Raw genomic sequence first — 137,786 nt, forward strand, 5'->3', positions numbered from 1 at the left:
TTACGCCCTGCTCAGTCCTGTTGAAGTCCAGGGCAGTGCCGTGCACCCGACTCAGCACGAGTTTTCTTTTCCCCGAATGGCCCGTTTCTTGCCTGCTGTGGGGAGGAGAACCAGCCTCGCTGAAAGAATAAAATCCTTCCAAACAGGATTTTAAATATTTCAGATAAATCGTACTAATGGTAAACCTAGCTATTCACTGCCGGCACTTCATACGTGGGATTTGACTTTTTATTATGTTGACTGCTCCGTGGATGCTGTTGACAGTCCTCCTTCAGCCTCTCCATTTCCCCCCGTTGTCCCCAGGAGCCTTTCTGCGAGCGCTTGCGATGCAGCGTTGCCGGGACGCTCGGCGTTATCACACGCTGCTGCGTTTCTTGCCCTGCGGCTGGAGGTCTCTCCCCGTACATTCAGGCAGGGCGGCCGAGGAGGGTGTTCGCCTGCGGGGCCTGGGGCGGGCGAGGAGGTGGGAGCAGGCGAGGACAGGTCTGGGCGGGCTGCACCAGCTCCTCGGGCGTGGGAACCCGCTCTTCCTCTGACCTGTCCTAGCTGAAGGGGAGAAACTAGATTGTTTATCTGGGATATTGCAGAAGGTGCTTGGTTTTCTTGCTCTGCAGCTCTCTCTTCTGGCTCCTGGGGTCCCGGGCAGCGCGGGCGAGCAGCCGGCGCGGTGCCGTTCTCCGTGCGCCCGCGTGCTCCTCCACGGCTCTGCTTGCACCCGGCAGAGCTGCGCTCGGGGTGTTTGTGCAGGCCCTCAGTCCCTGACGTTCGCAGCCAGAGCAGATCGTGCTGGGTGCGGATGTTTCTGGCCTGCGTTTGAAGGCAGTTCTGCTGTGCAAACAGAGTGGGATTCAAAGCGAGGGGAGAAGGCAAGGAGCTGCACCAGGGTCTTGCTAAAGAAAGAGAAGCAACGATATAACTGGTCTTGGAAAAAATACTTTGGAGAAACTTATTTTGGCATTTCACCTCCAGCCTGTCGGGGACCTGTCAGCAGCTGACAAGGAGCAAATGAAATGGGCAGACGTTTTCAGCCGTTCCCTGCGGGAGCCAGGGCTCGTTCGTCCTCCGTCACTCAGCTCCGCCAGCCTTAATAGGAGGTGCAAAGCATGAACACTCACCTGCTCCCTTTCGCTGCTGACTGCTGCGGTGGGAAGTCTAGGAGAGCACCCAGCCAGCAATTAAGTCATCAACAGCCTTTCTGTTTTGCGGCTTTGCTGCTTAGAGGTTGCCGTGAGCAGCGCGTGCTCCTTGCGCTGGCACGGCCCGGGAGAGGCGAGCGCGGAGCTCGCGCCAGCGGCTTTCCCCGTCCTTCGGCTCGGCACCGGCACGGTGCTCGCGGGTTCCCCGGGGGCTTGGGGTACCGCAGCTCCAGAGGTCTGCGGGGACGTGTCCCGGCCCTCTGCGCGGGAAGCGCATCCCCGCTCTCGCCTGCATCGTCCCACCCCCGCTGCACGGCTCAGCCGGGAGCCCCCGTTCGCGGGCAGGGCCCCGCGTGCCGGGCGAGACCCCGCGCTCCCGGCTCCGGCCCTCTGCGCGCTGCCAGCGGCTCCCGCGGGAGCAGGGTTGCTTCCCTGATTGCTAATTTAGATTTTCCTGCCATCCCACACAGTGGAATCAGGGGAAATAAAATTACAGACTTATTCACTCTTTTTGTACAACTGATGTGCTGATTACCTGTCAGTCAAGGAATTGCATTAACATCTGACAGTGTGTGCATAACAATTACCCCCATCAAATTAAGGAAACCTTTCACACTCGGAGACAGAGAGAGGGAGGAAATTCAATCAGCATAATTAGTTCAATCAGAAAAGAGCTTCTTTTCATCAAGAAGGGGAAAAAATGCACAGCAAAAGCAGGGCGGGAAACAGGTATATCTGAGGGCCGAAGGGCTGGCTCGCGCAGAGAGGCTGCTGGCCCTGCACGGCCAATGGCTTGCTTTCTGGAATCAGCCAGCCTCTGCGTTTCCTCCCCTCTCCGGGATTTTCTCTTCTAACCGCTGAAAACTTCTCGTTTCTGGGAGCCCCTTTGCGGGCTCAGCGGCTCCGGTCTTGTGTCAGCTCCGGTCTTGCATGGCCCCGGGAGGCCCCAGCCGGTCGTGGAGGCCCAGGGGCTCTTGCTGGAGGTCCTTTTGCCTCTGAGTGCAGGGGGATTATTAATGCTAATTAATAACAAGAGTGAGGAAGAAAAGCCCTATTTGCCATAATGCGAATGAAGACGGGCTGGTGCCGCTCTTGGTGAAGAGCTTTGCTCAGCGTCGTGCAGGAGGCCGGGAAAACCCGGTGCCTGTCCTCCAGTGCTCACCAGCAACGGGAAGAAAGAGAGACAAAGCGGGAAAGGGAGAGCAGCGGAGAGGGAAGAGAGGCAGCAGCCAAAGCCCACGCTCGCGCCTGCTCTCGGAGAGCAGCTAGGCAGTGCGGAGTCGGGTTATTTTTCTTTTCACAAAATATGGGCTGTAAATGAATACCTAAGTAAATAAAACAGCCCTTTCTGAGCAGTCCTCCTGCCATCTGCTCGCGGTAGCAGCTGGCATCCGCCGGCGCGGCCGCATCCCCCTTCCTTCGGGAGGATCCCGCGCCGTGGGCCGGGCTCGGCTCCGCTCCGCGCCTGGGCAGCTCCGGAACGGCTCCGAGCTGAGCTTGTCCTTTAACAGCTGATATCCCGGGTCGTTTCACCTTCCCCGGGTCAGGCCCCGGTACGGCGCCTCTCAGCTCCGGGGCTGGAATACGGCACGGAGGAGCGTGGCGAGAAACGGGAAACAAACTGCGGACAGCTGTCGAGCAGGACAATAAGTGCATGGAGGGCGAGGGCGAGGTGATGGAGCAGGGGAGCGCTGGGCTGGGGCACCGCGGGGCTGCGGGCGACGGAGCAGGCGAGGACGCGGCGGCTTCCCCGTGAGCGAGCGGCAGCGGCCCTGCCCCAGCGGCTGCTCCCGGCGGGGCAGAGACAAAACGCTTTGTAAATACCCCGGAGCGGAGTTTCTTTATTTACTCAAAAAAGTAAAGATCAAAACTTTTTTTTTTCATCATTAGCACGTTTTAAAATAGCTTCTAATGAGTGAGTCAGAGAGGAGATGCCAGGGGAGGGAGCGAGTGTGTTGTTCAGTACATGAAAGGCTGAAAAATCTCTTTGTCTGACGCACAAATTAAAGCACAAAGATTAAAGATTGCTACGGCCGCAGACGTCGGCGGAGCGGGGCGGGATGCTCTCGCTGGCTCCCTCTGCGCCTGGACCCGCGACGCTTTTGCTCTTCCAGCAGCGTGAGGAGCCTGCAAGCTCCAGAGCTGCGTTGCAGCCGTTTGCAGGGGGTTTCGGCAGGGCACCGCGCGGGCCCAGCACCCGGGCCGGGGAGGCTGGACCGGCCCCTGCGCCCCGCCCACGTCCTCGCCCGCAGCCGCGTTTTGCCGGCGGGAGGGACCCTGCACCGCGCACCTCCTCGCAGCGTGCACGTCCTCGCCCGCAGCCGCGTTTCGCTGGCGGGAGGGACCCTGCCACCGAGCAGCCCGTCCCGCCCCATCACGAGCGGAGAGGACACGTGCAATGGTAAATGGAATAAGCCAATTTCAGAGAAAGCATCCCTTTTAAGGGAGAAAACCGCTGGCATGGCGGGTTCAGCCTGCAGAGCTCAGGGGAGACCTCTCCTGCACCACCCGCGGGAGACACGAGCGGGACGGGCAGCTGGCGGGCAGGCGCCGGCACCGGGGCATCGCCGGCACGGCCGGGGCATCACCAGGCACCGGGGCATCGCCAGCACGGCCGGGGCATCGCCAGCACGGCAGGGACATCACCAGGCACCGGGGCATCGCCGGCACGGCCGGGGCATCACCAGGCACCGGGGCATCGCCAGCACGGCCAGGACATCGCCGGCATGGCAGGGACATCACCAGGCACCGGGGCATCGCCGGCACGGCCGGGGCATCACCAGGCACAGGGCATCGCCAGCACGGCCGGGGCATCGCCGGCACGGCAGGGACATCGCCGAGCATCGCTGGCATGGCCTGCCTTGCCGCGCACGCCAGCCTTGCTTTAGAAACAAAACATTTTTTCTAGGAAATGCTTCTTTAAAATGAGCTCTAACGCTGATATTTGAAAGAGCGTTGCTTTTTAAAGGGATCTTTAGGCAAAATCAGGCTTTAGCTGTGATTCATTCCCACTTGACAATCAAGCAGACACACATATTCACATATATCTATGCATATATATATATATATATATATGCACACACACATATCAGTTCAAAATTGGAAAGCAATCAATTCTGAGATTTTTTTTAATGCTGCATTGCACAAGTTTGATAGCTGGGTTGGTTAATTGCAGCTCTAATAACACCCTTCGTCAAAGACTCGCGGGCAAAAATAAAAAGAGCTTAAAAAAATTAAAATGGCAACAAATACAAGCTCCCGCTGTACATTTCCTAACATTTTAAAAAAACAGCTTCTACTCTAATAAACAGCAAATTAGCTGAAATTGAGATGAGCCATATTTTTCCCAACTCTATTCCCTATTTTATTATAATATTTTAAAAAACTCAACACTTTTTCCATCATTAAAATGGTTATCCATCCAGGTTATCCTGCCGCGGTCGGGGCGGAGAAGGGGCGCCGGCGGGGAAGCCCTGGCGCAGCGGTGATGGTCCAGCGGGGATGCCCGGGGACCACACCGGAGCACGCAGGGGAAACCTGTCGGGACATAGGTAATTCAATTAGAAATTAATTGGCCTCCATCAGAGCCCTAGCAATCTAACAGATTTGCCGCTGATAAAATTAAAATTAGAAACTGAATTGATTAGCCAGTGCCAGCGAAGGCACCAAAATGTCAAAGACACCAGCTGCACATTTGCATTCGGCACTTAACAAAGTTCTTACCCGAAGAGAGCGAGAGATGTTTGACATTTCCATGAGTTCTGCAATTCTAATGCATCTTTTATTGAAATTAATTAAAAAATGAAAAGGAGTAATGAAGTGAGGCGCGAGGGGCGGGAGCGCGGCTGTTGCAGCGCGGCGCGGTGCCTCCTCCGTGCCGAGCCGGGCGCAGCGAGGAGCCCTGCACCGCTGCTCCGCCGCGTTTGGGAGGTCTGCCCGCCCGCTGCGCCTGTGCTGTCCCGTTGCACGAGCAGAAGTTGGAAACCCGAGGTGAAAATCGTGGAATGACGTTGCCTGACCTTGCCGTGCCGGAGGCCGAGCGCGCGACCGGGGGAGCGGCTCCTCCTGGCCGATGCGCTGCGGGTCTCCGGGTCCCCTGCAAGGAGGAAGGTTGGGCTTTGGGGCACCGAGCAGGAAAAGAATTGCGTTATCCATCACTGAATCCAGACGGCATCGAAGGAAGGAAATGGGAAGAGTGAAGCTTAATCATCATTTCCTTCCTGCGCGTTTGCTTTCCTCGCGCGGGAAGATAGCAGGAAGCACAGGCATTTTCTGTCCCTGTGAAATCCGGCGCTCTCCTTGGGGCCAGGGAGCTTGCAGACGATTCTTTGTGCCGTACCGAGGTGGGGACAGGCTCCGGGTGCAGGCGCGTGCGGGCGTCCCCGGTCCAGCGCGGCTGGAGCGCGCGTGCTGGCGGCGCGGCGCAGGCTCTGCCGCGTGTGCTCTGCGCACGGCGGTGCGGCGGTGCACGACTTGTACGGGCGTTTGTGCAGCTCGTGCAGACAAGAAGCAGGACAGCCCCTGTCCCGTGTTTTAAACAGGCACCGTGGATAAATCACTCGATTTCCAGGGTCACCTTCAGTGGCTCGGCATGGGTCGCATTTCTGCTTACCGTGTTGAAGAAAAAGAGCACTTGTGGACTGTAAACCTTGGGTGAAGTTTTAATTGGGAACAGCTTATTTTGAAGCATTTTCTTCTGTAATTTGTTTTACCTTGGGGACTTATTACTGTGGGCAGATCGTATCAGGTTTATGCAAAGGTTTCTGCCATAGCCTGTTGGGATATTTTAATTTCAGCTCCACAATGAGATGTTCAGAAATAGTGTGAATAAATAACTGTAAAGATTCCACACAGAGCAATGGGAAGTTACCAAAATATTTACCAGAGGGAGCCAAATTAGGCCGATGAATAAAGGACAAGGCTTCTGCGGGTGGGTGCGGGACCGCGGTGCCCTGGCGGGTGCAGGACCAGGGCGCTGCTCCGGGCCCTTCCGTCTGTCCAGCCTGGGCCCGACCCCTTCGAAATGCACTGCGGTAAAACAGCAAAGCCGCAGACTGCGGTGGAAGCTACTGGCAAGCAAAGAATATCAAAAAGAAGAGCGCTGCGCCTGCTTTTTCATTAGCCGAGTACACGCAAGAAGAGAGAGAAACAACCTGCCTCTCTCGGGAAAGCGCGTCGTCCAAAGCAGGGACTGGGGGGAGGCTCGTTTCTCCCCTTTCCCTCTCAAGCTTTTTGAAATCGCTGGTTGGTTGCGGTTTTGCTTCATGTCTGTCCCTACAGGCTAAAATTATAAATAGTCAGATGAAAAGCTTGGTTCTCTGGGAATGAAGGTGAAGGAGAGCCTATAAATGTTGCAGCCTGTGTCTGAAAATACGAAGGACAACTTAAAATTCCCTTTAAAAAAAATCCCCTCCTACTTTATAAATATTAATTGCAAGTATGTGGCAACAAGAGAGCCGAGGCGCCGCTGGCTCTTATCAATCGTTGTTTGACTAATACTAGCGACAGTTTAAACACGACGTTATTATTTGATATGATGCTAAATTAGAAGGTTCGCACTTCCTATTAAAGATCGGCTTATTGAGGGTAGGGGAGATGTGATTTTGCAGGTCAGAACATTATTCACAACAGATCTGCTGATTAAATTATACACTGTCACTCAGCTCGTTTAAAATTTGGTCTCGGCGACGCACCTCTGTTTGCCCAGAGCCGCGAGCGGAGAGGGAGCTGGGGGGGCGACGGGAGCCCTCGTGCCGCCGCGCTGAGCCGGAGCCGTTCGGGAGCTGGGTTTCCTTGAAGTGTTGAAGCTAGCCATGGAAAAGGTGACAGAATGGCACAGCACGGCACGGCACGGCATGGCACGGCCTCCCCCAGCCCGGCAGCAGCAGAACCCCCAAAACCGGGCTGCATTTACGGAGGTGTCGATGGCAATTCGCAGAGGACAAACGCGCGGCGCCCCGGGAGCAGGAGCCGGGGGAAGAGCAACCTTCCTTAAAGCCCAGAAATCAATAGTCGTTTTTACGATCCAGGCAGAGCTGGATTTCATCCTACACTACATTAATTGGATATCACTTTTACACGGTTGTATTACATGCTTTGGGAAATATGAGGCATTATTTCTTTTTAATGCTAATAAGTAAATCAGCTGCTGCTTGCAAGGCTTGTTGAGATGACATGTGAATTGACGTGTTCCTGCGGGATTGCATAAACCGTCTCTAAGGACGGTGCTTGCAGCGTGTGCCCGGGGAGTAACCGGAGTCGTGCCGGTCGCTGGTGGGGCTGTAACCGCCGAGGAGCAGACCGGCCTCGGAGCAGGTGCTCAGTAACCCCGTGGCCAGGGAAGGGGACCGGGGTGCTGGGGACGCGGCGCAGCTCCGTCGGGGAGGGCCGGCTCCGGGCTCCCGCCGAGGATGGGCCCATTGCCCGGGGTGTATCCGGAAGCACCGGGAGACCCACGGCTTCTCCTGCGATAGCCAGAGTCTGTCTCACCTGGAGACCCACGCGCCAAAGGGTTTTGTCTTCTCGCATCCACCCGGCAGCTGGGAGTCCAGATGAGAACGACCCCGCGCTTGAGGTCCCTGCTGCCACGTTTCTGAGATTACCGACCCTCACCATACCTAGAAAATAGCCATTATCAGCAGCTACTTTTATTGCCATGGAAACAGAAAGCTAACACGGAAGAGTCCAGGCACATCTATCCTCCGGAGGAGGAAGGCATGTGTTATGTATGTGGGATGCGTATGCATGAGGCTGCAGCGATCGCTGCTGGCGCTGGGCGAAGCTGCCGGAGACCGGGAGGTCGAGGGATTCCCGTACGCATGGGTACGTGTAGGTGAATACGCATACACAAACACTTATGGAAACCTCAGGAAAAAACTGAGTTTTCTATAAAAGCTCCAGAACTACCTATTTTGGACCAAAAACTGAATTCCATTTTCCAGACGCATAGGTGGTATAGGGCTGAATTATTCAAAAAACAGAACAGAAAAGGCAGCACAACACAAAGAAAAACCGGACTCTCCAAACCCAAAGAAAGGGACGTTTTTAGCTGAACTCAGGAGGACCTGGGAAGATCCGTGGCTCCAGTCCCACCCGAGCAGAGTCCGGCTTTGGACGGAGGAGGACGCGTGCCACCCGCGTGAGCAGAGCGCAGCGTCACTCCCCGCGGGGCAGTCGCCTTCCGACGGGGCAGGGGCGGCTCGGAGCGAGGAGCAGAGACGCCTGCCCAGCTTTGGGAGCAGCGGGGCTAGCGATGGGCCGGGGCAGAGGGAGGCCCGGGGAAGGCGGCTCGGCGTCGGAGCAGCACCGAGGAGCGCGGCAGGCAGCGCGGCGGGGGGCAGCTCTGCAGCTGCAGCAAAGACCAGCAACTGGCACTTGAATATCAACCGTGACTCATTTTCTTGGGCATGTTCCCTATAAATCTTGCACTCTGACTAATGCTTTTATTCCAGCCAGTTGTTCCTTCTTGCTCGACATTAAATCTTCATCTCATCAGCACTTGACTGAATTTGTAGAAACAAAATAGAAGAGGGGAACTCGGGCATGAATTAGCAGTTCAAGATCAGAATACAGTTCATATAAATCCCTGATCTGCCCATCCATCAAAATGCAATAATGCAAAAATATCAACATGACCTGTCGCTTGCTGGCTGTCCCCGCGCTCCGTCCTGACGGCCTTCCGAGGGGCCGGCTTCCACCGGCCCAGCCCGAGGAAATGAAGGACAAAGAAAATGATATTTCCATTCTGGCACTAGAGGTTGGGATTTGGGGAATTAAATTGTGTCAGCTGCACTCTCCTTTTCTTTTTTCTTTTTTTTTCCTTTTTTCCGAGACAGCACAAGTGAATTTATGGCCACGGCCATGAGCGAGCGATTGCGTCCCGGCGGATGCTGGGCGAGACGGGGCGCGCGGCGGATGCCATCGTCCCGCGGGCGGGCGGCGGCCGCTCTCGCTTTGGGCGCAGAGACGGGCGGATCGGTGACTCTGAGCTGGGGCGATGCAGGCGGCTCGGCCCTGCCCTGCCCTGCTCTCCCGTCCCTAAACAAGGCTGCAAAAACAGCGGGGTCCCGACCCGTCTTTAATCGGTCCCGTGGAGTTTAATGCAAAACCCAGGACACTCCCCCAGGCGCCGCGGCGTCCCGCCCCCGGCCCGGCTGCAGCGGGGCGGGCGCCTCTCCGGGCTGGGGCCTTTGCCGGGCCGGTGCCCCCCGCCCGCCCCCGCTTCCCCGTCAGTGCAGCAGCGCTCCGATTTACACTGCCTATGGCTTCAACCAATATTTGCATCCGATCTAAAAAAATAAAAGTGCAGCCAGGCGTAGGCTCGCGTTAATACATTGCAGCGGCCCCAGCCTTACTACACCTATTAGCCTTTCGCAGTGTTGAAATAGAAGCCATAAATAACGACGCAGCTTTAAAAAGTAAGCAATAAAGCAGAAGTAAAGTGATATGCTGGTGATTGATTTGTACCCCTCAGAATTTGCAAGATTTTATAGTGCAGAATTATTTCCACGCAGTTTGAAGCACACTGGTAATGTTAAGTATTACATAGCTGAGAAATCATCGCGGGCGCTCATTACTTGTGTATGAGGTGCTTTATATGTGCGTTCGTGTCTGCAAATACTTTAACAATTCAAATCGAGGCAATTACTTTGTTACTGGCAAGGTGCACTTAACCCCGGGTCTCTCTGCTGGTCTTGGCGGTTCCTGCTAACGTTCGCGTGCCGGCGGCGTTGGAAGGCCGGCGCGGCGGGGCTGAGGTCGGGCGCTCCGGGGCTGGCTGCGGCAAGCGTTGGAGTGGTGCGTCCATGCGTCCATGAATCCATGCATCCATGTGTCCGTGCATCCATGCATCCATGCGTCCGTGCATCCATGCCTCTGTGTGTCCGTGCGACTGTGCATCCATGCATCCATGCATCTGTGTGTCCATGCATCCATGCATCCGTGTGTCCATGCATCCGTGTGTCCGTGCGTGCCATCCCCACCGCCCGGCTGGGGCTGCACAGGGCTGTGGATATGGCGCAACCCTGCTCTTCGCTTCAGCGGCAAAACAGGGAAATAATTGGAAAATAACTTAGGGTTAATGTGAAATGAAAGCCTCCAGCGTCCCTTCCGCTTAAGAGTTCTTTTCTTTAGTTAGCATGGGAAGTAAACTCTCCAGCCCTTTCATTTCCAAGTGAAAAATTTGCAATGCTCCCTTTTGAAAGTGTTGTTACCTTTAGCATTTTAAACAAAATTGTATCCCTTTTTTTCCTCTCTGAAACTATTTTCTAAATTCAGCACAACATAATGATTAATCTCAGTCAAAACTGAAGCTGCGTTTTTCTTGAGAACTTTATTCATCAGATAAATATCACTCAGCTCTGACCAGGCTCTTAGCTGTTGTACTGCTGCTGGGAAAAATCCTGTTACTGCGGCAAAAAGGAAGCCAGTCCCCCCGTGTCCTGCCACAGGGGCAGTGCCTGTTTCTGAAGTCCGTTTATTGAATTAACACAGTGACAGGTCAATCACAAGAGCTTCGCAGGATTTATGGTGCACAGATACACACCTTGTATTTCAGGCCTGTTACCTTCTGAAAACAAACTCGCCGTGTCAGAAAGGTGGCTCTTTGGTCCAAAGCTGTTGGAACACGTCCAATGTCATCAAAGGAGGAAGACCGTATCATCAAAATAACGGGAGATAAAGGAACATTGCGGTGCTCTGAGCAGCAGTGGGACGGGGTCCGTCTGCTGCGCTTGCCCTCCCCGGAGGGTCGCTGCCGACCTGCCCTGTCTAATTAGGTAAAAGGCTGTTGGAGGAGATTGTGACATTTAGGCTCCGCTTCATGAAAAGAGCTCTCACATCAGCATTTTCAGGTTTTGAACAAAACCCCTCAAACTTCTGAAAATGAAAGCAAAGTGTAGATCTGACTGACGTGCAGAGGCACCGAAGACTCGCCGCTCCTGACGGGAGCCGTGCGGAGCTGCTGCTGGTATTTCCAAAATAATTTGTTAGCCTCAGAAGATGGGAGCCGTGAACAGCGATCAGGTTAAAGGTGGAAAAAACATGTCCATATATCCAAAGATACTGCCTATTGTGGTGGCTGCATTGTAGAGCCACCCCGTCTTACACGTGCCCTTTTCCTCCCCCCAGAAAGCAGGACGAGGAGCTGGAGGGGAAGCCAGGCTCTCCTGAGATGATCAGGCTAAATCGTCCCCTGTGCTGCCTGTTGAGACGGAGTAAATTATGCCGATGAGGTGAAGTTAAGGCAAGGAGATTTGAAATGTAGTTAAAGCAACAAATCCCCTATAGGGTGCTAAAACCACGTCGGAATAATGTTTTATTCCTGAGCACTTTCCAGCTGCATACGTCGCTGGATGGAGGAGACGGAGTTGCCGCCTCCCGAACGGGACATCGGGGAGGAGAGTCGTCGTTCCTGCTGTACTTACTGACAAGCGCATTTATCTGCGGCTGCGGGAAATGGAGAAAACGCCTCCTCGCTCATTCTTTTGTTGCCACATCAGCCAACAATTGCAGACAGTGCTGAGAGCAGGGGCTTGGCGGCCCCCCCAGCTTTGCCCCCCAGCACCGTGCTCCCCGGCTCCCAGCGCGCCCCGGGACGGCCGCGGTCGGGGGTTCCCGCGTGCCCGTCGCACGTCTGGCGACGCGGCCTCTGCCCGGCTTCGCGGCTGGCCCCAGCGCCTGGTGCCCGGAGGCAGGAGGGCTCGGAGGGGACGGGAGGTCCGGGACAGCAGGAGCTGCTGCTCCGCAAAGGCTCGGAGCAGGGAGCTGTGTCCTCCCGCAGAGCACCCTTCAGATCCCTCCTTTTTGCAGAAGAAAAAGGTAATGAAATTTTAATCAGGACTCCCACGCAGCGTGCCGGCTGTGAAGACGGGCCTCGATGCGCTGCTCTGCCTCCACCTTCATCCTCTTCTCATCTCGTGCACCACCGTCTGCCGGAGCCTCTCCCGGTCTCGCTTTCCCTAGGATTTCAAGACGCCCAATTTACTCTCCTTTGAAGCAAGAGACCTGCTCAATCTCTAATTTATATTTTTTAATCAGGGCACCAAAGTGAGAGGGAGCCCAAGGGAAACATGTCCCTTTTTAAAACAAAGTTATTGCTTTAATAAACATGGGCAGAAGACAGTAATGGACTAGGGAGCTTCCCCTGGTTAAATATTTAGTAATCAAGGCCTGCTCTTAATGAAACTGAAGACTAGTCCTGTGGAACAGAAACGTGTTTCCTGGCAGAGCGGTAATGACTGGTGATGCGAACGGGGAACGCGAACGGCGCAGCGAAGTCCCGCTGCGGCGGGAGGTGTCGTCTCGCTCGCAGACGCTGTTTGGGCTCCTGGCCCAGATATCGCGACGCTGCCGTCGAGAACCTGGTACGGGCAGGAAGGTGGTTTTCCTGCGGAAACCCAGGCCCTGCCCCTGGCTGGCTGTGATCGCGGTGGTTGATCTGCAGAGGTGGCACAGCGCTGAGCTGGTCAGAGCGCTTTGTCGTCATTAACTAATTAATAAGCTGTTATGCAAAGCGGGACTGCGAGTTCCTAATTAAGGCAGGAGCTGCAAGCGGACGTGCAGCACCGCTGGGCTGCCGTGCATCGGCGCGCGTCCCTCCCGCGGCGGCGGTGCCCGCGGCTCTGCAGGCCCCTTCACCCCGGCGCGTTGGTGAATCCTCGCAGGGCCCCGATGCCGAGCCCCCTCGTGCCACCGCTCGCCCGGCGCGTCCGAGACGCGCGGAAGCAGGGCTTGGGCAGGGGACAGCGACGCTCCCCGCCCGCGCCCCTGCGGGAGCTTGGTGGCCTGGAGCTGCGCCTTCGCGGGGCTCCCGCACCGTCTCCAGGTCGCTGCTGGTGCTGAGCGGAGTCCCAAGCGCTCGGGCGGGCAGGACCCGCTGCGGCCGGCCCTGGTGAGCCGGGCACCGTCTGCAGAAAAGGACGGGACACTCGCATGGCCAAAGGCTGCCGGGGTCGTATGTCACACGTGCTAAGCACTCGGTTTGGAGCAAGGACTGATAAAGAAGGCCCTGCAGTTCCTACAGCTGGAGTCTCGTGAAAGAAAACGTTTGACGAAGCCAGGCTATATTTTTTAATAACGATGTGAAGTTCTTGAAAGTGTTTGGTTAATCCTGTTCTATTCACTGTGATTTAATTTGAAAATAACTTTAAAGCACCATTTATTCAGTGTTTTCCTTTAGTTCTTAGCTGGAACGAGGTCTCTCCATGGCGGCAGTCGTTATTTTGGAGCGACGTGGCAGCGCGCTGAAAGACCCCAGACAGGTATCGGAGCAAAACGCCCCGGCTCTCTCCTGCTGCACCGGCCCGGCTTCTCCTGCCGGAATCGCTTTTCTCAGCAGCCTTTTCCACGGTGCAGCAGCTGAGCGGGACGCTGGAGACCCGGCATCCCTCACTCCGCCGCACTTTCCGCGAGGGCTCTTGGCTCCCGGGGAGGGACAGGGACGTGCCGGCAGCTCCGCGCGGCACCGTCTGCCGCAGCCCCGGCTCTGGGCCGGCGGTGCCGATTCGCTGCGGTGGGAAGCAGATGACTGGATGTGATCCAGCCGGGCCTGGAGACGGGCAGACTCTCGGCAAGGACTTTAATTGCTGCCATTTGCCTTTCTGCCGTGATTTATTGCTCCCTGTCTTTCCCCGGTTGGAGCAGGCAGCGGGGCTTTGAGAAGGGGCTTGCAGGGGAGGCTCAGGATAACCTTGGGGGATTTTGGCATTGCATTTTTATTTTCCCTTCTGTTTTTATTGGAAGAATTTCCAGAGTAAAATGTAAAACATGCTGGGAAGCCATTCATAGCTTGATTTTCCTGAATGATGTACCTTAGCGAGAAACAATAGCCACTTGCAAATGCAAATGCAAAATGCAGCAGTTTCCATTATGGATTTGAGGCTAGGTGCACTCAGATCTGGATTTCTGGGGCGTAGACGTGAATTGCAGCGTATTCACCGCAGCTTTCCTGCCCCTCGCTGCCCTTCTTTGTCTCCTGGACGTGCACAGACGTGTTCTGGAGATCCCCACCGTCACTTCTTGATTTTTAATTGTGGTGCAATTCATTTCCAGACCATGCAAACCTGCTTTTTGCGTTCTGGCCACCCAGCGCAAGTTCTCCACCTCCCTCTGAAGCGTTTGCGTCCCAGGAGCCCTGGCGGGACGCGGGATCGAAGCCGCTTGTGCGTGACGTGGAAACCCTCCGGGCCAGGGCGCAAAGGGGCGTCGGGGGCTCCCCAGCCTGCGCCTTCGGGGCCGAATACGAATGAAGCAGCAGGGCAAAGCCCTCCGAGGGCTGTGCTCGATCGGCCCTGCCGCCGGCGACCCGTGGGGCTGCGGGGCCCCGAGCGGAGCCCGGCTCTGTGCCGCGGCGGCTCCCAGCAGCATCCAGCTCCTCCGCGGTGCCTTTCCGAGCGAGCGCCTCGAGGCCGAGGTGAGGGGCTTGGTGCACTCTCAGCTTTTACTGCTGACTCCCGAGTACGTCTGCGTCCTGCCTAACTTTGATCTCGGTAATGGCTCCGCACTCTCGTTAAAAGTCATTTCGCGCTGAGCCTTTCACGGCTCCCTGTCATCTTGTTTGTCCTGCCGCGCGCTTTGAAGCGCCGGGGCCCTGGGTGCTGCGCGGTGCCGTTGGGTGCAGAACGGACCCCGCGGCCGTTCGGCGTTCCCGGTTTGTAAAAGCACCGCCGCAGAGCTGTGGTGAGCCTGTCCCGGGACACGGGGGTCCTGAGCCCCGCGAGAGACACGGGGACGAGCCCAGAGCGGGGACCCCGCGGGGACGGGAGCGGGCGCGAACGGGAGCCCGGGCGGGACGGCCAGCGTGCACGGTCCGATCCGCCTTTGCGCTGCAGGGCGATACGGACTCAGCTGCAAGGGCAAATAGCCAGCAAGGGACCTCGGCTCAGCAGCCCAGACAGCGTGCAGAGTCCGCTGCTGGCACTGCTGCTCTTCGTGTTTTTGCCCCAGCCTCGTCAGTGGTTGAGCTGCCTGTAAGAATAATTAGCGGGTGGGTGCCAAGCGGCAGCACGCACCGCTGGCGGGAGGGCGGGAGGGTGCCGGCTGGAGCGCGTGCCGCACGCACGGCTTGTGGTGCAGCAGGGAAGCGTATCCCCGCTCGCCGCTACGGCGATGCACACGGCCGCGGTTGACGGCGGAGGCGTGTGACCCCCTGCCCTGCGCAGGGCTGCTGCCACCACTGCGACGGCTGCATTTGCGAGGGGGGCGGCAGGTCCCGGGGCCCCGGCGCGTCCCCCGGGGCAGCTCCGCCGGGCACCGCGCAGCCCTCGGCCGCGGCGTCGTGAACCTCCCCCGGTACGTGGTGCTTGCTGCTCCCGTGTTCTGCTTTTACGCCTTTGCGCAATGTATTTATTAGTCCTGCTTTAAGCAGTTTAATGAATCCAGGCCTTTGGGGAGAATTAACAGTGTATTAACACTGCATCTGAAAAATTAAAGGAATAGTCGAGCAAATTTCTTTTTATTGACTTTCAGTGAGCCATTTAATCCAAACATCTCGTTAACTGCAGTATAACTGTACTATATAATGGGTTTTGCAATAAGAACAATTAGCTTTGCAATTAGTGTAAGAGTGAGTGCTCTGCAACAGCCTGCAGTTGGCAATGGGCCTGTTAAAAATGTGTCCTGTAGAGCAAAAATAATCGCATTTCAGAGGGGTGGATTGAAACCGTTTGACTTTAAGCACCAATAACATTTCTCCTATTGATCCCGTGTCCCGGATGATCTAGGGGTGGGGAGGGAAGGTTGGCTTTCCAAGGCGAACTTATTTCTCCTCTGTCATGGGCACGGCGTCGATCCGCAATGCAACATGCGGCAATCCCTGATTCGTGCGGCAAAAATACATTAATTCTTCTATAATTAAGAAGCCTAGCTATATAAATTAAAAATGTCAGCATTAGTTGATTTTTTTCCTTGCATAATTTAGGTGAATGCTTTAGAGCTAGTGGATAAAAATGCTGGAGTATTTCTTTCACTCGGCTCTCCCGAATGCTTCAGCTCTCGCGGTCTCTAAACAGCTGGTGGCCAGAAGCAGGTTGCAGGTCTGACAGTCCGCGTAGACCTTGCTGCTGCTGGAATTTTCTGCTGCGGAAGTCGGAGCATCCCTGTGCCCCCCCGGAGCCCGCCGCTTCGCCACCGTTCGCCTGGGACTGTGCCGAAGCCCGCGATGAAATTACGATCCATCACCCGTTTAACGATCACCTGCCTCCGTGCGCGGAGTCTGCTGCTTAGAAAACTGAAGACAACAAGGTTTGACATCTCAGGCTATTGAATAAATAATAACCCTCAAAAATGTCAGCGTTTAGGTTTTATTTAAATCTCCTGGCCAACAACACTAACTTAAACTTTACGATGCGCTATTACAGCCTCTCGGTGCATCCTGCCTGCCAGACAATATGTTCCGCGAAAACTGATGTAATCTGCTTGTTATCTACAGCACTGCCTCGTGCTGGGTCTGTATTGATTTTCTGCACAATCACAGTAAAAAGTCCTTTTTTTCCCCTCTTGTATCCTTTTATGATTCTGGAGGATTTGTTTCCGTTCATCTGTCATTTTTCACCCACTCATATCTCAGTTATTTTATAATGTTAAAAAAAAAAAAAGCTATCGATGGGCTCAAGGACATTGCCAAGCCCGAGGACTGTGGAGACCGCGGCAGCCGCCGGCCGCACGGCGCAGGTCACTGCCGCACTCGCGGAGCGCAGGAGTCAAAGCTGCAGAAACTCGGCTCGAACCCCCGGGAGCCGCCGGGGCCCTTTGCAGCCGGGGGACACGGCGACGAAAGCCCCAGCATTTCCCCAGTTTCCAACAACTGCAGCAAGCAACATTTCTGAACCGTTTATTCAAATTATTATCCAAATCAAGAAATTCCTACAGGTTCATCGAAAAGCACTTTTTTCCCTTTGCCGGCCTCCGGGACCCCCGCGTGTTCGTTATTCCCTCCTCGGATCCCTCCCTGGAGCTTCACATTTCCTAACACAGCAGCATGAATATTTTTTCATTTAAGAAGCCTCCCTGTGCCTTGGTGTGATTTAGATGCTTGGAAATGTCACTTGCCATATGTTGCTGTTATTATTATTATAAACCGCGTTCGTATAAAGAGCATTTCTCCCAGCTCTGTCGAGCCAGACCTTTGCGCTTCCCCGAGCGTCAGAAGAGCCCTTCACTCAAATCCCGCTCGCGATCCCAGCCCTGCCCGGCCAAGCACGTGCTTGGTTTTGAGCACCTGGGTGAGTCTCACTTGAAATGCGCTCAGGGACTTAGCAAGGGCCGCCGATGCGTGCCCAGCAGCACCCGCGGCATCGCGGTGCCGGTGACGCCGCTCTCCCCGGCAGCAGCGCGGCGCTGGAGACGTCGATGTCCGTTTAAGGCCTCCTTGCGCTTTGGCAAATCCCTTCGCTTCCCATGTCTCTCCTTCTTGCTGATAGGTGCTGTCAAAGAGAATTCAATCTCCATCACCCAGGAAGAGTCCTTTTTGCTGAGCTGTAATTTATCTATAGATCCAATTTACTGTTTTCCCTGCGTTTGTCCCAGGCGTGGGCTGACGGGAACCCGGCAATGCGGCAGCTCCGGAGAGGCAGGCTGGACCCGGCCGGCCTCTGGGTCCTTTTTTCCACTTCTGCCAACCAGAAACTTTGGAAAGATCAGAGTAAAGTAGATGAAATTACTGTCTGCTTTTGCAAAGGAACCTGATGCGCAATGCCAGGTCCCAAAACGAGGATGTTTCTTCTGCTTTTCCCCCTCAACTTTGCTTCTGCTCTCTCTTAAATACGGTGAGGTTACAGAGGGGAGGAATCGTTTTGCATTTCCGAGAGCCATGCAATAATCAGGCTGTGTTTCCCTTCATCAGTGCTAATCACAAGAGCAAGCTCTCACCGAGGATTAGTTTGCACCAAACCTTTCATAAATCGCTGAAGCCACAAATGAGAGATCTCAGAACTGGAGATTATGAGTTGAAGTTCAATTCATTACCTCAAATTAGCATCAAACGCACAGGCTTGTAAGCAGCGCTCCCTTACAAAACTCCCACGACCCGAGCAGTTAGTTGTTCAAACCTGAGTGGCTCATGTTGTATGAGAAGAGTTGGAGAAGAGCAAAGCTAAAGAGCAGTTAATATTGGATCACGTTCAACATAGTTTCTTCTCTGCTGCTAGAATGTATCGTGCAGGCAAAAGAGGAGATTTTAGCATTGATTTATCCCTTCCGGAAAGGTGTTTTGCTCTGGAGGTCCATGTAAAGTGACCTCAACAGCTACTGCATGGGACTCGGGTGCAAAGCGTGCCCTGTGCAAGCGTGTCGCCTGTGCACACCCGGACACGGTGCCCGGCTGCAAGAGGCGGCGGGCCAGCGCCGGGACGGTGCCGCGAGGCATTGCCTGTGCTGCAGAGTGCATTGCCTGCAACCGCAAAGTGCATTGCCTGCAACCGCGAAGTGCATTGCCTGCGCTGCAGAGTGCATTGCCTGCGCTGCAGAGTGCATTGCCTGCAACCGCAAAGTGCATTGCCTGCAACCGCAAAGTGCATTGCCTGCGCTGCAGAGTGCATTACCTACACTTAGGCACAAACCCTTCCCGGTCTATTCTTTGAACTGCTTGAATCGCCAGGAGATCACCTACCGTGAAGCACCCGGAGATGCCATCAGCACCACCTCGGGGAAGGCAGCTCTGGAAGTGCCGTGCGTCGTGAGCCGGGTGATGAGGGAGGAGAATCCGGCTCTCGAGGCTTCGCTGGTACGCGTTGTTATCTCCCTGCCCGGGCGCAGGAAAGCAGTGGGCAGGTCCTGGGCAGTGTTGCTGTTATTTGATCCTATCAAGAGGAAAAGTCCGTCGCAGCCTTGAAACATTGGTGGGACGAGCTGCGACAGGGATGGGGGCTCCGGCTCCCCTGCTCCTGGGGGAAGAAGTATGGATAAATTATTATGACTCCAGGAACAGTGGAAACTTCGGAAATAATTTCTGAAACTGATGACTGTGAAGTTTCAGTTACATCCCTGAAGGGCGCTGGAGCGGACCAGGCGGGCAGGGAGCACCGAGCGGAGCCCGCGTTTCGCGCGGGGGGGCTGCGAGGGGAGCGCGTGGCCCGTCCTCCCCGCCGGCAGACCGGCACGCGTCCCCGCAGCCGCCGCACAGTGACAGCCGGTTAATTGTGCCATTTAATTGGATAACGAATATTCATATTTCAGCAACGACTCCGCTGCTCCTTCTGCGTTTGGCTGCTCGTGCTCTGGTGACGCAGCCCTTCCCCGTTCGCGCTCCTAATGAACAGCCACTTAGAATTTTAAAAAGTGGAGGATATCTTTCTGAGTTAATTACCTTGAAATTAGCTTAATCACAGCTCATTTAAACTTATCTAAACAACAGCGTGAGGAACTCTAGGAAAACTTGGTTTCAGCCCGACTCTGCTTTCCCTGCCCGCGCGCGCCTGGGGCAAGCGGGGATGCTCAGCACCTCTCTGTGCTGGCAAGGCCTCGGCAGCCGCCCGCCGGCCTGGCTCCGGTCCGTGGAGGTCGCCGGCACGGCTCGGCCGCGCCAGGCCCGCGGCTCGCGGTCGTCCCGCCTGTGCTGCGGTCTCCCGTCAGCAGCGGGGCTGCAGCTCCGGTGCCGGCGCGGCGCTGGGGCATGGCGAGGGCTGTGCAAAGCCGCAGACGTAACGCCTGGGCTTGGCTGTGCGGCGGTGACTTGCCTTGGTGCAAGGAGGGTTTGTGTGCGGGGATGCTTGAGCGTTTCGACAACAAGCAGAACGGCTCCTTCGGGACCACACAGATCTTCCGTCACTAGGTCAGTGCCAGCTCGGGAGCAAGGAGGCAGCGATCACGGCTCTCCGTCGAGGTGAGACAGCTTTTGCCGCCGTCCTTTAACAAGCATCTTCGGGTGTGCAGCGGGGGAAGGTGGTTCTTGACATTTTAATAAGAACATCATACTCCTATTACTAATATGACTAATTATCTCTTCTAGAGAGAAAAGTGAAGTTGGCTTCCCTGTATTTGAAGTACGAACTGGGGCTTATGCATAAGGACGCTTCAAGGATGCCTCCCCGCCTGAGCCCAGGGAGGCCCCGACGGTGCATAGCGAACACCTTGCTGCCTGCGAGCTGCTGCGAGCGTACGCCGGCCACAATTAGGTTTCATCTCAGCTTTCTTGCTTCAGTCCTCAAGTCCTCGCAGCTCCTCCTGTGAGATATCTCAATCCTCCTCACCGGCTCCACGCAACCCGCAAATATGAGAAGCATGTTACTCCTTTCTGTGTCGGATTGCTTTGGATATTAATTGCATGTGACCCGTTGACTTCAGCTCAAGCAGAACCCGCCCTGCAGTTGGTTTACTGAAATGCTCCGTCTCTTGCAGTAGCTGTCAGGAATAATGAATTAACCCTGAATTTGATCCTGAACGGAGAAACTTAATACTGGAACAAGTTTATTATTTCATGCGCTTTGCAGAGTTCCTGAACCTCATGTTAAGAGCTAATCAATCGAACGTCTGGGTCTCCTGGAGGCTGAAGCAGGATCATGCAGTATTTACACCAATGTTTTGAGATGAAAGACAGCAGTGGGGCTTGGGAAGAAAGCTGCGCGCAGAGGGATAAAATGAAGCGAAGGGAAGCCAGAACTCGGAGTCCTGCCCTGCCCAGCCCAGCGAAGCCTGCTTAGGAGATGGTGCAACGATGCACGCTGAGCGCAGCGGCTGATGAGGCGGTGTCCCTGCTGCGGGTACGGGGACAGGGATGGGCTCTGGCCCCGCTCAGCAGTGCCCAGCGTGACATGAAATGGGTCGTTGCCAGAGCCCCCGTTCTGCTCCCCACGCCGGGGGGGGAAGAGGGGGCTGTGCCGAGGTAGAGCGGCAGCCCACGGCCGTGGATGCAATTAGGAGCAATTTCCTTTTGTTTGCTATCAAAAGAGCACAAGGGAGGGAGCATGATTTTCTCTCTTCAAAGGGAATGGGTAACAGCGCCAGCTGAATAACACAGTTTCTGTTTCCATGTCTGTTCAGTGCTGGCAGCCGCATTGCTAGGTGACTTCTCTCACGTACAACCAGGCAAATGTCACCACCCAGGAGGACCGGGTAGTGCAGCCCTCTCTGAGGAGGGAGAGAAGCACATGTTGTTTGAATGTGAAATTTATTGTTTTATAAGGAAAATTGTGGCAGGTTCTGACACCGCTTTTGCAGAGCACCGTGGGCTCGTGAGGTCTGCGCATCTCCGGGCAGCTTTTCTGCCTTTTGCACGAGTTCAGGACTGTCTGCCCGGGGCCAGGCAAGCTCGGCCACCCGCACCAGGGCCAGGAAAGCGCAGGCGGGGTGCGGGAAGGGACCGCCGGATCCCGTGATCCGCTGGCCCAGCATGGAGAGCGGTGCACGAGACAGGAGCTCACTCACTCCCGTGCTCCCTGCCCTCCCAAACCTGCCGCGCACCTCTCATTTCTAATACGCTCTGGGCTTCGAGTTTGAAGTGGAAGGAAGAGCCTTTACCAGCAGATTGTAGCTCGCAGGGCAGGTCTCCTGGCGAAGTCCCCGTGTGAGCAGCCGGCGGGGCTGCGCGGTGGCGGGAGACGCCGCGAGAGCCCCTGCGCCGTGGCAGTGCCAGCCCGGCCGCCAGCGCAGGCACGGGAAGAACGGAAAGGTGAGAGCAGAAACCCTCGGAGAGCTCATTAGCGGGCAGCATCCTGCAGCTGACGCCTTCTGGTTGTCGAGCCCAGGTCTGCTCAAGCATTCAGCCGAGAGCATAAAGAAATATGTATCATGAGCACAAAGCAGGCGCGCGCGGTGGACGGGCTGGGCCAGGGAGATGCAATTACCGCTGACAAGAGCGGGCTGCGTTGTAGTTTTTACCGGAGTTATGCTGAGCCGCGTGTCGGCAGCCGCCTCCTCGGTGCAGAGATGGAAAACTACCTGTCGGGAGCCCCTGCGTTAGTGAGAGCGAGGGGAGGTTGGGCATCTTTGGTCCTTGCGCCATGAAGGCTTTTCCTCCCTCCCTTCTCCTCCCCTTCTGGAGGACACCAAAGGAGAGCAGAAAGTTGGCAATTAGCCTTGGAGCGTGGCTCACACGGGCCCAAACACACATGGATGATTTGTGTTCACTGGGTCAGAAAAGAGCTTTCCCAGCCCCTCGCTCCCTCTCCTGCATGGTGTGACAACACGCGCTGGGCGCGCAGCGGGAATGTGGGACCAAGCCCTGGTGGCACCGACGGGCCCTGCCGTGGCGGAGTCCCAGCTCTGGCGAGGTCCCGCGGCCGCGGCACACGGCTCCCGCGTGGCAGGGCCTGCGAGGGGCTCCGGCCCCGGGGCGAAGGCAGCTGGGCCCACGCTTCCCTTGTACCGTGCCCACGTGTAGCTGGCGAGATCGGAGGTGGGCTCCAGGAGGCACGAATTTACAGCCTGTTACGCGGGGCTACGGCACGCGCTGCCGCAGAGTGACAGGCGACTGAACAAGGTAGCTATCTAATTGCAGGTTTGCTATGTGAACAAATTATTTCCACCATGCCGGCACTTAACAGAAGCAGCTCCCTTCAGGGACACTCTTATTTCCCATATCATGAAAAATTTAAGTACTATTTAGGGCCTATTTTACCACTATTATGTTTGTGCAACTCTCATTAGCGATAGTAGGAAGTCTTGTGTTGCACTTAGAGTGGAAGTGACCCCTATGTTTTAAAATCAGATACAATATAGAAATATTCCAGGGCTCCTCCAGAAGAGAAATAAACACAACTCTAACCACTGCAATGAGATACCCAGTCCCTCCGGCTTAGTCATTTAGTCTGCAGTTAGCAACAAGGTGAATATTTAATTCCAGACTGATTTTTTTTCAGTCCTGCTGCTCTTTATTTGTGTGTGTGCTTCTTTTCTAATAACAATGCAAGCCATATGGTGCCTCCAGCACCGGGACTGCAGCCATGGGGGTAACAGATGCAAAATGGCCCAAGACAATAGATTGAGAAGTTTGTCTTCCCAGTTTTGAGGAGTTAAGAAAGCTACCAAACACAACAACATGAAATATTCAGCAAATTAAAACATGCCTGGAGTACATAAAGGCCAGTCCTTCAGGAAACGATTTCTTCTGGGTACCCTTTCTAGGACACTCGGAAGGCACAGCTCCAGAAAGCGGAGGCTGCTGCGCTTGCAGGATGCTGAACAACAGCAACTGCCATCTGCTTCCCCAGGTATTTCAGGGATGGGCCCAAAAACGTCTGTCCGAGATGGGGCAGACAAGGCCTGGCCTAGCGAGTGGGACCAGAGGGCACCCTGAGGTCCTTCCCAGTTACGAAATTCCCTTTCTCTTGCACTTTCCTCCCCAGAAGCTGGCCTTGCTTGCTGACACCGGGCCGGGCTCTGCAGAGTCACGCGTCATCCAGGCAGGCAAGCCCTATTTTCCAAGGACTTCCCGACCCACTGGCTCAAAACAATAGCAGCAAAATGAAAAGAGGCCGTTGGAGCAACCCACCCCTCTAGCTCCTGCAAAGGGCAGAGTTGGTAGCAAACAAGTCAGAGCGGTACCAGCCCCTTCCACACTCGGCGCAGCCCGCACGGGAGCTCGGCTCCGTCCCCTGCGCTCGCGGAGCGCCTGCTCCCTGCCCGTGCCGGCCTGGCCCCGCCGAAGGGGTGGAGGGCGCTTGGGATGCAGAAGGGGTGGAGGGAGCTTGGGATGCAGAGGGGGTGGAGGGAGCTTGGGATGCAGAGGGGGTGGAGGGAGCTTGGGATGCAGAGGGGGTGGAGGGAGCTTGGGATGCAGAGGGGGTGGAGGGAGCTTGGGATGCAGAGGGGGTGGAGGGAGCTTGGGATGCCGAGGCGGAGGCGCTCGCCAGGCCTGCAAATCTGGGGATGCTTTTAGAGGACATTCTGCTTGGGTTCATTGCTTCCACTGCGCTGCCTGGTTTGTGCAAAGCTAATACTGCTCATCAGAGAAGACTTTAAAACGTGACTTATAAATGATGCCAGAGTTCCACAAATGTCACTTCCATCAAACTGCTATTAGTTTATTGATTTGTATTAAATAAGCAGATAAATACTTAATCTGAACAGCAACAGCACTCTCATCATAAAGGGAATTAGTGTTTAAAGTGTGTCTGGCTCATTAGCCGACTTACTGCACTTTGTCACCATTTCCAGGACTCTGAGCCAAACCTTTTAATTATACACATTCTCAGTAAAACTAATCAGTCAAGCTCCCTCAGACTAAATAACTGGGCAGATTTGCAGTGGAATTGCAGCCCACTTCTCCCGTCTCTGCTTGAAAAAGTGCATTTTAGTGGCTTTGGCGTCTCCAAACGTACAGAGCTGGATCGCAGCAGGAGGCAGCAAGTGGGAGTCGGTGGAAAGACGTGTAAGGACACAGATGATAGAGGTCAGGGCGAGGGATAACTGACTTGTGGCCAAGGGCCAACCCCCTCCCTCCCACCGCTCCCTCTGAAAAGCAGGATCTCGCTGTTCAGCCCCTTCCAACGGGCCTGGAAATTCAGCGAGGAAAATTCTCCTGAAAAGCTAATTTCCCTGAAAGGTGTCATCTAGCTATCAGCATGTTGCTGCCTTCAAATGTAGAGGAAACTCCTTCTCCCAGAAAAGTTTATAAGGTGAAGTGATAAATTGCAGTAACTGGCTGAGAAATACAGCCACCACCTCCAGGCAACTGGTGAACAGCCGATGAACCCAGCGAATTCATCACTCAGTTGTCAAAGGACAGCGAGCAGCAGAGGTTGGCTGCCGGTCGCATGATTTATTTCACCGTTTCTCGGCGAGGTGTGTGCCTAGTCAGCGCTTCTGCTCCAGCCCTCTCCCGCGATGCCCAGGGCTCTCAGCTCGCTCCCCACGGAGCCGCAACTCTCTGCTTGTGAAGATGAAAATAAAGATACTGTTCTGCTTAAAAATATTTTCCGCTCGCTTAGCACTCGGCAAGGAAGAATGTCGGTGCTTCTCCTGCTCCTGCCTGGCTCCGTGGCTGCAGCGCTTCCCGGACACGGAGCTTACGGCTGGGAAGGCCGGTTCGCCGGGAGCCTTGGCGCTGCGGACGTCCCGCCTGCGGGCTCGCAAACAGCAGACCGCCCTCCTGGGAGCCGTCACCGGCCCCGCGGGAAGGGAAGGGCTTCGCCCTCGTGGAAGGTTAATAAGAAAGGGCTAAAGCATCACCCCGGGGCCCGGCTCCCCCCGGGGAGGGCTGGGGAGGCCGGGCTGCAGCCTCCCCCCAGCTCAGCCCGCAGCAGAGCCCTGGCGGGTCCTGGCCCATCCTTTGGACCGATGGGTCTGGCGGGGGAGATCCCCGGTGTCCCCGGAGCCAGAAGAGGCTGCGAGTCAGGCAGTGCACGGCGCAGACGGGGCTTTATCCAGCGGCTGTGCCTCGAGAGTCACACGGTGACGGCTGGCCACCTTCGGTGGCTTTCTCCGGCTCTGCTGACGTGTGCGCTGTCACCCGGCAGCTGCCGCAGGGCTGGTGGCTTTTGACCCTTCCCAACCCGCACGCCAGCGCAAACAATCGCGGCTGATTGCCATTCATGCCCGAAACGGCGAAGCAGCGATTACTCCTGATAGCGACAAAATGAGATCAGTCTCGCCTTCCTCTCCTCGCAGGTGCCGGCTCGTTTTCCCGGTGGGGTCTCCGCCGCGGGCACGCCGATGCTCCCTTTGCGCCGGCCCACGCGGCTGCCGGCCCGGAGCCCTCTGTCCTTTGCTTTTCTTCCCTTCCTCTTCCTGCAGCAAGGCAGCAAAGCTCCTCGTCACCCGCTGCGGACACGGACCCGAGAAATCTTGGGTGCAGGTGACCCGCGTGGCCTGTGCCCCCCCCGGCACCCTGAAAAGTTCCTGGTCCTGCAGCAGTACAGCCAGCTCATATTCAGCCAAAAATTGTCAGCTTCTATATAAATAAATTTATTTAAAAAAAACCCTAAGGCCAAGGCACATATTCTTCCAACATTTTTCCTTAAAGAGATAAAAATCTGTTTTCCAGTGTTTTTCAAACACTGTGAAATTCAAATCAATAACTCGAAAATGAAATTGCCTGCAAACTGATTACACAGGGAAATTAACCCGGCCGGACTCTTTCCGCTGGAGGTGGACTCGGGGCGCCTCGTCGCGTGCCCTGTAAATCCTGCTCCAGCAGTTCGCTGTACCCAAGTGTGAAATGCCGGTGCAGTGAACGGCTGGGCAGCTGGCCTTTTTGCCTCTTTTGTTTTTCTGCTTCTCCCCTCCAAAGGCCCCTAGATGGACTCATGGCCTCCGACGGGGCCTTCCGATCCCGCTGCCGAGCCCTTCCCGCTGTCGCCAGGCTCTGCCGGGTGGCTGGGATGAAGCTTGGGGCTGGCAGAGGGGCCGCAGTAAGGAGGCAGGAGGGTTGTAAGTAGATTAGAAAGGTAATTAAAACTTTGGCAGCTTTTTTATTGCAGGTGGGAATTAATATTGATCATGCTGTCTGTGTGCTGTTCTCATGTGACAGGAATTGCTTTGGAAAAGCAACTGAATGGAACATTACAAACAATCCATTCTCGTCACCCCCTTCACATCCCGTCTGCCTTCCCGGGGCGCCGCATCTCCTTCGTCATCTATTGCCAAGCAAGCGGTGTGGCTGCGGTTAGGAGGACAAGCGCCGGAGCTGGGCACCGAGGGGTGAGCAAGACGAATGGGCGGGCGTGTTAATCCACACCTTGCCTTCGTGTCCCGCCGCACGGGGACGGGAAGAGCCTGGGCTGATTTACTTTAGATCCGAGCTGAGAGTAAATTGGAAGACATGAATCACCCTGACGCGGACGCTGCTGAGATAGATTACCTGGTTTGGCGGCTTGCGCCTCGCTTTCCCTAGGCTTGCCTTCTTGCCTCCTTTCAGGGAAAAGTCTCATTTCCAAGACGTATGAGGCTTGTGGCTCCGTGGCCTGGGCTCCGGCACGGCGCAGCTTTGCCGGCTCCCCGGCGAGGCTCCCGGCGAGAGGCCGGCTGTGGGCTGCCTGCTGCCCCCAAACCCCGCGCTCTGGCCCGCCTGGCCAGGCTCCCTCCTTCCCTCCGGCACGGTCAGACTGACCATAAATACGCTGGGGCCGAAACAGGGATCTGTCAGCTCTGTTTGGTCCCACAGAGAGCGGGTGCAAAGCTCTCTGACCTCTGCGCGCCCAGGCTGCTGCCGTATGTGCCGGTTCACCGAGCGGCTCTTCAGCGCGTCCCTTGCAGGAGCTCGTCCCCCTCAGTCTGCCTCTTCTGCCGAGGGGCAGAGCTCTGAGTCGCTGCGAGCAGGGACCACGGTGCTGCCGGGGGCCGCACTGCTGGCGAGCCTTGCCGAAAACTGACCCGTCTCCACTACTGGACGCTCTATGGAAACTGGGGCTGGAAGCGCAGTAGATAATGCTCCGTGTTCGATTAGCCTGGAATGGCGACTCTTCCCCGCTGTGGTCTCCGCTGCTCTGGCAGCGGGAGGGACGCCTGAGATAAATGCATGACTTGTGCAGTTGTACGATGCAGCAAAGCAGCAGTCACAGCCTCTGCTCCAGCCCAGCAAGGCTAAATTGCTGGTTAAACCTCTCCATAAACACCCGGTGTTTATCCGGCCCTGCAGTTCCAGCAGAGCAGGAGTTTTACCGAGGACATAGAGAAGACGGTGCGGGAGCCTGCAGTGCTCTCTTCTAAGGGCCCGCAGTGCGTGGGAGCCTTTTAAGGGAGCAGTGAGACAACAGGGTGACTCTCTTCCCACCTTAAGGAATACAGCGCTTCACCCTGCAAATTATGTGCAAAACAGGCAAATAAGCTCCATCCCTATTTTACAGTGATTGCAGCAATCAGAGGCCAGCTCTGACTTGCTCCCGGGCTCTAGAAATCTTGAACTCCGCAGGCACAGCCCCCAGGCTGATAACATGAGTGATTTGGCTTAATTCCACATCTTGCTCCCGTTGTGGGTGGGTGAGGGGGGTCCCCACGGTGGCAGTAATGGCACGGCTAATCACGGCCGCGCCGGCACTGCTGGTGGGCGATGCGCGGGGAGGCCGGCAGCGTCGCTTCTGCGCGGCCCTGCTCTTGCTCTCCACCTTCGTCTCCGCTTTGTCTCCGGGTTAACATCCACTGACGCTGATTTTGCAGATTTGTTCGGATTTGGGGGTTTTTTAGAGGTGGCGGATTCCTGAGAGCAGCCTTGCTTCCCCTCCTCCGCTGCCTCTTTCTCCTGCTCCCTTTGAACCCATCATTCCTCTTGCAGAGTCCCGTTGTTTCATTTTGCTGAGCGCTGAGTCTCAACCTCCTGTTAATTGGCTTTGCCCATCTTTGCGCATTCCGTTAAATGAGAAAATGCCACACATAAAATTTTAATTTTGAAAGCCGCCTTGTTTGTTTTATATTGAAATTACCCATGCCGCTCCAGCCTGCAGAAACAGACGCTTTCTCATTTCATTAAAAACTCTTTGTGATGATAAAAAGCAGCAGAAATGAGATAAAAAGTGGTGTTTCCGTAAAGGCACATGAAAGCGAGCGAGATAAATCCCCCGTATTGTAGGGGATCAAATCCGCCGCCGGGCTGCGGAGCGGCGATACCGGCGGGAGGCTGGGCTGGGGCCGGCAGTGCTGCGGCGGCGGCAGCTCCGCTCGCGGGGCAGCGTGGCCTTTCCGCCCGGCCGGGGAGCCGCCGCTGCCGCTGGGGCAACCGAGGAGGCCGCGTCTCCAGCCGTGCCTCCGCCGTGCTGCCCCTCTCCCAGCGAGCAGCAGCGCCCAACGTCCTCAGCGCAGAGGGGATCCTGGCTCCGGAGCGCAGGCTTGGCGGTGAGGGTCCCTAGGCAGAACGAGGCGCGTCCGGCACTGGGGTTTCTTCACTTATCTGTTGTTTTTTGAGTGCTCCCATGTTTGTTCTGCCAAGCAAACCTGGACATCAGTGCCAATGAAGAACAAACTTCCAGCTTCGCGACTGATTGCTTCACTTCTTTTTTTTCCCCCCATACCTGAACATCAAAGTGTTCTTCTTGATTTTCAATATTCTTTAGCAGCTGCTGAATTGCCATTCAGCTTTACTGAAGTTTTCCACCCACAGCCATTTTAAAGGTCATTTAATTATTATTACAAAGGATTACAGAAAGATTGAGAATTGTCTAAATGCCTTAAGCTGCAACAGGTTATTAGCACAGGTTTTTTTTTTTTAAAGTCATGTTAAATGGATTAATATTTGCAGCTTTGCACTAAGCATAGTTCGGAAGGGTCTTCGCATCAGGCTCTGTCATCCCATCGATAAAGTTTCGTGGTAGCCTGGGCCTCGTCTGCAGCAGTGATGCTCAGCGCGATGGTCCAGCATTGCAGACCAGCCACCGCTGTCTGACGGCAGGGAGGGATGTTGCTTGCTAAACACAGCTGGATTCAAAGCTATATAAGGGAATTCCGCGGGGGATTTCAGATCCCATTTCACTGCCTAGGCCATGAACCCAACCTGGGAAGCAGTTCAGCCCCACCTGGACTGCCGGCAGTAACAAGACCCTAGATGGGTCGGTTCAGTCAATCCTCTGGTCAGTCTTACTGCCTCAGGCAGTAAAAGATCACAGCAGATGCTGCTGGCAAAAGTAAGAGGTCTTTTATTTTTCTTGAAAACATAGTTTTGTCAATAAAAGAGCTAGGAATGTACGAAGGGAATTTTCCACAAAATGCAGGAAAAGATCAACAAACGGACAAACTTTTAACCGCTAGCTGCTGAGGGGGGCAGAAGAAAGAAGGGGTGGAAAAAACACGAGTGGAGTTCAACACATAAATATAAAGCGTCGGAAGACCAGGAACGTCTCCTGCAGCGCGGGAGAGCGGTGATGTGGGCTGCGAGGGGCGGAGGATGCACGCTGCGCCTGCTGAGCCGGGTCGGCCGACGAGCGGGCACCAGCCTTCGGGCACTGCGGACGCTTCTAGGACAGGGATCCCGGGCCACGTCTCTCGTGGACGCGCGGTTTCCGTGGGCTCGCCTGGCCTCTGACGCGCAGGGCTGCGGGACTCGTCCGCCAACAGCATGCGCCCAGGACCGACGCCGAAGCCGGGGCGAGCCCTGAGACGCTGCGCTGACCCTTAGAAAAGGGGAGCTCACCCCCCGGGCCTGCGACAGGGTAGCTCAGGGGGCTTAACTCTCCCGGAGGAGCACGGGAGGGTCCCCAGGAGAGGACGGCCACGCCGGAGCCGGGGCTGCCGCGCGCGAGGGGACCGGTCCGTGGAGCAGCAGAGACACCCAGCGCCTGCCGAGGGCCATGGCCGCCCCCGGGCCCGCCGGCCCCGACGCCTGTCCCCCGCCACCGGCCGGATCGCGACCGACCCCGCGTTACCGGGGGCACCTGGCTGGGGGCACTCGAGGCCGTCTCTGCCGTGGGGCGTTTGCGGGTGGAGTGCCGGCGTACGTTGCCCAGGAGCCACATCCGTCCGGGGTGGCCGGAAAATAAAAGCCGGCCTTGCCGCAGAAGTGGCGGTACCATGCGGAGGTCCTAAAGGAAGACACATGGGTTTTGTTATGACAGGGGCTGGGGCATGACCAGGAGATGCTGTCATTAGGAGGTCAGCAGTTCAGGAAAGGGCAGTGGATGTGTGTGTGTTTGGGCTCCATCATCCAAATTACGTCATTTTCCATCATAAGGAATGAGTCACTGCTTTGTCGAAACTTGAGGAAATTTGGCTTGGATTGCAACACCTGATTCAGTCCTCTAGGTGGGAGGCTGTGAGCACAAATCCGGTTACTGGAGCCCTGTAACTCCTCAAGGAGCCCCGCTGAAACCCTGCCAGAGCAGGGCTGCTTTCCCCGCAGGCTCTGCCCGCTCCGCAGGCTGGGGCGACCTGCAGGGGCAGAGCTTTGCAGAGATTTTCTCTTTGAAAACCTCCTTCTGTTCCTGCACCCTCTGTGCCTGCTCGTACTTTGCACTGAAATACTGTTCCTCAGAGTGCATCAGTAGCTGCCTGCTTCTCTGAAGTGCTGCCGTAGCTCTGCAGGGCTTCTGCAGGAAGAGCTGCCCTCGGCTCCAGGTGGATTTTGGGTGTGCGTAGCCCCGAGTGCGCGATGGCAGCAACGGCCACAGACGGAGCCTGCGAGTGAGGCACAATGCCTGCTGAGGTATTTGGCTAAGGAAGCTGGAGTCTTACCCAAGCAAAGAGTCAGGATAGAGCATTGGGTTAATACTGTTAATATTTCTTACTTTTGCAGCATCTCTCTCTCCACGCATTAGAACTGAACTGCTGCATGCACAGGTTTTCCCTTCAACAGCACATTAACGTGCAGAGTCACTGCTAACACAAACCTTACTGCAAACTAAAAGCTACTCTTCTGTTTTCGTGAAAACACATTGTCTGCTAAAATGCAGTCATCTCTGGTAGATAAAAGAGGCAAACTTTTCCCCTTCCCAGAAATGCTGTGCTTAGCTCAGGAAGAAGGAGGAGAAGAACGTTCTGCTCCGTGAAATCTGCAAACAGTCAGGAGAGCAAACAGGCACGTGGATTTATCTTTTATTCTAAGCAATCAAAAGTTGTTGGTATTTACTGAACACAGAATTCAAGAGTATAAGTCAAAGGGAGCACTTCCATTTCTGCACATCATATTTGGACAGAAAACCCCAGAAATGCAACATGCATTTATCAGCATGGCTGGAAGATGGCCTTAACTGAGCATTAGCCTATCAATAATCTACTCTCTATATCGGATCAGTCTTTTCATCCCAAATTCTCATTCCACAAAGCTATGAACAATCAGAAAGTTTGGACTAAGTTGTAAAACTTTGTTCAATCCTCTAGGTGGAAGGTCGAGCAAACAAATCAAGTTATTAGAAAACTGGTAACTTATCCCAAAGAGCAAAACTAAAAATGCAACCATTTCTTTCGCATCTGTACTTGGTGTCAGATGTGAATCAGAGTCCTGTGGCTTGGGAGGACGTAGGTGGTTTGCACTGAAATAGTCTGACAAACAGACCTCAGATCCCGCATTCTGTTCCCGCGTTATTGTGCCTCTTGAGTCTTCTACTCTGCAAGCTGTTTTGTAACAAACGCATCACTTCTGCGCACTGTTGTGTAAAAGTGGAAAGACTGGCTGGGGCCTGGCTGTGCTCTCCCACTGCTGTGCACCAGCTGCACTAAGCAGACCAGAACCGGTGCTGGACAGAGCAGGACGTGGAGGCGGCCAAAGCAGCCGCCCGCAGCATCCTGGAATGAGGGAGGCTCCGGTGCCCCGGGCGCTGCCGCAGCGTGACAGTCCCCAGGAGCGACGAGCAGGCAGGGCCTGAGCAGCCAGCGTGCGAGGCTGCTCCGGCTCGGCACTCCTTGCACTGGGGAAATCCCCAGCCAAAGGTAGCGAAAGCAGAGTCTTGCCCCACGGAGACAGACTGTTCTGAAACAAGCCTAAGTGGAGGGAGAGGCCAGCCTTGTTTGCACTTCTGCATTGCAGGCATTACACAATTGCTGAGAGGTGTGTGAAACACAGCCTTCGCGCTGATCCCAGACAGCTCAGTCCTCATCCTCACTGCTGGCCATCTGCCAGAAGCTGGAAATGAGCATTGCCACAAACACGTAGGCCAATTAACACCTTCTCTGCTTTTAGGTAGGAAACCGCCTCTGGGACCCTGCTGCCGGCTCCACCGGCTGCCACGCTGACACAGACTGAGTCATATCAGATAGGCGAACCGCATGGCTCTGGCTGCCACTGACATCATGGGACTCGCAGAGGGGAGAGCGGTGCCGGCTGTCTGTCTTTCTGCCCCTGGTGACACACGTCCGTCTCGCGGGAGGGCTCTGGGGTAGCCACCTCTGTCTGCATCGCGCAGGCAGGCACCAGCGCAGCCCGGGAGGCAGATCCAGCCCCGGCTCTGGGGAAGGCTGCTCACCCTCTGCTCCTTTGGGGAAGGCTGCTCACCCTCCGCTCCTTGCCGGCGGAAGGAGGAAAGGAGTTTCCCCATCAGCGCTAGGCAAGGGGCACTCAGCTCAGTGCCCGGCAGGGCAGGGGACCTTCCCTGCAGCCTTAACAGAAGAGTTAGATCCAGGGGGAAGTCAGGTGAGACGCAGTCTCTGTCCAGGAGGTTTCGTGATGACTGTGTGTGGTGCAAGAGATCCTAAAGCTTCTGTTGAAGAATTAACCCATTTGGGCTCTTAGATTTCAGCAGGCCTCGTAAAGGGAGGACCGGTGATTTCCTTCGCTTACCTTCTGCGCGCGCAGAGCAGATACTCCAGCCTGGGCATACATGGAAGTTATTCCCAGACGGGCAGCCACTCTTCCCTGTAATATTCTCGCTGCATTGCGATACCCACCAGCATGCGAAGCGGTTCGGGACTGACCCGTCCGAGGCAGCTGGCACGCACTGGGTGCTTGCAGACGCCGGATTTCGGCGGGTCCGGGCTTGGCTCCCAAGACTGCCCCTTTCCCAACTCTCTGCGCGCTCCAGGCGCTGGGAGCTGCTAGGTGAGAGCACGTCTCCGTGACTCATGGAGATGTTCCTGCTCTCGGTGCTGGAAATGTAACGAGAAACCACAGAGCAGACAACACAGGGATGTGCGTCCAATTGCTCAGGAAGTGTGTGACACTTCTGTTTTTTGCTACATGTTTCCAGCCATCCCAGAGACATGCCTGCGGATGACTAACAGCTATGAGCCACAACACTCCCCCGTCTCAGATCCTCTCCGCGAAGCCACGGTTGCTGACCCGGCGCGCTCCAACCCACGCGCGCAGCTGGAGCCCCATGCCGCAACCCACCCGTGAGCCGGGAGCCTTGTGACAGACCTGCTGACACCGGGCTGCAAGCGGCACCCGGGCTCGTCCTCGGGAGCTGCGGGGATCTTGCACTGGGGGCCACGACGGCTCCGTGGCCTCCCTGCAACGTCCGGGACACGGAGCAGAGCAAGCGCTTCTCCCCTCTCCCGGCGGCAGCAAGGGGCATCTCGAGCCACGTCTTCTGCAGGCTCCGTGGCTGCGACGCCAGCGACGCGGCTTCGCTGTCTCCCCTCTGCGTGCCCGAGAGCTTACGCACTGTTGAGCTCTGCGTCTCGGCCTCTGGCTAGATTCACTCTGTAGGATCCTCTGCCGTCTTTCAGACGAGGCCTCTCTGAGAGCAGACGCAGGAGAACTCCCCGCTCCGCTCGGTTATCTCGGGCATGCTGTGCTTTCAATTCCGGAGAATACAAAATGTCCACCTCCCAGATGGATGCGACTCCTCAGGAGGTATTTACTCAGCAATAGGCATAAATCCTCAGCTCTTCACATTGCTCTGGATGGGATAAAATACTCTGTGACTGTCTATTGAAACATCCCATGTTAATACCATGAAATGTTTATTCAACTCAGTTATATTATTCTTTCAGTTTTGAAGCAGTAAAAGCTCCTGGGCACCTCGGAGTACAGCAAATCCATAGCTACAGATGTACTAAACAAAACTCGGGCTGAGCAGACAGAGGGATGTTTCTAGAGAGGGGGACAGCTGAACTTTCCCGCAGAGGGGCTACCTGAGATGCAAAAGCTCCAGGTACTGCTGTTAGACACATTGGCTGGGGCAAGTTGATCGTAGTACGGTGGAATCATCCAGATCATCAGTCTCTAGCTTGCCCTGGGCAGGGGCAGTGGAGCAACCCTCCCTGCCCTTGGCGCAGGGTTGTGGCTCAATCACTTTCCAGGCCATTTTCTTGCTACCAGGATGGCCAGCAATAGGGACAGTAACTGGTGCTTCTTGGGAACTAGCCTGACATCAGCTGTGGCTTGTGCAATGCCTTGTTGTTATGCAATTTTACCTTTCAGGGAAGACTTCAGGAAACACCCTCAGTGCTGCACAGCCTTAGGGTCCCAATATGGGGCTTAGGGATTCATGGGGACAGATGGGGCGGATTCATTTCACAGCTCCCTTGTGGGGTAGCTCAGTCTCACCATTCCTGACCAGTCAGCCTAGACCGCACATGCAGGGAGAGCAGTCCATGCTGCAACTCAGAGAGCCTGGGCAATGTTAAGGCTTCTGCTGTCTCAGAAGCTCAACAATAACATAGATTTATGGGGTCAAAAAGATCTTGAAGGGATGGCTCAATTCCTTGGAGGAAGCACAATAGAAAAAAAAATAGTAGTCAGTGTGTTTCTGACCCATCTGTCACTGAGAAAACAAGCCTATCCTCCTGTAACTTAATACTACCACTCACTCAGGCCAAAGGTAGAGATCAAGTCTACTTACCCTGAGTAGTAGCAAAGGCTGTGGAATACAGGCAGTTGCAGTGGCAGCCGAATGAATTACGCTGGTGTAGTCCCTCCGGAGCGACTTCCCGCCTGCGCTCTCTCCTCCAGAGCAAGTGCTTGTCTGTAACAGGGCTGCTCTGCAAGGAGCCCTCGGGCTACACGGGAAGTAAGTCACTGCGCAGAGTGCTTACAAAGAACTGCTTAAAAGCCAAGAAACAAGTTCAAGAGAGAGTATTTCAGAGAACAGTCAGTTTACTTCTCTGCAGCTGCAAAGGAATCCCATATTCTTGGATGAAGGCTGCACTGGGAAGATAGCTAGCAATATGACAAGTATTGTGGACACACAGGCTCAAAAATGCAAGCCAGTAAGTTTTGCAAATTCCTGTTTAGCTTCTCTTTTGGTACTCCCTTCCTGCAGTTTCCTTTTTTCTGGGAAGACTTGCGCTACCTTTGCGCCTTTTGAATCAGGATGGCTGTGGCATGCAACACCAGGGTTGGGGGGCTGAGGCTTCTGGCTGCCTGGTTTAATGCACACGCACAGGAATGGAGCTGGCCTGCGAGAAGGGAGTGAGCTTCCCTCTTGTGCCTCCGCTGGGCATACTTCCAAATGGGAGCTGTGTGTCAGCTGATCGGGTTTTCACTCTGGCAATCAGCGATGATGCTGCCATCAGAGATGTCTTTATTGAAGCAAGCAAGAGAAGCAGATGGTCTCTCAGTCAGCAGCTCCATAAATGTGAGTGGTTGCAGCTATAAAAGAAGACTGCTGTAAAGAGATGTTGCTCAGCTTTGCTTCCAGCATCATTGTTCAGCTTTCCTCATGAGGCATGTTGACCCTCTTCCAAAGAAAGGGCATAAATCATCACTCATTTTCCTTTAATTCCTGGATGTGCAGAGTACTATGTAATAAATTATACTGCTCACTTTAAAGAAAACCGAGATGCAGCTCTGCCAACTTCTTGAATCCTTGCATCACAAGTGATGTGAGGATTCAGTTAACCTTGTGTTGTTCTCATGACACAGAAGCACATTGTGATAAATACAGTGAGACATGCCATTAGGTCATTCATTTATTTGAAGTTTGACTCCTGAGTTGTAGCTATGGTAAACTATGGCCACTCTGTTCCTAGGTGAGAGCACCGACACAAGGAACTAATGTAATTTTAGCCGGTTTGCACTGACTAGACCCCCGTAGTGAACATCTTAACCTCGCTGAGTCAGAGAAGGCCCAAAGTGAGGAGAACGAACACCACAGTCAGACCTCGAGGGGTCCCTGCGGCTCCGGGGACAAAGGCACAAATGGTTTGTGTGCTTGTGCAGTGGAGCGCTCACCGGTGCCACTGCTGTCTGTGCTATTTCCTGCTCCACAGATAAACAGAGGATTTAGGACTCCAAAGCTGTCGAGAACACAGAAATCCCAAGGCAGCCAGACCAAGTTTTAAGCCTCTCTGTCCCTTCCCCTCTCAGAGAGTCTGCAGAATGAGCGCAAACTCTGAACAGATCTGCACGTACCTTCCTCTCATTGCTGAGGGCTTGTCTACACAGGAGCCTTGAGAAAGTTAACTTGAACTAACTAAATCTAAAGTGGATTAACGAGCATTAAGATTCCGCATAAAACTCTCATTCAGAATTAGTGCCCTTAATTCAGTTTAATTTACTCCCAACTGCTACTAAATAAGGTCATTTAAATTGTCCTTAATTAACATAAGTGTTCCCATATAGGCATTTATAAATGAGGTTTAATTAACCCATTTTCAAAAGTTAGATTTGCATTAGTTGCCTTGCGTTTCTGTGGGTAGACAAGCCAGGTCCAGGGCCACTTTGCTGATGAGGCTTCTGGCTGAGGCTCGTTAGCAGTAGTGCTGGCATCTCTTCATAGGGAACTGGCATGAGGCTAGCTGCTTCTCCGCCAGCAGGTAACAAGATCCTTGCATAGCACCTATTCTGACTACGTTAAATGTACAAGTGGGAGATGAAAGGCTTTGCCGGGGATGAGCTCTCCCGTTAGAGTGCGGGACATGGGAGTGGTAATCCCTAGAAAAATCCCTAGAAAAATGCGATGTCAGGATTTTACAAAACTCCTTCTTCATGAGCAAGAAACCAGGCTGGAGAAAAAGCGCTGCTCTGCTTTGAGTCAGTGAGGAACCAGAAGGACATGGGGGACTGTGAGGGACGGAGTCCATCACCAGGACAGGGGTATGCTCCTGCTGTTGCCAGCTCCTTAGCCTATCACCCATTCCTCTGGATACTTTCATTCCCGTCACCGCCTACGAGAAGCGTTGATTCAGAAACCATCCTCCAGAGCACGAAGCACACTGCTGGCTGCCCTCGCCAGCCTAGACGGATTCGGCACATCTTGTGGTCTGGCGTCTGGCTTTGCCTGCCCGCTGCCCTCCCCTTTCGCTCTCGCAAGTTCCTTAACAGGAAAGGCCCTGCACATGCGGCTCTGCAGCGGGGATTTCCACAGCGCCTTCCTGTGAACGCAGAGAGCTAGCAATGGAACGGAGAGAGAAGCGCTGCTTAAGTGGCACAGAAATAGCATGCGCAGGATTCCCGAAGGGACTGCCCTCCTCCTGTGCAGGCCTTCCCTCGACAGAAGGAGGAAGGTATGTCTGACTGCTGGCAGCGACCCGTGTTCTGCTCAGCTAAACTCCAGGGCTGCCATGCATTGGTGCCAAAAGGCTCCTCCAACCAAGGCTTCCAACCCGTGGGGCTGGCTCGGACCTGACAGCAAGCCCCTGAGGGCTCCTCAGCTCTAGGACTGGGCCTGCATCCAGCAGCAAACCGTTTAACTCAGCCAGCCTAGCAGAAAGTTAAATCGACGTGAACCTGACCCTCTGTCTCAGACTGGTGCACAACCATAAATCACAGTTGTGCAAGATCACTTTTCTAAAACAAAGTGGTATTTTTTGGTATCTGCACATGGAAGCAGAGTTTACATGGCAGAATGCAATTTAGGAAACTTGCAGAGGAGATGCTCAGGTCCCATTGTGAAATCCATAAAATGATTATTAACATCTGTCTCTGGCAGACTTAATGCTATTTAGGCTCCTCTGAATGTGCCTCCCTTCCCTCTCCTTAGACAGGTTCTCTGTTGTGCAACTCCTCTGACATTCCTCTGTCTGGGGCGATTCACTCTTTTTAAAATTGATGTTTGTGGGCTGCTGCTGTCATGGTTTTCTACAAGGTAATCTTCTCCAGGCAATGGCTTTATCTAACTCCTGCTGCATATTCCACCCCAGGGTAAGCAAAGAAGGGCATATACCCTCAGACTCCTTTTGAGAAAGCGAGACTGAAGCGAATTCCTGGGAAAGATGTACTGAAAGGCAGTGAAGCAGAAGCCTTACAGCGTGAGGTCTAGGTAAAAGACGAAGGAGAGTCCTGACTGTCCTTGGGGAGGCACTGCTGAAGACACTGCACGCTTATTTGCACCAGGAATTTAACCGCAATACCTATTCCTTTATGCTGTATTCTGGAATGGATCGATTTACTTTCAAATCACACATATTAAGCAAAAGAGAGTTTCTTACTTTGGAACTGAGAAGCCATACGAGCCTTTCTCAGAAGAAGCTGTAGAGGAGGAGGCATTGTAGGACAGCTATTTCAGTCACTTTCTCTGGGCAGAGGAGCCTTGGTATCCTCTCCTGAAGAAACAGATAAGGTCTCTCATGTCACCAGCAATCCTAGGAGCAGTGGCTTTATTCTGGAAATCTTGATATCCTCAGAGGCTGAAGCCTCCATAACAGTCCTCCCAATGCCAAACAATTGAAGCAAACTTTCTCTTCAAAGCAGTTTGCAAATGTGAAAAAAAAATCAAAAGGAACCACTAGGATTTTTGGAGGGTGGTCAGCGTATGACCCCTTTTGACTTTCAGGGTGGAGAAGCCAATGTATCCTCTTTCTCTCATGGCTTTTCCTTTTTACCAAACCAAAAAAGATGGCATGCAACTGCTGCCACTGCTTTGCATAAATCAAAAGATTCAGCTTTGTGGATCGTACTTATTTCCTATAAAAAGCACATCTGTGGCCATACTTTTTGGTGCAATAGTCTTTAGCCTGGAAGCAACAGCACACAAACAAATGCTGACTGGAGTAGATTCCAAAGGAAAGAGGAGCTGGGAAAGCACCTACTTAAGTACTGACTAAGGATATAATCTCTGATCTGAATCTAGCCTGTGTGTGTATTACTGTTGAGTACACAGTGCGGTTTCAGACATGGCCAGAGACAAGAAAAAATGATTGTTTCAGGGTAACCACAAGGAAGATGAATGCAAATATATTCCTGTAACTGGGAGAGTTCCCTTGCTCTTCAGTTGGGCTCTGGTACGTGGCCTCAGGGAAGCAAATTTGCAACTACCTTCATTAAAATGTTTAGGGATGATTAATGAAAAGACAGAGATGCACGATTTTTGTACATTGTGAAATGTTAGCCTTCCTGCAGCTGCGTACAGTCTGTAGTGGTGGTTTTAGCAAATAGTTGGGGGAGAGGTTCTGGTTATTGATACACACTTCCTGTCTGCTATTTACTGTGTCCTCTGAAAGGCCAGTTTGCTAAACCTCCGCCGACTGAATCATGACCACATGCATCACATGGAGGCATCAAAGCGGTTAGACAGACCTGTGTCAGAGCAGCTCTTGCTTACGGTGTGGCGCACGCCTGCACGCAGCGAGCAGGCACCGCAGGGGCCGGGCACTGCGGCACGGGACGGGTTGCCCCAGCTACGCGGCAGACCTGCTGCTGTCGGCCCCGACACCGCTGCGCAGTGTCTGTGCGTCGGAGGTGTCCGAGCCCTGGGCTGCAGGTGCCAAAGGACACAGCCGACTTTGGTATTAGTGCAAGTTGCGTCCAAGGACCAATTGTTGGAGCTACAAATTCATGAAGAGCATAAAAATGCACGCAATACCTGCACCGATGTGCCATACACTCACACCGTCTGTTTGTCTGGAGCTGATTGTAGCTTAGGCTTAGCTTAAACATTAGTCGTGCACTGTCAATTGCTCCGGTGTGACCTCAAGATTTTCCTTGCACTTCAAATTTTTACAGCCAGCCATTCCCTGACCTCCGTCTCATTTGCCTCCCTTTCCAGTTTCAGCTCGCAGGTTTCCTGCGCAAGCACACGGAGGCCGGGAGGGAGGGATGCTTTCCCGACAGTGCTGAGGTCAGAGCTTGGCCTCGGTGAGGCTCGGCATGCTGGGCGCTGCCTTGCAGCCCGTGCGGGTCAGCCCTCACATTCGCCCTCTGAAAGCGCCCAGCACCCATGCAGCAGTTCTGGGGCTCAGCTACCATTTGACGTGCACCTCGGATGAAAACTGCAGCTGTACACGTGCTGGTGGGAGCAGGTAAAAAAGGCCAGGATCGGAGTCCCTCTGAAACACACCTTTTTTATGTTTTTAACCTCAGAATAGTAACAGGTGAGGGCAAGCTGGAAACCTGTCTGAGAAAGCCAGCTGCTCCACCACATCGATCTCTTTGGGCCAGGGATTTATCTGCATAAATTTATTTATTTGCAAACTCAGGTTTTTACCGTGTCTCTTGCTGCACTTCGCAATCCCGAGTCAGTCAGGCTTAGCAGCCAGCAGATAACAAAATTGAGAGTAAAGGCTGTCGTTAAAGGAAACCAGGAAGGAGATGAATGAATTTACCTAACGAGCACGCTTGTTGGGGCAAATCTGCCCTTATTGCAAAATGATTTGCATAAAAACCAGGTGTTCGCAGACAAGGGCCCATCTCCACATCCGTCAGGACGGTTCCGCGAGGAGAGACCTCGGCCAGGGCGGGAAGGGGACCGAGGGGGACGGCAGGGAAAGGGCAGCACCGCTGCCCCGCCAGCCCGTGGGGCCAGGGGCGAAGGGAAGCAGTGGGGCCTGCGGGGAGGCGACAGGGCTGGGGACAGGCCCGGGGGGAGGTGACAGGCCCAAGAGGAGGTGATGGGGCTGGGGACAGGCCCGAGGGGAGGTGCCGGGGCCAGGCCTGAGGGGAAGCAGCAGGGCCCGAGGGGAGGCGATGGGGCTGGGGCCAGGCCCAAGGGGAGGTGACAGGCTCGAGGGGAAGCGATGGGCTCGAGGGGAGGTGCCGGGCCCGTGGACAGGCCCGAGGGGAGGCGATGGGGCTGGGGCCAGGCCCAAGGGAGGCGCCGGGCCCGGGGCCAGGCCCGAGGGGAAGCAGTGGGGCCCGAGGGGAGACGATGGGGCTGGGGCCAGGCCCGAGGGAGGCGCCGGGCCCGGGGACAGGCCCGAGGCGAGGCCGCACGTCGTGGCGGCGCCGCCTCCCCGCTCCGCCCCGGGGCCGCGGCCGGGCGGGGCGCGGGGCGGACCGGGAAGCCGCGGCGGCTCCTCCCCGGCCGCGCTGCCCTTCCGCCCTGGCGCAGCGCTGCCCGGGCCGCGGTATAAAGCGGCGGCCGCCCGGGAGGCCCCGGCCCCATGGAGGCGCGGCGGCGGCGCGGCGGCGGCCCGGTAAGGAGCGGAGCGGAGCGGAGCGGGGGCCGGGCGGGAGCGGGAGCGGGTGGGGGGCCGCGGGGGGAACCGGGGCCGGGGCGGCGCGCTGCCTCCCCGCCGCGGCCTCCCCTCACCGGCCCGCGCCTCCCGCAGGTCCGCGCCGCGCAGGAGCAGCCGGAGTCCCCCGAGCGCAGCCATGAGCGCGGGCAGCGTCTCCTCCCTGCCGGGCTTCCCCGGCTGGGCTGAGGCGCTGTCGGCCGAGCGCCCGGCGCCGCGGGCGGGCGGGAGCATGAGCGCCCGGGAGCCCTGCGCGAGCCCCGGCCCGGAGCCCCCGCCGGAGCCCGCCGACGGCCTGGAGATGCAGCTCAAGGTGGACTTCTTCCGCAAGCTGGGCTACTCCGCCGAGGAGGTGCACGCCGTCCTGCAGAAGCTGGGCCTGCACGCCGACACCAACGCGGTGCTGGGGGAGCTGGTGAAGCACGGCCCGGCCGAGCGGGAGCGGGAGCGGGAGCCCGCCGACGCCCCGCCGGAGGCCCAGGAGGCCCCGCTGGTGCCGCGCGGGGGGGCGGCCAACAAGGCCCCCGCGGCCCCGCCGCCCTCGGAGGAGCAGGAGAGCGACAACCTGAAGCCCATCGTCATCGACGGGAGCAACGTGGCCATGAGGTACGGCTCGGGCTTCGGCGGGGGCCACGGCCTCTCCGGCATCGCGCACGCCCGGCGCGGCGTTCGAGGGAGCCGCGAAGGGTTTTCTTGTGCGGCTTGCGCACCTCAGTGAAGAGTTGGGAGTCTGAAAAACGCTGGTTTTCTCACAGAAAACTACAGCAGCTGGAAGCTCCGGTGGCGGCTGGTAATATTTTCCAGGTTACCTCACCGGCACATACGGGTCTCGCAGACGGTCTGCGCCTGCCGTTCACACATGCCCGTCCCGTCCCCGGCCTCCGCCAGCGCTCGCTGGTGCACGTCGGGTGTCGGTGCCGAAAATAGCAAGTGTGCTTCATAGGAAACGATGAATTTTACTGCTGTTTTCTGGCTTATGAGGAGGATAACTGAAAGAATAATGTCCTCTTACCTAATGGTTTTATGTAAGTTTCCGTAGCAGGAAGTTGCTCAATAAATAATTGCAGGGTTAATTAGGAGAAGGCTTTGTAATATGGAGCCGTCTCCTGCATTGGAGACCAGTCTCCAGATTGTGACTCTTCTATTTTCGTTAAATTTCTGTGCAGTATAGAGAATGGATGACATCAAAGGGGTCACTCGAGTTTACCATGTCCAGAATGCCCAATTCTGCTGTTTCTGGCAGCTGCGCACGCAGGCAGGGCTGTGACTCATTCTCAGCATCTCGAGCGGTATTGAAAGAGCAGGTTCTGTCAGACACTGTAACCAAAAAAGCCTGTGAAGCCGCTCAGGTTGGAGCAGTGACTTGGGGAGCACGGGAACTCTAATACTCGAGGAGCACCTGGAATCTCTAGGCCCAATACTTGTAGGTTTGGCCCATACTGACCCTACCTTCACCTTCTGGCTGTGGGTGCACGCAGAGCTGTTATGAATGTTACTGTAGATTTTGTCGAAGGCAGAAGAAAGTGCTTGATGGAGACTTGTTGGCAGGTGTGGTTGCAGGTGGTTTTTCTGTTTGGCATGGCTGATGGCAGAATAGGATGGAGAAAAGATACAGCTTACTGTGTGACAGAATAACCGATCATAGGAGTCCCAGCACAAATGTGACATTCTGAGACTAGCAATAGAGCAGAGTCAGAGGGTAAAAAACTTAACTTGGAAATCTGCAGGAGAGTCCAGTTCCTTCTTGCTGTTGCAGTCCTTCAGCAGCTGTGTGGCCACTTCAGTGAATATCCCATTATAAAATATGGGCTGGTAAGTAAACTTCACTACAAGAATCATACCTTAGATAAGAGCAGTCGGACTTAAGCAACCGCTTACCCATGAAGGTTGCCTCATAGAGTGCAGGAGAGATCACAGCAAATGTGACTCTGGGCAGGCGAGGCAGCAATAACATTGCAGATAGGACAGATTTTGACATTAGAAAAGCAGTCTGTTTTTTTTAAGCAATTTGCCAGAAGGGGAATTCCGTTCTGAAACTTCCTGTATTGATGGTGTGATGTTCCCTGCTGATTCATTTGCAGTGTGTACAGCGGCCTCCCTGAACAACTCTTGACAAACGTATGCAAATCATAGTGGAAATTAGCTTTTACTTCCTTCTAAGGGAATTTTTTCTTGGCTGCTGCCAAATCAGATCGGCCCGATTAGCTGCCTTCTGTACATTCTGGATTGGTAGCAGGGACTGAAAAGTAAAAGTAAAAATAAAATCTCTGCTTGTTTCTCATTTGATCTTTAAAAGACTGTTAACTGCTGTCTGCCTGTCTAGAGCAAAAATGAAATCTGAAGTTGGAAGAAATCTTTTCTGAGCACCTTTCTTCTGATTGTTCATGTCAGCCTTTCTCTAAGCTGGGATTCGTCATGAAGGTGCTTAAGTGTCGCTGTAGGTGTTTTGAGATGTTTAGTTTTTGTAGAAGTATCCTTTTGGTACATCTCTTCAATTTTTCTAGTGGTTTCAGAGAAGGGTGAGGACAGGAGGAAGAAAAGTTTCTGATGGTGGAGCTGTACTAGCAGTAACAGCACTTAGAAATGCCTCTGCTGGGATGCAGTCTGTTTCAGCGATTACTTTGTGCTTGGTTTTAGTCTCAGAAGACGACAGCTTTCTGGCTTTTGGAAGTAGAGCATGGATTGTAGGTTGAGTTTTGGTTTTTAAGCCCTTCAGAAAATAAAAGTTGCTGAATTTGGTTAGAGGTGGGTGGGGGAAAATGTAGAACTTATTTCACCTAGGAAGTGTCTTTTGCATATGCAAAAACAAATTAGGTTATATTTAAGAATTCCTGTGAATCTGCTTTTATATTATTCACGTGGCACGACCTGGCGACAGTGGCATAATAGCATATTAGATCCATAATTTCTTTGTCTTAACAGCAAAGAAGTGGCAGTAAGTGTTCCTAGGTTTGGGAAATACTTATTCACTTTTAATCCATTATTAGGATGATAATATAGTACTCTCTTTATCCAGATGCATAGTGCTGTGAGTAACTGCTTGTGTTTTTGCTTTCATCCCTTTAATACCTACTGCTTTTAGCATCTTTCATGATTGCATAAGAGGTTCGACCTTTCAATAAGGGAGGGGGGAGAGCATAAATTTAAGTCTGTCAGCAAAAACAATTAAGTTCTTAAAACTATTGCCTTTGAAACATTCTTGCAAAATGGTAAGAGTGGAGCTCAGTAGCAATACAATGTGGTATGAGGTGGGAGCCATAGTTGCATCCCCTGTGCTCTGTTCCCTTTCTCGCGTTGTATGAAGAGGCCTCACCCTTCTACCTCTGTGCTTCAGCTTTGCTGTTACACTTCTGGCTTAGTCTGCCTCACTTATGCTGTTTAGGGGTGAATGTAACCCGCTGTCTCTCAAGTCTCCACATATGGAGGCAAATTTCTTGTCTGATTACAGAACATCTTCCCTGCTCTAAACCAACCTACACCCTGCTTCATTCCCTACATTTTATATGATGCATTCCTCTTACTAGTTTTTGCCCAATTGCCTATGTTCTCCTTTCCCTCCCTCCCCTTCTGCACTTCAGATACCTGTTTTTCTCTTGTGAGGCCCTCTGTGTGTGCTTAGTCGGTATCTAAGGGCAGCGTACTTGCTTTGTGTTCATGTACTGCCCTGGGCCGGCTGCCCTGAGGTGGGTAGGTCTGCTCTCAGCACACAGCGCTGCCTTTGAGCAAGGGCTTGCACGGCCGTCGGGACTGATCCTGCTGTGTCCTGGGGCTATGGTTCCTGGTTGTAATGTGTTGTTTTTACTTCTGGAACTTGATACAAACATCTGGAGTCATAAATAAGTACTTGACCTGTTTAGGCTCCCAGATATTTTCTATGCAAGAAACTTCACTTATGAAATTTAATAACTTTAAGATTTACAAGCATTCATTGCAATACCCTGACTTGTGTTATTGCATCTCATGCTTCATAGTGTTTCTTGTTTTGTTGGCTCCCCACCTGCTTATACAGGTGTCCCTTAAGATTAGGCAGTGTTACATTCTGCTGTACATTACAAAGGGCTGTTACATCTGTTTGCTGGCATGCTAAATGGTATTGGGATTTGAAGCTTGATTCAAGTGTACATGCAAAGAGTAAGATTTGGGGAGGGTATTGTGCCCAGGTGGGAAATCTTACTAAAATCTTACTGAATTATGAGACTGCTTCTAATCTTCAGTATAATTGATCCTACCTTTACACTTCATCCTGAAATGCAGGCTCTTAGATCCCTCATATTGAAAGTTGGCCAGAACCACTGTCTACAGAGGAGCTAATAACACTGTAAATACTGGAACTTGTAAAACAGGATGGGTAATTTTCTTTTAGAAATTTAGAAATTTCTGGAAACTTATTGATGTGACTTAATAATTAAGAAGCAACTTTTTGTATGAGTAGGTAGCTTCTGACACTATTGTCAAGCTTTTCTTTCCCTTGGTCCTAACTGCCAAGTGCCACTAAGATATTCATCATTGATTGCTATTTCTTGCAAATAGTGCAGTTGTAACTGATTTTCTGGACTGCAGTGCAACGAAGAAGCATCTGTCCTCAATAATGCTGTCTTTGAAGTAAGAGTGCATAAAATGTCTTGCTTTCATTAAACTGTCAGAATAACTTCAAGCAAAACCACCTAGTGAAGACGCAGTTCATGCTGACGGAGGCTAGCTACTGGTGCTCGCTAGCAGAATAGGACAAAGGAAGTTCAGGGGTACATTATACTCGAGGCAAAAAATCTGGAGTATAGAACTGAAGGTAGAGTCTGGATGTCAGCAGCTGAAAGTCATGATTGCTTCCCCCTGCCCCCACTGAGGAATTGGGTATTTATTGGTATATTGAGATGCTGAAAGCAGCAGTAACTCTGAAGATCTTAGTGCTATTTACACAAGTTTAACAAAGAATACTCATTCTGCTTCTCTAATATTTCACCAAAGGTTGTCTAAATTGCTGGATCCATTTGCTTAGTGTGCTGACTGACTAGTCTGAACGTTACCTAAATATTGAAATCCTCACAATTGTCTTCTTCAATGCAGCCATGGAAATAAAGAAGTGTTCTCCTGCCGAGGTATCCTCCTGGCTGTACAGTGGTTTTGGGACAGAGGACACAAGGATATTACAGTCTTTGTGCCGTCTTGGAGAAAAGAACAGCCACGACCAGATGTACTTATAACAGGTGTGGAAATATGAAAACCAAAAGTAGGTTTTCAGGCTTACTGCTTTGTCACTTAATGAGCTTGCAAAGTTCTGGGTAGTTAGCAATTAACTCATGAATTAACTCATGAATGGAAGATCTGAGTGGTAGGAGATCCAATAGACTGTGCTGACCAGTGAGATTTAAAGTCATTAACTTCTCCCCTAAACAAGCTCTTGCCTCGATCAGTTGGAATAATTCAGAGAACAAAGAATATAATACTCCTCTTTGCTTCCTAACTTGTGTTCTTTCATCATTTGAAGTTTTTCTCCTTTCAGTGATTCATCTTCATGCTATATATTTAACTAATATATTTGACACTGCAGACTGTACAGAACTTCTCCAACATGCTGAAAGTTAAAACTTGATGGAGGTCTAGAATTATTCATATTGAGGGGAATTTGCTCTAAACTTGCAAACAGCTGAGATTTCTAAGTAAATCCATTCAAAAGAAATTTCTGCATGTAGTAAAGCACTAGAAGAGATGCTAGCTTGCCAATCTTAATCAAATAAATGCAAATCAACACTCAGTATTCATGCAATTATGTGGATAAAACCCTTGCTGTATTGCAGCAGCTTCTGTGGTTTCTGGATGTTTTTAGGTGCTCTACAGGCACCAGGGTAAGGCTCACTAGGCTCTGACAAGCCTGGCAGATGGTATCAGAGCTGGGAATAGAGGCTGAGTTGCAGAAAGATGAAATAATTTTTCATTTTCTGTGCCATTTTTTTAACATTACTTTATCATCACTGGGGGAGGCCTTTGGGCTGTGCACATTTGTATAAGCGCGTTCACAGTGTTGTTTGTTCTAGACCAATACATTCTCCGTGACCTTGAAAAGAAGAAAATTCTGGTCTTCACTCCTTCCAGGCGAGTTGGAGGCAAGCGTGTTGTCTGTTACGATGATCGATTCATTGTGAAACTGGCACATGAGTCTGATGGCATTGTGGTTTCTAACGATACTTATCGGGACCTGCAGAATGAGCGTCCTGAGTGGAAGAAATTCATTGAGGAGCGTCTGTTGATGTATTCCTTTGTAAACGACAAGTATGTTGCCATTCTTCCTTTGCTTTAAAAAAATGCCAAATGAGCGTGCTGCCTTGTTTTAATGAAGCAATAGCATATGATGCATGAAAAGAGCAAAAGCCTGGTGCAGAGTGGGAAAAAAAACAAAACCCCATAGCAGTCGTGAGCCCTCTTTTATAGAAGGAAGAGTGACTGGAAGAACTGCCCAACTGTGAGGTACAAATTGGAGTCATCTTAATTGCTCTTCATGGTTTGGAGCTAGGAGCTCTACCTTACTGGAGTTCCTAGAAAGGCTCCAGGGCTTGATTTCCTCCCAGGAAAATCGTTAGCAGGCTGCCCAGCAGCAAGTTCTACCTTCATGCATGAAATGGTGACCAAGAACAAAGCACAAAACTTCCCCTGTGCCTCAAGAGAAGCACTTCATGCCAGTCTTTACCAGGTGACTGGAGAGTTCTCTTCAATGAAGTAGGAAGGCTTTTTAGGGATCAGGTAGCTTTTAATCTTCATTGAGGTGGGAGACTTCTAGAAGAAAGGAAACCGTGGTGCTGGCAAGTGAATTGCTCCTGACCGAGACTTATTTCTCTTTAGGTTTATGCCTCCAGATGATCCCTTAGGGCGACATGGCCCCAGCCTGGATAACTTTCTGAGAAAGAAACCTGTGGTGCCAGAACACAAGAAACAACAGTGCCCTTATGGTAAGACCTGCGTTCTAAACATGAAGACTGCAGTGTCTGTACAAAGTATAATTCATGCATTTACTAAATTTTAGCTGGTCATTCCATGCTCTGCCTTTTCCTTGCAGGGAAGAAATGCACTTATGGAATTAAGTGTAAATTCTACCACCCTGAAAGGATCAATCAACCCCAGCGCTCGTTAGCAGATGAACTCCGAGCCAACGCAAGGTTGTCTCCTACCAGAAGTACCAGTGCTGCCAAGGAAGAGAAGAAGGGCAAGAAAGCTTCCCAGGCAGAGCTCCTGCACTCTGTGCCCGCAGAGTGTGATAAAAGCTCTTTGCAGAAGGTCTCTGCAGAGAGGAAAAGCTTGACTCATAAAGCAAAGCCCAGCGATGACCTGAAGGGGTACAAAGGCTCTGTGTCAGGCGGTGTCCCCCCTAATAATGGGAGCCACAGATCTTCTGACAGGTACCAGCATCCTCATATGGACTCTCTCTCTTACATCTCTCAGGAGCATCTTGACTCGGGCATTGGATCTCTGGAGAACCAAATGTCTGACATGTGGCCTTACAGATCTACCAGTCACTGTGATCATTCCCATGCTGAGCAGGTGGCACTCTGCACCTGTGGTAGGCAGAGACCTGTCTATCCACATTCTGCCAGCTTGGAGCAAAATGGTCTAGTCTCTTACAAGCATGGTTCCCATAAATCTACTTCCTCTGGTGCTAGCTTCTTGCCCTATAGCCCCGAGATATCTCACTCAGGGCCACCTCATTCTTTCTCAGGCTATGGAGTACCTGTGCATCCAGCTAATGCTGGGCAATACAGTCTGCCCAATGAGTATAATGCCCCTCCGCCCCATTCTCGTGAGTACTGGTCTGAACCCTACCAGATGCCTCCTCCTCAAGCAAGATCTACCAGTGTGAGAGATCCTCGATCAGTGCAGAGAGCCTCAGGGCCAGCGTATGGAGGGGACTCCTGCCAGTGGGCCCTCTCCGACCAGTTTGCAGAGGAGAGGGCCAATGTGCATGTCAAGCTGTGTGGCATATTCCATCCCCATTTAGTTGATGCTGTGATGAGCCGTTTCCCTCGGCTTTTGGATCCCCAAAGGTTAGCTGCAGAAATACTCACATACAAGTCTCAAAACCCAGGTATATGAGCAGAGGCTGAGGGGAGCCAGGCATGCCGAAAGCTTGAGGGGCAGTGTTTGTCCTATGGAGAGCACTCTGCAGCTGCCGTAGATGCCTGCTGAGGGCTGCTCCTTATTCCTTGGAAGCACTAGGCTCAAACTGGAGGCTGGGTACCAGATGTGGTATGCTCACAGTGAATTCTGGTGTAGTCATGACTGTGCCCCTCTTGAAGATATAAGAACAGCCTATGGTCCCATCTGCACCAGAGCATGTTGAAGAGAATCTGGGAGCTGAACAGGAGAAGGGGCTGCTGTTTCAGAGCAGGGTTTTTCCTATGGGGGTAGGTGGTAAGTCAGGCACATCTTAAGTTCCTGCGGTTAAGAACAGCATGTGGCCTTACTCCTCCCATTAGTTTTGGCTTTGAGATGGCTTAGTGCATTATCAGGCATATGGAGGAAAGACTTTGCAGGGCTTGTGAATGGCAGGGGGCTACTCCTTTGCAGTGGTGTGAGGCTTATTTGTGAAGGCTGCAATGCATAGTCAAGGCTGTTCTTAGCTCTTAACTAAGCCTCTCTGCTAAATTCTACCATGCAGATCTGTGGAAAATGTTGGATTATAAATCTAGTATGAAGCTAGGTTAGCGGACTGATTTGCTTTTACTGTGCACTTCAGTGATACTTTCCTTACCTAACCTCCCACTTGAGCTTACCTTCCTGAGAGGAGGTAATTCTTCAATATATACCACAAATGTTAAGTCAAGCTGCACAGCTCCCAGAAACAAGAGGAGCTAGGAGTGTAACCCTGCCTTTCTCAGGATGAAAGGCCTGACACTGCTCCAAAGCTGCATGCGAGTTGCGTGTTCTGCATTTGCTGAAAAAGACAGTTGTCAGAACACGTGGATGACCACACTGCCGATAGTGCTCCAAAACGTTGACCTTGCCTTGTAACTTGTCTTAGGCTCTCTCTGTATACCATTGACAAAGAGGATTTATAATATTGTGCCTTTTGTCCTCAGACAGCAATAGTTTTGAGCATTCAGTAAAACAGCCGTAGTCACGTCTAGACTGCTGCCAATACTGTTCCTGAGGATTTCTCAGTATTTTTCTCTAAAAAGCGGTTGCTTCATCTTCCTTCTCACTGATGTTTCCCTGTCCCCTTCTTCAGCTTTGTCAAGCTACAACAGCATCCAAAAATGTGTAATAAGGCCTGTTTGGTAAGACTGTTCCCCTTTCATTCCCTGTTCCTCTGTAAGATGTTTTTTACTGTAGATACTGTAACAGATTTTAAATATGCAAAAACAATTACAGTAGTAATTGGTTCTGGTCCTGGAATTTCATTGTGCTTAGAATACAAAGAAGATTCTCGCACTTGCAGGCCAGAAGCAGTTGATTTGTTGATACACATTGTATCTGTGTGGGGTTTTGTTTTGTTATTTTTAAGTAAGTCCATCCTGTGGTTAAGCCAAGGTTGTTGAGTGGCAAATTATGAAGGGGAGAGTGGAATACAGCTGTTGCTGAGAATACTCTTCAGGAGCCATTTTGTCTATTATGATTCTTCCCTCTGTCCAAGGAGTGACCTACCCAAACTGGCACCATGTGCCGTAGAAACCACAGGGACACAGAAACCTGTATACCTGGTTAATTATGATACATTACAAAATTGTAATGTTTCATGTTAGTAAGCAAAATGCTTCTTAATTTTAAGTAACCTGATACTTTGCATATTTGTAAATTACAGGAAAAATGGTTTTTAATGTTATTGTCCAGGGACTTGCTGCCTGATGCTGTTTTTAATTAGTACTGTTCTTGACTTGGCCATTGTGTTACTTGGCATGGTCTTTTTGTTTTTCTGGCAGAATGCTGATATATGCTTGTTCTCTTGCAATCAAAAGATTAACATTTTATACTCAAAAGCTGACATTTTACTGAACTTCCTGTATCATTATGGAGTATATAGCTTATGTACTGGATGGAGGCAGCCATGTGAAAGCCATGGTGAAGAAAGAACTTGTACTATATAAATAAAAACTGCTAGCTTGAATTATTTGGTCTCTGGTGGCTTTTTGAAAGACCATTCAATGTTTTGGCCAGCTTTCCTGGAAAGCTGGAGAAATTATCCTGCCTCCCTGGGGTTTCTCTGACAATCTTAGATCTCTATACACAGTCTAATGGCAGCAGCAGGCTGCCTGGATATTGACAGGCTTGTTAATTGATGTGGTATGATGGGTCGAAAAACCTTCCAAACAGATTGCTGTAGCAGATAATCACATGTTCAGTCACTAGTCTGCTGTTTTTTCAACACTGCTGAAGTTAGGCCATCGCACATTCTCTGAGGTGGCTGTGCAGCTTGCTGATGCTCCTGGCATGGAGGCTTCATGATGGAAAGAGGATGGGGATGGAGGAACTTCATCCTGCATTTTTGCAGTGAGATATAATCAGTTATTTTAGAAAAATCAGTGGGGGGGTTGCTTCAATTTTATGGCCGATTTCCACTATATAATCCAGAAATAAATGCATGCTTTCTCCAGTTAACTCTAATGAGGCATTAATTTTCTACAGGTTTAACTTAAGCAGAGGTAAACATATACAGTTGACTGGAGAGGCAGTAAAATCTATTCTGTATGTAGCATCTGTGACAGATGTTGAGCATGTAGTATACTAACTGTAAGGCATTGCTGTAGAGCCTTGTTAGGAACAGGGAAGGAAATGCAATAGGAAAATTGCTTGTATTTCTGCAGAAAAATCTTCCCCTCCCACCTGCTATAGTGCAGTACACCATGTTCTTATCTGACTTGGCAAATAACTTTATGGTCTTTATTCAAATTTGTGCTCTTAGTTTAATACAGGGCAATGGCTATTTCTAGTTAATCAAAAACAAGGGAAGCAGGTGCTCCTGGAGTTAGTCTAGCTGGCTGGTTTCAAAAAACAAATCTGAAGCTTCCTGAACCTCACAGTCCGAAAGGTCACTTATTGGCTGTGGGAGAGAAATCCTTCTGAGGGCGTTCTTTGAAACAGGAGCGAGTTTGTATGGCTTTGTGTACGGTAGTTATAATCGTGGGATGCAAGTGATGTGTCAGATCTGATCAGACCTTTTAACTAGGGGAAGGCTTCTCTGCTGTTTGCAGTGGGGTCTGCTTGTGGTATTAAATAGTTGGGTATACAATGAGAGAGTTGGTTGAATGTGACTTATAGCCTGTTTTTTTTTTTTTTTCTTGCCCCTAAACTACTGCCTCTCTAAAGTGATCCTGACCTTTGGCTGTGTCATTTTTTTTTAACCCAGAATGAAAGCTATGTAGTCAAAAAATGTTCCAGGATTTCAAGGCTGGGCCTTCCAGTAAAATGACATCTTTATAGATAATGTTTATTTTCCAGGGTGTGTGTGTGTGGGAGTTCCTATTTTTATTTTGGTCAGACATGAACTGATACAGCTAAAGGAATACGTGCTGAAGCATAGAGGGGAAGAGCTAGTGTCGGCTTAGTTTGGCTATGTCATCAGTGACCCTTTTCTCTTGCAGTGATAGCCCTGGTGCTGTACTGAGAGGTCTGGGAGGAGAGATCTAGTGCGAATCTGGTCAAAATTGTGCCCACAGTCTTGCTGCTGCTGTGTATGTTGCAGTGTCACCTAGAAAACCCAGCAGAAACCCAGACACTGGATGCTCTCACGCAGGGCTCCCGCCCTGGGGAGCGTGCATCTCCCGGCCCCGGAGCAGTGGCTGATGGCATCCTCGGGGTGAGCGCTCCTCGTGCCGTCGTGGCACGTCAGCCAGGCCTGCCTGCGGTCCGTTCCTTACTGGTGCTGGGAGCTTAGGGAAGTGGGCAACACCTGAGTATAGCGACTGCTGTGTATTTGTTCTCCTCAGTTATCAGCACGGAGTCGAAGAAGCCTGCGCACCTGAGCACTCCTCTGAGCCCTCGGCGCTCCGGCCGGTGCTGGGGCGTGCGGTGGTTGTGGAATTCTCGGGAAACATCCCGGGGCTCGCTGCTTCCCCGGGTGCATCCGCGTGGAGGGGATCTGTCGTGATTGCTGCGCATTTGCGTTGTATTTCTTATCTGCCTAAAATAGGTTAGATCTTCTTGTCAGCTTGCTAATCTACTGAGTCGAAGTTAAAGAGGTCACACAGAGGCACTCTCTTGAAAGCTTTGTGCTGCAGCACGATTGCCCTGTTTTCATCCCCTCAGCCTTGCGCTGCGGGTGAAGCACTTAGCTGAGCCCTACAGGCAGCTAGCGCCTGTCCGGGCAGCTTTTGCTGCCCTGGCAGGGTGAGGAGTTACTGCCTTGCTCCTTGAAGGGTGTGCCTGTTGGGAAGGGGAACTCCCAGCTTCTCCCGAACTGGAGAAGAGTGCAGCAGGCTGCCGAGAAGTGCCAGGGCGCAACCGAAGGAAGGTGGAGGAGGAGAAGTCCTGTGATGACCCGAGGCTGTTTTCTGTTGGACAGCGGGGCCAGTGGGAGCTGGTCAACCAGCTGTGAGCTCTGCAGAGCAAGTCTGGCAAGCCCCGTCCATCAGTCCATCACCAGCTCCTTCCTCCCGTCGGGCGTTTTGCCCGCTCCTCCAGCACAGCCAAGGCGTTCTCACCGCCTCCTGCGCTAGGTCCCGCTTGAGCCGGGCGCCTGTGCCCAGCCGGAGCCGACTGGCAGGGCTGCATCCCCCCTGCAAGCGCCAGGCAGGGCGAGGGGGGCTGAGGCCAGGAAAACTCCTTCCACCAGCAAGTGGGGAGTGTGTGCGAAGAGGAGTGAGGAGTCCACTAATATGGTTTGGGGTAAAGATGGAGAACCTTCTCCGCTTTGCTCTTCCTGGTTGTGTTAGGAACAGACGGAAAGGTAGTTCAGTGTCGCCAAAGAAAGGCTTTACTTTCACTCTACAGCAGAACAAGCAGGCAGGGGAAGAACCTTCTATAAGAAGTCCATGCTATAGGATATCCTGATTTTTTGTGTTTTAAACTGATACTAAAATAAAAAGGAAAGGAAGAAATGAAATGCCGTGATGTGAGAGGTCAGGGTAGAGAAGGCTGTGTTCGTGTGCCAGGCTGTGAAGGAGAAAGGCCAGCGGGCAGCAGACCAGCCCTCCGTCTCCAGCTCGGTGGCCATCAGGCACCGGCTCTGGCGGAGGGTGTGGGCTCAGCGTGCCGCAGCTTGGTTTCCAGAGGGCTTGCTTGCACTTCCCCTGCATGAGCTGCCTTTCTTCCCTGCTGAACTTTAATTTGAACCCATCGGGTCCCCTCCCGTCGGGGGATTTCCAGGATGTGGCTAGCTCGGCTCTAACACATGCAGGCCTCCTCAGAGGGCAGGAATCCGACGCGCGACTCCTGCATGGGCCGTGGGAAAGGGGCTGCCGCGTAATGGAAGCACACCTGCGTGCTGGGTGCCGCGGGAGGGGTGGGATCCCAGCCCTCGGGGCAGGCCACCTGACGAGGACAGGACGAGGACAGGATGGCGTTTCAGCGTCAAGCTCCTGTGCTCACCCTGCCCTGAGGCAGCGCGGCCGGCACTCTGTGCAGATAGGAAGAGGTCTGCTGCGGTAAGGCGGCAGTTCTGCGCTGTGCGTCCGGGAGATGCTGCTGTTGCAGGAGGGCGGTTTGGGAGGCAGTCTTGCTCTCAGCGTAAGCTAGCTGGCAAGTCCGCAGCTTTCTCGACAGGAGTATATGGCTGGAGAACAGGGCGAGCTGCGGCTGGGGCAGAGACGATGCCCTGGAAGGCTGGGAGTGGTGCTGTTCGGTTGGTTGCGCTCCTTGTTTCCCAAGTCCCTGTCGCTCGTCAGGACGGAGGGACCTTGGGGCGGGTTAGGGCCTGGCAAACATCATCCAAGTGTTATGTGAAAGGGAGGAGTTCTGTTGTGAGAGTCTTGGCTCGGAGCCAAGGACTTGACTGGGTCCTGCAGGAGCCAGCTATATTCCTTTCCCGTCCTCTCCATTTCCAAGATAAGGATAGAGGGGGAAGAAGTGAAGGAAGCAAGTATCTCCCAAAGTAAATGTTGCACCACAGCAAACAGAAATGCACAGCAGCTGGGGCAGGGATTGCGCCCTGCCGGGCTCAGACGGAGGGGCTGGGGGCTGCTGGGGGCGCGGGGGGAGCTCGCTGCTGTGCCGCGAACACCTGACCACGCTCAGCCCTCCAGCCATGCATTTTCCAGTGCGTCTGTCACCAGGGTTCTCAGTGCCTTGGTGTCTAGGTCCCGAACATCCCTGCACCCCCTAAGGCCAGGGCTGGCCAGGGAAAAGTTCTCATTTAGAGGGTTGCATCAGGGCAGCAGAAGTGCTGTCTTGCTGTCTCAGCTGCTCCTTGAGCAAACCGCCCTGACCCTGAACAAACCTAAAGCCCTCGCTGCAGTGATCAGTGCGAGCGGCAGCCAGTTCAGTCCTTGTGGTGAAGCCACAGACCATGAGCAAAAAGCAGCGTTTAGTTTCCTTGCTGCCGAGAATGCCGTCCCCCTCCCCTGAAGGCCTGCATTGCACAAATGTTTTGGAGTAAATACAGCGTCTGGTTGAGCAATAGGTCAGGAGGATTTGCATGGCGTGTTTGCCTGGGGGGAAGGTTTCTGTATCTAGCTAGGCAGCTATTGCCTCATTCGGGGACAGCCTGGTGAGAGTGCTGCAGCTGGGAGGCTGGCCGCACGCGGGGCTGAGCTTCGGCGGGGAGGAAGCGCTCTGCAAATGGAGCTAATGCCACTCGATTTCACTCCCCACCTCTTAAACCTCATCCACGGTACAGTCAGCGAACCGCTTCCAGAGCAGGGCTAGCTGGGGATTTCCAGCGCGGCCCTGGGGGTTGCCGTAAGCGAGGGCCGGGGCTTCGTCTGCCTTGCTGCGAAGCTGCTGGCTGACACGGCAGGGGCTGCGGTGACGTGCATCGCGGTGCGGCCGGTCTCTTTTTGAGAGAAAATGAGGGCCTCTCTGAGCGAATGCTGCTTGGATTCACGCAGAAGCGGGGCTGGCCGGTCCTTGGCTGGGGTTTTGCTGCAGCGGAGGCCCGGGAGTGGCTCGTTTGCGGGTTCCGTCTCACTGAATGCTCCAGCGTGTTGGTGTTTCTAAGTGTGGGGTTGTCCCACCTCAAACACCTGGTATGAGCCGGGTCAGTGCAGGATGAGTCAGGCTGCCATTTGCATTGCATCAGTTCCCTGACTGCGCGGGGTGCTGCATGGACATGTTCGGAAAACCAGTCCTTGCTCGCTGCAGAAGCCTGTCCCTGGTCCCCTACGCCTGGGCAGGCCGCGGTGAGGACCGCGCAGCTGCTTTTCCTGCGCGCGTCCCTGGGCCCAGGCTCGTGGCAGACGTTGCACAGCGTTGCAGGGTTAATTCACAAGCAGCATCAGACAAGTCTGCTTGGCACTGGAGATAAAAGCAGCGCTGAAGTATTCCCATAAAACCCTTGTGCTGGCAGCCGGTCCTTATAGCTGCAGGCCAGAGACAAGCAGGTCCTCTGCTCGCCGGCTGACCTGCAGGCGCGAACCAAGGCGGGGGCTCTTTGCACTTGCGCCAGGTGAAAGCTGCTGCCACAGCAGGCGCCAGCTGGGGAGAAGACAGCTCTGGGGCCTGAGCAGCAGACAGTGCAGTGCCAGGGCCGTGCGCGCGGGGCCGGGGAGGCCTTCTGAGCGGGGGGTACAGCGGTGAAGAGGGCCCGCACATCTCCTGGCGAGGAGCGGCTGGTTTGCATAGCCTTCTCATAAGGCAGGATTATCTCCACGGCAGGAAGTGCTGCTGCCACGTGCTCCTTTGAACAACACAAGCCTATCGGCAAATTTGCAATAAACACTTCCGTGACTGAATCATGTCTGCAGCACACACTGATCTGGACCAGAATCAGCACGGCACGCTGGCTCCCACGTGCTGACGGAAACGTGGAACGGAGCCACTGTTTACTTTAGCAAGCACTTACCAGAGCTCCGTGGGCCCAAGTAGGAACTTGTCTTGGCATCTACTTCCCGAAGCGCTGGCAGGTCCCGGCAGCTGGCATCGCCGCTGGGGAGGACATGTGCCATTAGCTCCCGCGTGCCACCGCCGCCCGCTGCACACTCTGGTGTTGGTGACGGGCAAGGTGACGATGCACTGCCCGCGTTTCCCCAGCAAAGCCCACCGGGACAGCAGTTCCCCGGGGCACGGGCGGGTGTGGGTCAGCCCCTGTCCCGCTATGGCCGCGGCCCCTCCGCGTGTGGAGCCTGGCGTGCTCCTGCTCGCCGCTCCTCCAAAGATGTGTTGCCGAGATCGGGGTCCCTCGCGGTGCTGCGCTTGGGCGGACGCTGCTGAACAGTCTTTGCCCAATAAAACACAGGGCTAAGCAAGCAAGACAAAGGGGAAGGTTGCTGTCCTTATTTTATAGAGTCAGGAGCAGCGGCCAGGGAGGTGACAGCCGCGTGGGCAGTCCGTAGCAGGGTGGGAGCAGCACGCAAACCTCCCGAGACCGGAGCAGCAGCCAGCAAAGGCACTGGGGATTAATGGAGCGTGTTAGCACGGCGTCTTGCACAGGGGCAGAGGCTGGTTTGTGTTAGCTGCTCAGGTGTGTCTGGTAGGGCCAGTTCAGCCTTCAGCCTTCTTTCTTGGCAGTTTTAAGCATGCATCATTCTGGACAGGGACTGCCCTGCGGTGCCACGCTCTTTACCAGGGCAGTTGTCCTAGGGCAAGAGCCCCTGAGCCCACCACCCAGGGAGAACCCGTTCCCCTCAAATGCTATCAAAGGAGCTGTCATAGTTGCAACACGTGTTTGGAGAAGCTGGCAAAGGGAGCTTATCTGGCCAACGAGGAAGTAAACAGGGTAGCTTGTGTTTTGCAACCCATCCATTGCTACAGCTTCTCCAGCTTGTGAAAGATGCCTATGGGAGATTGCTCTGACCTTACTCCTTATTCCTGGAAGCTCCCAAGAAGCTGCAAAAGATAAGGAAGATGCTTCTAGCTGGGCTCCGTTGGAGATGACCAGCGTGCATTTCAGTCCGATCCAGCAGGCAGGTCCTGCAGGCAAGTAGACGGTGGCTGACATGGTGCGGGGTAGCGGCGCGGGGACCGCATCGTGCCCTTCTGGAAGGGGGCAGGTTCTCCTCCCTCTGCAGCAGGTCTCCTGCGGCCTCCCTTTCCCCTGGCACAGCCAGCCTGGGGCCCCGGCTGCCCTGCGGTGAAGGTTGGTGCCCGTCAATGCTGTTTCCTGCCCTGCTTGCCCGGCGCACAGCAGGCACGAACAAGCGCCGACCGCTCCGCTCGGCTGCGACACGGGCTGCTGTCCGTGCTGGGGCCAAGCGCTTGGCCAGCCGGTAGCCGGTGGGGCTGGCCTGCCGTGCCGAGCGGGGAAGGAGCCAGCCCGGCATGAGCTGGCTGCGAGCAGTTTTGTGTTTCTGGAAAATGGCTCTAGTTCTGCTAAATGGGCTGGACAAGCCGGGGCAGGCCGGGGCAGGGCCAGGCTGGCACTGAGCGCTGTGGGCTGGAGGCTGATAAAACGGGCACATACAAGGACACGGGAGCGTTCCTGGGACTGCCGTGTCCCGGTGCCTGGTGGTGTCGGCTGGCAGCAAGGTCTGGGCAAGGGGATCAAGTGCTGAGAGCTCAGCGCTGCTGCCCGAGAGGCGTTTGGCTGGTTGGTGTCCGGCGTCCTCCGCCCTGGCCTCCGTTCGGAAGCAGCGAGGCCTCTCTGGGATGCCAGTGCAGGCAGGCGAGCTGGGGCTGCAGCCCTCTCCCGCCGGGACACGCTGTCGGCTTTGCCTTCACTTAGGTTTTCCTCCAGTTGCAGAGCCGCTGACCTGCAAACAGGGCACAGTGCAGGCGTCAGGGCTGCTTAGGCCACAGAAGTCCTTTAATGGAGCAAAAGGCGAGTGGGAGAGCGATTGCCCGAGCATTGCAGCCGGCAGCGCTCCTGTCCCTCGTGGGGAAAAATGCAGCGGTAAGAGCCGGTTGCAGAAAGCCGTGCCCCCGGGGCGGTGGCCAGCCCTTAGTGCCCGGTGCCGGGAGCATCCCGTGGTGGGGCTAAGCCGGAGCTCTGGGCAGGAGCTCTGCCCCCGGCCAAACGCCTGCACTGGGCAGGAGCAAGCCGGCCCCGGGGCCAAGGATGCGGACGTGCTTGCTGCACGGCCAGGGAGGGAGGTGCTGGGGAGCAGAGCGCAGCACTGCGAGTGCAGGGACCGCTGGCCAGGGCAGAGCTGACGGTCCTTCCCAGACCCGAAGGTGCCCGCCCGGGGCAGCCTGCGCCCCTGCGGTCCACTGCCTGCTTGCACGGGGCGGTCACCTTGTCCCTCCGAGCCGGGGTTGGGCAACGCCTTTCCATGGAAATGGCTCCCATCTGGGATCCAGCCCGCCACCACCTCCTCTGAGCTGCCCAGAGGGAGGACCAGAGATTCGGCTGATAAAAGCTGCAGGCAGCACGGCGGATCCGCCCACCCCCCTCATCATTCCGGGGCCGGGGACTTGCACCGCCTGCACGGCTCCCACGCTGTTCCTCCGCGCCCTGGCTGGTCACCGCAGCCCAGCCCGTGTCACCCGGCCCGTCGCCGCCTCCGCAGCAGGAGCGCAGCCCCGCGATGGTGTCCGCCGTCCCGCGCCGCCGAGCCCTGCCGGGCACGGGGAGGCCGGCCGGCCCCTGGGCACCCCAGTCCCCGCCACCGTCCGCGCTGCCTCCGAGCCACCCGCAGCGGGAGGGCGATGCTGCCGGGCGTCAGGCCTGCACCGGGCCCGCGGCTGCGGGGACAACGCGGCGGAGCATGGAGGCACGGCCACCCCCAGGTAGGGCTGCGCGTCCCCGGGGGCTGCAGAGGGACTGCGCGTGCGAGCCGGGGTTGCTCCAGCACCACGGCCCCTGCTCCCGGGGGAAGGGGTCCCAGTGCCGCCCAGTGCATCCCAGTGCCAGGCGGGGCTCCGCGTGCTGCCAGCACTGTGCCCCCCCCCAGCTCCCACTGCCTTTGCCCCGTGCAGGAGCCCTGGGCGGGGGTGGCACAGCCCCCCTTGCCTCCAGGCTCCCGGGGATCGCAGGGTCCCGCGGCTGCTACCTGCCGGGTCCCCTCCGTCGCTGGCGCCTGGGCCGTCGGCGTCGCTCCGCAGCTCGGGGTGCTCGTCGTCCGCCCGCTGCCGCTCCCGGGGCTGGGGCAGGGGGCGAGGGGGGCCGCGGCCGGGCTGGCGGGGGACCGGGGCAGCGGCGTCGCCGGCACCGCTCACCCGCGCGGCGAGCGCTTGCTGCTCCCGCAGCAGCTCCAGGAAGCGGCTGCTCCACAGCAGCTTCTCGGCGCCCAGCTCCGTGCTGAAGAAGCTGATGTCGGCCTCCAGCGCCTCGAGCCTCTTCAGGACGGTGGCACTGGTGTCCCGCAGCCGCTGCAGCTCCCCGGGGCCTGGGGGCAGCGGGCGCCTGAGCAGCCGTCCCGGCGCGTCCCGGCCCCCGGCATGCCCGCGGCCCCGCGTACCAACCTGCCTGCTCCAGGTCAGCCACGGGAGGGGAGCCACCGGCCTCCTCGCTCGCCTCGCCGCCGCTTTCCAGGCTCAGCAGCACCGCCGCGCCGAGCTGAAAGCCGCCGGACAGCAGCGTCCGCGGGCAGCACGGGCTCCGGCGGCTCCCGACTGCCGGCCCGCCCGGGGCAAACCCGGCAGGGCTGTGCCGGCGTCCACCCTGCCGCAGGTGAGCGAGCCGCTCGGCAGCAGGGCAGAAGCTAGCCTCAGCCACAGGACGGGAGCGTGGACGCCTCCGCGGAGCGGGGAGTGAGGACCTGGCGTCTGAGTCACCCCCCCCCAGCTGCCCTTTGCTCAGGTACGTGCCTCCTCCGTCCTCGGTGCTGTGTCCCCGGGTTAGGGAGCACCTTACACCGGTGCTGTGGGTACGCGCGTTTTGCCTAACCTCAAACGTTTCCCTGGGTGTTCCCGGTGTCCGCGGTCACTTGGCCACGGTTGTGACCAGGCACGAGAAGCAGATCGCAGCCCGCAAGTGGGGTCAGGCTGACGGACGGGCTGGGTGAGGAGGGACTTTACCTCTTGCATGTACTCGAAGATGATGTCCCAGCAGATCTTGTAGCAGATGAGCAGGTACTGGAGAGGAAAGGACAGACAGAAAGTGCCTGGGGACCAGAGGCCCAGCAGTGCAGAGCAGCCTGTTCCGCACGCTGTGCCCGAGAGCATCCCCAAGATGGGCCCTGCTCTGGCTGGGAATGCGCTTCGCAGCGATCCTGGGCTCAAACGCCAGATCCCCTGGGGAAAGCAGAGCGTGGGGAGTGGGGACAAAGTCCCCAGCTGCTCTTTGCTGGGGTAGAGACTTAATTACACTGCGTCGTGCTTAGAGTCAAGAGCTCCTGCCCCAGGGTCCCCAGGCCTATGGCAGTGCTAATGATGCTGCTAGATGGGTCAGTGACCTGTTCACATCTGGCCAGCTGCTGAAACTACCCTGACAGTGATATGAGAGCAAATGAGGTCTTTTTTTTGTATTGCAGGACTGAACATGGAGCCCCCTGCGCAGTGCTCCCAGTCCCGCCTGTGCCCCAGCCTCCAAGTCCGGTTTGAGGATCACACATCACACTTCAGATTTGGCACAAGTGTGACTAAAGCCGGTAAGAGGAAGAAGAGGCTCTTAGGGAAGGAGGCAGCTCACAGCCGGCCCCACGCTACTAACCCATGCCAGCCTCCAGAGCACCAGCAGTCCCGAGAGAGACGTCCTTGCGAGGGACAGGAGCCACCAGCACAGGGCACGCAGACCCCGTCTCCACCGCGGTGCCGGTGGGGCGCGCGGCCAACCCATGGGGCCCTGCAGCACAGGAGGCCGAGCAGACGCAGCCGTCACCTCGCTGGACCGCCCCGCGGCTGTGCCAGGCAGCGCCGCGGCCGCACGCACACGCGGGGTTGCAGCAGCGTCACCCTGCCTCGCTCGCTCGGTGCTGCGCTGGTGAGCGGGAGGAGGGTTCGGCGGGGGCTCGATCCCAGCACAGAGCCCTCCCAGGACTCCTGCCCCCTCCCCCCCACCAGCTCTGCCCCCCTTACCGGCGCACTGCGTGCAGGGCTGTCCCCCCCGCCCCCGGCGCGATCCCCTGCTTCCGTCACGCTCCAGAGCCGCGGGCGTGCGGAGGGCAGGAGGCTGCCGGAGGCGCTCGGCAGTGCCGCGCAGCGAGCTGGATGCGCCAGGGAAGGCTGCCGCCCCTGCAGCACTGTCCGCCTGCGCGTTTACAACCTCCTGGCAGCTGCCGGATGGGATGGATAAACCCCTGCCTAAGCCTCCTGGTGAAGAGGCTGCAAAGGAGATTAGTGCATTTCTCCTGCTCTGCCTGTAAGGACTGCAAAGGCAGCTGCTATTCTGCTATGCCTCATTTGCTTGGCTTTGGATGTATCTGCTGCAAGCGAAGGACTTGTGATTTAGTTTAGCTCCGAGTCTTAGCTTTTATTAAAATTCAGGTAAAAGCCTGTGCAGTTCTCTAGGCCTCCAATGTCCAGGGGCACTTTAGTCACTCAGGTTGTTGAGGAAGACAACTGCCAGAATCTGTCTCATGAAACTTGTAGGCGATGGTGCTTGTGTCCCTGAGCTGCACAGCTGCCCTTCCCCACTGCTTACAGTAGCACCCCAGGGAAGTTGGTGCCACAGAGCAAGTGGGTGCAGGTCTTGTTCTTGGCCAAGCAAATCTCTTCGCTGTGCTAGAGGAGGCCCCACAGGAGCAGCTAGGACTTGGCCTTTTCATTTCACTTGGCTCTTGGCAGCCGACAGGCTGCTGTCAGACTTTATATTAATAGAAGCAGGTTCCTTTAACTATGAACAAAGCATTTGCGATTTAGAGTTCGCCCCGATCAATGCACTAGCTCCCCAGGGCTGCTAGCATTAGACACTGGTCTAATCAGAACAGGCTGTTCTCAGCTTTTTGTCACAGAAGCTGCTGTGAGGCAGGAAAGGTTGCGTTTTTTTCCCCTTGTCCTTGCAGCACCCCCCCCCCCCCCAAAAAAAAATAAAAAATAAAAAAGCCCAGGGAAAGCAGACCTGACTGATACTTCTGCTCTGCACTATGTCAGCCTTTTGCTGCTGCTCTGTAGGTTGGCTGAAAAGGTACCGCTGCTTTCCTCCAGGTCAAAGAGGTACAGCAAATACAGCAAAGACTTTTACCCTCAGAAGTTCAGGCTCTAGTGCAAGCCTTGCTTCAGAACAGAAGCAGGAGGCATACCAGAAAAGCTGCTTTCGTACCAAGGCCATGTAGTTACAAACCATCAGCTAAGACTGCCTTTTTTTTTTTCTCTCTCCCTTCCTGCCTTTCTTTCTTTCTGTCTTTTTCCCCAGAACTATGGAAAAGCAAGGCCTTTTAGAAGTATACAGTAGCCTAGCTCTTCCATCCCCATCATTTAACCTTTCAAGAGGAGTAATGTGAAACACACAAAACAAAAAAAAAAACAAACAAAAAAAACCCTAGGCCAGCTTTGCTGATTGCCCCTTAAGTCATTACATCCCTACGCTCCCCTGCAGCTAAGCAGCCATCAGCCCATGACAGGCGCGTGCCAGCCAGGACTTTACTGACAGCTAAGCTAGCTCCAACCGTGAGTATTTGACTGGAAAGACTACAGAGCTGCCTCGGTCCCTGAACCAGAAAACAGAACAAGGGCAAACTTTGCTCCCATAGTCTCTTCTCCCACATGCCTTTACTGCCATCCTCGGGAACGATTCTACACTGAGTAGGTGCTTGCATGGAGGGACCGGGGGGTCGTGGTGTCCAAGATCCTACCACCAAAGGCAAACACCGATCTTACTGCGCTGCAAGGAACCAAAGAAAAAGCCGGAGCCCAGAGGTATAACAGACCAGAGTTAGCACTCAGCTATACCAGGTGCACATGCACGTACTTGGTGGGGGGTGTAAGGCAAGTGATACACCTTTTCCCATCGTACTCTCTCCCTCGGCAACATTTAAGCAAACACAAAGCCATTATAGCTCAAGTAACGTAGATAAGATACCACCTTGAGAAAAGTGCAGCCTATTTCAACATCAGCATTGAAATCTCGACCTGGCTACTGTGAAAAACACCCAACACTCATCTCTCTGTGTACTTTTCCAGTGGCAATCAAGACTGCTCATCCCTTATCTATCGGCATTCTGCCTGTAACAGCAAGAACTGACTTACATCCAAGTTCTACCTTGAAGCAGGATTAGCTGAACACAGTTGGAGATTAGTGCCTAGCAATCCTTCTAAGTACTCAGTGTTATGTCTGCCAGAGGAACAAAGGCACAAAGAATCACAAGACAGACCAGGAGCAGCTACTATGTGAAAATAGAAGCATTTCACAGAAGCCCTCACAGAGCAGATGAATTAAAAGCACTAAGAGTCAAATTTTTGGACTGAACAAAACATGAGAAGAGAGACAAAGATGTAACTTTTATTGTTTATGTACAAATGACAGAGGTTTGTATTAAAAAGAGAATCCACCCAACCTCAAAGACAGCAAAGAGCAAGATGGCTTTGAGCTCAGCCTTCCCCGTATCTAAAAGCACTACACAAACTTTAAAGGGTTCCTGTTTAAAATAAAATTAGAGAAAAGGGTTAATCACCTCCTTCTCTGCTTGAGTAAGAATTCAAATGGGTTGTTCCACAAAATGAAGAACCTTCTTCTCTATATGGATTAAACCAAACAAACCAAAAGCCAATTTATTAACTAGACACTTTGGATAAAAGAAAAACAAAAAACAAAATGAAAACCACACAGCTAAATAGCAGTATCAAAAGTAACCTAACAGTCTTACAACGTGGATGGGACATATTGAATCATACCCCAGTTCCAGTGGAAAAGGAAATATCTCTCCATGGTTATTACAGATGACAGGGGTGTCAGCAGCAAGATCAGCCAATTGAAGGAAATTCCCGACTGAGCTGGAAGCACAGAATACTCAGGAACCCAAGACTACTACTACTACACCTTAGTCTTCCTGCAACCCAGGTGATTTGAAAATGATGCAAAGTACATGGTCCGAGACTATTTCTCCCCCCATCTGAGTTCTTTAGAGTGAACCACTCCCATCTGCAGACACTTGGCCAGAGAGCTGCCATCACACTCATTCAGTCGACTGGCATTTTTTTCTCAGTGGGGATTCGTGTAGACCTAAATCCCGGAAGCTTCAGCGCTGATGAGTCTAGTAGTCCTGCAGCGAAAGGAAAGGACAGGCACGTTAACACCCTTCTCCTTCCAACTCTGCTTGCAGAGCTGGGATTCTCAGTCTTCTCTCATTTCTACGTACCATTAGTTGCAGGCAAAACAGAAAAGAGATTTTTTTTTTTCCTTGTAGCTTAACATTTTAAAGAAAGACCCTTCAAAACCTTAGCTCAGGAATGCATCATCCGAAACCAGACACTTTCAAGATTCCAGATCATGACAAGAAAGAAGAACACAAAACAGCTTTTTTCACAAAAAAGTGCAGGGGGCTTCTAACTGTCACCTAGCTTCATAACAAGCCTACCTGGGCTTATTTATTGCTAAATCCACGAGACAATGCTTATTTCATACCAAGATATTCCTCAAACATGAGAATAACTTAAATTACAGCAGAAGCGGGCTTTTTAAGATTAGGAGTCAGTCAGCCACTCAAGTGTATGGATGAGCAATGAAAACAATGACAGAGCACTGATACTTACGGCTCTTGGCTTTTTGTTTAACTTGAGATCAATCCTGTGGTTGGAAAGATAAGAGAAACGTCCATTTCAATACATTAAACCAACACTGGAGTTCAAAGAACCAGCTACTGCATATGGCACAGGCTACAACAAAGACTATTTGGTTAATTCAATCCACATTCTCAATTCAGCTGAGCCAAATCACTGTCCCAATATTACTGGACAAGGAGCAGCAAGGAGAAAGAGAGTGGATTCTTTATTCTTTGCCAAAATGCATATTCCGCCCACTCAAAAAAAAGAGTCAACAAAGGTTCATAATAAAAATCACAGGGAAGTTATGCAGCAAAAAAGAAATAAGGTTAAGTATGCATGCTCTATGTTAATTTGTTAGATGTGTAACTATGCCATAGGTAATTATTCAGACATAGTGGTAATGGTTATTTACTTGGAGTAGAGATAGATAGAAGTTTGAGCTGACAGAGATTATAGAAGTCAAGGATACTGAGTTTATTACATTTTTCCAGAAGGAAATATCCAAATCTACACTAATCTCCTTATGAAGCAAAGCCAGAAGAATCAGAATTTAACTAAGTTTTTAAGTTAAAAAGTTTATCTATTTAAAAATGGAATAGAGAGGTAAAGAAGAGTGAAGTTAATTTAATTTTGCTAAAGTTATTAAATAAAATGTTACCTCCATCACGCTTTTCTGTTTTTAAAAAAAACTTCCCAGCCTAACCTAATATACATACCTACAATTAAACAGATAAACTATGGGTTAGAAAGGTCTCAAAAGGCACATTGGTGTCTACACACTAACAACACAGCACAAGTACTAATTCAAGTCAAACTTACTCAAAGTCATAATCAAACATGCCAGACGGGCTGAGGGGCAGCATTTGAAAGGAAGAAAGCAATAGAAATTAATATACTAATGAATTAAATAAATTAGTTGATTAGCCACCCTAGCAAGATTACTTAAAAAAAATAAATAAAGCCAGTGTTCAAATGCCATAAAGTTCTTAAAATATCTTAACCAGAATTGGGCACAAAAAGCACTCCAGATTTGGCAATCCAGAGCTCCCCTCCCCAATTTGATTTCTGGGGGAAAAAAAAAAAAGGTGTTAAAACAGAGGCAGAGTGGTTTTATGGAGGGAATTTTATGTGCAGAAAAAGGAAGCTATCAAGTACTTGAAAGTGCACACTAGCTCACAGGCAGAGGAAAAAAAATGATTTGCTTGCAAAAACAAACAAATGGGTGGTCAGAAAGCAGTGGCTTTGTCTAGATTATTATGGCAAAGCAAAGCTTGTTCAGGCAGATAGGTGGAGACAACCATAAAACTATGTGGCTAACTACGCATTCAAATATTCTCATAATGCACGTGCGCGCGCGCACACACACACACACACACACACACACACTCTCACACTCACTTTGTTTAGAAAGCAAAAAAGATAACATGGTGAATTGGCTGAATCTAATTACAGTTCAGTTGTTCAGTTACATTCCCGCAGGTTGTCTTAGCATTCACACTGACTCAACAGCACTGTCTTTAGAAACAGTTCTTCCTGAAAGCTGACCACTGTATTTGCTAGAAAGGACTTATCGTCATCAAAACGTCTGTAACTCAGTAGCTTTTCAGCACTGAATTTCTAAGAGGAAGCAGTAGTGTTTCCTCCTGAAATTTTTGGCCATTAAAGTAGCTGAACACACAGAAAAATAATCATCTTGGCCTTTCTGCAGTCCCAGAGGGAACTGAGGATGACTTCCACAAGAACACTCTAACTTCCATCTGATTCCCTGCTTTTAACTAGAAACAAAACTGCATACTCAGAGAGAGTTCTGCCCACTCTGGAGCCAACTTTCAGCGCTGCTGCTTGGTCGTGTGTCAAGTAGAAAAACCTAAACTATTCCCAATAGAGTCGGTGCACCTTCAAGGCGTCCGTTCCCAGCACCTTCCAATTCTTCAGGACTAGGCAGAGCAGAACCCAACTTTATGCAAGCAAATGGAAGAGCTTCTGAACAAGAACTGCCATAAAGGGAACCTCCAAAATTTCTCCCCCTGCCCCCATTACATGACATTCAAGGAACAGACACACAGGTCTGTTTCTAAAGAGCACTCCAGACTGCAAAGCATTTTAAAGTACTTAGTTATACTGTCAGTAGATGAGGACTGTTTTTTTTCACCTAGATATACTCAAAAATTCTGTGGTATTTTTTGCTGAAATTTAGGGGATAGTCAGTAAGAGCAGTCACAATTTTAACAGTTTTTATTAAAGACAAACTTGGTTACCTTCATTATCTGGCCATGCTAAGCATTACAGAATAGTCAGTTATTAATTGCAAAAGCCTTTCGATAATTTAGATTTGTCTGATGCATCTCTTAGCATGAAAATAATTGCCATACCAGATCAGATCAAGGCTCCTCATGTCCAATATTTTGTCTCCAACAGTAGCCAGCATCAGCTGCTTCAGTGGAAGGAATGTACAAGAAACCCCAAAGTAACATAACCTTTCAGTAGGGTAGTTTCTTCCTAACTCCTGTTGCCAAAGTTTGGGTTATGTAATGGAGCAAAAGAATGTATATTATTTACAGAATTTGTAACAGCTGCAGTGAATTGGTTGGTTTGTTGCCCATATATGCATTTAGTAGAATAATTTCTGATTTGTTTGAAAAAAACAATGTTTTTCTGAAGTACAGCAGAAGAAAAATCTGTAAAACTGAACTTGCTTACAGAGGTATTTTTGTGTTACCCCTGAACTTCTTTCCAATTATCTACAGGCAAAAAGAAAAAAAAAAGTTTTAAATGGCTTGGGATTCCTAGTTTATGAGGAATCAAAGAAGACATCCAATATTTTAGGATGATTGCCCAATTAAGACTGTAGGAAGAAAATCCTGATCTAAGAATTAAAGACATGCTAATGACTCAAAACCTAATTAAGGAGAAAAGGCAGTTAAACAGTTTGCAAGCACTTTACCTACCTCTGTATCTCCCAAATGAATTTTCCCCCAGCAGTCTTAGTGAATTTTTACCACTGCTCTTTAAAACATTTCTCTCTCCTGCAATTGTATGGAAGGTTCCCTCAGAGCGGGAAACGTGTCCATACACAGAGCCAACAAGCTCCAGGTAGAAGGAATGTTTGATTTTTTTTGATCTCCTTCACTTCTAATAATCTTTAGGTATCAGTTACAGCAATCATTTCCAGAGAGGCACAGTTTTAAAGCAAGTCTCTGTCTCTTCTTTCCAAAAATACCCATTTCCAGGTATCTCTGTTTCTAAGGGCATATCCCCACAGCACATTATCATACTCTTTAGAAATTCTTGAGCTAGCTCTTATTGTAGGGTGCTGAGACAAGGTAAGAAGTAGATTATGTTAGGCCAGGGGGAATGCCACTGTAAAACAGATTATTTCTGATGCCCAAGCCATCAGCCTGCTAGGCTGTACCACACCTTACAGGCACACCTTAAGGTTTTTGACAAACAAAGCAACTCTCATAAGCTAAAGGGAAAGCGACTCATTTTGAGACAACAAACAGAAAGGGTTTGGAGTGGATATCTCAGTGAAAATATTGAGAGTGTCCATAATGCCCCAAACATTCTGATTTGCTTTTACATCCTCCTTCCCCAAAGAAAGTACTGATAGTCCTACGTTACTGAGTTCTGCAGAAACCAACAAGCGAGCATGGGAAGCTAAGCCCCTTATCTTCCTCGACGGGAGGGAAAACAGTTTTATTCTCCTTGATAGACAGGAGAGTTGAAAAGGCCCAGTCACAAGTCTAGCTGTATCAGAGCTGGAATTAGTACCTGTGCGGACGGCTTGCTTTAGCTACTTTAGCATGCCTTCCCCTCCTTGATGCAATGGGAGCAAGGGGATCCTGATGAATACTACGGGGTGCATACAACTTAAAAACAAGAGAAATTACCAGAACAAAGAGGTAGCCTGAGCTGCTCATTACTCTAGCAAATTACTAGTTCCTTTTACATAATAAGGTCAATTCAACAACAACTAGCCACTCAGGAGGCATGACAAGAAGGCTGCTGGTACCACTAACCTGTGTCGATTTTTGTTCTTCCTTTTTTTGTGGCTGCTGTGGTGGCTGCCAGAGGAAGTAGAGGAAGCAGCTTTCTGGGGTTTCACCCCCTGCACAGATCCATCCAGCTCTTCAGCATCCTCCTGGTTAGGCTCATTCTCTTGATTGTGGAAGTCTGGAGAAGTGTCACTCTCTGTCCCACTGCCTGGCTCCCCTACAGCACGACAAACACAGAGGAGCACGATGGTTACTTCCTCGCAGCTCACATCCCAGGCCTGGCGAATCTCCGAACCCACAGTGAGCCCTGAGCAAACGGAGCAACCTCTGGCAAAGATGCATAGGGCAGCAAGGGCGTGCTGAGCCATACGACACCAAGAGGCAAATAAGACAATATAGACTGGCAAATAAGACTGAAAAATATATCTGAAGTACAGCAAGCTACCTCCTCAGTGACTGAGGCACACTAGAATTGCATCTGATTTGATATTAATTGCAAAAATGTTTTTTAAAAAATCTGAACATAAATGGCTAATATTCTCAAAGCACTAGGGAAAAAAAAAAACTATGAGAACTGAAGTTTTCAGCTCCAAGCACCGGAAACCCCGCACTGCTCTCTGATCAACACATAATGGTTTCAAAGTCACAGTGAGAGCAAGACTGACTCAGGAGAGAGCTAAACAGAGCTCGCAACAGACTGCAGGTTATCTGCATGTGGAGCACTCAACTTCTCCCATAATCACAACTTACTGAAAGACATGCAAACAAAAAATGCATTGCTTCAGCTCCTCTAGACTCTTTCTCCAAAAAGCATCAAATCCATTTAAATACACTTTATACACAACGACTCCTTGAAACATATACTAAAGATAAAGTCTTATTCAAGAAAGGAAGCTCAACTTTACTTGTAATTTTTCTCATAGGGCCACTTTCTTGACTTTTATAGCTAGAGCATATGTTGGGAGTACTCTGAAGCTCATCTGAGAGGACCAGGTGCCGGTCCCCAAAAGGGGAGCGCTCTACTGGAATGGCAAGTACACAGCAGATCCAGAAGTTTACTTCTTTCCAAATTAGTTGTGTTCAGAGCAAAATGAAGAAGTGACTTACGCTTCTCAATGAGCTGGTCTTGAACTCCAGCTAACGCACTGACCGCCTAGAAAATCAAAAGGGACTTAATGAAAGCAGCAATTCACCTACTTGTTTTCAAACATCAAAAAAAAGGGAAATCACTTCACAGAAGAAGACACCCCAGGCCTTTGCTTCAAAGAACTTACGACCCAGGACCAACATGGTGCAACAAAAGTGGGAGTTAGGAGCAAAAAGAAAGAGACAAAGCGGACAGCAGTAACAGAAGTATATGGTATGGGTGTTTCTTGACTGCGGTTACCTTTCACCTCTCCAGACACTAGGAAAAAGAGTTTTCTGAAAAAGATTGCAACACGGAAGTTAGGATGGTGGGGAGGGGAGGAGATAAAAACATGCACAGCAGCTTAAAGGGAAAAGTGGTCCTGCGGCAGCTGCAGCATCCACCACGATACCTCCTACAATACCAGGGTGATCTCTGTACTAAGCGTGGGGATGGGAACGGCCATACTGGGCTTTGCTCCTGGTTAAGCCACCGCCAAGCTGAGCAAATGCCAGGCAGCGTGGGGCAGCGAGGCTGGGCGAGTCCTGCCTTGGGGCTGGTGAGACTAGGGGTCCCTCGGGGCAGCAAGGCCGGGTGATTCCGGCCTTGGGGCTGGTGAGACAGGGGAGGTTGCCTCGGGGCGGTGAGGCAAGGCAATTCCCTTGGGGCTGGCGAGACTGGGCAATTCGCTGTGATCCGCCTCGGAGGTGGTGGGCGTGAGGGGGCCCATGGCGCGGCGCAGCACTCACCGCGGCCGAGGTGACCGAGGACTTGCTGAAGAGCCGCTCGGCCTCCTTGAACTTGCGGTTCCTCCGGTCATTTTTGCTGTTGGAGTTTCTGAAAGAGAGAGCGCAGCGGTGGCATGGCGGGGGCCCGGCGGGGCGGGCCGGGCCGGGCCGGGCCGTGCGGGTGGCACTCACTTCTGGTTGGTGAGGTAGCGGTCCCAGCCGCGGATGATGTTCCCGTACATCTGCGTGTCCTCCAGGTAGCTGCCCTCGAAGGCGTAGATCTGCCGCTCCAGGTTGGCCAGCGTCTCCTGCCGGGCACAAGCACGGGGCATGGAGCGGGCCCGGCCCCGCCGCCTCCCCCCCGCCGCCGCCGCCGCCGCCGCCGCCCCGGCCCCGCCGCTCACCGCCAGCTCCTGCTTGCGCTTCACCAGCTCGGCGAGCTCGCGGCGGGTGTCGGGGATCTGCGGGGGGCCGCCGGCCTTGGCGTGCAGCGCGGCCATGGCGGCGGCCTGCGCGGGGCGGGCGGGCGGGAGGCGGCTGCGCTGCCGGAGCGGGCCGCCGGGGGCAGCGCTGAGGCCCGGCCCACGGCAGCGGCACCAGCACCGGCAGCGGCAGCGGCACCGACCCCGCCCGCGCGGCCCGGCACCCAGCGGAACGCGGCCCCCGCGCCCGCGCCGCCCGGACCGGACCGGACCGGAAGTGCACGGAGCGGCCGGACCGGTACGGCCCGGAACACCGCCCCCCGCGGCCCGGAACGGAACGGCCCGGAACGCCGCCCCCGCGCCCGCGCCGCCCGGAGCGGCCCGGAAGGGGACGGACCGCCCCCGCCCGCGCGGACCCACGGCCCGGCCCGGCCCGGCCCCGCCCCACGGGGCTGCACCGCCGAGCGAAGCGGCGCGAACGGCCCTCAGACAGCGCCCACAGGGAAGAGGTTTGACTCCGCTCGGTGAAAACCGCCGGCAGGTACCGCTGAGGCCCAGGCGGGGCGAGAACCAGAGCGTCTCGGGACCTGGTGCCGGGAGACACGACACAAAGCGAGGCGATAAATCGCGAGGCCCTTAGTTTGTGTTGCGTCATTTCCAGAAGAGGCGCTTTGGTCTTCACCCCCCTCGGTGCCGGGGCACCACGGGGCTCTGAATTCCAGCAGGAGCAGCCTGGTTTCCCACAAACAATAAAAATGGTACAGCCAAATCAAGATCATAATTGTGCTATTATACACAATCAGGTTTGAAATGATTAATTCACAACATAGGTACAGTACATAGCAGTCACTTCCATTTTTCCAGCCCAAGGACTGAACAGGAAACAGCTTGAAACTAGCTAAGACCACTTCCTAAAAGTCACAGCTCAGCAGCACTGCTAGGAAGTGCACAAAAATTGAACAAATCTGAAAGTCGCATTTGGGTAAGACAGTGCTCTGTCACCCTTTTACATTACAGCTATACACATTCCACCTCCATGCCTCCCCCTTGTGAAAAAATAACCCACTGAAAACAGGTCATTGTAACATTTACTGAAATAGCTCCACACCCTTGATCAAACTTTTTTTAAGCTAGGTTCAAGCCTCTGTTAGTAGGTTAGTCTAAATCGCGTTGCTTACATGCTCTGAAGTAAATGGGACTCCATGCGCTACTTTGCCCCTTTTGTGATACCGATCAGCTTTGGCTTAAACCACACAGGTATTTCGTACTTCTCAGGTGAACGTGTCTGCACTCAAGAGCGTTCACCTGACCACTGCGATGAGCGAGCAAGGGTAGACTCAGGTTCATCCCACCCCTCCAAACTCACAGCATCTGAAGCATGCAAATCATATAATCCTTTTTTTTTTTTGAATTTCTTTGGTGTCTTTAAAACCCAAATACAAGTATTTTGATTACATGCACTGTCATACAAGAGACACAGGAGCACCAGCAACTGATGCCTTTGGGTGCTGCAGGGAAAACGTGAGAGGTGGTGCCTAGTCCGACAGGTGAAGGGGTACTCGGTGCTGGGTTACACATAGTGCAAACACGTGCACCACAGTTTTCAAGTGTACAGACACAGCATCTGCCAGTGAGGCAGTTCCAGTAATACCATTTGTAACAAGGTAACAGACGTCATTATGTCTACCTAGTCCTGCTTTTGCTAAAGGATAATGCTTCCGTAACAAGTTCTATTAGTTATTGCAGATGAAATAGATTTAACAAGAATTCTTCTAACTGCTGAGCCTCTCTTTGCTGAGCATAACAACTGCAATAATTTATACCTTCGGTATCAGCATCTCTCCCTCATCTTTGCGAGTTTCTCAAAAAAAAATATAGTGCATCTATGTCAGGTAATATAAAGGGAGAAAGGGACACTAGAAAAATATTACAACTAAAATTAATTAGGGCTAAATTTACAAAGTCTTTATTTAAAAATCCCTAGAGCATATATAAATGAGACCCTCTTATTCAAAACACATCCTTCTACCTACTGTTTGAAAACCCTACATTGATGTCCCATATTTACACCACAAACATTTCCCTCTGTGTATACAATGTAACATTTGTATATACAAAGTATACACACAGCATGTATGAATAGCATAGGTGACCACAGAACAAACATCTAGGCAAAGTTAGTAAACCAAGTGAAAAATGTTACCTTTCTTTTATCATAAAGCAAAGTGCAGGAAGGAGACATCCAAAAATATGCAAGATGTAAGTACTTTCATTAAGTAGATTTTTTCCCCCCTCCTAAAGCATGTTTTCTTTTACAGGAGAAAACAAGAATACTTCAAACAAATGACAGTATAAGTTTTTATATAAAGAAAACTTAAATAGTGCAAACTCTGTTGAAAACATGTCATCACATAGCAGGTATCTACATGTAATAGAAACAAGGAGAAATTATTTATCGGGCTGTGGTGTTATCAAAAAAAAAAAAGGACTCAGCTTCAGAACTGGATATTCAACATCCAATAACAATTTCAGTATCTGGTTTTAACATATACTGGGCATATACTGACTCAGACCTCAACCCCCAAAACCATAGTATCATAACCTGAAGTCCTAGGAAGCATTTCCTTTCATTTAAAACTATAATACCTGTAAATTCCAAGGTATTCTGGTAAAATGCCCATCCCTGAAAAGTTATTACAATGCAAACTAACTACCCAAAACATACAAATACAAGAGGGGCTTTGCAACATTTCTGCCTCTTTAGTAGTGAAACTTGGTAAGTTCTCCTGTCTAGATTTTCTAACAGGCATACAAATTTGGCAAATCCTACCAAATAAGATAAAATATATCAGGCTAGTTTCTACCTAATTTTTAAGTTAAGTAGCATTTTCAAAGGGTTATGACAAAACAGTTCATAAAAATAACTTTAAATATGCCCACTGTGTTTTACATCATTTACTAGAAGAGGATAGTCTTTCAACATCTGTTGAATATTTCCAGCACCACAGCTTTCACATCCAGGTGCTCTTTTTTCTTTGTCAGGGGAAACGAGCTTAGAAAAAAGCTGGATTTCCTGATAAGCAGAACTATCGAAGATGATTAAGTCCCCAAATAAACTACAAGAACAGACCAGCAACAGAAGAAGGACTTTAAGGCAATAAGAGGCATCAGTGCTTCGATGCTCCAATGTTTACATCCCAATGCATGTTCTACTGGAAAGATTTTTTTTACCCCCCAATTTCCTTCTGATCTGTTAACTGTCAGACTCTTCCTCCTTCTCCTCCTCCTCGTCATCGTCCTTTGTGTTTGCCTCGGATTTATCTGAAGATTCATGGAGAAGAACATATTCCCTGCTACTGAACCCAAATTTCAACACATCCTTTTCTTTCAGTTCATAGTAACGTTGAGGTTCAATCCGCTGGTTATTTAGAAAAGTACCGTTGCCAGAACCAAGGTCAATGATATAAGGCCTTACTCTGCGGCCAACTGTACCATCAGCACGGGTGTACTCCACAAGCCTGGTAAAACAAAAAGCACTATTTCAATCAGAGCACAGAAAGACATAAAATTCCCATTTATGCAGCCACTCCAAAAGCAGATGGAGTTTTCAACACATTCTGTATTTTCAGAAATTTAAGCAAGCATGATGAGAGTAAGGAGACACTCTGGATGAGATTCTGATAATCCCCGAAACTGAGATTCTGATAGACTGCAACACCTTCTAAAATTATGGTGATATAATACAGTAATTTATAAAACAGAACAGATGGCTGTTCTGTAAGAGATCAACTCTGTCTTCGGCAGCATATAACACCTGCTGCTTCAAAAGGACAGCAGCAATCTTTGTTGCAAAAAAAACAAATGAAAAGGATTCCTTGAAATACTGCCAATTACACCTGCAAGTGTTTATTCCAAATCAGATATACATCAAATTCTGGATTTAATCCTACTATGTTATTTGTCTTACAACAAGACTGCTTGTGGTTAAATGGGAGAAGCTACAGGTATTTTTGATTACTGCTAAGAGAATGTACAGCAGCCATATGTAAATTCCAGCTCTCTCTGATGTGGAACACTTATAGCAAACTAATACTTCTAAACTCTGCATTTTTTTTTTTTTTTAAAAACTACAAGTGTCTGAATAAACCCGTTTTACCAGCAGGCACAGAGAATACTACTTACCGATACTGAAAGACAGCATGTTGCTTTGAGCAGGAGGGATGGTCGATAGGAATATCTGCTATTCTGCGATGCCTGCCCAGGAGGTAAGCGCTCTGTCTGTGAATGTACATGACTGGGAGAAACTCATCGTTTTTAAAAGGATAGAGGCGCCACCGTTTCTTTGGAATCCGAGCTTCCGGGGGCTCGCTGTACTTAATCACGACACCTCGGAAAGTGTTGGCATCCTCCAGAAGCGCACCAGACAGTTCAAAACTTGGCTTTTCTTTTTTTACAGTATCTTTAGGTTTATTATCAGATTGCCCGAGTTCTGGATTCTGGTTAATACCACTCGCTTCATTCTTTTGCCGATGCTCTCGTCTTCTCTCATTATAAAATTCCCTCTCTGCTTGCTGCTCACGGATGTTCTGAACATCCCTTTCTCGCTCATGGCCTCGGCCTCCAGGCCTTTCATTAGCATTTTTCCTTCTGTCTGAGTGATCTCTGTGTCTATCTCTCTCACCACTTCTATCTCGCCTGTGTTCTTGTTCTGATGGGTTTCTCTGCTTTCGTTCCTCATTTCCTCTATGAGGATGATCATCTCGTTCCTGTAACGAATAATCTCTTATAGTAATCTACTTAGAACAAAAGAGCAGGGAATCTACTTTAAAGAAAAACAAAATCACAGTCTAACGTGAAGAACAAGGGCTCAGATGCCTTGTGTATTGATCTAACACAAAGCAGTAGAAAGCTATTTCCTTGCTGAACTATTTGGAATCCTACTATTACAATGAGTAACACAAGTTCAAAAGACAGAGAGAGACATGCCATTCTTCCACAAAGTAGGATGCTAGAAGAGACAGCTGAAAGCTAACAGGGCTTGTACTTGACTTCCAGATATCAACAGTACTCCGGGCACAGGAGGCAGCTTGCAAGAACATTCTGCACAAGTGACAGAAGCTGGATTCACAACAAACCCATGAGAACGCTCAGTTGCTTAGGACAGAGCTTGAAGTGGATACTGACGGATATTAACCCACTAAATCTTTTTTCCCCCCCTCCTTAAGATTACACGTTACAACAACTAAGAGAAGGTAAGGCGGGACTTATTTTTCGTACCTTCCGCAGGTGAATTTTGCGGGAGCAGGCTTTCTGTGAAGCAATGCAGTGCACAGGGCCCTAGCAACGCGTCCCCGAGAGCGCCAGCCACGTGGACCCGCGGCAGGGTCGGGCCCGCACGGTGACACCGGGGCGATTTACCTGCTTGACTTTGACCGCGACGTGATGGGGGCTCCGGCTCCTCCTGCTCCGCGGGGACTTGCTCCTCCGGCCCGACGCCTTCTCCTTCCTTTTGGGCGATCTTTAAAGACAGCGAGAGGGGGGTGAGCGCGCGGGAGCACGGCCGGAGGCCGGGGCCGGGCGCGGCGCCGCCGGGGCGGCCCTACCTGCTGCTCCTGCCGCGGCCGCCCCGGTGCGGTCCGGCCGGGCCCCGCCGCTCCTCGGCCGGCGGCGACTGACTGCCCCGCGCGGAGCGGGGGCGGGAGCCGGAGCGCCGCGGACTCCGCTTCTCAGCCTTCACCGCCGCCCGCCGCCGCCGCTCCCGCCGCCGCTCGGCCCCCGCCACCTCCATGGCGCCGCCGCCGCGGGAAGGGAAGTGCGCGCCGCTTCCGGCCCGCGCGCCGCCACCCGGAAGTACTTAGGCCGTGGGGGGGGGGGGGGGGAGACGGCCCCGCATCGCCCGCTCCCGCGCGTGCGCGCAGCGCGGCGGCCTCCCGCGCACGCGCAGAGCGCCCGCCCCGCCCCCGGCGAGGCGCGGTCGCCATGGCGACGGCGGCGCGCGGCGAGCGGCCGCCATGATCCCGCCGCCGGACTCGCTGCTGCGCTACGACCCGCCGGTGCTGATCAGCCGCCGCGCGGAGCGGCGCGGGCCCCGGGCGGGCGGCGGCGGCGGTGGCGGTGGCAGCGCCTCGGCCCCGCCTCCGCGGCCGCCCAAGGGGGCGCTGCCGCCGCCGCGGCCCGGCACGGCCGCCGAGCCCGCGCAGCCGGCGCGGGAGGTGCTGAACGCCATCCTGCCGCCGCGGTGAGGGGCGGCGGGCGGCGGCGGGCGGGCCGCGGCTCGGCGCCGCCCTGACGGCCGTGCTTTCCGGTGCAGGGAGTGGGCGGAGGACGGCCGGCTCTGGGTGCAGGAGGTGTCGGGCGCCCCCAGCACCCGCGCCGACGTGGTGCGCCTGCAGGAGCAGCTCGACCTGCGGCTGCAGCAGCGGCAGGCGCGGGAGACCGGCATCTGCCCCGTGCGCCGCGAGCTCTACTCGCAGTGCTTCGGTACGCGGCCGCCGCCGCCGGGACACCGCCGCCCCCGGGGCCCCCCGCCCTCGCCCGGGGTCGGAGAGCCCCCGGGAAAGGCCCGCGAGCTCCCGGGGGGGGGTTTGCTCTGGGGCCTTTCCTCGGTCCGTGCCGCTGCGCTTCCAGTGCTCCGTGCCCTTGTCCTTACCATAACTTACCACAAACTGCTCCGTGCCCCGTCCTTACCATAATGTACCAGCAAACTGCTTCCTGCCCCTGTCCTTACCACAGTTTACCACGGACTGCTCCGTGCCCCTCCTTTCTTCTGCTAGCTGTACCCACAACGTAACAGTAAAACAGAAATCGTGACCATCTCCAGTAAATCCACAGCGCTCTTGTGCTGCAGAGGATGGGTAAAAGCAACGAGCTGTGGACCCCGCAGGTATCCAGCCTTCCCAAACAAATGTAGTGACTGCCTTAACTGTCTTTTTGTACCTGTCGTTTAAAGATGAATTGATCCGCGAAACGACGATTAACTGTGCAGAGCGAGGGCTGTTGCTGCTTCGAGTCCGGGACGAAATCCAAATGACAATTGCTGCTTATCAGACTCTGTATGAGAGCAGCGTTGCCTTTGGCATGCGGAAGGCGCTACAAGCTGAGCAAGGCAAATCTGACATGGAGAAAAGAGTAAGCTGGGCTGTTAACCTCATAAGGTAGCTTTCTGCATATGATACAGCGTAAGGATTTTACATACATTTTATATAAAATCAGTTACTCCTACTTCCACTGGATGGCAGTAAAGATCATCAAACTACTTACCTTACTGTTTCTGTAGGGCTTAACCGTAGTCCATAAATTTATCTGTTATACCTCTAGTACTGTACAACATACAATTTGATCCTATCTTAATTGGAAATTGCTTATTAACAAAGCAAATTTGAGAGATCTATACTCTTTTCCAAGATTGCAGAGCTAGAAGAAGAAAAGCGGGAGTTGGAAAAGCAAGTGAATGAACAGAAAGCTAAATGTGAAGCTATTGAAAAACGTGAAAATGAAAGGCGACAGACAGAGGAAAAGAAACACACTGAAGAGGTCCAGTTCCTGAAACGAACAAATCAGCAGCTAAAGGTTAGTAAAGACTGATTCCAAACACTGGTGGGAAAACCTCTCCTTTTGTGAATAATAAGATGTAAAAAAACTTTTTCCTTATTTTTTTTTCAGTAGTTGCATTTATGATACATTTGTAGTAATGTCCTGCCTTCTTTAAATTCTCAATGAAATGGGGAAAATGTGTTTCTGCAGGCTTTACTTCCTTGCTCTGTCAGTAATTTTCCAAACCCAGATAGAAAGGTCAACTAAAAAAAATGCACAAGATTAGTCTATGACTTACATCCTTAAAACATGTATTTGGTTATTTTATTCTCATCTCTGTGGGAGAAGTAGCATTCTCTTTCTTCCCTTATGGATGCTAGTCCTCATCATAAGGCATCACTTATTTGGTGTACAGTGGGCAGACTCTACTGTAGCAGATTTTAATTAATGCTATTTGACCTAGACACCAAATGTGGAATTATCAATTGTTGATCTCCTCTTTGTATTTATGGATCAGAGGCACCCCTGCAATGTGTTCGAAGAGCTCCTGAATAGATGCATTTGTTACAAATCTAAAGACTGTGAACTTGTAGTACAGTCCAGAATAGTTAAAAGAGAACCAGGTGTGCATTTGTAGTATGGATTTAATTTATTATATATTCTTCTAATAAAACTCTTTAGCTGTAGGGTCAAATCCCCCAGGGAAACTTGGTGGCACTGTCATCATATTTTCTCAAAAATTCCAGTCTCCATCTCACATAACACAGCTACAGGCGATAGCAAAGCTTAAGGGCAAGCACACACTATTGACTGGGTTTCTAAGTTGCTAAAGTTTTAAAGTGTGATTACTATATTGTAGGTAAAAGTATTTGTCCTATTCACCTGTTGGTTGCTAACATGCTGTCATGGAGAATGGTGATGCAATTTGTCCTATTGTGCTCTTGACTGGATCACTGAAACTGATTTGCATAGGACAGGAGTAACTTTGTGCATGCTACTATTTCTTCAGCAGCCAAGACACCTTCAGTTTGACAAAAGCAGATTTCTTTGCTGTTGGGGGAAAAAAATAAATCAGCTTTTGAGTAAAGAAAAAATGTAATCAGAAACAATCTTTAACCTGTCTAGAAATTTACTTTACACTCACCTGCTTTCCTCATCTTTAACATTCTTAGTTTTTCTTATCTAAACCATTAACATCTTCAGGCTATCTTGAACTGTTTTAGGACATAAAGTGAAGTAACTGTTAGATTAAAGATGTGTTGCCACTGAATCTGTGTTTCTTCTTTGAACTAGAAATATTTTAACAGCTGTATATATACACCACTGTTGTAGTTTATGTTGATGGCAGCTATAGAAAGAGGACAAGCTGCGAGTCCTTGAAGCTTCGTACACCAGAAGCTCCCTAAGCATTGGTAGCTCGCTGATCAATCTACTAATTGGGCATCAAGTTGTCTCAGTAACTGAAAAAACTTGCTGCTTCCAGTTCCTTTTGTCCCAGAGTCAGAGCTTGTGTTCCAAACCCCCAAGAGCCAAATATTTAATTTAGCAAACTAGGCCAGCCTGAAATCAGAGCACTCAGACCACTGTTTCAACAGCTTTTCTTTAATTTCCTTTTCAATGCTTTACATTATAAAACGAGTCTTTCATTGTATGGAACCAAGGCCAGCTCTTTTCTTCTCTCAGAATGCAACAAGTGTGCATGCCAAGAATGAAAAGTTAATTTATAAAACATGTAATAAGAAATGAAATAACCAGGGGAAAAAAACCCTGGCCTGCTTCTCTTGAAGTATTGCAGCATCCTTCAGCTCCTCGCTTTGAATATATAACAATTTATCGCTTTTCAGCAATGTGGGTTTATTTTTTAGATTGAGGCTAATTTAGCTTACTGTCTCATTTGTTTTCAGGCCCAACTTGAAGGCATCATTGCACCAAATAAGTAGTTTTCTTCTTATCCTCCTGGCAGTGCTCAAAAGAACTGTCAAAGCAAGAAGTTTGCAATTAGTGAAAAAGATCTGTCTTCAAAAAACAACCCTGAATTTTCACTTACCAGTAACTGAAGGCAGTGTAATTGTATTAATTCTCCCTTTCAATGCCATCTTAGCATTCAGCCTCTTAAATGGTGAACCTGTCTGGGACGTACCTGCTGATAATATGCTATGTGACCTTCAAAGCAATATACTAATAAACTTTTTTTTTCCCCACATGCAAGCCTCTGTGTAAAATTCTTAATTTGAAAATGTTGTATAAATTTCAACAACAATTATGAAATGTCTATAATTAATACAAAAGTGAAAAAAGTATCTTTTATATATTCATTTTAGCATCAAGTACTCAGATAGCAAAAAGGTAGGTTTGAATTCATTAAGATGTGTCATTAAGAAGCACATCTAGTTATACCGTATACAAACAATTCAAGAACCAGCTTGCTTTATTTTTATGAGTCAAATATGTTTTTGAGAGGAGACAGGAGGTTAAAACTGACCTTTGTTGCATAACATAAAATTGCTGTCCTTTTATTACTTTTTCTCAACTTAGGCCCCTTTATCATGCTATCTTATGTTCTTCACATACTACTTAACAAAGGCAGAAGCTGACCATAATCTTCACCTCTCATTGCAATCCTACTGCCCTTACTACTGCTAAGGATATATAAATTAGAGATGGAACTTGTAAGTTCCTAAGCATTGTAATAAGCAGGCATGGGCTTACAACTTCAGTTCAACAGTATGTGAGTACATGCGTTGGCAGAGGACAGAAGGCTGCTGTGAAACATTCTTTTAGTGTCCGTATGCCTGGTAATAGGAACACTGTTCAACACTTCAAAATTAAATAAAATAGGATATTTTTTAGGATTAATATTATATAGTTGTCACATTCACTATTAATCAAATTACAGGTAGTTTTTGGACAGAGGATGTTTCCTGTGAGTATGTGTAAGTTGGTGTTAATTGTACATCAAAAGCCTTTGTCAAAATAGTAAGCTCAGATGAGCAATACTAGAAGTCCTTTATGTGCTTAACAATTAAGATTGAAACAAAGAAGTATGATGCCACTCCAAGCATCATTTCACAACAGAAGCAAATGAAGTCTTTCCTTGAGGTACCTGTATAACTAGCTGGTTATATACATACAAAGCAGACATTGGGAAGATGATTCTCTACAGTCATATGAACAACTCAGTAAACGCTACTTTTCAGGGAAGGAGAAAAAAAAAAAAAAAAAAAAAAGAAAAGATCTGAACAGCCTCATTACCCTGTCTGCTGAAGAGTATCTCAGGTTGTTTTGGCAATGCAATGTATGTTGACCTTAGATAGTGATGTGGAAATACCAGGATCTCTATTTACATAAAAAACCAAGAGGGTAATGCTACTGCTGGGAACAAGACAGACAAATCAAATCAGGCTTTGAAGAGGAACTACAAGTTTTATATAAAAAAAAGTCACTGCATACTAGAGATGTTTTATGTAAAATTTAATAGAACCACCAGTTATTGCTTATGTTTGTATTTCTTCTGCTTTGATCTTTGTCCCTCCAAGCCACTTTTTTTTTTCTTGTTCTTATTCTTATTTTTCACGTTGTGAGTTTCATAATACCGGACTCCAACTTTCTTGGAGCGCTGCTGCCTCTCAGCTCGTCTCCTCTGCAATTACACACAAAACTCATTAGCAAATCCACATTATCTGTAGCCTGAATTCATTTACATTCTTTCAATGGATATTCAGTGTACCTTCTGAGTATTTAAGTAAGATACAGTTTCATACCAAACGTTATTCATGTGAATACATGGGCATCTATATGGAATTTCCCCCCCTCAACTAATAAATTGTTAAAAATGAGGATATGCTTTCATCTTTTCAAAAGTAATAAACAAAATATAGGAAGCAAACTGATGTACACAGTCACACAGAAGTCTTCAACAGAGCATACACCATGAACAAACTCCAGTCTTCTCCCCTTTGACAGTTTTAGCAGTTCATAGCAATTCTCTAAGAGAAACTCGCTGCACAAGATGTGCTTACAAGTCACTTTCAAAGTCCTACAAGCACACTATCTAGCTTAGTGTTTAAGTTGCATCAAAGAGAATTGTTCAGACTTGACTAACAAGTACAGGAAATAGTAGCAGCTTTCTTTGTAGCCAGAACTGAACAGCCACTGACTCTTGTCTATCTAGATCCAAATCCTCCAGTCTCCCAGCATTTAGACCCTTATTTTCTTACCAGCATCAGTGGACAAGCTAAGACTGAAAGCAGAACAGTTATGTAGAAAGAATTCTCCATTTCAACACTCCTGCTGTACCCTTGTATTTACCTTGGAAAAATACTCAGCTGGATCACACTATTGTCACATCTCCCATGTCAGTAGCAGGCCATGCTGACTTCCCATTCGCCCTACCTCACCTACAGGCCCTGTCCTCTCTCCCTCCTACCAGTGCTAAGTCTCAAAGCTCTTAAATGATATCAGGCAATTATGTAGAAGAAAGCTAGCTCTACTCCTTCTCTTATTTTTTGTACTACAGATCACACTTACTTCTTTGGATGTAAGTTTCTTGCAAGGCTGTTTACCCAAACGATCATCTTCATCCTCCTCCTCTTCTGCTTTTCTTTTTCTTCTCTTCTCTGTGCAGCCTACAAACAGCACAGATCACATACTCTAGCATCTTCCAAACCCCTCTTCTGTTTGCAGAACTTAAGACTGGAGTTTGTGTCACCATCCTGTCTACTTCAGCAAAGCATTGCTTTGGTTACATTATAATAGCTCCTACCAAAACAGCATGCATGTTCCTTACCAGAGAATCACTCAACTATGAAAGCTGCTCTTCAGCAGCAGGCTGTTTAAAGCACTGTGCAAGTCTAGAAAAGTTTCTTACTCTTGTACTGTCAGAATAAGGTTCTTCCACATTACTTTGCCTTTAATCAGACTTGGAAACCAAAACCACAGACTCTTGTAAGTCATCACAGTAAAATCCATCACCTGAAGTATCCCCATGCTTTTATAACATCATGAAACCCTTCCACCCCACCTTCTGCAGAACATTACACCATGTGGAACAGAAGTTGCTCAGACTGCAGTCTGCTAGTAACACCATTCTGCTGGGAATTCAACATTGGCCTTCACTTTACCTTCATTCACTGGCAGAGCGACATATCATCTTACTATACAGACAGGTGTTCTACAAAAAGGCGACTGGAAGATCACCAGGAAGCCCTTAGGTTAGCTGATGGACAGATTTAAATAGCTTCAGGGAAAGAACTTTCAGTCAGGAACTAACGAACTCTTATCTCTTCAACTCCCTCTCTTCTCTTCCTCTTGGGATTTTCAAATCTGCACTTGGAATATATCTCAGTCTTTTGGTTTACCTCTGTCTTCATTTTCTTTGGGTTCTTCGGACTTCTGCTCAGATTTTGCAAATACTTTTTCGCTCAGCTGTTTCGGGATTCTACAAGAGAGAAAATAAGCAATGAAACAGTGTCACAGTCCAAAAATGCAGCCATCTTTTAGAAATGGTCAGCCTCCAACACATCCTAATAGCCTTTCAGGAAAGCCACCTCCTTTGCACCTAGAAAACATACTCCAGTCATCTTGTCTCTGTAGTTAGTGGACTTGTGCAGTGCCCAAAGGGACAAAATAAAACACTTAGCTTCAACAGTTTTGTCCTTAAAGCTGAGGAGTGAGTTTTGCCAAAACTGAGCCTGCTGTATCAGCTAGGATACGCACGTACATGTGCGGAGACTGAAGTGGCATATCCAAGTAGAACACCAGCCTTGATATTAATCAAGAATGAACTCAACATCAAAAAGAGATCCAAGGAAATGTTATTGCTACCTAGAGTACCAACAGGTTTCTAATCAATAGCCTAAGAAGCAGCTTTCCAAAGGCAAGAACACTTTTGGTTAGGATGGCAAATAGAAAACTTATTTAAATATTTCAAAAAACAAAAACCCCTGCTGCTTAGTCAAGTTTCCAATATTTATAGCTAAACTAGATATGTTGTGGCAATCCTAACACAGAGGAACCAGCCCAGCAAGTCATGAGCGGAGTGCAACTACAGTAGAACCACATTAACCATTTTTTCCTGTGGAATACTTAAGTCACTGAGCAGAATCAGATACCTTATTGCTGAGAATCTCTTGGCTTTGGCTTTATCCAGGAATTTTTTGCATTTTGCAATCTTTTCCTCCAAAGCCTTAATAACTGCCTTAGAGCTCTCCCTGGCATCTTGTACAGCTGACTGTGATTCCTCCTCTGCTGCAGAGTCTTGATGTTGCTCATTTTCCTCCTCCTCCTCTTCCTGCTCCTCCTCTGCAGGAGAATCACTGTCTGTTTCATCAAAGCCTGACACATCCACAGGAACCAGGTCTTCTTCTGAGAACTGAGGCGCCACATTAATCCTCCCAAAATTCTGCCGGACATGTGACATAAGTTGCTTCATTTCAGTGTCTGTATTGTTTTTCTCTTCTGCTGGCTCCACATTCGATGCTACTGGCTCAGAGATTTCCTCCTCATTGTTATCTTGGCTTGATGCCATTGCTACTTCCAATGCAGGAGGCTACAAGAAAGAGTGTAATGGATCCATTATCCACAAACGAAGTCTGACCCAGCATCTCCCTACTACATAAATATACACTTTGTATCACCCCTCCTGCATTTTGGATCTGCCATGTTTTTTACAGCAGCAGCCTCTGGGAGCAGGAAAAAGAGCGAGCAGAAAGCTGATTTGTAAGCAAGTAGTGTCTTCAAATGCAGAATCTTACAAAATGGTACTAGCCTTTATCTATCCTAGCTGTTCTCATTCAACTTCATTCCTTTGTGGGGGGAAGAAGGCACAGAAGGTCTGAAAGCATTGTAAATAATTCCAGAAAATACATTAACAGTCAGAAGGCTATGGGTATGACTGCACACATAAACAATCCCTGGAGGACAGCCAATGGTAGAAAAGGCAATTTAAGAAAAATTGACTCTTCCCCCCCCCTGCCCCTCAAGTGTTAGAAACAAATCAAGGAGTTTTAATGACTCCAGAATAATCATAAAAGTAATTTCCATTCAGATGCTGCACAGCACATCAGGCTGCATGGAATGAAATGCAATAGCAAACTTGGGTCTGACATTATTGCAAAACAGAGTATTCTCTAGCAACAGAGTCTCAGGAGAGCAATTTCCATTTTCTCTCTCTGGAAAAAGCGTAACACACTGAAGGCAGTGATAATTACTGACATTTCTGCTAGTCAGATGACTGTAAGACAGCTCAGTGTAAAACAGAACAGAGCTACCTTGTCCTCTCCATGTATTTACCAAATTCATGTGAGTGTCACCTGAATCATCAGATTAAAGCAGAGCTTGAGATGTGCACCGCCCAAGTTACAACAGTGAATACTATTAAAAAAACCTGAATGATATGCAAGAGAAAGACAGATCCCATTATTTGCAGGAACAGGGATAGGCATTAGCATCACATTCTCACCTGTGGACCTGCTTCTGCATTAGGTGGCTTCACAAAGAATGGAATTCTGCCCCTCTGCCAGTCATTGAGAACCATCTTGCTCACCGTTTGCACATCAGGCTCGCCACCCTGAAAGAATCTAATAATAATTTCTGTCCACATTTGCAGGGCCAAACATACCATCTTTGTATTTCCTCATAGCTCCCATGTTCAGTGCCGGAACATGGCCCACATACTCTTCCCACCTGCAAATGCAGAAAGTTGTCTCACCTTTAGCAGTTTTCCAGTCCTAGCAGCAAGCTTCTCAAGGAAGTCTTCCGTATCCTTCCAGAAATCAATTTTGTATGTCTTTCTGATGTACTCTGGTTTCGCTCTTTCCAGCACTGCACTAATATGATCTTCAGGGCTCTTAATCTTTTCAACTTGAACCTAAAAATGAACGGCAGAAAATCAATCCTTTGGAACATCAACATGGATCTTTGTACAAAAGCTCAAATGCTTTAAGCAAGCCTATCTGTGATGAAAGTTCAGTTTCCATTCTTCAATCACTGCCACCATTCCTTCAGATAAAAAAACCTTCCCTTCCTAAACTTAAGTTATTTATTTATTTATTTTAACACACACATGCAGGACAGTTTCTGCACCAGAAAGCAATTCAGGGAGATGACATAAGGCTCAGGTGTCACCATTCTCCTTCATACCGACTATTAAGCTAATGCATCTTAATGGTAAATCTTAAACTTTCCCTCTGCATAAAAAGGAACAATTGTACAGCCTGCTCAGGCTCTTGGAGAGCTATATAAAGACAATTTCTGCTCTAGACACCCCCGTTCTAAAGTTTGCAATAAATAATTCCAAAGTTATTACTTCTGAAGGTAAAAGTGTGTATTAGTTCTCTGAACCCATCACACTGACAACCATAAAGACTTCCCAGCATTTAGCGCAGATACGTACCACTCCCTTCAGTACAATGTCGGTTTCTGTGTCTCCAGATGGATAAACTACACCCGGGCAGTCAATGAGAAAAATTCGCCGCATCAAGGTAATGTATTGCCACACCTGAAAGATTGATAGTCTCCATGCTACCTCCTTCCATTCATAGCCATTGGTTCCGCTTTTTAGATGCGTGGTAACAGCATACAGGAGTCATCTTAGGAACTTGGTATTACACTCAGAAACATAATAAACCTTGGCATATTTGTTAGCTAACCAACATATATTGCACCTTTCTGCTTCTGTATCAGCTAATGCTATACCTAATGTATCAAAATATTAACTCACAGGACCAAAATGAAGAAATTACATTCCTGACAAACTCTGATATTCAGTTTTTGTTCTTTCCTGATCTTTAACTTCAGTTATATTTACAAGCAAAGGGAACAGGCTATAAAAGAATGTTTCTGTAACTTTTCCCTTCTTATTTACTGTCATATTTTTGAAGAACACAGTTGGAAAACTAGCACTGACGGAGCCTGACAGCACAAACACACTCAATCACTGATTTAGGGCAGCTGAGCATTCAGATCACAGCACTACAATACCAGGAAATTAGCAGACACAGGGAGCTTTCCACTAGCAGTGCTCCAGAGCAATGCCTGATGGTCAGCCACTCCTTAGATCCAGGGTCACATAGCCTGTATAGTTCAAGTGTTGACCTTGAAAACGTCACTGAGCAACAACAACTACTTTTACATAAGTTCTGCCTCCTGCAATGCACTTCCAGAATTAATTTTTATCTCAAATACAGGGATTTTTTCCTACCTTTGTTTCACCTGCGATGGGGGCCACGCTGCAGACCTTCTTAGACCGCAATGTATTAATCACCGAGCTTTTGCCAACATTTGGATAACCAATGAAACCCACGCTGATCTGTTTCTTGTCAGAGTGCAACTGTTAAGAAATAACACACCTTTAAGAACTCAGAGAAAGGCAGAGTTACTCTTAAGGTTCTAAAACTTACAACAACTGAGCAGTTACTGTCCTCATTATAATGAAAACAAATACAGCTTCAAAGTATACCAGATCAAAAAAATGAGATCAGCTCCTTTCTATTAGGAGAAATGTATAAGGGTAAAACTAACAGGTCATTGAAGAACTCCAAGCGTTTAAGAAAATATTTGCAGACACCTATTTCAAAAGGGAAAAGTGAACCTCTCGCATTCTTTGTTGCTGTAAAACTACTTGTGGATGCCTCAAGCTAGAAGCCATTTAGGTTGAGAAAGCCAGCTTCTGTTTGTATTTGCTCAAGACAGCATATCTAACCAAGGCAATAAAGTATCTCTCTCAAGAGGATGAAGACACTTAAAAGGAAAAATATCTTAAGAGAATACATGCAAGCCATGAAGAAAGGGACATATTTCAGACCAGTTTTAAACATTTGAGTGTTTCTTAGGAGCATCAACAGGATACTCTTTCTATAAGAAACCTAGACCAGAGATTTGTGGTCAAAGTAACTCTTACCGGATCTGCTCAGTTTGACAAACATTTTGAACCACTCTCAGCAAGAAACATTTTCCATTTGCTCTCCAATGAAGGGAGCGCTGTAGAGGGAATCATTCACTAACAGAAAACACTTAATAAAAAAAAGAAATCCAGACACCAACACCACAAAGTTCTGTACCTTTCCAAACTGCCTTAAAAGCTGTATGAAGGCTCCTTTGCCAAAAGGGTTCGTGAGACTGGCATGAAAAGCAAGTGTTGGATACTCCTGAGAGAGGACAGCAACCCAGCGTTTCTGAAGAGGAAGACATAGCTGAGTTAGGAATCCTGATCTTCACATGGGTCCTGAATGCAATTGCCTATGAAAATTACTATGTAAGAACCTTTGAAGCATTTCACCAACTTAACAGCTAAAGGCACTGACTTACTGTTTTAATAAAAGTCAAAGTTTCCCCCAAACACCTTCACTGCTAGCTAAAACTAATTAGCTTAACAATATAAAACAGACCAGCTGTGGTGGATATGGATCTTAAGAGGACTAACATTTTGCATACTCTGGAGACATCAGCTGAAGGGTTAAATCCAGACAGAGGAAGTAGAGAATGTGGGGCTAGCAACTGTTGCTTGACTGAGCCAAACTTGGACAGATTTACACTGCAATTGTTACTTTTACAGCAGGCAAGCAGAGAGTTCCCATTGACCCACTGTTACATTACGCCCTCTGAGAGCAGCATGAGGACCAGCAACAGAATTAGAACAAGAAGTCCAAGGAGTAACAGGCAGGACAGAACTTACTGTAGCCCAAGTAGGAATAAGATCACATTTGTTCAGAACAAAAATGAGATGTTTCCAGTGTTTTTCCTTTTTAAGGTAGGATTCCACGTGAGGGGAGCGAGTACCCATGGGATCCCTGGCATCAAGAACTTGCACGACAACATCTGATGAGTCTATCACCTGAAAAATAACACAGAAGAAAAGGACATTACAGAGTAAGACATCTGCACCTCCAGAAAGAAAACTAGTGATTTGCTAAAAGACATCATTAAGCTAAAAACCTTGCATCCATGATGAACAACTGTTACTTCTCCATAGACCAGTGAAGCTCAGACTAATATCCACTGATCCCCTACTTTCTCTTCTGCTACACTCCCCCTAATCCAGGCTGGACAACTAAAGTGTTTACTTGTTCTTATGTACTAGGAGGATGCTCGCAGCACTTGGAAAAGTAAAAACTTCACCAAGAGGGGTAAGTTAATTACTTTAGTAGACAAAAAACAGTGTTCTCCATCCATTTCACAGCAATTCAATTCTGCCATTTCATAAAGGATCATGATATAAAAAGTGTTTTCTGGATAAGTATGAAACGCACAAACAAGTAGGAACCCGCTGTTAGTCCACTAAGCATCTACAGCAGGGAGCTGTCATTTTATGACTTGCTTCAAGCCAAGTGAATTTGTTTCACAGCTATTTCCTGCATTTTTGGCAGCGTCTTACTGAAATCTGTTTTGCTCTATCATTCCTAGCACTTTTAGATCTAAATGGGAAGGTTTTAAGCTACATTCAGAAATCCAGAGCAAGAAATCAAGCAATTTCACATCTAACAGTTACTGACCACAGGCAAACTGTGCTCTTACAACCATAATTCATTCTCTGGTAGTTGGGATGACTCAAGAAGGGGAACCGAGGGTCAGAGACTTCCAGAGAAAACCCTGTCAACTTGCCAGATGTTTTTAGCCTAAAGAAACTTAAGGACATCTGACTGGTTTACTTGTGGTGAAGCCCCAAGAATCCCAGAGAGGCTTATGCCAGTCTCTCTCTAGATTATATATTTCTGGGGATATATATCCCATTGGGACACAAGCTCCAGAATGAAGTCAGTCACATAGAATCTCTATCCCCTCCTACAGCTGTTTCCCGCCCCCCCCCCCCATTCTAGTTGTACTACCATCTTAGTAGCAGACCAATATTAAAAAAAAAAAAGTATTGTTTCAAGTCAGCCAATTCAATTAAGCTGACAGCAAAACAGCAAGGGAGTTACACACTTGGGACATTTCTGCATGAAGAAAATCTTAATGCTTCTAGCCAACTTTGAAAACAACAAATTCAGTTGTATCAAAGGTTCCTTAACAAAGGCAAGATTAATAAAGGGTTTTCAGATCTTTTCTGATTATCACTGTGTGATGTTTCCAGCACAGTGCTGAAGCACATGACTTAAACACAAAAGCAGATGCATGTCTGTTGTAAATCGTAAGTGTTGCTTACCTTGTAGAGCTCACCCCAGATTCTTTTGGACTGTCCCTTCTTAAATATTTCTTCTTGTGCTTCATCCCTGGAAGTGGATTACCAGAGACATCAGCAACCGCAGTAACAGAGATACAGTGCTGTCTTCTCCATAACCATTTGCAGACTGAGGAAATGAGGCCCAAATAATAGAGAGCTGAGATTTGGCTTTTTTTTTTTTTTTTTAAGCCTACCCATCTGCAGAAAGATTCTACAAACATATACTGTTTTAGAGGGTCATATCTACACATTAGTTGGTTTCCTGTCTAATGCAAAATCTGAGCTTGGGGATATTCAGACATGCAAGAGTAAATGAATTACTAATGAAGACAGGAGGTTCCAATAAAAACAACCATTTGCTTAAATATACAGGGACAAAAGATTATATGACACCAGTCAAATTTAACTAATTTTGCTTGCTTATTCACTATATGCTAACAGCATTGATGGATGTACTAGGAGCCTTTTTTTCTTTTCCTTCTTCTTTTGAATAAAGTTGGCTGTTCAGAAGTGTAAACAATAAATAACTTCTTGCTATTTACCTGACACCACTGTCTTCTGTCACGAGGTCTCGGTCCTTGTCCTGGTCATAAGATTCTGATGAGGCTTCTGCATTCTCCAGCAGAGACTGCACATCACTTGCAGAAAGAGTTGGTTTCTTCCTCTGTGATTTGGGGCCAAATGTTGTTTCAAATGTTTCTGTGTCAAGAATGTGAACTCTGGAGGTCTAACAAAAGACAAGTTGGTAAAAAAAACAAACTTTTTTCCCCCCATCTCTCACAACATGCAGTGTACAAGACCTTAGTACAGTGCTACTCTGCAACCTCTGACAAGAGTTATAGGCACTTTCCTAACAATGTTTGAATTTTCCAACTTAATCTCTGAGAAACTAAGTGGATATGTAATAAGCAACAGAACACATCACACTTGCCAGAGAACTATGCTTCGGTTCTTTCACCATAAGTGTCGTCAAATGTAATTAAGGCTACAATGACAAAAATTTAGCTGCTATCTTTGATCATTTCTTGTTTTTCTAACAAGTGCACAAATCTTGCCAAATTCACAGATTTTTTGTCAAGGATAATTACAGTCAAAATTGTAGGTTTTAATGCCTGCAATGAATGCCAGCTTTTCTTGGAAGTGCATATAATTCAAGCTAAAAGAAGTTGTTTGTTTTTGTAATGCACATTTTAGTCTCTGATAAAAAGGTTACCTAAATTAAGGAAAAATGTTATTATATAAACCTGGAAAGTTTCCATATGAAAAACATCTAGCAAGAGTCCAAAATAACAGTCCAGACATCACAAAAGAAACCTAGTATTAACAAACTTGATCTACTTGCAATGAAGTTTGCATGCAGAATTTCTGACTCAAGATAAAAAGTACATACTGGAATTCAAATCCATCATGCAAGAGCATTAGCAGGGTGAAGCTGGCTCAAAAAAAAGATCTATGTATGACATGAGCTATTAGAAACATTAGAACACGAGGTGGCAAGCTGCTACAGTCATCCTCAGCTGGCACTCTAACCTTAAAATATTAGAAGGTAAATTTCCTAACAGAAAATGAGAATTCCTAATAAATAATACAGATCTTCTCACAGGGAAGTAGTACACTGTTTCTTTGCCTTTACATTTGCTGTCCAACTGATAGGCTCAGGAACATCCTTTCCCATCCAGGTAGTGATTTGCCCTAAATCATCCCCCTGCTTGTGGAGCATATCAAAGAGCGTTTCACCAGACTGAATACATGCAGCATAGTTTTCATAGATAAATAATATTCATGACAGCTCATGCTCATAACCCAGCCTTCACTCTACATAGATGAATGACACACACATGAGGCTTGATGCGGTCATGGAAAAGGGACATTGGCAACTTGCTTTGCTTCATCACCACTCTGTAAGGATCTTTCATGACAGTTTCCATCTCTTCTTGAAATTTCTGTAGGGACGATTGCTTGATCACACGAGTATTTCCTGCATGTAAAAAAATATATATATACATATATATATACACACACACACACACACATATATATATACACATACATATATATATATACACATACATACATATACACACTCCCCATGATAATTGCTTCAGAGATCAAGGGTACACTAATAAAACATCAGTGCTCCATCTGGAACCAAAAATACCACTGACAAAAAATAGAGGATACATACTGTACATAACATACATAAGCCACAACATACATACACACACACACACACACACATAGATATATAGATAGATAGATATATAGATAGATAGATATATAGATAGATAGATATATAGATAGATAGATAGATAGATAGATAGATAGATAGATAGATAGATAGATAGATATAAAAAAGCAAACCCAAACTCAGGAAGACAACCAAAGTAGACAAAACAAACACACTTTGAAGCAGTGTGCAGAAATCAAACACCACAAGAACATGCAAAATGTCCTACAGATCCCATTATCTTACATCATCCTATACCCCAGCCTACAGTGAGGCTCCTTCACCTTCAGCAGCACTGAGACCAGAATGTTGACATAAACACACCCTCCGAACACACAAAAGTTCAACAGTCTTTAAGCTTGTCAAGTCTGAAAGTTGAAAAACTCACCAAACCACTTAATATTTGGTTCCACTCTTGCAACGGTGCCTGGTGCCACTGTTGACTGATACTGTAGAGCCTTAATCACTTTACCACGTTTGTTTCTAAGTGACAAATGAACACATGTAAGCGCTAAAGGGCAGCACCCATCTGTCTAGCAAGTTTTGTTCACTAGACCAGAAGTCCCTCCAAAAAAAAAAAAAACAAAATCCACAGTCCCATTAATCTAGAAACGTATCCCTGGAATTGTTACCAGCAACAGTACCGCCTGTAAAGCGGAGTAATTTAAACAATGGAACAGGAGAAACAGAGTGAACCAGTGTGTATGTCCTTACACTGGAATGAGGTCATCATGCCAGAACTATTCTTACCCACTGTGCCACAACCTCCTTAGCAACCAGTACCCCAATCCACCACTTCAACCACTGTCCAGGCTTAGATGGTGGAGAAGACACCTTCCAAGAGTAAAAATCCAGCTTCCATTCACTCCGGGTCCATCCAAGCCTTTGTGTTTGCACAAAAGCGGCAAGCTCGGCAGCACAGGCATACCAATGAGAAGGGCATACCGACTGACGTATGCTGTGCAAGTGAGTCCTTCTTTCCACAAAGACTGATTACTACAACGGGAAGGAATCACTCTTCATTGGCTCAAGGTCAGCCTGGAATGTATCCCATTGCAGTCACTTCAGTTAGAAGACCATGAATTAGATTGACATTTCTTTTTTCTTTCCTTTTTTTTTCCTTCCCCTGTGCCAAACCATGGAGCAATGCCTCTGAAAAGCACCTCATTAGAAGTTTTCCTATCTTGAATTCTGTTCTCTCCCCCCCCCCCCAAAAAAAATCCACACTATTAAGTACAAGTAACTGTGCATATTTGTAAGATCTACCTGGGGACACAAAAGAGCATGTAAAGCGCTGTAAGACAAAGGATAAAAGTTACCATGTGATGGACAAAGAAAAACACTATTCTAATTTACCTACAAACCATCTCAGAAACCAGATGGCACTTGCAGCTGAATTCAATAAAACCTCTAAGTCCCATTCCAGCTTGACCAAAGTATAACTTCATGAAGACTTTATTTTTTCCTCCATGAATGGCTTACTAGGGCGCAAAAGTAACAGAGTACTATTTCCTAGTAAACACCTCATGCACTCACATGGAACTCTTTAAGTTAGCTGTACCCATTTGCCTGTGCAGAACAAGGATCATAAGACAGATTTCCAGGTTGAGACCTGGCTTAAATTTATGATTTTTTAAAAATAAGTATGTATTCTCCAGTCTTTAATCAAAACAAAGTGAAATCTGGCAAAACAAAAATGAAACTCTTAATCTGAACCAGCATTCTCGGAAAGCCCACGGCACCTGCAACATGGCAGAGAGGCATGTTTATGAGCTGGTGATGGCTCCATAGCAGACTGAACTGGGATCTCTCCCTAGAAGAGCCAGATGGATCTCAGGCTTTTCAGACATTTTGGAGCTTAGTACTTGTGAGTTATGCTGCAGTTTTAAACAAGCGAATACTGGGCATTTTTGGTTTCATGACATTCCAGTGAGATCGTATCAGCTGCTGTTTCATGTGTTTCCCAGCTGCGTTCCCCGATACACATCGCTGGTGCGTTGGGGTCCGCGGCAGGGCTCCCTCGCCCGCGGCACCACAGGGAACGCAGAGCCGAGGCTCCGCTCCAGCAAACAGGCGCCTCGTCAAGCCAGAGCAGCTGCCGGCAGCGCCGGTCCGCTCTGCAGCGCGGGCCGGACGTGGCGGCACCGACGGTCGCGCTGCGGGGCCGCCCAGCCGCGCCTGCCCAGCCGGCTCTCTGCCGGCCCGGGGGTGCCCCGGGGGCCCGGCCCCGCCGCTCTCACCTCCGCTCCTTCTGCCGGTACATGTTGAGGCGCCGGATGGTGGCTCGGTCGCGCATGTTGTGTCCGCCCGCGCCCGCCACGCGATCTGTGGAGACAAAGCGGCGTCAGGCCCGGCCCGGCGCGGCGCGGCCCCCCACCCCGCACCTACCGGGGTTGGTGCTGGCGCGGGACGGGTTCACCGTGCTGCGGCCCTTGTAGCGTGGCTTCACCATCGCGGCGCTCGGGGCGGCCTCGCGGCGGGGCTGGCGACCGGACGGGACGGCGCGACCACACACGCCGCACCGGGGAGGAGAGAGAGGCGGCGGCGAACGAGCACTTCCGGGGTCGCGGGCCTTGCGCAGTTCCGACGGCTCCTGGCTTCCGGCCGCGCGGCGCCCCCAACCCCTGTTGCCCCGCCCCGGCATGGGCGGTGCCATGGCAACGCGCGGCGTACCCGCACCGGCGTCGCCATGACGACGCCCCCCCCGCGGCGCGGCCGAGCCCGGTGGCGGCGGCGGGGCCGGGGCCTTTCCCGACCGCGGCCTCGGGGCGAGGCCCCAGCACCCTGCCCGAGGCCCGAGCGCCGCCGCCCCCGGGGCCCCGCCGCCCCCGCGGCTGCTCCTCCTGGGCCGCTGGCTGCGATCCTGTAAAATCAGGAGTGGAAACAGTGACTGTCCGTGCGTGTAAAGAATTGCACGGAGAGTGCAACAGCTTACATCAAATTTGGGCAAATTGTGCATCTGAAGTCTAAGGCTACATTTGTGTCACTGCCAGATTATAGTAGATGTTGGAAAGATCCTCACCTAGGGGAAACGAGCAAAGCCCCGCTGAAACTGTGATAATTTATTCCAGAGACTGGGCTGAGGCCAAACGGCCCAGCACACTGCAAATCGTTCCCCAAAATGAAGGTCGGGCCCATCATTTCTAAATACTTACTAGCATTAGAGTAGTCACTACTAGTTCAATTTCCCTTCAGCTCTGCCAAAGCTCTTTTAAGTCCAGAACAATAACAGAACTTCTGAGATTCTGTTCTTTGAATGATTTGCAGCATTTTGCTTTTAGATTGTTCATAGTCCCTGTCATACAAAGTAGTCCTAATTAGTCAGGACTTATGAGATGTTTTGTAAGACGGCAGTCTTGAATTCTCAGTCTGTTTTTGTTAAGCCTAGGAGTTCTGTTTTTTTTCTTAATAGAATTATCTATGCCTTGGGCATTTCGAAAATACACATTGATGTGGGCATAAAAAATTAATTCCAAATTGTAGATAATTGTTTAAGCTATCAGACTTGAGGCTTATGTAGAAGAGTTTTCCCAGGACAAGTGTGTTTTCTATTAGAGTTGATATCAATCTGTCAGAAGATCCTTTTGATTTTCAAATTTTAGACTAAATAGTTGAGTAATACTTGCCCTATTCTCCCCCACTCTTTTTTTCCTTTTCCTTAAGAAAACACTTTTATTGTTAACAAAATATCTTGGAATGCATCCAGAAAATTACTGTCTCTTTCTTTGAAAGAATAGAAATAGCTGGCTTTAGACATTTGCTTATGTCGCAGAGGACTTTTATTGGAATTGAGTCTGAGCTGATATGTTGAATTTCCAGTTTGAAAGTTTTGGCACCAATGAGTCAGCACCACTTTCTCCAGACTTGCATATGGTGCTGTCGTACAAATCAGAGTGGGCTACAATCCTGTATTTCCTACCATAAGAAAAGATATATACTGGTATACACATACAGGAATTGTATTCAAATTGGAATAAATTCATGCAGCTGCACTCCTCTCTCTCAAGTTTTTCCTAACCAGAGTGACATTACTGAGGCTAACTTACTATTTAACTTGCAGTATCTCTGTAGCTGTGGTTATTGGATTTGTACATCTGATAACATGAGTCAGATACTTTACTAAACTAATTGTACGTTGATGCACAATTCGCAAACTTTGTGTTCTGCTATAGATGCATACTCCCATTTCATTTTTTAACTTATTTTTTTCTTTTTAAATTGGCTACAGTGGTACATTGTCCACATTGCGTACCAGACAGGACAGCGGGCTTAGTGATACATGCCAGGCCCATCAGATCTGCCAAACTGCCTTAGTTTCATTGACAAGACGAGCCCGACCACTGTTGAACTGTAATCATTTTGAATTTTATGTGGCCTCTTCCTTGTCAGAATCCTACTGAATGTGGTTATGTGATGCCATCAGAATGACTCATTGCCATAATTACATACGTTCTGAGGGGTTATTCCCATTGTATTATTAAAAACTAGTGATGTTTGATTTTTGGCAGGGACCATCTTCCTGGTATGGTCTACAGATTTTGTCAATTAAATGAAGGAAAAATAGATTTCCAAGACTTCAGAACAAGACTGGACTTGTACTCAGAGCAATTTTTCAGTGTGGTATTGAGCTACTTTGTTTTATTTTAATAGGGAACATCAGCCATCTTACACTCCCTGTTGCAGTGGTTCCCTGCAGAGTACAAAGACAGAACTGGGTTTCATGGCTAGCCTTCAAAATCTTCCAAAGCACGGGCAGAAGATACCTTAGCTTATTTATCACCACAGTCATTTTGGCAGCTCAGTTCCTCGGGAGTTGGTTTTCAGGGATGCAGCTTACAAGAGTGGGAGACAGGCCTCCTTGGCAAAAGACTCGAGGTTTGATGACTCCTTAACAGAAGAAAAAAGAGCATTCCCAGCTCTCATTGCCTTGGATTTAGATTTCCCAGAACTGCAACTAAAAGCAACAGGGGAAAGCTAGAGGGAGGAAGGAGGAGAACGCTGCAGTCAAGTAAAAAAGGCAAAAAGGTAAAAAAGGACTTTGACCAGCCAGGCTGCTCGGTGCTTATCTAAATCGAGCCCTCAGAAAGAAAGGAGCTGGTCACACTCAATGCGGTGCAGTTCTCGCACGCTTATACAGCCTGCTGCATTACTCTGCCAAGTTGCACCAGTGCTGCAGACCTCTCTCGTGGGAATTAAATGGTCATTAGGAATATGTAAGTTAAAGCATTTATGTATAAATATTTTACCTTTGTGATATGATTTTAATAGTGATGAAAGGTGACTTCTTTCCAGAAAGCTGTACACAATATATGCTGCACCGTATATTTTAGGCTTATGTGTCCTTAGATTTCCTGTGGCCTTTTGCGGGCCGTGTCAGTGATGAATGGCAGACAAGACTCTAACCAGCCATTTTTGCTTTTGCTGTAAGTAACAATTTAGTATCTACCTGGGTGTCTGTTTTTTTCACTAAGATCCTGCTGCTCTTCAAAAATTGTGGAGATTCTGGCAAGCTGCTCCATCTAAACTATAGTTTGGCATTCAGTTGGATATCATATATTATCATGTGTATAAATGCCACTGGAGTGATTTATTTATAGTGAATTGTTATATATACCTGGTATTTTTGTAATTTTAATAGAGGGTTTTTTTTTAAGTGTTAGGCCTAACAGTTCTTTCTCTGAAGACTATTGACTTAATATAAAATATCCCCTCTAATGTTTTCAGACAATATAATCCAAATAAGAGTATTAAGAATAACCTGTTTCACTATCCTACTATGTTTCCTGTAATCAAAGCGAAAATTTCTTCTGAGCGAGAAATCATTTTAACATAAACATGAACTAAAAAGTATATACATTACCTCCATCTCCGTGGAGGTAGAAGGCTAGTAAATTATTGTTTGAGAAGTATGTGTGCACACATTTAACTTGACTGTAGCTGATGAAAAATATGGATTTATATTATACAGAGAGGGTAAGAACATAAAACAACCAACATGTGTTTGGTGAAATTTGTCTGCCTCAGCTCCTAAATCTCAGCAAATGAGATAGAAATTAAACAGTTCCAAACCCACAATTGTAAGCTGTTAATATTCCTTGCCCTTTGCTACCCATTATGCAGGAAGAATTACCAAAAGCTAAGTAAACTACCTAGAAACTGTCCTGCAAATTTGCGGTAGAAATCTGTCCAGTGGGTAAACATCAATTTGTTTGACAGTATAAATAAAGGCATATTCTGTGCAAATGAGTTTCTGATGATGGATGTATCTGTCTAGCTGTCTGTGTATCTAGCACTGTTTGTCCAGTTCCACAAATGGGTAGTCAAATTATAGAACATGAACCCCTGCAGAATCCAGCAGCAGTGATACTTCCATGCCGATATCTATGCAGGTACGTTTAGCTTCTGGATGGCAGCGGGTAGACAAATTACGTTAGAAGAGACTTTCCTACTCTCTAGATAGTTTTTCATCAATTGGGATTTGACCCCACTTTTGGTGAATAAAGCAAACAAAGCTCGTTCAGCAATCTCATGTATTTATTTAAAGAAGGACATTTTACAGTGATGCCATGGAGAGAACACCACAACAGATTTTATTGGTGGGCTGAAAGAGAGCATTCATGTGCATGTGTGTTGAGATGACATTAACCCATGTAAGGAAATCTCAAGATTGGACTGTTGAGCCCAGTGTGCAAATCAAGTTGCTCAAAGACAAAATGCTTCTAAATTTGTAAGCAAACCAGCTCTCTGGGAGTGGAAATAAGCACAGTTCTCAAGCTGATTAAAAGAAGAAATTTGATTTTTTAAAGGTATTTTCCCCTAATTTTTCTAAAACAATTTCATTTTAAAATCAACCTTACTTAAAAATCTTGAATTTTCTTAATATACATTTTAAACTTTCCTTTGCCTTTCTCCCTTTTTTTCCGTGTTGCGCTATGAAAAGGAAGAAAGAAGGGAAAGGGGTACAGCAGAAAGGAGAAATTCAGTTTTTCTAAGAACTCTAGCAAATTCTTTAAAATATGTTATGTTGATTTATTATAGGTAGTTTAGTTTTGAAATATTTATGCTAATATTGACATGAGTTACTGTAGGGAATCCAGTCAGTTGGCAGAACCTTAGTGGTATAAAACCTTACTAATGCACTTTCTCTTCTCTAATCCTTGTTGAGAACTGGATTGAGATACTGAAGCAGGAGGGAAGGAGCAGTGTATGAATTAGCAAGCTGAGGTTCATGAAAGGGTTACTGATTATTGCTGCTAAATAGCAGAAGGGAAAAAAAGATTCTGGTTACATGCAATGCCATGACACAAACAAAATACTTATCTCACAGGCTAGCTGAGGCTAGAAAATAAAATGAGATCTGATCTTTCAACTGGGAGGCCTTCAGGAATCGTCTGAACATGATCCATAAACAATTCGAAGGATGCCTTTTAAGAACCTCTTTCTCTCCGTGCTTGGTATGCTGGTCGTTTATCATTGTGCTGAAATGGAATCCCCTTTAAAAGATATAACGGCTTCTTGTTTACTTAAACACAAAGTGGATGATGGGCTGAAAGGCTTTGCTGCCAGCGAAGCAGTCACGGAGAGCTTGGTACAGCTCTGGAGCTGAAACAACTATGCAGCTCCCACATTCTGAACTACGTCAAAATAGCAGCAAAGTGAACAGGGCAAAGAGAGAGTTTTGCTGCCTTTTGCTAGCATTGTAACGGTCTGAATTCTCGGTAAGTGCACGACAACGCGCACTGCTCGCAGAAGAGCACCAGGACTGGCCGAGCCGGGGAAGGCAGCTTCTCCGACCAAGGAGCCGTGCACGCCACGTGCCCGGGGAGCTTCCTCCCGCAGGTATTCAGAGAAATCCCTGGCTGTTTCTGCCCTCTGCCATGACCACGAGGCAGAGAGGGTGGTACGAAAGCAAGCATAGCAGTAATTTCATTCACCAAGGTTAGCTGTGGAGTCATTGCCTTCCCAGGGAGCCAAGAACTCCAGCGGCTCACCACTGATGCTCCCCAGGGCACGCAGCTCTGGGAACCGTGGCAGCTCACCTGGCTCCATGCCTCGGGATCAGAGATTTTTTGCTGAACTTTAAAGGAATTAAATGTATGCAGATATTTATATCAAGGAAGCACATTTTGAAATACAAGGGAAACTGAGCAATGTGCCACCTCATTACACTGTCAAGGGTACATGTGAAAAAAGGCAGTGTGAAGTGTGTACCCGACTCCAGGCTCACTAAGTCTCTATCCAGCAGTCTTCATCCTGGTTCCTCCGCCCTGTTGTCAGTTCTTGCAGAGAAGGAGCGTTTGTGCTGGATCCAGGAAATTCCAGTTGGTGACACGGAGACCGGTAGCTTCTATTAAACGTAAAAGTTGGTGTTTCTTCTGCAGAGCCTGAGCTGTGCCTTCCCCCTCCCACCTTCGTTCCCTCCTACCACACATGTGAGTGGTGTCTGGACAAATGGGCAAGTGTGTCCCTAGCCCGGGAAGGGAGTCTTGTAGCTGTGACCGTACAAGCAAAGTCGCAACGTTTAAGCAACCTGTGGTTTCTTGTAACCTCTCATTTGCTCAATTTGCTGCATGTTAACTGGATCCTTTAATGGGAAATTCCTCAGGGGGCTTATTGGAACACAGCTGGGATTCTGAGAGTGAATTATGACTGATTTGTGGCTGCAATGCAGCTGGCAACATTTTCTGGGATTTTCTTAAAGCTTTTGAGAGTTTCCCTTCCACAAGTGAGTCTCTGTCCTGTGGGACACCAGCCTCCATAGGGGCCAACGCATGAACCACACACTCAGGAAGCTGGTTGTCATTTTGGTTTTTGTTTTTTAATTTGAAATAACTCTTTGAAGCAGATTCAGGGCAGATACCACTGACCTCTTATCACAAACGTTTAACATGTATTCTCAATGATAAAGTCATACAGCTTAAAACACAAAATAAAGGGTGGGGGGAAGAGAAAGAGGCCACCGCCTTTGCATGATTTCAGGTTCCATCATTTGCAAGAGGAGATATTCAATTCCAGTCTTGTCCATCTGGCTGGAGCCGTAGTATACTGGGGCTACGTAGCTGATTTTGAACTGAGGCATTTTGTCACGAATACTCACGTCTATGTTCCTCGCTCTGATTCATACTCCACCTTGCCTCCCCCAGCTCCCCGCTGCGGCTCTCGTGGGACTCGGGCTCCCTTGCGTGTCCGCTCGCACTCCTCTTCGCGGGAGCGTGCCTTTGCAGTCCTGGCTCCTGTGTGTGCAGCCTCCGTGAGTACTTGTGTAGGTGGTTTCTGTCGGGTCTGTGAGTGAGTCTAGGAGTATATGTCTGTCTTTCTGAACATGTGTACGTGTGGTGTAGCAGTGCTCTGGTTCAATAAAGCTTTCATATACATAGCAGCAATGAAGTCTTGCCGTCAGGTGACGTAAAGGGGCAGCTATTGGGTAGGGCTAGCAGATGTCGCGGGGACCACAGCCCCTCTCTGTTTGCTCTTCCTCTTCTTGGTGCCAGACTTAGCATCTTTGGTGTCTTTTCGATTTCTGTTTCCATTCATATTATCTTGCTTTCCTTGCTCTTCTTTTTTCTTTCTTTTCCCTGCAGTAAAGCAAAGGGCAGCAGTGAGGCTCTCCGGCAGAAGGAACGTGTTTGCCCAGCTAGCTGGCACACTGGCCCGGCCGGCACGTGGGCTCCCTGACTTCGCTCGAAAGGCGTGCGACAGGCATGCACATCTCCTCTGCAAGGACAGAGAGGTGGTGGAAGAACAGGCCTATCTGCCAAACTGGTATTTATATTTAGAGCTGTTGCCTAAAGATAAACAGGGGAGGAAGCTCAAATCTGGAGTTAGGTGTGTAATTTTCAGTCTCGGGCAGAACTTTTAAGACCTGCGTTTCTCTGCTGTTACATAGCAAGCCCCATAGCATAACACGCACATGACCGTGCACATCGGAGTTACCGAAATGCACCTCCCCTTTCCCAGTGTTTTATCTCTGTGTTGTTAGTCACTGCTTAGAACCAGTTTCCCTCAAAACAGCATCCCGACTGCAATCCTTGTCCATCTCGTAAGAGGATGACCAAACCACTGCTCATCCTCAAGACACCCTAATTCCTGGGAGAAGCACAGGCCTTAGCGTTTCTGCAAGGGGCTGGAGAAGGTGACTCCCATCGCCACATCACGCATGGGCTTGCACCTTCAGCTGCCTTGCCCGTCTGCCTTATTTGCTCTGTGTCCAGTGAAGAAGCTAAAGCGTGTGAGAAGACACAGCAAACGTGCAGGCCGTGCTGAGGCTCCCCCTCGCAGAGCTCTGTGCCGCTTCCCCGGGGGCTCTAGCCGCTGCCTGGTGCCGGGCTCCCTCAGAGCTCCGTGGGGGCCCGGACGGGAACCGCACCGCGCCGCCCGCTCTCCGTGCCGCCGAGGGGCCGCACGTTTCGGCAGCTCGCTCACCTTCGGGGCACTGGTTCTTCTGCACGGTGCATCTGCGCACCTCCGTGGTGGCAGGACACAGGGACGCGTCCCCAGAGGGGGCCTGCAGGACCCTCCGCGTTCGATCCTCGTTGCCCTTCTTGAAGCCACACAGCTTCCTCTTCTTGGAGCAGGGGCCCCAGGGACCCCACTCACTCATTTCACATTGTGCTGCCGGATCACAAGAGAGGCCAGGCGTCATTCTCCTTTCTCCATTGCCGCCTCGGTACCTCCGGGAGCCCTTCCACACCGTCCCACCTCTCCCACACCCCTCCCCATGTCAGCTTTAAAGGATACGTGTGTTTCCCCAGCAGCTTCTTAAGTTTGCAAGACACCCTCTTTCTTAACATATGGCAAAAACTCTGCGTCACACTTCACAAACAAGCGGCAGGAGCGGTGCGGTGCTATTCCTCGTGCAGGGTGGTTTTCCAGAGAGCTCTGCGCTCCCGACACCTGGGTCTCTGGCCCTGCCATCACCCCCCAGACCGCTGCTGCAGCGAGACGTGGTCTCTGAAGGGTGTGTTGGCATCCTCCAAACCGGCCTTTGAAACAGCAACAGGGAAACTACCTCTTACGCCGCAACTGTAAATGTAAGCGTCATGTGGTGGAGAGTTTCTGAAGGTTTTTGTATGCGCAAATACTCAACCACTGAAAAGCAAACTAACACTCAGTTCCTTTTTTCACTGTTTTGCACAGCAGGGACTGGACAAGGGGTTCAGACATGTTTCTGTTAGGCCAGACTGGAGCTCGCACCGCGGAGGTCGTGTGTACACTCCACGATTGCCAGGAGAAAAGACTGAGAGTGAAAGCAGAAAAATGCAGACAAGTGATCGCCTCCTGACAGACAAAACGGGTGGGGGGCTATAGGTGCTGCGGGGCCCAATGTACGCCTAGAAAGGTGAGGGAAAGCTGCCCGAGCGCTGCTTACCAGGACTGCTGCACTCCATGGTGCCGTTGGCAGCGGAGTAGCCTTCGGGGCATGTGACGTAACATCTGCCTTTGTGCAAATACAAACCTTCCTTACATTTTGTGCAAAAGTTTCGACTGAAACAGGACTCACAGTTCTCAATTTTGCATTCTGGGGAGAAAACACAAAGCCATCATGTAGTCTGACGTGAGCAAACCAGCTGGCAGGCCAGGCTGCGCGTGCGGCGTACGGGAGCCGTGCCCGGCACCGAGGTACGGCCGGTACGCCGAGCCGAGGGCGGGCACCTCCGTGCAGGGCAGCTGCAGGGAGCGGCGGAGCGACACGGGTCGCGGCTGCTTCAGCGGGGCCAGCAGCCCGAGTCCGGCAGGCGGGCAGCAGGCTTGGGCCGCAGCGTAGCGAACCCCAAGAGGCTCAGGACGTACTTGACTCGACAGCTAACGAGAGCTGCAAACAGCCAGGCGAGTCTCTGAACGTCCTGCTGGGTCTGGCTCGTGCTACTCAGAAGTCAGTTTTCTTTGCACTGTTCCTTGATGCAGCGCAGAGCCACTGTGCTACAGCTCTGAGCGCCAGCAGCAGCCACCACCAGAACCAAATCAGAGAGGGTGGAAAAGGTTTGGGCTGGTGCTCAGCTTAAGCATCAGTCAGCCAAAGTGGAAAAGTGCAAAGAATAAAGGCCGGTATCAACTGCTCCAGCTGCAGCTTCAGTATAGGCTGCAATAAAACTGAGTTAGATGGAAAGCTGGCCATGAGGGTGGCTTGCATGAAGCTGCCAGGGAAATGATTGCATTTTTCCATGTCCAGCTTCCTTTCCAGTGCTCTGGCTGAAAGAGGCAGCTCCAGACTGAGGATCTCTTTCAGACAGCTGCTTATTTATGGGGAATGGCAGAAGATAGAAGAAATGGTACTTGTGCAAGTAATTCCTTAAAAGCTGAAGAGATTTCCCTCCTTCTGCTTCCTCCTGAAGAAGGAGGATGCCAGCCTGGCAGTCTGGTAACAGCTACCCAAATGTCCTGCAAGACAGCCCTGTCCAGTGTGTCTGTATGGCGTGGAGCGTTTCGCTAGAGGGAAACCCAGCCCTGGAGCCTCTGCTGTCGGCACTCTGCTCTGCGGGATGACCGGCCGTGCCAACAGCACAGACGTCCGCAGAGGCCGTCTGAGACCAAGAGAGATGGAGAGGCCAACGTTCAAGTCAGAAGGTGCCCGGAAGGGCTGAGGTACAGGCAGTGGATGCTCGATAGGTTTTTCATGTCATTGATAGGCCAATATCCTGCAATTTATCCTTCTCTGTTGACAATTTATATGGGCTTTTCCAAGCCCACATGAATTAATTTTACTGCTTTTCTTGACCTTGGTTTGGCAGGAGCTATCAGCAGGTGGTGTGGGAGACGGAGGCTCCTTGGAGCGTCCTCCTTCTCCGGCGGTGCGCTGGGAAGCAGCCCGTGCCTGCGGCAGAGCGGCCGTGCAGGGAGGCTGACCCCAGCCCCGGCACAGCCATGCCGACCGCAGCGAGTGCGGAAACGCCGCACACCAAGGTGCCTTAGGCAACATCGCTGTAAAGGAGTCATTTTATGGGGACTGTCCCCTGGGCAGATCCCTGTCCCCCCTTTGACATAATGACGGCGTTTCTTCCTACCTGACCCGGGGCGACATAATCTACGGCAAGGCGCTGACACCCCCCAAGCCTCGCCCCTTCCCTCCCGGCCCCGGTACTCACTGATGCACTTGTTCATGTCTGTATTGCGAAGGCCAAAGTATCCCAGCGGACAAGACGGCAGGCAAATCCCGATCTGTCGGATGTCGTTCCTCTCCAGAAGGATGAAGAGCTTGGGGGAGCATCTCAGGCACCCGTTGAACTCGGAGCACAGGTCGCAGCCTCTGGCGCAGCCCTGACTGAGCTCGGTGCTAACTGGAACGGCAAGAGAGAGCCCGGGCGGTCAGCAGCCCTCAGAGGACAAGCCGCCCCGCGCCCGGCGGCCTCCGGGCGCCTGCACCGGCATCGGGGCGATTAGCGCCGGGATCCAAAAGCAGCCGTGAGTTACAAGCAGCCTCCACCGGCGCTGGCCCCCGCCGGGCTCCCGGCCCCGCAGGGGATGGTGACGGGCTGGGGACCCCCGGCAGGAGCAGGGGGACGCGCGCCCCGAGTCTCCTCCGCATCCTTCCAGCCCGGGACGGCGCTGCGCCAGGCTCCCGAGGAGGCACCCGCGAGCGGCTGCAGCAAGAGTCCCGCGTTCGAGCGCGCTGTGTCCCCCTTACGCTAATCGTGCCTGGCAACACCAGAGATTTCACTGCTCTCAAAATAGAGATGTGTTCTCAGCGTGTAGGTCCAGTCCAAGAAAAATACTCAATCCCGTGTCTTGAGAATTTTCTGCTTTTAATTATCATACAAAATGCTGCTTGTTTTGAAAGCAATAGCTTTCTTTGCAGGCTAGAATGCAGGTTATTTTTATTAGTTTATTATGCAAGCAGCATCCTTGTTTATAGAAGGGCTGTGTATTTACAAATGTATTATTTTAAGCGCTATGTTTACTAGCCTTCAAAAGCAAGCACGGACCACCAGAGCACTCGTGCCAGACCAAGAGGTAAGAAAACTTCCCTCTCCCTCCCGCGGCGATCCGAAATCCCAGCAGCTCCCGCGCTTGCTCGGCGGTGACGTGGCTGGGGCTCCGCGGGGTCCTGCCAGGGGCACGGAGGCGGCTCCAGCCTCAGAAAATGAAACAGAAAGCAGAGCCGGTTCCTGCCCGCAGGGAGCAGATGCTCGTGCTGGCCGGGGGCTGCTCACCAGGTCCGGACCGTGGCCCCCGCGGTGTGCCAGCGTCCCCGAGCCGGGAGCCCCGGTGCGTCCCCGTGCACAGTGCATGGCACGGCCTCATCACATGCCGCTGGCACCTCGGGGCCACGACACCAGTTTTCCCCTCTTTTCATGGAGCTCAACACTTGCAGTTTTAATATAAGAAGATTTTTATAAAACTTAGTTTAAACTGGTTTTAATGTAAACCAGGGTTAAAACCAGCTTGCACAAACGAGGGCAAACCCATGTGGTGATGCTGGAGCCAATTAACACAGGTTGCCCGTGTTAGTCACTGAGTGCAACCGGCCAGGGAACACCCCAGCTGCCGGGGATGATTAAAAACTGCCCTTTCTGCACCCTCAGTCCTCCCCAAACCAGGCACCTTTAGCTGCACTGCATCCAGTGGCTTTGGCTCTGCCTCCTGCCCCAGCGGCCGAGCTGGCGCTGGTTTGGGCCTGGTGCCGCCCTGGGTGACTGCAGGGCGAGCGCTGTCCCTGGAGCAGCCCCAGCGCGAGGTCGGGGCGAGAGCGGGAGCCGGGGCAGGAGCTGGGGCAGGTGCCCAGCTGGCCTCACTGAGCTTATAAAAGCAGGAGCAGGGCTGTAGGGCTGGCTGATGATGAGTGTGGGAGGAAGGGCTGCTCCAGAGACATGCACGTGCTCCTGCTTGCAAGCTTGCTTTCTTTCTTTCTTTCTTTCTATCTCTTTCTTTCTCTCTTTTTGGGTGTGCACGAGTGATGATAGTCCTGCTGCGTGAGCCGATGCTGAGCGGCACCGGGACAGGGACGGGGCTGGCTGGGGAGCAGCTGGGCTCCTCTGCTCGGGGGTCCCCGCTGCAGCGGTGGGGAAGGCTGGGCAGCAACGTGCACGGCCAGACCCACGCCTGCAGGGCACGGGACGGAGGGAGGGTCGAGGTGAGCCCCAGCACTGCAGGAAGAGAAGCTGACCCTGGCTCTGCTCTGAGGAGTGAACTGCTCGGCTGCAATTCCCAGCTCGCTCCAAGTGCGAGGAAGCGCTGGCTACTGCCAGCTGAGCGCCCCAGCCTTTGGCACGGCTCCTTCCCACCCGTCCTGGAGGTGCCCACGGGGTAATTGCTGTCAGGGCACAGGGCAATCGCCTGCAGGATGAGTTACTGCGTGTCGTTAACGTGGGAGCAGGGCAAGGGAGGGCACTGGCTCTGTGCATTACGTAAATTCACTATCTGTATCAATAGTACAGCAGGAAATAGGAGAAAAGCGTTTCATACGTACTTCGTCTTTGCCTCTTGCCCTTCAGCACTTTGCTGCTGCCTGTTAGATCCATGGAGCTTAGAAAAACCACCGCCACAAGGAGTCCAAGCTGCATAGTAACTCTCCAGCGCTGCCGCCCCTATGTCGCAGGGTGGTCGGGGGTCCGGTCTGCAGCTGGGGATCTCGGTCTGCTGCTGCTAGTAAGTCTTGGGCTGGATCAGGGCTGAGTGTCTGTGCACGAAGCCTGGTGCAGGACCATATCCGCAGACGGTAACATCAGCCACAGACAGCTTAGGTCGCAGGTAACATGATTCTGCTGTCAACCCCATAAGGAGCGCCGGAGTGTGGGTCTAGTCCCATCTGGGGGCTCGGGCTGCGAGCGTTAGCTGTGTGTAGTGTCCACGTGCGTGCACAGCAGCTGGAAAGGAAAAGAACATTAACTTTACCAAATAATAAACACTGCTTTGCATCATTCCTGCAAGGGCTCAGCTGGGCGCTGCAGCGAGGGGGCACAAAAGCCCTAAAATGAAACTGGAGAAGCAGCACGTGGAGCTGCGTGGAGGAGATTGCCCACCATGCTTGTCTGCAAGTCACTGCTCTGCTCAGCAGCAATTAGCACGTGATTTTCCTGTAGAAATGTGTGATGCAGTTTTGCCATCTGCCGTTGTTGCGTGCAGTTATAGCTGTAACTTGCTTAAAACAGTGGCAGTCCTCCGCGGCCTCCGCTCATCGAGGAGCAGATGGCCTCTGCGGACTGCCAAGCCCGCGAGCTGTTTCCCATCAAGCGGGCAGCTCTGGGGCTGCTGATGGAGCCGGACACAGGGTGATCCTGCCGTCCCAACCAGAGACGGGGTGGGCTCATCCCGGGAGCGGGCTGAAATGCCGCCTTGCTGCTCCGAGGGAGCTTCCAAGCTGCTCAACGCCCGCTCCCCCGAAACGGCAGGGAAGGGTCAATGCTTCCCGCGGGGCCCTGTGCTCCCCGTGTGCCCAAACGCTGCCTGGGACGGTGCAGCTCCCTTCCCGTGCTTGCGGCAGACCCTTGGTATGGGGCGGCTTGAGCGGGGGAGCGGGAGGCTCTGCAGCCTTTCCGACACGGAGTGATTTAGGGTGACCTGGAGCATTGCCGTCACCCATGGGAATGGCCATTTCCCCCAGTTTTCCATCTCTATCCAATCCTGCGGCAGCGGGTTTCATGGGGAAAAAGTGCTGCAAAAGGACAACGTGTTGTCCATTATAAAATGCACTTGGACCCGTCCGGGTCCCGGGCAGAGCCGGCACGGCTCCCGCGAGGAGCAGGCTGCAGCCCGACGGGGTGAGCGGCCGTGGGGCGCGCAGAGCCGGCCGCCTCGCTCGAATCCAGGCGACGGGGCTGCCGCAGGAGCACTGTCCTGCTTCGCTTTGGGAAATGACCGTGGAGGTGACTTTTCTGCGCGTTGTGCGTCGGGGAGCGGAGGAAGTGAGACGTCCAGGCGAAGCAGGAGCTCTGACACAGCAAGCCGGGGCAGGCGCTTCTTTATGCAGCCGGCAAAGCAAAGCCCCGCCAACTACTGCCGCTGTGGGGGAATAAAGGCGACAACATTCACTCTGGGAGGTCAAGTGAAACAGAAAATGGTTTTAATCCCTTTATAACAACCACGCAATCGCCGATGCCCCAAACGGCCGGTGCAGATGGTGCGAGAACGACGACGCTGGCTGCGGGGCGCGAGGGGCCGGTGCTCGGCGGGGCGGGTGCGTGGGCACCGCTGACCGCCCCGAGCAGCACCGCGGCCCGGCCCGGCCCACGTTCCCCCAGATTAGTGCTTAGAGCTGGCTGAGGTGGAGGGAGCTTCGTGCTCTAACTGCAGTAGGCGTCCCGGTAAAGCGGGCGCTCTCAGGAAGTACACGCTGAACCTGCTCCGGTTCTTCAGTATTTACACAACACTCACTGTTGAGGCAAACTCTGTTTTCTGTAGAGACAGCAGCAGGAACCGTCTGAGGGAGCACGTACTTCCCCAGCGTGCCAAGAGCCAGCAGGAAGCTTGTGCCTCAGCTCCGTATCCCCGTCTCTTGGGCTTGTTCAGTGCAAGGGGCAGGGGAGCACGCCGGGAGAACTGGAGCCCATGAACACAGACCGCGTGAACGCGTACTTTTCCCCCACTATTTCCTCGCACTCTAGCCCAGAGAGAGCCTGCTCCTCCGGCAACAGCTGCCCACTCGCGCAGCAGAGCTACCGGCATCCTGGGCGATGGAAAGCCGGTGCCAAGATCGATCACGAGCAAATTTCCCGTGTTTCGAAACCTCCCCTGCAGCTCGCCCGTGCAGCGCCTGTGTCCGCACCATGCCCACGGCGGAGGCTGCAGCAGGAGCTGGGTTTGCAGCTCTCCCTGCCCTCACCCCGGGACACAGACTATGGCTCTTTATGCTATTGAGGCCATCAGTCGAGCTCAGGTTGCTTCAAACAATTTCCAGTCTAAACATTAGCAGGATTTATGCCATTATCCCATCGACAGGAAGAATTTGGGGTAACCCGAATTGCTCTGGATTCATTTATAGAGAGACCTGGCCCCTGCATCCGAGATGACAGTAAGCCTTGTTTGCAATTCAATCAGGATAAATTGGTCCTTGTGAGCTCCAATGCAAACCAGAAAATGTAAACCATTCAGATAATTTACCATTAGTCCTCCTACACACAAGGTGAGGCAGACCAACGTTATATCTCTGGGGTATTTGAGACCTAATCCACAATAACCAATTTGCTGATATATTGCCTCTTGCCCAATGTATCAAGCTATCAGTAATGTAAACGGGCTCTCCAAAGGTTTACTGAAGCCAGGAGAGAAGGACCAGATGCTTGGGCGAGGACTGGAGGCAGGACAAAGTCCGATCGCAGCAGCAGCAATAAGGAAGCCCGGGAAGGGCACGTGGCAGTGCAGGTTGGCTGCCCACAGCCGTCAGCTATGAATGCTGGGGAATCTCAGTCTCCGGGACCTCGGGCTAGGGGGATAAATTGAGTTGCATCCCACTGCCTGATGAATTTCACCTTGGCAGCCTGTTTTTATGCAAGGAGAACAGATTCCATAAATTTATTCATTTTTCCAATTTTGTTTTCAGTTCCTCACATTCTCTTGCTACAGCATATTTCAAGCTTAGGCTGCTCTGATTTTGGCATGTGGATGATTTGCTGCACAGCCCCACATCGCTGCTGGTGCAAGCACAAGACTTAGAGTAGCTGCACACTGTCGGCTCCTGCAACACAGCGGTCAAAATTTGCTTGCCATTCATTCTTGCAATGTTTGCTTAAAATTTACCAGTCTAGTGAAAACTCCCACTGATACCCGCAAAGACATTTGCAGGCAGGAACGAAGACGAGACAAGGTTTGGCAGATTCCCCAAGCTTTGTATACCCTTTCTGTGAGCCCGTTGTGTAAGGGCAGCGGTGCCCCCATGATCTGAGGTGGCTGGAGGGGGCAGGAGGAGGAGGAGGAGGAGGAGGAGGAGGAGGAGGAGAAGCTAATGAGAAGCAGCCAGCCGCGAGTGCGGGGTGTCTCAGGTGGACGGCGGGTGGTTTCTCCCCTCGCAGCAGCGGTTTCGGAGCCCCCAGCGTGGTGCACGTATGGATGCTGCTGGAGCTGCAGCACCGTGAGAAGAGCATAGCGGCAACAGCCAGTAATTCCTTATTCTTGGGGAACATCTCCAGGCAGGACGTCTCCCGCACTGCTGCTGCCAGAGCCCAGATCCCCATCCCGCGCCGCGTCACTCCCCGCGTAGCACCTGGACGGGATGCACCAGCCCTGCTTTCCCGGGCAGGGGCTGCTTTCGGCATCTCATTTTTCACCTCCCGGGTGGCCCTGCCAGGGAGAGGGCTGAGCGGCTCCCCCAGCACGGCTCAGCATCCTTTTGGGGGGAGGAGGGACCTTTCGGAAAAGCAGGAGCCCATGCACGAGCCTATCATGCTTCGGTTTGGGACGGGGAGGGCGAGACCGGGGAGGCACGAGGTGGCCCCAGTCCCGGGCAGAACCTGCCGCCGAGTTTCTAATGCTCACTGGGAACGTCTCCCTCTCTTTCTCCCTGTCTAAGGGGTGTTTTCTCTGCCGGTAAAGCAGCGCTAGCGCTGCCGTGCCGCGTGAGGAGCACGTTGAACCCCCTCGCGGAAGAAGGTCCCACGTATGCACGGCTTGGTCGTTGCTGCTGCCGCGGGGCGTCTCACGGCCGCCGGCCAGCAAGCATCTCCCTGCGTGCACACGCAGAGCCACTTTGTTCTGCTTAATCCTTGAAGCAATAAAAGACGGCTGCATTAAGTCAAATTTCCGAACCAGAAGGTCTTCATTTGATATGATATCCAAGTGCCAAGTTCTGCAAAATCCCTAGCCCATAAACTTCACTGAGAAAATAAAGTAATAAAAAACGATCTGGCAGCAGAGCTCTCCGCAGCATTGTTGAGGTCTGACTCCTTCCACCGGCTTCTGCGCGGCCGCTCCTCGGGTCTGCCGTGACCCTGCTAGCGGGGAGCACGTCCCGGCCGGGCGCCCGCCGGGCTGCTCCCAGCCGCGGTGCTCCCCGGGGCCCGGCACGGCTCGGCCGCCGGCTCCCGGGCCAGCGGCTCTCCAGGCTGCCGCTGCGGCACCCGGCGCGGAGGCTCCTCCAAGCGCCGCCGGGACCGACACATCACTGCCGTCTCCCCGGGAGTGCTTGTGCTTCCGCCTTGTAAAACGTCGGGGAGTTTTTTACTGGGAGATTTTCATGACCCGTTCGTGCCTCTAACGCAGGCGGCGCGGTTGGTCTGGAGGGAAACGGGAGCACCGGGGCCGTGCAGCCGGCTGCGAGCGCTGGCGCGTGGCCGGGAGGCCGGCGGTCCTCCTGTCCGCTCCGAACCGCGAGGTCCTTCGCACAGAAATCGAGCAGCACCCGAAGATGCCCTGAGCCCTCCCTGCGGCACCGCGGGGCAGCAGCTGCCTGGCGTTTAGCTGGGGTCGCTAAGCAATCAAGCCTATTCTCATTAGCTGCAGCTTTGCGTAGTTTTAAGCCTTCCTAAAGTTCAGGAACACTCTTAGCACATGCCAGCTGGTGAGGAAGGCACTAGAGCTGTAGCAGGCAAATCAGACTGCAGACCAGGATTTTCCAACCAGACCAAGTTTCAGACCAAAGCAGGAGCAGGTGGCACCGAGAATGTAGCTCTTCCATCAGAAGAGCTTCCAAACAACCCTTAAAAGTCGCATTGCCGCGCAGCGAAGTGCCCAGCAGCCTTCTGGGGAGAGAGGCAGAGCTGATGCGCACCGTGCAGGGTGCAAGCCCCGCTCCCTGGGACCCGGGAGCATGGGGACCGCAGTGGTCAAGCGCAAAACCAGGCGTAAAACCAGAGCAGGCTGCCGAAGGGCTCCTCTTCCCACACGAACAGGCACCTGTTCTGTCCAGTACGTGGTTCCCCTCCAATTTCAGCATAAATGCGTCCAAACAAGGGCTTGCAGCAATGTCCTACGATTGGCTTTGAATGCACGCTTTTTAAAAGCAATTTGCCAGGGCTCGCAGGAGCCCAGCAAGCCACAAGCCGCTGTGCTAATCAGCTTCTCCAGCCAAAAGCAGAGACGAAGCCTGGGGCTGATGCCCCAAACAGCACCTGGGGCTTCCGCACAGCGTCGTGGTCGCGTGCGAAGGAAGCATCTGCCGAGTGCGAGCTTCCTACAGGGATTCCCAGTGCGCTGGCTCTCCCCCCGAAATGCCACTGCCTGGGAAACCTGAGCCGTGCGGAGCCCTGGAGAACGGCGCTGTTTCCAGGAGCAGAAGGAAAAACACAACTGGGAAAAACAAACTCAGCTTTGGGCAGGACGGGGAGGTCGGTTAGTGGAAGGCGGTGGGCAGGGACCGCCCGAGCCTTCTCCACACCGGGCATCGGTGCGAGCCAAGCTGCACACAGACTTGCGCCTGCCCCTTGGAGGGGGCTCGCGGCAGCCCCTGCCGCCGGCACGGAGGGATGCTGCTGAGGCGGGGTCGGTGCGGAGGGACCCAGCGCTGAGCCCTGGGGAGCCCAGCATGAGCTGTGCCACCGCAGAGAGCGCTGCTCAGCCGTGTCCCCAGCGCACGGACCTCCAGGTTCGAGGACTCTGCACTGGTGGCCGCCGGCGCGTGCAGGAGAGCAAAGGCTCCGTCCCCGCCACGCCGTGCAACGTGCGCTTCTGCCAGCACTGCCCTCTCGTGCGACGCGGCTCTGAGCCCAAGCTGCATCGCCTGAACGCCCGTCGCCCCTCCGGAGAGTCAGCGCCAAGGCGCGCGGGAGCCTGAGCCCCTGCGAAACCACGGGGATCCAGGGGTGAAAATTCCCCCACGCCCGCGTTTTGGGACACGCGGCAGCCCCGGCCCGGCCGCGCGGAGGACGGGCAGGACGGTTTGGGCTAATCCGAGCCTCCACCAGGCTCCAGAGCTCCCCGGCGGCAGCCGAGCCCCCACGCAAGCCCCCGCAGCGCTGCCCCCCGTGCCGGTGCGGCCTCCGGCCACGGCCGTGGTCGCTGCCTGAGCCCCCAGCGCCGCCGGGGCAGGCATTCAGCCCGCTCCCCCGCAGCTGCTGCCGTCGGGGCGGCTGCATCGCCGCTGTGCCGCAGGGCAGCTCCGCAGCCGTCCCGGCCGGGCGCACGGCCCCGGCCCCGGGCGCCGGCAGGGAAGGTGGGCACGGTGCCACCGCCGGCTGCGCCGGGCTCTGCGTCCCGCACCGGGAGCGAGCTCCCACGGGCGAGAAACGTCGCTAAGCGCCGCGGGAGCTGGCCGGGCAACGGGGCGGCGCGGCAGCCCCGCTCCCACGAGCACCGCTCGCCCCGGGGCAGGGGACGCGCGGGGCGGCTGTGGGCTCGCCTGCCTCTGCGGCAGCCCGCGGGGCGAGCGCTCCATCCAAACAAGCATGCACTCGGAAACCCTTACCTCCGCCTTGTCACTCCCTCATCCCTGCCGGCAAGACTCTACTGGTTGCTCGGTTTTAAAGTACTACAAGACCAACTACAAAAATCCTCGGTTCTTCCAGAGAAGGTTACGTGCACGCTTCTGTCAAAAAAAAACCCAACCATTCATGGCGAGTTCATGGAGAAGTCTGGTGCATTTGGGTCTGGGGGTTTTGTTCACTTGTCTCCTACGGCAGGTTTCTAAGAGCTCCCCAGGCTTTGCGCAGAGAAACAAGCCCTTCTGCGATGTGCAGGATTTCAGCTCGTAAAGATCGCCCAGGCTAGTTCATGCTCCATCAGCCCACGCTGCTCCCTGTGTATGCAAAGCAGAAAGTATGTGATCATATCAGAGCAATTTGCACATTAATAAATCCTGGTTTCAATGCCATAGACTCCATCCCCATTCAGGGAGTAGGGGGTTTATTATTATTATTACCAGAGTATCCAGCTTTGTAAAGGCATCCAGTGCAAACTCCTGCATGAGGGAATTCCACCCCACTAGTACCACCTCCTAAGACAATATCCAGCCAAAATATTGTGGCTGTTGCAAAACCCGGACTGGAGCTCCACAAAGGACCTTCCAGCGTTGCATCCAGAGCCAACAGGGTCTCAGTAAATTACTGCAGAGTGACACAACATCTAGTTTTCTTTGTAGTCTCTTTTATTTATGACTGTTAATTCCAAGTTATTACTAACATTTCAGTGGTAACTGGCACATGCAGTCATCAGCTGTCACAACTGCATCTGTCAATAAACATGTAAAATATTAAAAGCAGCTTATTATCCTCTGGAGGGGGGAAGACACTAAGGCGATGAGCTTTAAAGCCTGGTGATTTTCCAACCCCTGGCTGTGCAGCAGGAGGAAACGCTCACGCGAAGGAGGTCGCGATCGCGGCGGCGAGGCCGCAGGCTGGTACCTGCTCGCCAGCCGCGTCGGGACGGGGCAGAAGCGCCCGAGAGATGCCCAGCGCGGCCGGCCCCGGCGCGGGGAGGACTGCCGCCCCGCTCCCCGCTCCGCCTGCTCCACCGGCCCCGCGCCGGGCCAGGGGCTGCTGCTCCCTCCGCCGCCGCGCTCCCTCCGTCTGCAAACCTGCCGCACGAAGCCTGCCCCCTCGGACGCTTCCCGGCCTCGCCGCCCCGGGGTCCTCTCTCTGGAGGTACCCGGGGCTGCGGCCTTTGCGGGCGCTGCAAAAATCAGCAGCGTTGCCTTCCCGGTTCTCTACAGAAAGGTAATTTGGTGATGACCCAACAAAGTGGCTCCCCAGAGCCAAAGCCAGCGGCCTGCGATGGGCAGGAGTCCGGGGAGCTGCAGAAGGAGCTGCGCCCAGTGCGCCCAGCGTAGCCAGCGTAGCCAGGGCACCCTGGGCACCCAGGGCACCCAGGGCACCCAGTGCAGCCAGCGTAGCCAGGGCACCCGCTGCAGCCAGTGCAGCCAGGGCACCCGGTGCAGCCAGCGTAGCCAGGGCACCCGGTGCAGCCAGTGCACCCAGGGCACCCGGTGCAGCCAGCGTAGCCAGGGCACCCCGGGCAGCCAGGGCACCCAGGGCACCCAGTGCACCCAGGGCACCCGGTGCAACCAGTGTAACCAGGGCACCCAGTGCACCCAGTGCACCCAGGGCAGCCGGTGCAGCCAAGCAGCCCCAGCTGCAGCACCATGGGGCAGGACGAGGAGAAGGGCCCAGAGCTTGGCCACCTCTGCCCCTGGGCTCTGGAGCCGGGGCAGCCCCGGCTGGGCTTCCAGCCCCTCGCTGCCGGCTGCCAGCGCCTCGCCTCCGCGCGCCGAGCCGCTCTCACCGCCCTCGCTGCCCTCGCACGAGCCGCCCTCGCAGCCCTCGCCGCCCTCGCACGAGCGGCCCTCGGCTGTCAGCTGCGCTGCCGGCTGCTCCCGGATGGCTCCGCTGCTCCCGGGGAAGCGGTCAGCCCCTCCGACCATGCGCACACGCTGTAGCGCTCGTTAGAGGTGCGAGATCCACTCGAGCAGGTGCCGCCGTCCTTCCGTGATGAGTCAAACCTCCGCACTCGCCTGCTCCCCGGGGCTGGCGGGACGGCACGGGCGCACGGCGGTCCCCGACGGGGTGACTCACCGCGCGGCTCTTCCTTCGCACCGTGCTTGTGTTAATGCACTTGTACACAGAAGTTTTATTCATCCCGAGTTTTCTTTGGCACCTTGTTAAATGTCCCTGGTTTCCTCCGTGTAAATGATACCTTCTGAGATCACTGCTATCTCGCAGGAGCGTTAGTGAATATGTTTTGAATATCAGACAGATGCTAAGTGGTCACTGTTGTTCTTCTCCGTATTAAACATCCTTTCTATTTATATTTGGGATTTCTTACTTTCTGTTACAGGGAGTTCTTAAGTACCATCAAATGTCGCTCCGGGACAAAATCACTTAATTGATTGTAACACTGTAAATCTCACAGACACGAAGATCTGCTGTTTTCACACTCGCACTGGCTAGCCAGACCTCCTTCTCCCTAATCTTTCTCGGAGCACGGCAATGCCAGTTGACAGCTGTAGATCGAGTTTCAGTCTGGAGCAAATGTTTATAACGGAGCAATAAACCCTGCAGCCCGGAGACGCCGGCAAACGCAGCTGCACGGACGGGGCTGCCGGCGCATCGGCGGCGAGCGTGCAGCACAGCGCGCCCGGCCACGGCGGAGGAGAGCGACTCGCCGGCTCCCCGCAGCTGGAAGGCACCGCTGCCGAGGACGGTAAATCACGCTAAATCCTGCCTTAACACCCTCCACCATAAATCCAGCATCGAGTCACACATTTCTTCCCCTTCTGACAGGCAGCTAATTCACCGTTTTGTTTTCCTCCAGCTAATGGCTGTCGAGGCTGATCCTAAATTAATCCTAAGCAGCCTGTTTCCCTCCCGCAGGAAAGGGCGAGGAACGCCACGGTTTCCGCGGGGCGCCGACGCGGGGCAGCTCCAGGCCGGAGGCAGCACTGCCGGAGGGAGCGTCCTGCTGCCGCCTGCACCGCCGCGGCCGGGCGGGTGCCGGGCTGAGCCCACGCGGGGCCCCGGCGACCTCGGCTTGCCCAGGGCTCGGGCTCCCTCCTGCCCGCGGCGTGCCGCAGACGTGGGGTGCGTCGCCCCGGCAGCTTTTCCTCCTGCTTTCAAGCTGCTGAAATGCTAAATCGAGTTGCCTGAGAAAGCACTTGCAAGATTTGCTCCTGCAGCAGCAAGCGGATCAGCGCAGCGCAGCACCGGGCTGTCTCCCCGCTGACTGCAGCGGGAGCCGAGCGCCGGCTGTAGCTGTCACGAGGATTAATGATGGGGTTTGCACCGTAACTACCTTTGCTCGCTTTGCTAAAGCAAGATAAAAAGCCTCCACACTGGACCCACAGCCGGTCTCGTGCCCGGGGCGGCACAGAGACGGCGTTCCTGTCTCCAGCCGACACCGGGAAGGGCGAGGGAGGCCTTCGCAGCGCGGGACGGCGCCGCTCGCACCACGGGTCGCTCAGTGCCGGACGCTGCCAGCAGCCGCTTCGGGGCCGCGCTTGGGGGACCGGGGCTGCCCAGGGCCCACGGCGGGGACACCGCTCCGGGAGGGATGGCAGAGGCTGGGACTCCCCCCGGGAGCAGCGGCAGAGCGTCTCCAGAGCCAGCGCTGGGGTCTGCTTCCCTCCCTGCCGCCCGTTCGTCCCAGTTCACCCAGCTCTGGTCCCAGCCCCGCGCCCCTGCCGCTCGCGTCCGCCCAGGAAAGGGCTCTCCGGGGATCTCGTCCCGCTCCGGGACGGGCAGCGCTGCCGCCTCGCCCCCGCACAGAGCCGGCACGCCAGCCGTGCTGCTGGCCGCTTCCCGCCGGCCGCTCCGGCACCAGCCCCGGCACCGGCACTGGCACCAGCCCCGGGGCTCCGCCGGTCCCACCTCGGCCCCGCGCGCAGAGCCGGCACCAGCGCCTGCCAGCTCCGGCTGGCAGCACGAGGCATTACTCATCCCCAGCGCCTCGCCAGCCTCGATAACATCTCAGCCCGGGCAGAAGGCAAAGACGACGCTCGCTGAGACAGCGGGGGGAGAGGGGGGACCTTTCGCATCGTCCCTGGAGCGCTCGGCGCTGGGTCGGGGGCCGTGGCGTTTCTCCGCGCCCCTCCCCGGCACGAGGTCTGGTGTCAGAAGGCGGACGGAGAGCCCGGGCCGTTGCTTTGATGACACCGGGACGCCTGCAGCCCTGGGTCCCCCGTCATGCGGTGATCCCGAGCGCCTGACATTGCACAAGCAACTGCTCGAGTTGCAGAAATAACTGTCAGGTTTTTAACACAACCTGCTGGAGCCGCGCCGGGGGGGACGTGGGGGCAAACGGGATCCTTGCGGGGATCGCGACCAGGGACCGTTCCCTCCGCAGGGACACCGGGGAGAGGAAAGCAGGGCGGATGTCCCCAGGAGCGCGGAGGCATGTCTCTCCCCAGCGGGGCGGGTAGGGCTGGCTCTTCTGCTGGGTGGCATTACTCACGGGACGTGCCGCGAGCTGCAGCGCATCCGCCGCGCTCGAGCGGCCGTTGGGGAGCGTTTCGCTCGTGGGCTGCTCAGGGAGTTTCCCTCTCCCGGTGAGGTAATGCTGCTCGGGCAGCGAGTTGCACAGCAGCAAAAATTGCTTCCGCCTAAAACTATTCTGGGGTAAAGGCAGCGCAGGTCCGTCCGCCCGAGGCCCCGGTGTGCTGGGCAGGCGCCCCGCGGCTCGGCACTGCCGCTGCGCCCCGGGCTTCCCGGCGCCGTGCACCCTCCCTTCTGCCTCTCCCCAGGGAGGGATGCTCCGTGCGTGTCGGGAAGCGCTCCTCCCGCTCGCCGGCTCCGGTGGCCTTCTTCCCCCGTCGTTTGAGGAATGCTGTTTGAATTAGCGCTGCGGATTGCAAACAGACCCTGTTGTTTTCCTTTCCCGGTGCAGGGAGGCTTCGGTGCTCTTTGGCCGGCTGGATTAACCAGGGGGCCTCACGCTGACCCCTCCGCAACGCAGGGAAGCTAATTTAATCCCAATATTGTTACCGATCACAGTGGGATGGATCTCCCCGGCTCCTCGAGGCAAGCCAGCAGCGAGCCCCGGCAGGGCGGCAGCGCGGCGTCCTCGTCGAGGCAGGAGCCTCTGCAATTCCTCCTGCAGGTCTTGTTTCCCCAGAATTTCTGACGCTGGGCAGGAGGGAGGGCGGGCGGCTGAAGCCAGGGGCTGTTCTGCCTGCGCCTCGCCAGCATCCCCCGGGGACGGGGACGGGGACGCGCCAGGCGCCCACAGGGGCACAGACCAGCGGTGACGCCTTCTCCGTGTTATTTTTCTCACTTTGTACCTGTTCCTGGAGCTGGATTTCTACAGGGTATTGCTGTACCACTGCTGGCGACAGCCACAGCCAGGCACCTGCCCTGCGTCCCCGCGGTTGCCCTGTGCATCACTGTGTGCATTGCCCTGAGTGCTGCCCTCTGCGCTGCCCTCTGCATCGCTGTGTGCATTGCCCTGAGCATTGCCCTGCACGTCGCCCTCTGCATCGCTGTGTGCATTGCCCTGAGCATTGCCCTGCACGTTGCCCTCTGCATCGTTGTGTGCATTGCCCTGAGCATTGCCCTGCACGTTGCCCTCTGCATCGTTGTGTGCATTGCCCTGAGCATTGCCCTGCACGTCGCCCTCTGCATCGCTGTGTGCATTGCCCTGAGCATTGCCCTGCACGTCGCCCTCTGCATCGCTGTGTGCATTGCCCTGAGCATTGCCCTGCACGTCACCCTCTGCATCGCTGTGTGCATTGCCCTGAGCATTGCCCTGCACGTCGCCCTCTGCATCGCTGTGTGCATTGCCCTGAGCATTGCCCTGCACGTTGCCCTCTGCATCACTGTGTGCATTGCCCTGAGCATTGCCCTGAGCATTGCCCTCTGCATCGCTGTGTGCGTCGCCCTGCACGTTGCCCTCTGCGTTGCTCCGTGCCTCTCGCTGAGCGCTGCCCTCTGCGCTGCCCTCTGCATTGCCCTCTGCTGGCTATCTCCCATTTTACTCGTTTTCTTCTGCCTATAAAAGCCCACCAGGCCGGCGGGTTTGCCAGCGCACCTTCTCCGTCCCCCTCCCCGCCAGCCCTCCCGCCTTCCCTCCCCGCACACCAGGCACAGCCCTCCGGAGTGCGACAGCGCGAAACCGCGGGCAAACGTGGACGCGTGTGCCCACAGCCTTTTCCCTCACGCTGTGAGTCTCGGGAATGGGCTGCGATGCCGCGCGGGGAGCGGCTGCTCCGCAAGGCCAGGGGACGGGGCAGCGGCTGGGTCCCAGCTGGCCGCTCGCAGCAGCGGAGACCTGCCCGGGCACCGCTCCGCCTGGGAGCAGCTCCTGCGGGAAGAGGCACCCAGCACCCTCCTCGCGGGGCCGTAGACACAAACCCCCGCGGGCAGCCGCCCCGGCACCCGCCTTCCCGCTCCATCCTCCCGGTCACGCCCAGCTGCGGCGGCAGCTCGGGACAAGGGAGAGAGAACCTGTCCTCTTAAGCAACGTCTCATTCCAGAGGGAGAACACAGTTAATTAGCCCACTGAAGAGGCCTCTTTTCTCTTTTTTCCCTCCTGCCTTTTAACGTGCAATTTTCCCCTTCTTCTTCCCATGCACAGTATCCCAGCTCCTCCCCGCCGCGCTCCCACGACCCTGTTGGGATGCGCTGGTCCCGCCGAGGCTGCACTCGAGCCGTCCAACCCAGCCGGCAGAAGCAGGGTCTGGTCTGCAGGCCGGAAAGCCGGCCCCGACACAGCCCGTGGCCGGGGGGGCCCCTCGCTCCCCGGCGGGAGGAACCCGCTCCGGCAGCGCCGGCACGGTGGGGGCCAGGGAGACGGACCGTGCACGGGGACCGCGGGACCCTGCCGGCCCCGCTCGCCCCGGGGGCTTTGGTTGCTCTGGGAGGCACCTAAAGACAAGGTTAAACGGCGACAGCCCGCGGGACTGGGGCTGCTGCGGCTCTGCTGCCGCTGCCCGGCGCTGGAAGCCGGAGACGCCGACGGCAGAGCCGCGAGGGCGCGGAGCGGCAAGGCCCCGCACGGCCGCTGCTCTCTGCACCCCGCGGGGCCGGGGCGGGCAGCGCTCCTCCCCGCCGCCCGGGACCGGGACGGGAGCCCCCGGCACCGCGGCCCGCCGAGAGCCGGCTCCCGCGGCGGGCTGGGAGCGAGGCCGCCGCTCCAGCCCATTCTCCTCTCCGCCACGAGCAGCTCTTGGGAACATTCCTGCTGGATGACATTTCCCAGGGCACTGAGAAAAGGGGGGGGGGGGGGCGAAGCACTTTTTTCCCCAGTATAAATTCTTGCAACATTAAAAAAAACACACCATAGCTGTAAGCCCTGAAACGGCTGGGGGTAAGAAAGCTGCAGCCTGGCATGGAAACCGCGCTGCCCTCCCCACCAGCCGCTCGGCTCCCAGATGCGAGGCATCAGGTGCGACGAGGCCCTGGAGGACGGGCGCGCGGGAAAGCCATGACGGCCGCGGACCCCCGTCCGCCGGCAGCTCCCTGCGTGCAACGCTCCGCAGGCGCTGGTGCTGCTGGGCCCTGGGTGACGCCGACGCGGAGGAGCAGCAGCGCCCGCGCAGCGCGTCGTGCTCGAGGCGCGGGTGGGAGCTCCGGCCGGGCCGGGCCGGCACTGGGCCAGGGCCGTTTCGGCGACGCCGAGCAGCTCCGTGCCGGCGGCCGTGGGTCTGGGCGTGGGGCAGGCTGTGCCCGTCCCGGAGGAGAGGAGCCGGCCCGGCCGGGCTGCACCTGGCTCCCCGTGCCTCGCCGCTTGCCGCACGTGCCGTCCACTTTAAATGTCTGGATCCGTATGGAAAGCATTGGTGCGTATTTTAAATATCCCGAGGACAACAGTGCGAATTTTAAATATCTCCAGGACAACAGTGCGAACAAGACCAGGGAATCGCGCCCGGCTCTGGAGGATGGCAGGGCAGAAAACAACGATCCGAGGCCGGCAAAGAGTAGTGCCGCAGCCAAGCCTCCACCGGCAGCACCGGCTGCGCTTCGGGGCACGGCGGCTTTGCGTCCCGGCTCCCGAGGCAGGGCTGGGCCAGGGCGCGCGGTCTGAGCTGCACAAACCTCCGGTGATCGGCTGCTGCCGAAGGCTGCTCCAGCGAGCACGCGTGAGGCACCGTGTCCTGGAGATGCCTCTTCTTTTACAAGGAGGGAGACGAAGGCTGCAGCGATCGCAACGCTGGCAAGAGCACGGCCACAAACGCGACAGCCTCACGCGGTGCCTCTGCCCTCGCGGCTCCGGGCTTCATTTCCAACTAAGCTTTTCATATGGTAACGTTCAGCGTTTCGATGGGAGATGAGGCTACTTTTGCCTACGAGAGAACATACTTTCACTGTTGCGCCTGGCCCAGGAATGAGTTCTCCACTATTGAAATGTAATTTAATTTATCTCCATGGATTTTGTGATGACTAGGATTTGTTCTAAGGAGACCTTTAAAGGCAAACTTTTGCATTATTAAATGTATGTGTTAGGAAGTTGAGTTCTGGCATCCTCTGATAAGCAAATTTCTTTTCTATCCTCCGCTATATCCATCATGATAAAAGCCCCTGCCAAAGCCCTAACTCAAGCCATGCTTCTGGCATATTGTGAAACGAATCGGGGGAAAAAACCAGAAAAACACAAGATGCTCTAGTCCAGTGGGTTTTTTTAATCAAAGTTGCAAGAGTATTGCTGCTTTACCTCATCAGGTAAACATTTGTAGCCCAGTCGCTTTCCCAGGGTGAGGCCAGAAACGAGTGGCTACCAGAAGCCGCAGCTCATTTGCGCCGGCAGACTCCAGGCAGCTCCCGAATGGGTTTTGTTAAGGACCCCAGACCCTTTCTGCGCGAAGCGAGCTCAGCAAGGAGACGCCGGAGGTGTCGGGGGTCCCCAGCCCCTCCAACGCAGCGGCCGGCGCAGCCCCCCGCGCTGTGAGCACTGCCGAGCGCCGAGACGCGGCCGCGCTGCCGGAGCTGCCGCAAACGTGCTGCGAGGCCGCGGAGCAGCAGCAGCAGCAGCAGCAGCAGCAGCAGCAGCAGCAGCAGCACGGGCGATCCCAGCACCGCGCGAGACGCCCAGCGCTGCCCGGGCCCCAGGAAGCGCTCTGCGCAGAGCGAGATTTCCCGTGCACGAAGAGGAAGGGCTCTCTCCTCACAGTCTAGTTTTATTGCTTCCCAACGCATGAGCTTGTGGCCCAGAGCCACAGCAAGCGGCGCTGAGACCAGAGCATCCCCGGGGCGTACCAGCATCCCCGGGGCAGAAGGGAGCCGGGGCGGCTGCACCGCTGAGGCTGGCATGGCCCTGCGGCCCAGTCGCGCATCGGCACAAACCCGCGGGCTGCGATCGCGCAGGGACGCGCGCTGCTGCAGCGGGGGGAGAGGGAAGGAGCCGCCGGACCCCAGCGGGCCGGGCTCCGGGAGCGGCGCAGGCTTGTCCCCACGTTGTCACGTTGCAGAGCCGCACAGCAGAGCTCGGGGGCACTGAGAGTCTCAGCGCGGAGGCACAGACAGACACTTTGGGGAAATGACAGTGTTTGTCACCAGGACACAGACGCAAGGACCCTCACTTCTTGCAGAGAGGAGGTCCGTCCCGCCGCGCAGCCTTTGGTTCACTCTCCCCGTGCATCGCAATGTGCCACCCCCCGCGGTGCTCTCGCCCCGCGCACCGCAGCGCAGTACCGCGCCGTGGCAGCCGGCACGCTAACGGCACCCGCGCAGACCCGCTGCCGCGAGCCAGGGCGCGTCCGGCTGCCGCGGGCCCGGGAGAGGGCACAGCCGGCTGCCGCCTCCCGCCGCGCCGGGGCTCCCGCACGGCCACGCTCGGTGGCGGAGCTGCAGCAGCGCGCTACTTGTTTCACGGGAACTTCTGACACTTCAAAAATTGTTTTCATTCTGGCTTGGAATGGAGACAAATATTTTAGCAATTTCCTGGATAACATAAAGTTTAAAATATCCTCCAAACTGAAACAGAAATGAGAGGCTGTCTCGGCTCTCGCATTATGTCATATCATGCCAGGTCATGGTACGCCGCGCAGAACTACAGCTGGCTCATCATACGCAAGCAAAAACACAAATAATGTCAACATGAAAGGCGATATGGAATGCTGAAATGAGAAAGTTTCCAAAATGAGGGCTTTTTTCCCCTTTTGCAAATTATCTCCCCATGGGAAATTGCTAACATTTGCAGCAGGACGTGGCCTCGTCGCAGCAGCCTCCTCTGGGGAAGCAGAGAGGCTCCCCGCTCGGCCGGCGCTGCCGGGTCGCTGGGCGCTCGTCCTCCCCGGCTCCCCCGCGCCCTCGCCCCGCCTGCCTTCCTCCCGCCCTGCCTCTCCTCCTCCTCCCGGCCCCGCCGGACGGAGAGCTTTCAGACCCTTCCCGAACGCTCCCGACAGCGCGCAGCCGGGCGCCGGGGTCGGCGGCGGGGACCCGCGCCTTCGGCAGAGGCCGAGCGGCCCCGGCGTGGCGGTGCCGCCGCGGGGACCCGGCGCTTACCTGGCGAGCCCACGCCACCGCCGGCACGCCCAGCATCTCCCACGGCGCCGGGGCACCGCTGCCCCAGGGTCCCGGGAGCCCCCAGACCAGGACGGCCGTGCCGGGAAGCCGTGGCAGCCGCGTGCCCGGCGCCGACCCCCCGTCCCGCCGCCCGGCTGGCCCGCGGCTGCCCTGACCGCGCCGGGCCTTTCCAGCGCTCCCCTTCGCGGCTGCGGGTGCCACCGCAGACAGGCTCTTCTGAGAGGGGGCTTGTGCAAGGCTGGCGTGAAGTGTTCGCAGAAATACGAGGTCCTGTCATTTGTGAAACTAACAGAAGTGTCCAGTAATTTTTACAAGGGAAAAATGAGTCACTGGATGGCACATCTCTCATTACTGGCATTTTGCAATTAAAATGAGTATCTATTGAATCAATCCAAAGCTCTTATTGTTAGCAGACACTAATAACTTCCCAAGCTATTGAAGATACTTTTCCTCTGAGGAAACATGACCCCTGACCATGGCATTTCTCATGGAGAGTGGTATCCAGCTGCGACCAGCTCCGCTCAGCTCCTGCTGCAGCTGTTTCAAACACACTCTGATGAGACTGGTGGCTACAGCTGGGTGGGAAATTGTTTGTAAGCCCTCAAAAATGTTCAAGATTTCAAAATTTTCCCCATTTCACATGGGGATGAATCCAGAATTGTTCAACGTTTTCACAAAAACATCGTGGAAACCAGCTCCGGAAGAGCCAATAGCCATCGCTCACGCCGGGTCGGGCAGGACAGGACGCCCGCCGCCCGCCCTGGCCGCCGGCTGCTCGGACCGCCGGGACGGGACGGGGCCGCTTCTCCCTCCCGCGGCGGGACATCCACCCCGGAGCTCGGGACCTTCCCTGGCGAAAGCTTCTCCCGGGGAAGCTGTCCCGGCCCACCGCAGCGCCCGTGCGAGGAGGCTTGCCGCGGGCCGGGTCGGGTGATTCCCCTTGCAGGAACCGCAGTAGCGGAACGGGCTCATCACCACCTTCTCCACTCGGAGGAGAGTGATTTACTGCTCGCATATTCAAAACCCACCAGAAATTTCAGGATGATTTAGGAAGGACCGAATTTTCAACCAGTGTTGAGCCCAAAGGCTGCTGCCTCCTGAAAAGCAGCCTCCCCGCAGGGGTCTCGGGGTGGATCCCCGTACCGGAGCAGCCCCTTGCCGTGCCGGCGCCGGGGGGTCCCAGCAGAGCCGGCGACTCGGTGGGAACTCCGAACGGAAAATGAGGGACGATCTGAAAAGAGCTCAAGGCGGAACAGCTCCACAGCCGGGCAGAGGTGCGGCCAGAGCCCCGAGGCGCCGACCTCCCCCCGGCTGTTCCCCTTCTGCCCACAGGGTCCCATTTCATCTCCACGAGATTAGCTTGCGAAAAGCCAGCTTGACTGCTGGAATCACTTTTGAAAGCTACTCCAGATGAAGCAAAACTGATTGAAAAGGAAAACCCAGGCAGGTCCTGCAGCAGGGCACCCGGGAAGCTGTTAGGCAGCTTTGCAGCGGGAGCTCGCGGCTGCTGGGCTCTGGGCGTTAGAAACCGCGGCAAACACCCAGCCAAAGCCGCGAGTGCCGCTGCGGTGCAGCACCTCGGCGCGGTGGTGCCGAAGCCGGCGTCACCCAGCAGCGGACACGGCCCAGCTTTGGCCAGACGCGCTCGGGTGACCCTCCTTTTATTCGTGTGCCAGCATCGTGTTTGTTCTTCTGAATTCCTGGCTTTGGGGGGGACGTATTCTAGAGGTGCTCTTTTCCCTGCACTTCTCCAAGGCAGAGGAAGCAGCAGTTTCTCTCACATGTCACCAGCGGACCTCGGGCAGCAGAGTGCTGTCACTTGTAGGGAAGTCCAGTCCCTATTCATACGATCAAACACGTGCAAAGCTGATGAAAAACTACCCTGAAATCCCACCACACAGCAGCAACGATGAGCAAGTGCTGGCTTCCAGCTACGCCGCAGCGCCCTGCCAGAGAGCAGGCTCATCCGCGTCCGGCCGGGCTTCGTGGTCCGATACCGTTCGTGCCACGGCGGCTCCTCTTCACGCAGGTCTGCAAGAGGAAAGCCCAAACCCAGCCGCCCGTCCACGGGGTATCTAAGGGCCTGCTCGACCTTTGCCAGAAGTGCGTGCCCCGAAACTGAGCACCCGTCCGTGGCGGAGACCTCGCTGTACCCCTGCTAGAAGAGCCGAGACGGGCGGTGGGCAGAAGACAGGAGCGGGCGCCTCGTGCGTGCTGGCTGGGCAGCCCAAGCTGGGCACATCCGGAGGGCGCGGATCCGGCCGGCTCGGCTCTGGTGTGCCGCACGCTCTCCTGACGCCAGCCAGACTCTCCTCCATCTCCGTCCTCCCCATCTCTCCAGAAGGAATGTTTCTTTCTCCCGCGGAAATGCTGTGGAAGTGGCAGTGCCGCTGCAGGGCCCAGACGTCTGGAGACAGGCGGATGAGGCTGTTTTCCAGTCTCTGTTGTTGTGCAATGGCACCACAGTTAGAGACATGTTCCGCTTCTTTTCCTTTGCTACTGAACGCGGGGCCTCGGTGACAACACGCATTGTCATTTGCGAGCGCTGCGAGTCCCTCCTGGGACCTGTGTGCACAAACCTCGGATGTGCTTTAGCGTCTTCTTCCTCCCCTTCGTCTTTGCACCGCAGCCTCCACCTGGGCTGTGCATCCGTGACACTGAGGTCTTCAACACCCCAAGTCCTGCTCCCTGAGGCGCCCAGCCCCGTGTTGCCGCCGCCACCCGCTCCGGAGGCCGGGGCCACGGGAACCGGCTGTTAGCCGGCTCTGTCCCAGGTGCCGGAGAGTGAAGCCCTGGCAGCAGGCACTGCTGAGAGCCTGCGGGAGATGCCAAGTGCTTCCCTTCACCGCTCCGTATTTCCCGTTACATTTTTGTTGGGTTTCCGCAGCATTCAGAGTTATGAACCCGCTCATCCGGCTTCGGGTGGCCCAGCCCCGTGGTTGCAGGGGGAGACGCCCCGAGGCCAAGGTGCCGGGCGAGCTCGGCGGGACCCTGCGGCCGGGCGCGGGACGGGGACCGGGGGTGCCCGGCTCCCCCCATCCCCAGCCCCGCTCCCCCTCCCCGAGCACACGCCGCTCCTCGCCCCGGAGGCAGCCGGGACCCTCGGCCGGCCGGGCACCAGCCCAGCCCCAGCCTCGCCCCCGGCAGCCCCGGGCTCCCGCGCGGCCCTGCGGCAGCCCCCGCCGCGGGGGACGCATGGGCTGATGCCGCAGGATTCCTCCCTCGGCTGGCGCGGCACAAAGCGAGCTCAGGCTGCGCCACAGACACGCTAATCCCTTGGCGGCCGTGCAGCGTTTCGGGGGGTGTCGGGAGTTCAGTGAAGGGTTGCAAGGTTAGCAGGAACGCTAATCCTTACAGGAGAAAAATGCCACAATTATTTAATGCTGCGGCCGGGAGCTTTTGTGCTGCTGTGTTTGCACTAGGCAATGCTTCGTGTCAAGTATTGCCAAGGCTGAGCGCTGCGCGGACGACCCGGGCACTGCTGGCCCTGCTTGCTGCCAGCGCCGCGGAGCAGGGGACGGGAGGGCAGCTGCGCGCGCGGCTGCAGCCGGCACTTCCAGATGTCTGTGCAGCTGGGCCCAGCTTCTGCTCCGTCCCTTTGAATTCTAGCATGTGTAAGGGAGTTTCTGCTGTCATGCAATGAAAGCACCAATATACACATGGCCCGAGCGCACACAAATGGCTCTTCAGAGCAGCGGAGTTTCTTATTGTCTGAGTTCAATTTCCAGAAAATTGGGTGCCTCTTGCAATTCGGGCAGGCTCCGAAGAAGCGCAGCTGACGAGCTTCTGCTCCCGGCTGCGTGCTGCACTGCGGCGCGTTGCAGAGGAAACCCCGAAACGCCCACGTCTGCTGCCGTGCAGCCGGAGCACGGCGGAGCAGCGTGCTCTGAGCGGGGCGGGGGCACCGTGCCCCGGCCCCCGGCCGCTGGCGACAGGCGAGGCTGCGCCCGCAGCTCGCGGCAGCGGCAGGAGCCTCCCGCGAGGGCAGCACGTGGCAGCACGTCCTCGCGGGTCTCCAGCCCGCGGGAAGCGGGGTGCCGGGAGCGGGCGAGGGGCGGGAGAGGAGCCGGTCCCGCAGCTGCTGGGGACGTCCCGGGCCGGCAGCGCCGGGCTGAGCGGGGCCGGGGTCCTGCACGCACGCGGCCGCCGCGACCGCTCGCCCCGGGAGCCCCTTCCGGCTGGGCGCAACGCGCAGGTGAGCGTGCCCAGCCCGCGTCGGCACCGCGCCGGCCCCTGCGCCAGCCCGCCAGCCCACGAGCCCGCGCCACGGGGCAGCCCGCGCTGCTGCGGCGCTCTGCGTCTGTGCACGCGCGTATGTGCGTGTCTAAACGATTGTAGCTCAGTGGATTTCAGGCACTGCAGGCAGAAAGTACAAATCTGCATTTGATTAAAGCAGCCCTTTGTAATATAACCTATATGAGCCTGCACTTAACACCCATCATCCCGAGGAAAGCCCAGGCAGCACTCCAGCCGGCTGGGCTGCGCGCCCGGGGGGCAGATCTCCCAGGGACATGGGACTGCCGGGGCAGGGACTTGGCCCCGGTTCTCCGTGGATTCATCCCCCTTCGAGAGAGGCACAATGGGGCTTTGCATGAGTGATACAAACATGCCAGTTGTACTTAAGGTTGACAAATAATGTAAACCACACAATCTGGTTTGAGGGAAACAACTTCACCACAATTTATTTTAGTGCTTTAAACATCACGCCAAACTCTGTAGTGAATTGCTAAATTAATGCCGGGCTGCCATCTAAATAGACATCTTCAGATCACAAGCATGTTATAGGGGAACAGTTTCCTTTGAAATGGTTCCCACAGCTTAAAGGCTGCGCAGAGAAAAAATGTGCCCAGGATTCAATTGCTGCCAACATGTGGTGGCCACATTTCTCTGCTGCTATTGGCCAAGATGCTCAGCAAAGCTGAGGAAGCATCATTTGAGGTGGATGGATAAACCGGTAATTGTAAAGACAGGGCATGTCGTAAGGAGCTCACTCCCAGGACAGGGGTAAAGGAGAACAGAGCGTAGCCCTTAGCCTGGAAAAGATGTGCTCTGCCCGGGAAGGCACCTGTGTGTCCCCATCACGCCCTTTCTAGGCTGCTCCTGATGGAGCGGAGAAGCCCATCAAAAGCACGGTGGATGTTTATGCTACTCTTGATTTCCCACCGGCTTCTTGGCTGATGCATTCTTGCCCTGACTCTGCTGTCCTGGCTTCAAGAGATCAATGGCCATTTATACTAGCTTGCAGTGACGTCCCAAGTCTCCGAAGACAAGCTCATCAGATTCTCTGGTAAAGGAAACCAGGCTCCTGAGCGATGAGTCTTGCTCACTGCTGTTGGGAGACTGCACATGGCAAGTGTGAAGAACCATAAACCAACCATAAGCACCTTCCCTGTCCAAAAGTCCATTTATGCTGCAGTGTGGAGAACTGCAAAATGCATGTAAGCGTGCTTGAGCGCGGGTTGGAGAGGCCAAACTGCAGCCCTGTGGGGGTAAAGGGGCCAGGCAGGAACCTGCCTCTGTTCGGGATGGAGCAGCGGGGTCATGGCAGCCTCATGGGAGCAAAGTGCCTCCGTGCTCCGGCCACCGCAGCCCGAGGAGCCGGTGCGGCGTGCCGGGGGCATCCCACGCGTGTGCTGCCGTTCCCTGCAGCCCGGGGAGCCGGTGCGGCGTGCCGGGGACATCCCACGCGTGTGCTGCCGTTCCCTGCAGCCCGGGGAGCCGGTGCAGCGTGCCGGGGGCATCCCACGCGTGTGCTGCCGTTCCCTGCAGCCCGGGGAGCCGGTGCGGCGTGCCGGGGGCATCCCACGCGTGTGCTGCCGTTCCCTGCAGCCCGGGGAGCCGGTGCGGCGTGCCGGGGGCATCCCATGCGTGTGCTGCCGTTCCCTGCAGCCCGGGGAGCCGGTGCAGCGTGCCGGGGACATCCCACGCGTGTGCTCCACACGTGCCCTCCCAGCCCGGGAGATGCCCTGCCTCCGGCAGCCGGGCTGCTCCCCAGCGCCTGCAGGCGAAGGACGAGGAGACAAAGGAAAGGGACAAGGGACGGGAGCTGTCGCCTGGCCACCGCTCCCGCACAGGCGAGGTGGGTTTTGCTTCCCCATCACCAACCCCAAATCCATCTTCCACGCTTTTGTGGCTCAGCCACTCTTTCCCTTACGGTTCCCTTCAGCTGAGCTGCAGGAAGAAGCAAGCAGTGTCTCCCAGGGCCCCAGCCTCCTGCAAGGCTCATGAATGGCTCCGCTTAGAAACCCCAGGATTAATTAACTCGGGAGCCTCTCCTAGGCGAAGCTCTGGGAAAGAGCCCCGTCCCGCGCGGCTGGCAGGACGCTCGCCCCGGCCTCTCCCGCAGGCGCTGGCCCAGAGGCACCCGGACCCGGGCAGCACCGGTGCCACCACCAGCCGCGGCACGGCCGGGCCCCGCGGTCCCCGCACAGGGCTCCCGGCCGCTGGCACGATAAAGGGGGCCGCGTCGCCCGGCGCGTCTGCTCCCTCCCGCACGCCACGTCCGGCGTGGAAGACGTCGGCTGGGGTTGGCGGGCGCCCCGTCTCCTGGGAAAGGCGCCGGAGCAGCGTGCTCCCTGCTTCCCTCCCCGCTATCCGGCACGGCGCGGAGCGGAGCAGCGGCGATGCTGGCGGGCAGCAGCCCCCGGACCCCGCTGTTCTCCCAGGCGGCACCCCGCGCCGGGGAGAGGGGCCCCTCCGCGCTCGCCCAGCCCGGCAGCCCCCACGGGCGTCCCGCAGCCGCCGGGCCCTGGAGCGGGTCCCGAGGAGCGGGAGCTGCCAGCAGCCGCTCCTTGCTCAGCGGCTCTGCGCGGGGCTGCTACGAAACAAACAACTTTTGCAACATGTTTTGTTTTCCTTCATTGCATTTAAGCAGCAAATAAATCACAGCTCTCTCGCTGCCCCTGCGCTCTGCCAAGCGCAGGCCGGTGCCGCGGGCGGGAGGCAGCGTGCCGTGCAGCCTCCCGAGCTCGCTGGCCGCCGCGCAACGTTCCCGTGCGCGGGAGCTGCCGGCGGCACGCAGGCCACCTCCGAAAGCCGCGTCCGACGCGTCCCGCCGTTCCTGGAGACGGGCACTGCCGGATTCGTGCAGGGATGGACAAGCGCTGCTTTCCGGGCTTGCAGGGAGCGGCGGCGTGGCCACGTGCATGCACCGAGCATCAGGCACGAGACCCCCCCGCTAAGAGCTGTTGCCGTGAAGTTGTTGTTTCCCTCGGCGAGGTTTCCCGTCTTTCCCTCGTCGCCCGCCCGGGCAGGGAGGCTGAGGGCCGGAGGTGCCGCGCGGGGCCGCGGCCGCCCTCTCCCAGGAGCGAGGGGACCGCGAGCGCGTCGCTCCCGTCGCCGCCGGGACCCTCCACCCCTCTAACCCGCCGGGAGCCCAGCCGCTACGTGTCGGGCACCGCGGGGTCGCCCACCCTCCGCGCGGTCTCGGTGACCTGCGAGCAGGCGCTCGTACCGCCGCTCCCCGGCACCGCAGAGGCCGGGCGCAGCTCGCCGCACCCCCGCGCCCCCCCAGCCCGCGGGGCTCACGCAGGGTCTCTGCCTTCAGCTGCAGGAGCGGGAAGCATTTCGGCAAACCGTTTTACCAGAAAACACGCAAGTGACTTTTTTTTCTAACAGCAACATCCAAATGGAAACAGCGTGGGCTCCAAAGCCCGTCCGGGGGACGGATGCCTCGCGGCTCGCGGGCTCTCCGGCAGCGACGCTCCTCCGGAGCGGGACCGCTCCCGCAACGCCGGAGCCCCCGGCCGGCCCTGGGAGCTGCCGGGATCCCGTGGCCGCCCAGACGAGCCGGCGAGCGGCTCCCTCGGCAGCGACAGAGGCAGAGAGCCCTGACGGCCGGCGCGGCAGCGGCTGCGCTGCCCTGCAAACGCTCTGCCGTGACCCGCACGCCAACGGTGCCGCCGCGGGAGGGGGGACGCTGATGGGGGGCAGCCGGCCCTGCCTGCTTGTCCAAGCAGCTATTCTAAACAAGCCGTGCTCACACAGCTTGCAGTGCGGAAGGAAGCTTTTCCAGCCATAATATCCTGGCTCAGCTCCGGGCAGACAAAGGCCCAGCCATTGCCCGGGATTAGCTCGGCGCAGTCACCCCGCGGAGCCCCTGGAAGGGCGTCGGGAAGCGGCAGCGCTGAGCTCTGCGCCGTGGGGCCGCGGCTCGGCGGGGACGTGCTCTCGCCGGCTGGAGCCCCGGGGCGGGCACGTCCCTGCGCGGCCCAGCGCCGGCAGCCCTTCCGGAGCCGCGCTGCGTGCGAAAGGGCCAAATGCAAAATAACGCTTGGTTAAAATGCATTGCAAAAGTGGGAGCCGCCCATTTTCCTGGGCGCGGGGCGTCTCCGTGGCCGGCGGTGCCGGCGGTGCCCTGATCTCCGGGCGCGCGGCCGCCGCTCCCGGCGCGGGGACCTGGGCAGGGCGGCCGGGCTCCGGGAGGAGCTGGAGGCGGCAGCACGGCCCTTTATTCATCGCAGCCTCCGACGCAAATAAAACCTTTACGAGCTCGCCTCGAGCTTTTAAAAATGCCGTTTAGGACGTGTCGTTCGTGTTGTCTGCCCGGGGCTCCCTCGCGCCACAGCTGAGCGCGGGGGCCGTAAAACGCTGCTTCTACGTAAAACCCCGAGGAGTTTATTTTATTTGCGGGGCAGGGCGAGGGACGCACCGGCCACGCCGCCCCCTCGGCTCAGACCTGGCCCCGCTGCCGCGGCCGGAGCACCGGAGCAGGAGCCTTGGTGCAGGATGGGGCACAGAGGACGGGGGCTCCTCGGCGAGCGCGCCCGCCCCGCGCACCCGGAGCAGCTCTGCCGGGCAGGGCCCCGGCTCGGGAGCGCTGGCCCGCGAATAAAGAGCTGGGATGGAGCTTTCTGTTTCTGGGATGAAGCTTTCTGTTTCTTGCTCCTCCTGGTGAATCTTATTGTGATTAAATTAAAGGAATTCTCGTTAAAACGTTCGTACCCTTCTAAGACTGTTTGTTGTTTTTCTCAGCTGCCTCTGCTCCCTCCTCGGAGGCTCTGCTGCCTCTCCCTAACGTCTTCCAGCTCTTCCTCCCTTTTCGCACCGCCTGCCCCCCTTTTGCCGACCTACGCTGGAAAGTTGCCGCTGCGGCCGACTCTCGGCGGCGGAGGGTGACTCATGCGGCGAAGCCCCCTCGCAGCCCGAGCCGCGGAGCCCGAACGCCCTCCGGACCCGAGCCCGAGCCCGAGCCCGAGCCCGAGCCCGCGCCGCCCGCCGGCCCCGCCAGCCGCGACGAAAACCTTACTAAAACGCACAGGAAAGGGCTGGGTTTTTTTTCCACAGCTAAGAAAAAAAGTATTTATTTGTGGGCATTTTCCATTCAGGAGCATCCAACGCAAATACGTTGCTCCTCTTTGAATTCCTCCGCATATGGTATTTTGTGCTGTTGGAGTTTAATATTCTTTTCGTTACTGATATCTAATACAGACAAGTCTTGAGGGTTACACAAAACATATGCGAACCTAATTTGTTTTTACTGTGCCACATGTTTTTACTCCCTGCATCACTCAATTAGCTTTTTTTTTTTTTTTAATCATGTGATCGGCAGAAACTTAATGCTATTTTTAAGCATGGTAAGAAAGTGAAAAACACATTTACCATGACTGCAGAGCAAGAGGAGTGTCGATCCCCCTGCAAAATAGCTGCTACAGCATGATGCAAAATGTGATACTGCTGCTCTGAAAACGGCATTTCTTCAGCAGTGCAGCTTCTCGAAACGCTGCAGCACTTGTAAAACAACATCCTAAAGATTCTGGGTTTAGAGCAATTTGTTCAATTGATAGAGCCGGGCATGGGCTTTGCAAACACAGGGGGACGTGTCCCGATTCCCAGACAGTGCCTTCACCCCGTGGCATCCCTCCCTTCTCCTCTTTTCCAGGCTCTGGAAGCTTTGCTGCCTTCTCTGCTTCTTTCACCCCTCCGCAGAGGCGGGTGTTAATTGTTTTGGATACGGGATTTTCAATACTCCCTTCTCTTTTCTGAAGCTGGTCAGGTGTTCACACAGGATCGATATTCCGGTGTGGACGAAGTGGGATAAGCAGCTGTAGCCGTGGTCGCCGTGCCGGCAGGGATGCGCTGGCACTGTGTCCCCCCGCGCGGCTCCGCAGCCCCGGGCGGCTGCTCCGGGGGGGTCGAGGCTACTGGGGACGCGGAGCCTGGAAGCGGAGCCTGGAAGCGGGGGGAGCGGGGGGGCTACGGCGACCCGGGGAAGAGCCATCGCGTGCTGGGACAGCAGCATCGGGGCCAGCTCCGACGCGTGCCGCCGGCGTTGCCCTCGCGCCGCGCTCGCCCAGGCGATGGAGGAGCCTCCGCGGAGGGCGGCCGGCGGAGCGGGCAGCCGGGGCTGCGGCGGGCAGGGCGGCTCCGCCGGCGCAGACATCGCGTGGCTGAGGGGCCGGGCTGGAGCCGCGCTCTGCCGCACGGCCCCGGTGCCAGCTCGCGTCGCTGCGTCTGCAGGGCTTTGGGCGGCGGGGAGCTGCTCCGGCTGCTCCTGCGGTGATTTGGGGGTTATTTCCAGGGGATCTGGAGTATCGGCTCCAGGGCGGCGGGTGAGCTC

The 137,786-nt window shown here is 53.1% G+C and overlaps 6 protein-coding genes and 1 long non-coding RNA gene across 11 annotated transcripts; 2 read left to right on the forward strand and 5 right to left on the reverse strand.

Annotated features, from left to right (window-relative positions):
- Window positions 1-31,507: 31,507 nt before the first annotated feature.
- On the reverse strand, window positions 31,508-35,761 carry LOC135330702 (uncharacterized). The gene is made up of 2 exons (XR_010392708.1): window positions 35,210-35,761; window positions 31,508-34,264 (listed from the first exon to the last, which is right to left on the reverse strand). It is a non-coding gene; the product is annotated as an uncharacterized LOC135330702 (long non-coding RNA).
- Window positions 35,762-41,517: 5,756 nt separating this feature from the next.
- ZC3H12A (zinc finger CCCH-type containing 12A) lies at window positions 41,518-51,789 on the forward strand. Its single transcript, XM_064525262.1, has 6 exons — window positions 41,518-41,660; window positions 41,796-42,305; window positions 46,764-46,903; window positions 47,732-47,966; window positions 48,534-48,640; window positions 48,748-51,789. The coding sequence occupies exons 2-6, from the start codon at window positions 41,839-41,841 to the stop codon at window positions 49,776-49,778; spliced, it is 1,980 nt and encodes a 659-aa protein (XP_064381332.1). The 5' UTR covers window positions 41,518-41,660; window positions 41,796-41,838; the 3' UTR covers window positions 49,779-51,789.
- Window positions 51,790-65,015: 13,226 nt separating this feature from the next.
- On the reverse strand, window positions 65,016-72,971 carry MEAF6 (MYST/Esa1 associated factor 6). Of its 5 annotated transcripts, none has more exons than XR_010392709.1 (8): window positions 72,547-72,969; window positions 72,335-72,450; window positions 72,164-72,251; window positions 71,396-71,441; window positions 70,313-70,505; window positions 66,952-67,009; window positions 66,282-66,315; window positions 65,016-65,791 (listed from the first exon to the last, which is right to left on the reverse strand). XR_010392709.1 is itself a non-coding variant. In XM_064525265.1 (8 exons), exons 1-8 carry the CDS (start codon window positions 72,640-72,642, stop codon window positions 65,783-65,785), a joined length of 612 nt encoding a protein of 203 aa, XP_064381335.1. In that variant the 5' UTR covers window positions 72,643-72,970; the 3' UTR covers window positions 65,016-65,782. The 5 variants fall into 5 exon arrangements, 4 of the variants coding, with proteins under 4 accessions (XP_064381335.1, XP_064381336.1, XP_064381337.1 ...); XM_064525265.1 differs by lacking the exon at window positions 66,952-67,009 and adding an exon at window positions 67,113-67,142 and having other exon boundaries at window positions 72,547-72,970; XM_064525266.1 differs by lacking the exon at window positions 66,952-67,009 and having other exon boundaries at window positions 72,547-72,967.
- Window positions 72,972-74,507: 1,536 nt separating this feature from the next.
- Window positions 74,508-78,425, reverse strand: SNIP1 (Smad nuclear interacting protein 1). Its single transcript, XM_064525263.1, has 4 exons — window positions 78,168-78,425; window positions 77,983-78,082; window positions 76,747-77,330; window positions 74,508-76,082 (listed from the first exon to the last, which is right to left on the reverse strand). Exons 1-4 carry the CDS (start codon window positions 78,350-78,352, stop codon window positions 75,818-75,820), a joined length of 1,134 nt encoding a protein of 377 aa, XP_064381333.1. The 5' UTR covers window positions 78,353-78,425; the 3' UTR covers window positions 74,508-75,817.
- Window positions 78,426-78,512: 87 nt separating this feature from the next.
- On the forward strand, window positions 78,513-82,298 carry DNALI1 (dynein axonemal light intermediate chain 1). Its single transcript, XM_064525268.1, has 5 exons — window positions 78,513-78,802; window positions 78,875-79,044; window positions 79,514-79,692; window positions 79,969-80,133; window positions 82,002-82,298. Exons 1-5 carry the CDS (start codon window positions 78,576-78,578, stop codon window positions 82,035-82,037), a joined length of 777 nt encoding a protein of 258 aa, XP_064381338.1. The 5' UTR covers window positions 78,513-78,575; the 3' UTR covers window positions 82,038-82,298.
- A 1,255-nt stretch (window positions 82,299-83,553) lies between these two features.
- On the reverse strand, window positions 83,554-97,068 carry GNL2 (G protein nucleolar 2). The gene is made up of 16 exons (XM_026103689.2): window positions 96,870-97,068; window positions 96,722-96,806; window positions 94,870-94,964; window positions 94,093-94,232; window positions 92,797-92,981; window positions 92,237-92,303; window positions 90,770-90,928; window positions 90,156-90,269; window positions 89,297-89,425; window positions 88,490-88,594; window positions 87,806-87,964; window positions 87,557-87,664; window positions 86,208-86,644; window positions 85,455-85,534; window positions 84,625-84,722; window positions 83,554-83,737 (listed from the first exon to the last, which is right to left on the reverse strand). Exons 1-16 carry the CDS (start codon window positions 96,931-96,933, stop codon window positions 83,585-83,587), a joined length of 2,178 nt encoding a protein of 725 aa, XP_025959474.2. The 5' UTR covers window positions 96,934-97,068; the 3' UTR covers window positions 83,554-83,584.
- Window positions 97,069-103,277: 6,209 nt separating this feature from the next.
- Window positions 103,278-117,258, reverse strand: RSPO1 (R-spondin 1). Its single transcript, XM_026103697.2, has 7 exons — window positions 117,202-117,258; window positions 116,749-117,078; window positions 109,885-110,281; window positions 107,564-107,755; window positions 105,850-105,999; window positions 104,904-105,092; window positions 103,278-104,056 (listed from the first exon to the last, which is right to left on the reverse strand). The coding sequence occupies exons 3-7, from the start codon at window positions 109,976-109,978 to the stop codon at window positions 103,899-103,901; spliced, it is 783 nt and encodes a 260-aa protein (XP_025959482.1). The 5' UTR covers window positions 109,979-110,281; window positions 116,749-117,078; window positions 117,202-117,258; the 3' UTR covers window positions 103,278-103,898.
- Window positions 117,259-137,786: the final 20,528 nt, after the last annotated feature.

The sequence above is a fragment of the Dromaius novaehollandiae genome, chromosome 23 (genome assembly GCF_036370855.1).
Source record: "Dromaius novaehollandiae isolate bDroNov1 chromosome 23, bDroNov1.hap1, whole genome shotgun sequence".
NCBI lineage: Eukaryota > Metazoa > Chordata > Aves > Casuariiformes > Dromaiidae > Dromaius > Dromaius novaehollandiae.

What these genes read in the sequence shown, in the direction of transcription:
- ZC3H12A (XM_064525262.1), top strand. Translation starts at nt 41,839, where the DNA reads ATGAGCGCGGGCAGCGTCTCCTCCCTGCCGGGCTTCCCCGGCTGGGCT. An exon ending in TATTCCTTTGTAAACGACAA is followed by an intron (nt 47,967 to 48,533) that starts GTATGTTGCCAT and finishes ATTTCTCTTTAG; the next exon opens with GTTTATGCCTCCAGATGATC. An exon ending in GAAACAACAGTGCCCTTATG is followed by an intron (nt 48,641 to 48,747) that starts GTAAGACCTGCG and finishes TTTTCCTTGCAG; the next exon opens with GGAAGAAATGCACTTATGGA.
- MEAF6 (XM_064525264.1), bottom strand. Translation starts at nt 72,642, where the DNA reads ATGGCCGCGCTGCACGCCAAGGCCGGCGGCCCCCCGCAGATCCCCGAC. An exon ending in AGCGCAAGCAGGAGCTGGCG is followed by an intron (nt 72,451 to 72,546) that starts GTGAGCGGCGGG and finishes TGTGCCCGGCAG; the next exon opens with GAGACGCTGGCCAACCTGGA. An exon ending in CGCTACCTCACCAACCAGAA is followed by an intron (nt 72,252 to 72,334) that starts GTGAGTGCCACC and finishes TCTCTCTTTCAG; the next exon opens with AAACTCCAACAGCAAAAATG.
- SNIP1 (XM_064525263.1), bottom strand. Translation starts at nt 78,352, where the DNA reads ATGGAGGTGGCGGGGGCCGAGCGGCGGCGGGAGCGGCGGCGGCGGGCG. An exon ending in GGCCGCGGCAGGAGCAGCAG is followed by an intron (nt 78,083 to 78,167) that starts GTAGGGCCGCCC and finishes CTGTCTTTAAAG; the next exon opens with ATCGCCCAAAAGGAAGGAGA. An exon ending in TCGCGGTCAAAGTCAAGCAG is followed by an intron (nt 77,331 to 77,982) that starts GTAAATCGCCCC and finishes TATTCGTTACAG; the next exon opens with GAACGAGATGATCATCCTCA.
- DNALI1 (XM_064525268.1), top strand. Translation starts at nt 78,576, where the DNA reads ATGATCCCGCCGCCGGACTCGCTGCTGCGCTACGACCCGCCGGTGCTG. An exon ending in GCTCTACTCGCAGTGCTTCG is followed by an intron (nt 79,045 to 79,513) that starts GTACGCGGCCGC and finishes TGTCGTTTAAAG; the next exon opens with ATGAATTGATCCGCGAAACG. An exon ending in GAACAAATCAGCAGCTAAAG is followed by an intron (nt 80,134 to 82,001) that starts GTTAGTAAAGAC and finishes ATTTGTTTTCAG; the next exon opens with GCCCAACTTGAAGGCATCAT.
- GNL2 (XM_026103689.2), bottom strand. Translation starts at nt 96,933, where the DNA reads ATGGTGAAGCCACGCTACAAGGGCCGCAGCACGGTGAACCCGTCCCGC. An exon ending in CCATCGCAGGTGAAACAAAG is followed by an intron (nt 88,595 to 89,296) that starts GTAGGAAAAAAT and finishes TCAATCTTTCAG; the next exon opens with GTGTGGCAATACATTACCTT. An exon ending in AAGAGATTCTCAGCAATAAG is followed by an intron (nt 85,535 to 86,207) that starts GTATCTGATTCT and finishes TCTCTCTTGTAG; the next exon opens with AATCCCGAAACAGCTGAGCG.
- RSPO1 (XM_026103697.2), bottom strand. Translation starts at nt 109,978, where the DNA reads ATGCAGCTTGGACTCCTTGTGGCGGTGGTTTTTCTAAGCTCCATGGAT. An exon ending in GGGCAAGAGGCAAAGACGAA is followed by an intron (nt 107,756 to 109,884) that starts GTACGTATGAAA and finishes TTGCCGTTCCAG; the next exon opens with TTAGCACCGAGCTCAGTCAG. An exon ending in AGACATGAACAAGTGCATCA is followed by an intron (nt 106,000 to 107,563) that starts GTGAGTACCGGG and finishes TTTTCTCCCCAG; the next exon opens with AATGCAAAATTGAGAACTGT.